The 144,179-nt window shown below is 51.5% G+C and overlaps 2 protein-coding genes across 2 annotated transcripts in view; both read left to right on the top strand.

The window, feature by feature from the left end:
• The window catches only part of LOC147086427 (otoancorin-like), a 66,204-nt gene extending 51,563 nt beyond the window's left edge, over positions 1-14,641 (top strand). The window contains exons 18-23 of the mRNA XM_085978248.1: positions 2,433-2,551; positions 3,576-3,711; positions 9,248-9,441; positions 10,856-10,949; positions 14,270-14,438; positions 14,565-14,641. Of these exons, the coding sequence (XP_085834374.1) occupies positions 2,433-2,551; positions 3,576-3,711; positions 9,248-9,441; positions 10,856-10,949; positions 14,270-14,438; positions 14,565-14,641 (789 nt within the window). The remainder of the gene's footprint in view (positions 1-2,432; positions 2,552-3,575; positions 3,712-9,247; positions 9,442-10,855; positions 10,950-14,269; positions 14,439-14,564) is intronic.
• Positions 14,642-56,666: 42,025 nt separating this feature from the next.
• LOC147086426 (cadherin-related family member 5-like) lies at positions 56,667-135,653 on the top strand. The gene is made up of 10 exons (XM_085978531.1): positions 56,667-56,992; positions 57,083-57,255; positions 59,311-59,361; positions 66,720-66,809; positions 88,298-88,384; positions 88,481-88,591; positions 108,304-108,474; positions 108,564-108,654; positions 132,129-132,226; positions 135,281-135,653. The coding sequence occupies exons 1-10, from the start codon at positions 56,887-56,889 to the stop codon at positions 135,503-135,505; spliced, it is 1,203 nt and encodes a 400-aa protein (XP_085834657.1). The 5' UTR covers positions 56,667-56,886; the 3' UTR covers positions 135,506-135,653.
• Positions 135,654-144,179: the final 8,526 nt, after the last annotated feature.

Here is a 144,179-nt window from a genome sequence, read left to right as displayed (position 1 = left end):
GGAGCTTTACTCTGTATCTAACCCGTGCTGTACCTGCCCTGGGAGTGTTTGATGGGACAGTGTAGAGGGAGCTTTACTCTGTATCTAACCCATGCTGTACCTGCCCTGGGAGTATTTGCTGGGGACAGTGTAGAGGGAGCTTTACTCTGTATCTAACCTGTGCTGTACCTGCCCTGGGAGTGTTTGATGGGACAGTGTAGAGGGAGCTTTACTCTGTATCTAACCTGTGCTGTACCTGCCCTGGGAGTGTTTGATGGGACAGTCTGGAGGGAGCTTTACTCTGTATCTAACCCGTGCTGTACCTGCCCTGGGAGTGTTTGATGGGATAGTGTAGAGGGAGCTTTACTCTGTATCTAACCCATGCTGTACCTGCCCTGGGAGTGTTTGATGAGACAGTGTAGAGGGAGCTTTACTCTGTATCTAACCCGTTCTGTATCTAACCCGTGCTGTACCTGCCCTGGGAGTATTTGCTGGGGACAGTGTAGAGGGAGCTTTACTCTGTATCTAACCCATGCTGTACCTGCCCTGGGAGTGTTTGATGGGACAGTGTAGAGGGAGCTTTACTCTGTATCTAACCCGTGCTGTACCTGCCCTGGGAGTGTTTGATGGGACAGTGTAGAGGGAGCTTTACTCTGTATCTAACCTGTGCTGTACCTGCCCTGGGAGTGTTTGATGGGACAGTGTAAAGGGAGCTTTACTCTGTATCTAACCCATGCTGTACCTGCCCTGGGAGTGTTTGATGGGACAGTGTAGAGGGAGCTTTACTTTGGATCTAACCCGTGCTGTACCTGCGTTAGGTCCCTGAAATGGACCGACTTCTCTTTTCGATCCCATGCCTTGAGAGGCCTAAAAGGAAAGGTCATCGATCATAAAATAAACAGCAAACTACTTAACTGGGTTTATGAATGATTTCGTGCCAATTGACTTCTTAGAGTGGGCGAAGGTGCCAGTGGTAATGTTGTTGGTGAGGTGCCTCGATACAGAGCCCAGTGTACTTAATTTAATTCGTTCCTGGGATGTGGGCGTCGCTGGCAAGGCCAGCATTTATTGCCCATCCCTAGTTGCCCTGGAGAAGTGGTGGTGAGCCGCCTTCTTGAACCGCTGCAGTCCGTGTGGTGAAGGTGCTCCCACAGTGCTGTTAGGGAGGGAGTTCCAGGATTTTGACCCAGCGACGATGAAGGAACGGCCCGATATATTTCCAAGTCAGGATGGTGTGTGACTGGGAGGGGAACTTGGAAGTGGTGATGTTCCCACGCGCCTGCTGCACTTGTCCTTCTAGGTGGAAGAGGTCGCGGGTTTGGGAGGTGCTGCCGAAGAAGCCTTGGTGAGTTGCTGCAGTGCATCTTGTAGATGGTACACACTGCAGCCACGGTACACCGGTGGTGGAGGGAGTGAGTGTTTAAGGTGGTGGATGGGGTGCCGATCAAGCGGGCTGCTTTGTCCTGGATGGTGTCGAGCTTCTTGAGTGTTGTTGGAGCTGCACTCATCCAGGCAAGTGGAGAGTATTCCATCACACTCCTGACTTGTGCCTTGTAGATGGTGGAAAGGCTTTGGGGAGTCAGGAGGTGAGACACTCGCCGCAGAATTCCCAGCCTCTGACCTGCTCTTGTTGCCACAGTATTTATGTGGCTGGTCTAGTTAAGTTTCTGGTCAATGGTGACCCTCCCAGGATGTTGATAGTTGGGGATTCGGCGATGGTAATGCCGTTGAATGTCAAGGGGAGGTGGTTCGACTCTTGCTTGTTGGAGATAGTCATTGCCTGGCACTTGTGTGGCGTGTAAGAATTGGATCACAGGTCGCACACAGATTACCCACAGGGTCTTAGGAGTCATTGATCATTTTATTAAAGAGCGGCAGATTTAAGTATCATTAAATACAACACGCAATCAGAATAGACACAGTTAGACATACAACCCGCAACAGATGAAGGAACGGCCGATATATTTCCAAGTCGGGATGGTGTGTGTGACTCGGAGGGGAACTTGGAGGTGGTGGTGTTCCCTTGCGCCTGCTGCCCTTGTCCTTCTAGGTGGAAGAGGTCGCGGGTTTGGGAGGTGCAGCCGAAGAGGCCTTATGACCTGGCTCGTTTATCGCTTGTGTTATGTTCATTAATAACTAGACATTCTTATTATGAACACAGCTAGCTTTTGATAGTTACTTTATTGAGCACGTGTGGACTCGTACAGCATCTTGTAGAGATGCTGCATGTGTGCTCCTGTGTGCAGGCTGCCATCTTGACTGTTGCCTTGTGGGTAGCCTAGCCTCATGGGTAATGTAGTCTTAATATATCTACAGCTGGGTAGTGTAGTCTTATACATACAGCTATATACAGCGCTACGGCTCCACCTAGTGTCCACTATGGAATAACGTTATTGATCATTACAGCCTGCACCGGATAAAATCACCGTATCTTTTTTATTTGATTCTCCCAGTTGGCCTGCGCCGCAAAGAAACTCAAGGCCAGCCTCGACGGGATCCAGGCGGCTGACCCAAGCCTGAGCATCGATTCAGTACTGCGAGCCATTCCCGCCGCCTTCCTGCTCCATCTCGGGTAAGTGAGCCCCCGCGAAGAGCTGGGACTCACTCTTTATATCCGCGGGCGGGAAGCTTCGCTCCTTTGTGTGACGTTCAGCGGCCTTAACAGCGGTATCAGCCCATTAATTTAGGCCATCTCGTATCCGGGGATTCTTCCCGTCCCCAAACCCCCATTTACTCGTATTTTCTCCAGCGCCTTTCGCACATCCCAAAGCACTTTACAGCCAATGAAGTACTTTTTGAAGTGTGGTCACTGTTGTAATGTGGGAAACGCAGCAGCCAATTTGTGCACAGCAAGCTCCTACAAACAGCAATGTGATAATGACCAGATCATCTGTTTTAGTGATGTTGATTGAGGGATAAATATTGGCCCCAGGACACCGGGGAGAACTCCCGCCTGCTCTTCTTCCAATAGTGGCCGTGGGATCTTTTACGTCCACCTGAGAGGGCAGATGGGGCGTTCCCTCAGTACTGCCCCTCTGACAGTGCGGCGCTCCCTCAGTACCGCCCCTCCGACAGTGCGGCGCTCCCTCAGTACCGCCCCTCCGACAGTGCGGCGCTCCCTCAGTACTGCCCCTCGGACAGTGCGGCGCTCCCTCAGCACAGCCCCTCGGACAATGCGGCGCTCCCTCAGTACTGCCCCTCGGACAGTGCGGCGCTCCCTCACTACTGCACTGGGAGTGCCGGCCTGGATTTTTGTGCTCAATTCTCTGGAGTGGGACTCGAACCCACGACGTTCTGACTCAGAGGCGAGAGAGAGAGTGCTACTCACTGAGCCACGGCTGATTGGACGAGGTTCGTGATTACTCCTGACCGCGATTTGCCCACCCAGTCTCATCCCGTGAAGGAACGCCCGCTGGCAATTGCCCTCCAGCCTCGTCCATCAAAAGTGGCCGCTTCGGAGGAGTTACCAGAGGGCGTTCGGTGGCCGCTGAAACCGTCTCGCGCCCAGGAACGCGCGGGCCAGGGGAGGAGAGGAGAGAGGGAGAGAGCCACACTGCCGTGAGTGAGTGTTTTATTTTTTGTTTTTTGCTCCGTAGGCAGGCGGATATCAGGCAGCTTTTCCCGCAGGCCTGTGATACCTTGCTGGAGAAGATGGCAGGGGCCGAGCTGGAGCTGCTGCCGCGGAGCTCACCCGTGCGAGGCGGCGTGCTGGAGGAGGCACTCCGGTGCCTGGTAAGTACCCGGTCGGGAAAGGAGGACAACCGATCGCAGACTCCCCTCCGGGATAGAGACTCCTTGGTGCAGCAGCAGGGATGAAATGAGAAAAGAGAGGACTATCACTTAAAACAACTCCTTTCACCACCTCAGGACGTCCCAAAGCACTTTACAGCCAATCAAGTACTTTTTTTGAAGTGTGGTCACTGTTGTAATGTGGGAAACGCGGCAGCCAATTTGCGCACAGCAAGCTCCCACAAACAGCAATGTGATAATGGCCAGATCATCTGTTTTAGTGATGTTGGTTGAGGGATAAATATTGGCCCCAGGAGACCGGGGAGAACTCCCCCCTGCTCTTCTTCGAAATAGTGGCCGTGGGATCTTTTACGTCCACCTGAGAGGGCAGACAGGACCTTAGCTTAACATCTCATTTAAATGACAGCGCCTCCGACAGTGCGGCGCTCCCTCAGTACTGCCCCTCCGACAGAGCGGCGCTCCCTCAGTACCCGCCCCTCCGACAGAGCGGCGCTCCCTCAGTACCGCCCCTCCGACAGAGCGGCGCTCCCTCAGTACCGCCCCTCCGACAGTGCGGCGCTCCCTCAGTACTGCCCCTCCGACAGTGCGGCGCTCCCTCAGTACCGCCCCTCCGACAGTGCGGCGCTCCCTCAGTACCGCCCCTCCGACAGTGCGGCGCTCCCTCAGTACCACCCCTCCGACAGTGCGGCGCTCCCTCAGTTCTGCCCCTCCGACAGTGCGGCGCTCCCTCAGTACCACCACTCCGACAGTGTGGCGCTCCCTCAGTATCGCCCCTCCGACAGTGCAGTGCTCCCTCAGTACTGCCCCTCCGACAGTGCGGCGCTCCCTCAGTACTGCCACTCCGACAGTGCGGCGCGCCCTCAGTACTGCCCCTCCGACAGTGCGGCGCTCCCTCAGTACCGCCCCTCCGACAGAGCGGCGCTCCCTCAGTACCGCCCCTCCGACAGAGCGGCGCTCCCTCAGTACCGCCCCTCCGACAGTGCGGCGCTCCCTCAGTACTGCCCCTCCGACAGTGCGGCGCTCCCTCAGTACCGCCCCTCCGACAGTGCGGCGCTCCCTCAGTACCGCCCCTCCGACAGTGCGGCGCTCCCTCAGTACCACCCCTCCGACAGTGCGGCGCTCCCTCAGTTCTGCCCTCCGACAGTGCGGCGCTCCCTCAGTACCACCACTCCGACAGTGTGGCGCTCCCTCAGTATCGCCCCTCCGACAGTGCAGTGCTCCCTCAGTACTGCCCCTCCGACAGTGCGGCGCTCCCTCAGTACTGCCACTCCGACAGTGCGGCGCGCCCTCAGTACTGCCCCTCCGACAGTGCGGCGCTCCCTCAGTACCGCCCCTCCGACAGTGCGGCGCTCCCTCAGTACCGACCCTCCGACAGTGCGGTGCTCCCTCAGTACTGCCCCTCCGACAGTGCGGCGCTCCCTCAGTACTGCCCCTCCGACAGTGCGACGCTCCCTCAGTACTGCCCCTCTGACAGTGCGGTGCTCCCTCAGTACTGCCCCTCCGACAGTGCAGCGCTCCCCCAGTACCGCCCCTCCGACAGTGCGGCGCTCCCTCAGTACTGTCCCTCCGACAGTGCGGCGCTCCCTCAGTACTGCCCCTCCGACAGTGCGGCGCTCCCTCAGTACTGCCCCTTTGACAGTGCAGCACTCCCTCAGTACCGCCCCTCCGACAGTGCGGCGCTCCCTCAGTACCGCCCCTCCGACAGTGCGGCGCTCCCTCAGTACCGCCCCTCCGACAGTGCGGCGCTCCCTCAGTACTGCCCCTCCGACAGTGCGGCGCTCCCTCAGTACCGCCCCTCCGACAGTGCGGCGCTCCCTCAGTACTGCACCTCTGACAGTGCGGCGCTCCCTCAGTACCCGCCCCTCCGACAGTGCGGCGCTCCCTCAGTACTGCCCCTCCGACAGTGCGGCGCTCCCTCAGTACTGCCCCTTTGACAGTGCGGCACTCCCTCAGTACCGCTCCTCCGACAGTGCGGCGCTCCCTCAGTACCGCCCCTCCGACAGTGCGGCGCTCCCTCAGTACCACCCCTCCGACAGTGCGGCGCTCCCTCAGTACTGCACCTCTGACAGTGCGGCGCTCCCTCAGTACTGCACCTCTGAGTGAAGAAATTCCTCCTCATCTCAGTCCTAAATGGCCGACCCCTTATCCTGAGACTGTGACCCCTGGTTCTAGACTCTCCAGCCAGGGGGAAACAGCCTCTCAGCATCTACCCTGTCAATCCCCCTCAGAATCTTGTATGTTTCAATGAGATCACCTCTCATTCTTCTAAACTCCAGAGAGTATCGGCCCATTCTACACAATCTCTCATCATAGGACAGCCCTCTCATCCCAGGAATCAATCTAGTCAGCTTTCTTTGCGCCGCCTCCAAGGCAAGTACGTCTTTCCTCCTGAAGGTTTGCTCCCCAAACCATCCCTTGTATTTGTTTGTTGTCTCTCTCTCTCCCTTTATTTTTGCTCCTTGTTGCTGTTTTCCAACAACACCATCTGCTCGGAAGCTCGACTTCCCCTGGGCCGGACTGGCAATTACTAATCCAGCGCTGTACAAACAGAAGGGACAGCTCCAGGCAATAGCCTCCTGTGGCCCGAAACACACCTGCGGAAACACAACCGGCGTCAGAAGCAATTTTTAAAAAAACGAAGAATCTTCTCGAAGCCACGGTCGGGACGGTCCCTGGTTACTGTCAAGCCCAGCACTGGTTCGATCCCATCCCGCCGCGCTTTAAAAACAAATGGTTCCCGCTGGGAGCTTTACTCTGTATCTAACCCGTGCTGTTCCTGCCCTGGGAGTGTTTGACAGGACAGTGTAGAGGGAGCTTTACTCTGTATCTAACCCGTGCTGTACCTGCCCTGGGAGTGTTTGATGGGACAGTGTAGAGGGAGCTTTACTCTGTATCTAACTCTGCTGTACCTGCCCTGGGAGTGTTTGATGGGGACAGTGTAGAGGGAGCTTTACTCTGTATCTAACCCGTGCTGTACCTGCCCTGGGAGTGTTTGATGGGACAGTGTAGAGGGAGCTTTACTCTGTATCTAACCCGTGCTGGACCTGCCCTGGGAGTGTTTGATGGGACAGTGTAGAGGGAGCTTTACTCTGTATCTAACCCGTGCTGTACCTGCCCTGGGAGTGTTTGATGGGACAGTGTAGAGGGAGCTTTACTCTGTATCTAACCCTGTGCTGTACCTGCCCTGGGAGTGTTTGATGGGACAGTGCAGAGGGAGCTTTACTCTGTATCTAACCCGTGCTGTACCTGCCCTGGGAGTGTTTGATGGGACAGTGTAGAGGGAGCTTTACTCTGTATCTAACCCGTGCTGTACCTGCCCTGGGAGTGTTTGATGGGACAGTGTAGAGGGAGCTTTACTCTGTATCTAACGCCGTGCTGTACCTGCCCTGGGAGTGTTTGATGGGACAGTGTAGAGGGAGCTTTACTCTGTATCTAACCCGTGCTGTACCTGCCCTGGGAGTGTTTGATGGGACAGTGTAGAGGGAGCTTTACTCTGTATCTAACCCGTGCTGTACCTGCCCTGGGAGTGTTTGATGGGACAGTGTAGAGGGAGCTTTACTCTGTATCTAACCCCGTGCTGTACCTGCCCTGGGAGTGTTTGATGGGACAGTGTGATGTAATTAAATCAACGTATACAAACAACAAATGTGCAGTTAAAATTGGAGACAAACGAACAAAATACTTCCCACAGGGGCGGGGGGGTGACGCAGGGCTCGCCAATCTCACCGACACTCTTTAATATTTACATAAATGAATTGGCAAAACTACTTGAACAATCTACAGCACCCGGCCTCACCCTATATGAATCCAAGGTTAAATTCCTCCTCTATGCAGACGACCTGGTTCTGCTGTCACCAACTAAGGAGGGTCTACAGCAGAACCTGGATCTGCTGGAGTCGTACTGCCAGACTTGGGCCCTGACAATAAATCCCCAAAAAACCAAAGTCGTTGTGTTCCAGCAAAGATCCAGACCTCAGGGACCCAAAATAAATTTCACAATAGGAACAACCAAAATTGAACAAACCACTAACTACACATACTTGGGCTTAAAAATCAGTTCTACGGGAAACTTCAAACTGGCTGTAAATGAACTGAAAGAGAAAGCAAGAAGGGCTTTCTATGCCATTAAAAAATCAATCCAAATAGAAATCCCAATTAGCATTTGGCTAAAAATTTTCAAATCAGTAATTGAACCAATTGCACTCTATGGCAGTGAGGTCTGGGGACCGCTAACACAACAAGAATTTGCAAAATGGGACAAACACCCAATTGAGATCCTACATGCAGAATTCTGTAAAAGTATCCTCCGGACTCAAAGGAAAACAGTAAACAATGCATGCAGGGCGGAACTAGGCCAAAATCCATTAATAATCACTATCCAAAAAAGAGCCACCAAATTTTGGAATCACCTACAAATGAGCAACCCCCAATGCTATCACTACGACGCCCTGAAATGCCAAGAGCTGACCATAAAGAAGAATACCCTCAGTCAACTAGTCCTGGGACTCAGTGAAGTAACTACTAACACTACTAACAATAACCAGCCACAGGACAGTGACAGCGTAACACAAAGAATTCGACCCAACACAATCGTCGCTAAGCAAAAGGAAAAATATCTGACATATTGGGCAGAAACAACAAAAACCCAAAGCAAACTCAATTGTTACTTGGCCCTAAACAGACAATACAACATAGCTGATTACCTGACCATGGTAAAGGACAGCAAACTGAGAAAAATCCTGACAATGTACAGACTTAGTGAACATAGCCTGGCGATCGAAAAAGGTAGACACAGGCAGACCCGGCTACCAAGGGAGGACAGGATATGCTCTCACTGCAGTCAGGGAATGGTGGAGACAGAGATGCACTTCCTCACAGCTTGTAGAAAATATCAGGGCATAAGGGAGAATTTCTACCCAAAATTTAAAAAATATGCCCGGAATTCAGAAAATTGAATGACGACCAAAAACTCCCATACCTACTAGGGGAAGAGAGAAGTTGCATAACACTGGCGGCACACTATGTTACAGCTTGCCATAAACAGAGGGACAACCACTAAAGATAAGATAAGAGTATATATAAATTATATGAAAGTATATTTATACACTCAGGGATATATCTGTTTATACACTGTATGGATAGATCTGTATTTTTGTGAACAAACATGAATGTTTTCCAATGCTTTGGCAACATAAGATGTAACTTGTCATGCCAATAAAGCAATTTGAATTGAATTGAATTGAATTGACAGTGTAGAGGGAGCTTTACTCTGTATCTAACCCGTGCTGTACCTGCCCTGGGAGTGTTTGATGGGACAGTGTAGAGGGAGCTTTACTCTGTATCTAACCCGTGCTGTACCTGCCCTGGGAGTGTTTGATGGGACAGTGTAGAGGGAGCTTTACTCTGTATCTAACCCGTGCTGTACCTACCCTGGGAGTGTTTGATGGGACAGTGTAGAGGGAAAATCCTCCCCCGTAAGTTTAATGGATGTGTTAACCAGATCTCCTCTCTATTGCAGGGTAAGTCTGTGTCCGCTCTGAATGAATCTGACGTTGTTCGGCTGGGGTTGCTTGTGTGCGAGTTCACTGGTCAGAATGTCTTGGACTTGGCAAATGACGTATTCAACGCCTCGATCCCACAGTTTTGCCAATGTAGACAGTTCCACCCGACAGCCGGGAGCAGCCTGGCCTCCGAGCTCCTCCGCACCTTCGGGTGAGACCTGTTGAACGTGTGTCTGATGTTGACGTCTTCGGGCAGTGGGGGAAAACTCCGCGAGGGGGTAAAATTCATCTCGGGCTGAATCGCATCGGCCTCCTGTTTTAGGCCCGGCCCGATATTGGGTTCAACCACAGACGATGGGGAATTGAATATTAGGCCGGTCCTGTAAGATCATAAAAAACAGCAGGAGTCGGCCATTCGGCCCCTCGAGCCTGCTCCGCCATTTAATAAGATCATGGCTGATCTTCGACCTCAACTCCACTTTCCTGCACTATGCCCTGGGTCCTACCCAGATCTCCTGGTGTTCATAGAATCATAGAATCATAGAAATTTACGGCGCAGAAGGAGGCCATTCGGCCCATCGTGTCCGTGCCGGCCGACAAAGAGCTCTCCAGCCTAATCCCACTTTCCAGCTCTTGGTCCGTAGCCCTGTAGGTTACAGCACTTCAAGCGCACATCCAAGTACTTTTTAATGTGGTGAGGGTCTCTGCCTCGACCACCCTTTCAGGCAGTGAGTTCCAGACCCCCACCACCCTCTGGGTGAAAAACATTCTCAACTCCCCTCTAATCCTCCGACCAATTACTTTCAATCTCTGCCCCCTGGTTATTGACCTCTCTGCTCAGGGAAATCGGTCCTTCCTATCCACTCTATCCAGGCCCCTCATCATTTTACACACTGAATTAAATCTCCCCTCGGCCTCCTCTGTTCCAAAGAAAACAACCCCAGCTGATCCAATCTTTCCTCATCGCTGAAATTCTCCAGTCCTGGGGAGCAACATCCTCGTAAATCTCCTCTGCACCCTCTCTGGTGCAATCACATCCTTCCTGTAATGTGGTGACCAGAACTGCACGCAGCACTCTAGCTGCGGCCTAACTAGTGTTTTATACAGTTCGAGCATAACCTCCCTGCTCTTATATTCTATGTTGGGGCGATGGCTGTCAACCTATCCTGGTCCTGCCCAGATCCCCTGGTGTTGGGGCGATGGATGTCAACCTGTCCTGGTCCTACCCAGATCTCCTGGTGTTGGGGCAATGGATGTCCATCTATCCTGGTCCTACCCAGATCCCCTGGTGTTGGGGCGATGGATGTCAACCTGTCCTGGTCCTACCCAGATCTCCTGGTGTTGGGGCAATGGATGTCCATCTACATGGTCCAACCCAGATCCTATGGTGTTGGGGCAATGGATGTCCATCTACATGGTCCAACCCAGATCCTATGGTGTTGGGGCAATGGATGTCCATCTACATGGTCCAACCCAGATCTCCTGGTGTTGGGGCGATGGATGTCCATCTATCCTGGTCCTACCCATATCTCCTGGTGTTGGGGCAATGGATGTCTCTCTCTATCCCGGTCCAACCCGGGTCACCTTGTATTTGGCCTAATGGTCCTTTTCTGCTTTCTCGCTAGAAATATCTCTGATTGGACAGCGGATACAGTGACCTCACTTGGACCAATGATAACACTACTGGAGGAGAAAAGCTTGCTTCAGCTCCCGGACACGGTGAGCCCAAACCCGGTGACGTCGCAGCACGTGGGAGATTGAATTAGTGCACGCATCAACCTGGGCTGGGGATGAGGGGAAAGGAAAAGCAGGCAAGGCTCCCACTCCTGATCATTATCCAGCGGGCCGGCGGGCCCGTCAGGGGGATCCGCCTTGATTGTGATGGCCGCCACAGTCAAATAGCCCACCACCGGTCGCTCATTTGGGGTGAGGTGCCCACAGAACTGCAGACCTGCCCAATCAGCGCCCTCCTCCCCCTGGCTTTGCGCGGGCTCTTGCTGTGCGCAAAAATGGCCGCCACACTTCCCTACATAACCAGAGTCACCGCGCCCCCGAGCAGTTCACGGTGCGTGAAGCGCTTTGGCACGTAGCGGTGAGGTTTGGCGGGCTGGTTTCGGCCGCCCCCCCCCCCTCTCCCAGTCTTGTCTATCCAGGCATAGAAACATAGAAGATAGGAGCAGGAGTCGGCCGTTCGGCCCCTCGAGCCTGCTCCGCCATTCAACGAGATCATGGCTGATCATCCAAATTCAGTCATTCATGAAAGAAAGACTTATGAAATAATACTGAGCGGCCTGCGGGTGGTGCTGTCCAGGGAGAGTATAAATACTCGGGCACGGGCCCAGCTTGCTCAGGACATTCTTAACAGGAACTAGTGAAGGACACAACTAGACCTCCATGTTGTAAAACAGTTGATTAAAGCTTTGTTTAACGCTTAGACCAAGTGCCAAGTAGTTTTCTTATGTCACTGCCTGTCCCTGCTTTCTCACCATATCCCTTGATCCCTTTAGCCTTAAGAAATATATCTAACCCCTTCTTGAGGCTCAAGATCCCGCGGTACCGTTTTAAAGAGTAGCGGAGGAGGTTCGCCCGGGGTGGAGTGCGGGGGGGGGGCGGTTTCCTGGGACCAGCGCCCCTCCCTCCGCCACTCACCACCCAGAAACTGACCGGCCAGCCGTTCGAACCTCCTTTTCCCCTGGCGGGATCTTGCTCTACGCGAGTTTGCAGCTGCCGCGTTGGCCAGCGCGCTGAGCGACCGAGGTCCTCCAGGAAGCTGTCGGGTTGCCGGGAAGCGTTGGTGGACCTCCCGAGGAGGCGATAAGGTGCTGGACAAATGCGCCTCTTTTCTTTTTCACTTACACGGTCAGGGTGAGGGGCTCGAGGTCACGGTTCGAGATTGGTTCGGCCGATATTTATTCCTGAACCCACATCATTTAAAAAAAAACAAACCCAGACGATCTCATTGTTGTTTGCGGGAGCTTGCTGTGCTTTCTGCCCCATCTGCCCTCTCGGGTGGATGTAAAAGATCCCACGGCCACTATTTCGAAGAGGTGCAGTGGGGAGTTCTCCCCGGTGTCCTGGGGCCAATATTTATCCCTCAACCAACATCACTAAAACAAATGGGGCAGGATTTTCATTGGGCCGTGGAGGTGGGATTGGAGGTGTGTGGGGGGTTAAAATCCTGAAATCGGGGGCACGAACCCATCCCGCCCCCAACCCGCCTCCATGCCAGTTTCAAAGGAGGCGGATACCTGACCTGTGCTGGGACCCGCCTCCCCGAGGCGGAAAGGGGATTAGTACCAATTAACTGCCTGTTAACAGGTAGTTAACAGGCAGTTTTTAGCCTAATCCCTATTTTGAAGGTTGAAGTGTAGGAATCCCGACGGCTCCAAACTACGCCAAGTTAGCGGGGCGGGCCGTCGGGCTGAAGGGCTTGGAGGGTTCAAGATGTCCGGTGTTCAGGTGAGTGATGGGTGCATGAGTGCAAAGGTAAGTGTGTTTGGTGTGTCTAAAGTGATTAAAGAAGTTTAAATAATCTTTTCTCACCTTTTCAGCCTTCCTTCCTTTAGGTCCCGGGAGTCCCTCATCTCACCGGCACAGAAAGCAGAATGGCCGCGAGCTGTCAAAAAGTGACAGCCTTCAGCTTTCTGTGCAGGAGAGATTTCTAACTGAGTCTGTGTAGAAGGACTCAGGTTAGAAGTAAGACTGTCAGCGTTTGACAGCTTCAAAGAGCTGTGAAACGCTGATATTTTCATCTGTCAAAACCTCTTGACAGATGAAATGTCAATCTGTGACGGCACCTGTTGCCGGGTGGTCCTTAATTGGCCTGCTGAGCCCACTGGGCGGGCTCAACAAGGTCAATCAAGGGAAAATCGCGTGGATTGGCCGGACGTCGATGGAGGCGGGCCTACAACCCCGAAAGTTGTAGTCCCGCCTCCAACCCGACTCCTGAATGAAAATCCTGCCCATGATCTCCGAACATAGGAATTAGGAGCAGGAGTCGGCCACTGGGCCCCTCAAGCCTGCTCCGCCACCCAATCAGATCACGGCTGATCCGATTACTCCACATTCCCGCCTACCCTCCAATAACTTTTCACCCCCCTTGCTCACCAAGAATCTATCGACCTCTGCCTTAAAAATATTCAAAGACTCTGCTTCCACCGCCCTCTGAGGAAGAGAGTTCCAAAGACTCACCACCCGCTGTGAGAAAAAATTTCTCCTCATCTCCGTCTCAAATGGGTGACCCCTTATTTTTAAACAGTGACCCCCTAGTTCTAGATTCTCCCACAAGAGGAAACACCCTCTCCACATCCCTCAGGATCTTATAAGTTTCAATCAAGTCACCTCTTACTCTTCTAAACTCCAGCGGATTTTTAAAAAAATATATTTTTTTTATTCGTTCACGGAATGCGGACATCACTGGCAAGGCCAGCATTTTATTGCCCATCCCTAATTGCCCTCGCTAGGTCATTCACAGGGCTGTTAAGAGTCAACCGCATTGCTGTGGGTCTGGAGTCACATATCGGCCAGACCGGGTAAGGACGGTAGATTTCCTTCGCTGAAGGACATTAGTGAACCAGATGGGTTTTTTCACGACAATCCGATAGTTTCATGGTAGCTAGCTTTTTATCCCAGGTTTATTTAATGAACTAAATTTAAACTCCCCGGCTGCCATGGTGGGATTTAAACTCCCGTCTCCGGATCATTAGTCCAGGATACAAGCCCAGCCTGTCCAACCTTTCCTCATAAGACAACCCGCCCATTCCAGGTATTAGTCTCGTAAACCTTCTCTGAACTGCTTCCAACACATTTACATCCTTCCTTAAATAAGGAGACCAATACTGGTCATTTATCACACTGCTGTTTCTGGGATCTTGCTGTGCGCAAATTGGCTGCCCGGTTTCCTACATTACAACAGTGACCACACTTCCAAAAGGCCTTCATTGGCTGTAATTTGCTTTGGGACATCCTGAGGTGGTGAAAGGTGCTATATAAATGCAAGTCTTTGTTTAGTTTGACACTGCGGTGCTTTATATTCGCAGACTGAGGTCAAGGACGCCCTGTTGCAACTCGCTGCCTCTCGGCCCTCGCCGGGCTACGCTGCCTCGCCGGAATTCGACACCAGCCTCAGCCTCACCGCCGTCCACGCCAAAATCTTTCACATCCTGGTGGGAGCCTCAGAGAAGGCTGGCTCGCACCCAGCCCGGGCAGGTAACCTCCGCTCCCCTCGCGTTCTACCTTCACCCCCCCACACCCTCCCTGCCACCCCCCCCGCCCACAGGTCCAGCCACACCCCGGGGACCCATCTGCCGTCTGCCTTGAGTCGTCTGATCTCAGGCTGGGGCAGCGGCTCCAATCCACCTTCTCCCACGGCAGGTAAAGGCGCGGCTGTGACGGCACCCGCGGTCGAATAGCCTGCTGGTACCTGTCATCGCACTGGAGGATTCCAACGCTCTCCTGTCCCGCCTTCCCACTGCCAAGCTCCTTAGACTTGAGGTCATCCAGAACTCCTGCTGCCCCCGTGTCCTAACTCGCACCGAGTCCCCGTTCACCCATCACCCACTGTGCTCACTGCCCCGTGTCCTAACTCACACCCAGTCCTGTTCACCCATCACCCCCAGTGCTCACTGGCCCGTGTCCTAACTTGCACCCAGTCCCGTTCACCCATCACCCCCTGTGCTCACTGCCCCGTGTCCTAACTCGCACCCAGTCCAGTTCACCCATCACCCCCTGTGCTCACTGCCCCGTGTCCTAACTCACACCCAGTCCCATTCACCCATCACCCCCCTGTGCTCACTGCCCCGTGTCCTAACTCACACCCAGTCCCGTTCACCCATCACCCCCTGTGCTCACTGCCCCGTGTCCTAACTCACACCCAGTCCCGTTCACCCATCACCCCCTGTGCTCATTGCCCCGTGTCCTAACTCGCACCGACTCCCGTTCACCCATCACCCCCTGTGCTCACTGCCCCGTGTCCTAACTCACACCCAGTCCCGTTCACCCATCACCCCCTGTGCTCACTGCCCCGTGTCCTAACTCACACCCAGTCCCGTTCACCCATCACCCCCCTGTGCTCACTGCCCCATGTCCTAACTCACACCCAGTCCCGTTCACCCATCACCCCCTGTGCTCACTGCCCCGTGTCCTAACTCACACCTACTCCCGTTCACCCATCACCCCCTGTGCTCACTGCCCCGTGTCCTAACTCGCACCCAGTCCCGTTCACCCATCACCCCCTGTGCTCACTGCCCCGTGTCCTAACTCGCACCCAGTCCCGTTCACCCATCACCCCCTGTGCTCACTGCCCCGTGTCCTAACTCACACCCAGTCCCGTTCACCCATCACCCCCTGTGCTCACTGCCCCGTGTCCTAACTCACACCCAGTCCCGTTCACCCATCACCCCCGGTGCTCACTGCCCCGTGTCCTAACTCACACCCAGTCCCGTTCACCCATCACCCCCTGTGCACACTGCCCCCGTGTCCTAACTCACACCCAGTCCCGTTCGCCCATCACCCCCTGTGCTCACTGCCCCGTGTCCTAACTCGCACCCAGTCCCGTTCGCCCATCACCCCCTGTGCTCACTGCCCCGTGTCCTAACTCGCACCCAGTCCCGTTCACCCATCACCCCCTGTGCTCACTGCCTCGTGTCCTAACTCACACCCAGTCCCGTTCACCCATCACCCCCTGTGCTCACTGCCCCGTGTCCTAACTCACACCCAGTCCCGTTCACCCATCACCCCCTGTGCTCACTGCCCCGGTGTCCTAACTCACACCCAGTCCCGTTCACCCATCACCCCGTGCTCACTGCCCCGTGTCCTAACTCACACCCAGTCCCATTCACCCATCACCCCCTGTGCTCACTGCCCCGTGTCCTAACTCACACCCAGTCCCGGTCACCCATCACCCCCTGTGCTCAATGCCCCATGTCCTAACTCACACCCAGTCCCGTTCACCCATCACCCCCTGTGCTCACTGCCCCGTGTCCTAACTCACACCCAGTCCCGTTCACCCATCACCCCCTGTGCTCACTGCCCCGTGTCCTAACTCACACCCAGTCCCGTTCACCCATCACCTCCTGTGCTCACTGCCCCGTGTCCTAACTCACACCCAGTCCCGTTCACCCATCACCCCCTGTGCTCACTGCCCCGTGTCCTAACTCACACCCAGTCCCGTTCACCCATCACTCCCTGTGCTCACTGCCCTGTGTCCCTAACTCACACCCAGTCCCGTTCACACCATCACCCCGTGCTCACTGCCCCGTGTCCTAACTCGCACCCAGTCCCGTTCACCCATCACCCCCTGTGCTCACTGCCCCGTGTCCTAACTCACACCCAGTCCCGTTCACCCCATCACCCCCTGTGCTCACGTGTCCTAACTCGCACCCAGTCCCGTTCACCCATCACCCCCTGTGCTCACTGCCCCGTGTCCTAACTCACACCCAGTCCCGTTCACCCATCACCCCCTGTGCTCACTGCCCCGTGTCCTAACTCACACCCAGTCCCGTTCACCCATCACCCCCTGTGCTCACTGCCCCGTGTCCTAACTCACACCCAGTCCCGTTCACCCATCACCCCCTGTGCTCACTGCCCTGTGTCCTAACTCACACCCAGTCCCGTTCACCCATCACCCCCTGTGCTCACTGCCCCGTGTCCTAACTCGCACCGACTCCCGTTCACCCATCAGCCCCTGTGCTCACTGCCCCGTGTCCTAACTCACACCTACTCCCGTTCACCCATCACCCCCTGTGCTCACTGCCCCGTGTCCTAACTCACACCCAGTCCCGTTCACCCATCACCCCTTGTGCTCACTGCCCCGTGTCCTAACTCACACCCAGTCCCGTTCACCCATCACCCCCTGTGCTCACTGCCCCATGTCCTAACTCGCACACAGTCCCGTTCACCCATCACCCCCTGTGCTCACTGCCCCGTGTCCTAACTCACACCCAGTCCCGTTCACCCATCACCCCCTGTGCTCACTGCCCCGTGTCCTAACTCACACCCAGTCCCGTTCACCCATCACCCCCTGTGCTCACTGCCCCGTGTCCTAACTCACACCCAGTCCCGTTCACCCATCACCCCCTGTGCTCACTGCCCCGTGTCCTAACTCGCACCCAGTCCCGTTCACCCATCACCCCCTGTGCTCACTGCCCCGTGTCCTAACTCACACCCAGTCCCATTCACCCATCACCCACTGTGCTCAGTGCCCCGTGTCCTAACTCACACCCAGTCCCGTTCGCCCATCACCCCCTGTGCTCACTGCCCCGTGTCCTAACTCACACCCAGTCCCGTTCACCCATCACCCCCTGTGCTCACTGCCCCGTGTCCTAACTCACACCCAGTCCCGTTCACCCATCACCCTGTGCTCACTGCCCCGTGTCCTAACTCACACCCAGTCCCGTTCACCCATCACCCTGTGCTCACTGCCCCGTGTCCTAACTCACACCCAGTCCCATTCACCCATCACCCACTGTGCTCAGTGCCCCGTGTCCTAACTCACACCCAGTCCCGTTCGCCCATCACCCCCTGTGCTCACTGCCCCGTGTCCTAACTCACACCCAGTCCCGTTCACCCATCACCCCCTGTGCTCACTGCCCCGTGTCCTAACTCACACCCAGTCCCGTTCACCCATCACCCTGTGCTCACTGCCCCGTGTCCTAACTCACACCCAGTCCCGTTCACCCATCACCCTGTGCTCACTGCCCCGTGTCCTAACTCACACCCAGTCCCGTTCACCCATCACCCCCTGTGCTCACTGCCCCGTGTCCTAACTCACACCCAGTCCCGTTCACCCATCACCCCCTGTGATCACTGCCCCGTGTCCTAACTCACACCCAGTCCCGTGCACCCTTCACCCCCTGTGCTCACTGCCCCGTGTCCTAACTCACACCCAGTCCCGTTCACCCATCACCCCCTGTGCTCACTGCCCCGTGTCCTAACTCACACCCAGTCCCGTTCACCCATCACACCCTGTGCTCACTGCCCCGTGTCCTAACTCACACCTACTCCCGTTCACCCATCACCCCCTGTGCTCACTGCCCCGTGTCCTAACTCACACCCAGTCCCGTTCACCCATCACCCCCTGTGCTCACAGCCCCGTGTCCTAACTCACACCCAGTCCCGTTCACCCATCACCCCCTGTGCTCACTGCCCCGTGTCCTAACTCACACACAGTCCCGTTCACCCATCACCCCCTGTGCTCACTGCCCCGTGTCCTAACTCACACCCAGTCCCGTTCACCCATCACCCCCTGTGCTCACTGCCCCGTGTCCTAACTCACACCTACTCCCGTTCACCCATCACCCCCTGTGCTCACTGCCCCGTGTCCTAACTCACACCCAGTCCCGTTCACCCATCACCCCCTGTGCTCACTGCCCCGTGTCCTAACTCACACCTACTCCCGTTCACCCATCACCCCCTGTGCTCACTGCCCCGTGTCCTAACTCACACCCAGTCCCGTGCACCCTTCACCCCTGTGCTCACTGCCCCGTGTCCTAACTCGCACCCAGTCCCGTTCACCCATCACCCCCTGTGCTCACTGCCCCGTGTCCTAACTCGCACCCAGTCCCGTTCACCCATCACCCCGTGCTCACTGCCCCGTGTCCTAACTCACACCCAGTCCCGTTCACCCATCACTCCCTGTGCTCACTGCCCTGTGTCCTAACTCACACCCAGTCCCGTTCACCCATCACCCCGTGCTCACTGCCCCGTGTCCTAACTCACACCCAGTCCCGTTCATCCATCACCCCCTGTGCTCACTGCTCCCGTGTCCTAACTCACACCCAGTCCCGTTCACCCATCACCCCCTGTGCTCACTGCCCCGTGTCCTAACTCACACCCAGTCCCGTTCACCCATCACCCCCTGTGCTCACTGCCCTGTGTCCTAATTCACACCCAGTCCCGTTCACCCATCACCCCGTGCTCACTGCCCCGTGTCCTAACTCACACCCAGTCCCGTTCACCCATCACCCCCTGTGCTCACTGCCCCGTGTCCTAACTCACACTCAGTCCCGTTCACCCATCACCCCCTGTGCTCACTGCCCCGTGTCCTAACTCGCACCCAGTCCCGTTCACCCATCACCCCTTGTGCTCACTGCCCCGTGTCCTAACTCGCACCCAGTCCCGTTCACCCATCACCCCCTGTGCTCACTGCCCCGTGTCCTAACTCGCACCCAGTCCCGTTCACCCATCACCCCCTGTGCTCACTGCCCCGTGTCCTAACTCGCACCCAGTCCCGTTCACCCATCACCTCCTGTGCTCACTGCCCCGTGTCCTAACTCGCACCAAGTCCCGTTCACCCATCACCCCCTGGTCTCACTGCCCCGTGTCCTAACTCACACCCAGTCCCGTTCACCCATCACCCCCTGTGCTCACTGCCCCGTGTCCTAACTCGCACCAAGTCCCGTTCACCCATCACCCCCTGTGCTCACTGCCCCGTGTCCTAACTCATACCCAGTCCCGTTCACCCATCACCCCCTGTCCTCTCCTGCCCCCGTGTCCTAACTCACACCCAGTCCCGTTCACCCATCACCCCCTGTGCTCACTGCCCCGTGTCCTAACTCGCACCAAGTCCCGTTCACCCATCACCCCCTGTGCTCACTGCCCCGTGTCCTAACTCATACCCAGTCCCGTTCACCCATCACCCCCTGTCCTCTCCTGCCCCCGTGTCCTAACTCACACCCAGTCCCGTTCACCCATCACCCCCTGTGCTCACTGCCCCATGTCCTAACTCACACCCAGTCCCGTTCACCCATCACCCCTGTGCTCACTGCCCCGTGTCCTAACTCGCACCCAGTCCCGTTCACCCATCACCCCCTGTGCTCACTGCCCCGTGTCCTAACTCACACCCAGTCCCGTTCACCCATCACCCCCTGTGCTCACTGCCCCGTGTCCTAACTCACACCCAGTCCCGTTCACCCATCACCCCCTGTGCTCACTGCCCCGTGTCCTAACTCACACCCAGTCCCGTTCACCCATCACCCCCTGTGCTCACTGCCCCGTGTCCTAACTCACACCCAGTCCCGTTCACCCATCACCCCCTGTGCTCACTTCCCCGTGTCCTAACTCAAACCCAGTCCCGTTCACCCATCACCCCCTGTGCTCACTGCCCCGTGTCCTAACTCACACCCAGTCCCGTTCACCCATCGCCCCCTGTGCTCACTGCCCCGTGTCCTAACTCACACCCAGTCCCATTCACCCATCACCCCCCGTGCTCACTGCCCCGTGTCCTAACTCACACCCAGTCCCGTTCACCCATCACCCCCTGTGCTCACTGCCCCGTGTCCTAACTCACACCTCGTCCCGTTCACCCATCACCCCCCGTGCTCACTGCCCCGTGTCCTAACTCACACCCAGTCCCGTTCACCCATCACCCCGTGCTCACTGCCCCGTGTCCTAACTCACACCCAGTCCCGTTCACCCATCACCCCCTGTGCACGCTGCCCCGTGTCCTAACTCACACCGAGTCCCGTTCACCCATCACCCCCTGTGCTCACTGCCCCGTGTCCTAACTCACACCCAGTCCCGTTCACCCATCACCCCCTGTGCTCACTGCCCCGTGTCCTAACTCACATCCAGTCCCGTTCACCCATCACCCCCTGTGCTCACTGCCCCGTGTCCTAACTCGCACCCAGTCCCGTTCACCCATCACCCCCTGTGCTCACTGCCCCGTGTCCTAACTCACACCCAGTCCCGTTCACCCATCACCCCCTGTGCTCACTGCCCCGTGTCCGAACTCACACCCAGTCCCGTTCACCCATCACCCCCTGTGCTCACTGCCCCGTGTCCTAACTCACACCCAGTCCCGTTCACCCATCACCCCCTGTGCTCACTGCCCCGTGTCCTAACTCACACCCAGTCCCGTTCACCCATCACCCCCTGTGCTCACTGCCCCGTGTCCTAACTCACACCCAGTCCCGTTCACCCATCACCCTCTGTGCTCACTGCCCCGTGTCCTAACTCACACCCAGTCCCGTTCACCCATCACCCCCTGTGTTCACTGCCCCGTGTCCTAACTCACACCCAGTCCCGTTCACCCATCACCCCCTGTGCTCACTGCCCCGTGTCCTAACTCACACCCAGTCCCGTTCACCCATCACCCCCTGTGCTCACTGCCCCGTGTCCTAACTCACACCCAGTCCCGTTCACCCATCACCCCCTGTGCTCACTGCCCCGTGTCCTAACTCACACCCAGTCCCGTTCACCCATCACCCCGTGCTCACTGCCCCGTGTCCTAACTCACACCCAGTCCCGTTCACCCATCACCCCCTGTGCTCACTGCCCCGTGTCCTAACTCACACCCAGTCCCGTTCACCCATCACCCCCTGTGCTCACTGCCCCGTGTCCTAACTCACACCCAGTCCCGTTCACCCATCACCCCCTGTGCTCACTGCCCCATGTCCTAACTCACACCGAGTCCCATTCACCCATCACCCCCTGTGCTCACTGCCCCGTGTCCTAACTCGCACCCAGTCCCGTTCACCCATCACCCCCTGTGCTCACTGCCCCGTGTCCTAACTCACACCCAGTCCCGTTCACCCATCACCCCCTGTGCTCACTGCCCCGTGTCCTAACTCGCACCGAGTCCCGTTCACCCATCGCCCCCTGTGCTCACTGCCCCGTGTCCTAACTCACACCCAGTCCCGTTCACCCATCACCCCCTGTGCTCACTGCCCCGTGTCCTAACTCGCACCGAGTCCCGTTCACCCATCACCCCCTGTGCTCACTGCCCCGTGTCCTAACTCACACCCAGTCCCATTCACCCATCACCCCCCGTGCTCACTTCCCCGTGTCCTAACTCACACCCAGTCCCGTTCACCCATCACCCCCTGTGCTCACTGCCCCGTGTCCTAACTCACACCTAGTCCCGTTCACCCATCACCCCCCGTGCTCACTGCCCCGTGTCCTAACTCACACCCAGCCCCGTTCACCCATCACCCCCTGTGCCCACTGCACCGTGTCCTAACTCACACCCAGTCCCGTTCACCCATCACCCCGTGCTCACTGCCCCGTGTCCTAACTCACACCCAGTCCCGTTCACCCATCACCCCCTGTGCTCACTGCCCCGTGTCCTAACTCACACCCAGTCCCGTTCACCCATCACCCCCTGTGCACGCTGCCCCGTGTCCTAACTCACACCCAGTCCCGTTCACCCATCACCCCCTGTGCTCACTGCCCCGTGTCCTAACTCACACCCAGTCCCGTTCACCCATCACCCCCTGTGCTCACTGCCCCGTGTCCTAACTCACACCCAGTCCCGTTCACCCATCACCCCCTGTGCTCACTGCCCCCGTGTCCTAACTCACACCGAGTCCCGTTCACCCATCACCCCCTGTGCTCACTGCCCCGTGTCCTAACTCACACCCAGTCCCGTTCACCCATCACCCCCGGTGCTCACTGCCCCCTTGTCCTAACTCACACCCAGTCCCGTTCACCCATCACCCCCTGTGCTCACTGCCCCGTGTCCTAACTCACACCCAGTCCCGTTCACCCATCACCCCCTGTGCTCACTGCCCCGTGTCCTAACTCGCACCGAGTCCCGTTCACCCATCACCCCCTGTGCTCACTGCCCCGTGTCCTAACTCACACCCAGTCCCGTTCACCCATCACCCCCTGTGCTCACTGCCCCGTGTCCTAACTCGCACCGAGTCCCGTTCACCCATCACCCCCTGTGCTCACTGCCCCGTGTCCTAACTCACACCCAGTCCCGTTCACCCATCACCCCCTGTGCTCACTGCCCCGTGTCCTAACTCACACCCAGTCCCGTTCACCCATCGCCCCCTGTGCTCACTGCCCCGTGTCCTAACTCACATCCAGTCCCGTTCACCCATCACCCCCTGTGCACACTGCCCCCGTGTCCTAACTCACACCCAGTCCCGTTCACCCATCACCCCCTGTGCTCACTGCCCCGTGTCCTAACTCACACCCAGTCCCGTTCACTCATCACCCCCTGTGCTCACTGCCCCGTGTCCTAACTCACACCCAGTCCCGTTCACCCATCACCCCCTGTGCTCACTGCCCCGTGTCCTAACTCACACCCAGTCCCGTTCACCCATCAGCCCCTGTGCTCACTGCCCCGTGTCCTAACTCGCACCCAGTCCCGTTCACCCATCACCCCCTGTGCTCACTGCCCCGTGTCCTAACTCGCACCCAGTCCCGTTCACCCATCACCCCCTGTGCTCACTGCCCCGTGTCCAAACTCACACCCAGTCCCGTTCACCCATCAGCCCCTGTGCTCACTGCCCCGTGTCCTAACTCGCACCCAGTCCCGTTCACCCATCAGCCCCTGTGCTCACTGCCCCGTGTCCTAACTCGCACCCAGTCCCGTTCACCCATCACCCCCTGTGCTCACTGCCCCGTGTCCTAACTCACACCCAGTCCCGTTCACCCATCACCCCCTGTGCTCACTGCCCCGTGTCCTAACTCGCACCGACTCCTGTTCACCCATCACCCCCTGTGCTCACTGCCCCGTGTCCTAACTCACACCCAGTCCCGTTCACCCATCACCCCCTGTGCTCACTGCCCCGTGTCCTAGCTCACACCCAGTCCTGTTCACCCATCACCCCCTGTGCTCACTGCCCCGTGTCCTAACTCACACCCAGTCCCATTCACCCATCACCCCCTGTGCTCACTGCCCCGTGTCCTAACTCACACCCAGTCCCGTTCACCCATCACCCCGTGCTCACTGCCCCGTGTCCTAACTCACACCCAGTCCCGTTCACCCATCACCCCCTGTGCTCACTGCCCCGTGTCCTAACTCACACCGAGTCCCATTCACCCATCACCCCCTGTGCTCACTGCCCCGTGTCCTAACTCACACCCAGTCCCGTTCACCCATCACCCCCTGTGCTCACTGCCCCGTGTCCTAACTCACACCCAGTCTCGTTCACCCATCACCCCCTGTGCTCACTGCCCCGTGTCCTAACTCACACCCAGTCCCGTTCACCCATCACCCCCTGTGCTCACTGCCCCCGTGTCCTAACTCACACCCAGTCCCGTTCACCCATCACCCCCTGTGCTCACTGCCCCGTGTCCTAACTCACACCCAGTCCCGTTCACCCATCACCCCCTGTGCTCGCTCCCCCGTGTCCTAACTCGCACCCAGTCACGTTCACCCATCGCCCCCTGTGCTCACTGCCCCGTGTCCTAACTCACACCCAGTCCCGTTCACCCATCACCCCCTGTGCTCACTGCCCCGTGTCCTAACTCACACCCAGTCCCTCCCCTTCACCCATCACCCCCTGTGCTCACTGCCCCGTGTCCTAACTCACACCCAGTCCCGTTCACCCATCACCCCCTGTGCTCACTGCCCCCGTGTCCTAACTCACACCCAGTCCCGTTCACCCCATCAGCCCCTGTGCTCACTGCCCAGTGTCCTAACTCACACCCAGTCCCGTTCACCATCACCCCCCTGTGCTCACTGCCCCCGTGTCCTAACTCACACCCAGTCCCGTTCACCCATCACCCCCTGTGCCCACTGCCCCCGTGTCCTAACTCACACCCAGTCCCGTTCACCCATCACCCCCTGTGCTCACTGCCCCGTGTCCTAACTCACACCCAGTCCCGTTCACCCATCACCCCCTGTGCTCACTGCCCCGTGTCCTAACTCACACCCAGTCCCGGTCACCCATCACCCCCTGTGCTCACTGCCCCGTGTCCTAACTCGCACCGAGTCCCGTTCACCCATCACCCCCTGTGCTCACTGCCCCGTGTCCTAACTCACACCCAGTCCCGTTCACACCATCACCCCCCTGTGCTCACTGCCCCGTGCCCTAACTCACACCCAGTCCAGTTCACCCATCACCCCCTGTGCTCACTGCCCCGTGTCCTAACTCACACCCAGTCCCGTTCACCCTCACCCCCTGTGCACACTGCCCCCGTGTCCTAACTCACACCCAGTCCCGTTCACCCATCACCCCCTGTGCTCACTGCCCCGTGTCCTAACTCACACGCAGTCCCGTCCACCCATCACCCCCTGTGCTCACTGCCCCGTGTCCCAACTCACACCGAGTCCCGTTCACCCATCACCCCCTGTGCTCACTGCCCCGTGTCCTAACTCACACCCAGTCCCGTTCACCCATCACCCCCTGTGCTCACTGCCCCCCGTGTCCTAACTCACACCCAGTCCCGTCCACCCCATCACCCCCTGTGCTCACTGCCCCGTGTCCCAACTCACACCGAGTCCCGTTCACCCATCACCCCCCGGTGCTCACTGCCCCGTGTCCTAACTCACACCCAGTCCCGTTCACCCATCACCCCCTGTGCTCACTGCCCCGTGTCCTAACTCACACCCAGTCCCGTTCACCCATCACCCCCTGTGCTCACTGCCCCGTGTCCTAACTCACACCCAGTCCCGTTCACCCATCACCCCCTGTGCTCACTGCCCCCGTGTCCTAACTCACACCCAGTCCCGTTCACCCATCACCCCCGTGCTCACTGCCCCGTGTCCTAACTCACACCCAGTCCCGTTCACCCATCACCCCCTGTGCTCACTGCCCCCGTGTCCTAACTCGCACCCAGTCCCGTTCACCCATCACCCCCTGTGCTCACTGCCCCGTCTCCTAACTCACACCCCGTTCACCCATCACCCCGTGCTCACTGCCCCGTGTCCTAACTCACACCCAGTCCCGTTCACCCATCACCCCCTGTGCTCACTGCCCCGTGTCCTAACTCACACCCAGTCCCGTTCACCCATCACCCCCTGTGCTCACTGCCCCGTGTCCTAACTCACACCCAGTCCCGTTCACCCATCACCCGCTGTGCTCACTGCCCCGTGTCCTAACTCACACCCAGTCCCGTTCACCCATCACCCCCTGTGCTCACTGCCCCGTGTCCTAACTCACACCCAGTCCCGTTCACCCATCACCCCCTGTGCTCGCTGCCCCGTGTCCTAACTCACACCCAGTCCCGTTCACCCATCACCCCCTGTGCTCACTGCCCCGTGTCCTAACTCACACCCAGTCCCGTTCACCCATCACCCGCTGTGCTCACTGCCCCGTGTCCTAACTCACACCCAGTCCCGTTCACCCATCACCCACTGTGCTCACTGCCCCGTGTCCTAATTCACACCCAGTCCCGTTCACCCATCACCCCCTGTGCTCACTGCCCCGTGTCCTAACTCGCACCAAGTCCCGTTCACCCATCACCCCCTGTGCTCACTGCCCCGTGTCCTAACTCACACCAAGTCCCGTTTACCCATCACCCCCTGTGCTCACTGCCCCGTGTCCGGACTCGCACCCAGTCCCGTTCACCCATCACCCCCTGTGCTCACTGCCCCGTGTCCTAACTCACACCCAGTCCCGTTCACCCATCACCCCCTGTGCTCACTGCCCCGTGTCCTAACTCACACCCAGTCCCGTTCACCCATCACCCGTGCTCACTGCCCCGTGTCCTAACTCGCACCCAGTCCTGTTCACCCATCACCCCCTGTGCTCACTGCCCCGTGTCCTAACGCACACCCAGTCCTGTTCACCCATCACCCCCTGTGCTCACTGCCCCGTGTCCTAACTCACACCAAGTCCCGTTCACCCATCACCCACTGTGCTCACTGCCCCGTGTCCTAACTCGCACCCAGTCCCGTTCACCCATCACCCCCTGTGCTCACTGCCCCGTGTCCTAACTCGCACCCAGTCCCGTTCACCCATCACCCCGTGTGCTCACTGCCCCGTGTCCTAACTCGCACCCAGTCCCGTTCACCCATCACCCCGTGTGCTCACTGCCCCGTGTCCTAACTCACACCCAGTCCCGTTCACCCATCACCCCGTGTGCTCACTGCCCCGTGTCCTAACTCACACCCAGTCCCGTTCACCCATCACCCCGTGCTCACTGCCCCATGTCCTAACTCACACCCAGTCCCGTTCACCCATCACCCCCTGTGCTCACTGCCCCGTGTCCTAACTCACACCCAGTCCCGTTCACCCATCACCCACTGTGCTCACTGCCCCGTGTCCTAACTCACACCCAGTCCCGTTCACCCATCACCCCCTGTGCTCACTGCCGCGTGTCCTAACTCACACCCAGTCCCGTTCACCCATCACCCCGTGCTTGCTGCCCCGTGTCCGAACTCACACCCAGTCCCGTTCACCCATCACCCCCTGTGCTCGCTGTCCCGTGTCCTAACTCGCACCCAGTCTCGTTCACTCATCACCCCCTGTGCTCACTGCCCCGTGTCCTAACTCGCACCCAGTCCCGTTCACCCATCACCCCCTGTGCTCACTACCCCATGTCCTAACTCGCACCCAGTCCCGTTCACCCATCACCTCCTGTGCTCACTGCCCCGTGTCCTAACTCGCACCCAGTCCCGTTCACCCATCACCCCCTGTGCTCACTGCCCCGTGTCCTAACTCACATCCAGTCCCGTTCACCCTTCACCCCCTGTGCTCACTGCCCCGTGTCCTAACTCACACCCAGTCCCGTTCACCCATCACCCCCTGTGCTCACTGCCCCGTGTCCTAACTCACACCCAGTCCCGTTCACCCATCACCCCCTGTGCTCACTGCCCCGTGCCCTAACTCACACCCAGTCCCGTTCACCCATCACCCCCTGTGCTCACTGCCCCGTGTCCTAACTCACACCCAGTCCCATTCACCCATCGCCCCGTGCTCACTGCCCCGTGTCCTAACTCACACCCACTCCCGTTCACCCATCACCCCCTGTGCTCACTGCCCCGTGTCCTAACTCACACCCAGTCCCGTTCACCCATCACCCCCTGTGCTCACTGCCCCGTGTCCTAACTCACACCCAGTCCCGTTCACCCATCACCCCCTGTGCTCACTGCCCCGTGTCCTAACTCACACCCAGTCCCGTTCACCCATCACCCCCTGTGCTCACTGCCCCGTGTCCTAACTCACACCCAGTCCCGTTCACCCATCACCCCCTGTGCTCACTGCCCCGTGTCCTAACTCACCAGTCCAGTTCACCCATCACCCCCTGTGCTCACTGCCCCGTGTCCTAACTCACACCCAGTCCCGTTCACCCATCACCCCGTGCTCACTGCCCCGTGTCCTAACTCACACCGAGTCCCGTTCACCCATCACCCCGTGCTCACTGCCCCGTCTCCTAACTCACACCCAGTCCCGTTTACCCATCACCCCCTGTGCTCACTGCCCCGTGTCCTAACTCACACCAAGCCCCGTTCACCCATCACCCCCCTGTGCTCACTGCCCCGTGTCCTAACTCACACCCAGTCCCGTTCACCCATCACCCCCTGTGCTCACTGCCCCGTGTCCTAACTCACACCCAGTCCCGTTCACCCATCACCCCGTGCTCACTGCCCCGTGTCCTAACTCACACCCAGTCCCGTTCACCCATCACCCCCTGTGCTCACTGCCCCGTGTCCTAACCCACACCCAGTCCCGTTCACCCATCACCCCCCGTGCTCACTGCCCCGTGTCCTAACTCACACCCAGTCCCGTTCACCCATCACCCCCCGTGCTCACTGCCCCGTGTCCTAACTCACACCCAGTCCCGTTCACCCATCACCCCCTGTGCTCACTGCCCCGTGTCCTAACTCACACCCAGTCCCATTCACCCATCACCCCCTGTGCTCACTGCACCGTGTCCTAACTCACACCCTGTCCCGTTCACCCATCACCCCCTGTGCTCACTGCACCGTGTCCTAACTCACACCCAGTCCCGTTCACCCATCACCCCCTGTGCTCACTGCCCCGTGTCCTAACTCACACCCAGTCCCGTTCACCCATCACCCACTGTGCTCACTGCCCCGTGTCCTAACTCACGCCCAGTCCTGTTCACCCATCACCCCCTGTGCTCACTGCCCCGTGTCCTAACTCACACCCAGTCCCGTTCACCCATCACCCCCTGTGCTCACTGCCCCGTGTCCTAACTCACGCCCAGTCCTGTTCACCCATCACCCCCTGTGCTCACTGCCCCGTGTCCTAACTCACACCCAGTCCCGTTCACCCATCACCCCCTGTGCTCACTGCCCCGTGTCCTAACTCACGCCCAGTCCTGTTCACCCATCACCCCCTGTGCTCACTGCCCCGTGTCCTAACTCACGCCCAGTCCTGTTCACCCATCACCCCCTGTGCTCACTGCCCCGTGTCCTAACTCACACCCAGTCCCGTTCACCCATCACCCCCTGTGCTCACTGCCCCGTGTCCTAACTCACACCCAGTCCCGTTCACCCATCACCCCCTGTGCTCACTGCCCCGTGTCCTAACTCACACCCAGTCCCGTTCACCCATCACCCGCTGTGCTCACTGCCCCGTGTCCTAACTCACACCCAGTCCCGTTCACCCATCACCCCCTGTGCTCACTGCCCCGTGTCCTAACTCACACCCAGTCCCGTTCACCCATCACCCCCTGTGCTCCCTGCCCCGTGTCCTAACTCACACCCAGTCCCGTTCACCCATCACCCCCTGTGCTCACTGCCCCGTGTCCTAACTCACACCCAGTCCCGTTCACCCATCACCCCCTGTGCTCACTGCCCCGTGTCCTAACTCACACCCAGTCCCGTTCACCCATCACCCCCTGTGCTCACTGCCCCGTGTCCTAACTCACACCCAGTCCCGTTCACCCATCACCCCCTGTGCTCACTGCCCCGTGTCCTAACTCACACTCAGTCCCGTTCACCCATCACCCCCTGTGCTCGCTGCCCCGTGTCCTAACTCACACCCAGTCCCGTTCACCCATCACCCCCTGTGCTCGCTGCCCCGTGTCCTAACTCACACCCAGTCCCGTTCACCCATCACCCCCTGTGCTCACTGCCCCGTGTCCTAACTCGCACCCAGTCCAGTTCACCCATCAACCCGTGCTCACTGCCCCGTGTCCTAACTCGCACCCAGTCCCGTTCACCCATCACCCCCTGTGCTCACTGCCCCATGTCCTAACTCGCACCAAGTCCCGTTCACCCATCACCCCCTGTGCTCACTGCCCCGTGTCTTAACTCACACCGAGTCCCGTTCACCCATCACCCCCTGTGCTCACTGCCCCGTGTCCTAACTCACACCCAGTCCCGTTCACCCATCACCCCCTGTGCTCGCTGCCCCGTGTCCTAACTCTCACCCAGTCCCGTTCACCCATCACCCCCTGTGCTCACTGCCCCGTCTCCTAACTCACACCCAGTCCCGTTCACCCATCACCCCCTGTGCTCACGGCCCCGTGTCCTAACTCACACCCAGTCCCGTTCACCCATCACCCCCTGTGCTCACTGCCCCGTGTCCTAACTCACACCCAGTCCCATTCACCCATCACCCCCTGTGCTCACTGCCCCGTGTCCTAACTCACACCAGTCCAGTTCACCCATCACCCCCTGTGCTCACTGCCCCGTGTCCTAACTCACACCAGTCCAGTTCACCCATCACCCCCTGTGCTCGCTGCCCCGTGTCCTAACTCACACCCAGTCCCATTCACCCATCACCCCCTGTGCTCACTGCCCCGTGTCCTAACTCACACCAGTCCAGTTCACCCATCACCCCCTGTGCTCACTGCCCCGTGCCCTAACTCACACCCAGTCCCGTTCACCCATCACCCCCTGTGCTCACTGCCCCGTGTCCTAACTCACACCCAGTCCCGTTCACCCATCACCCTCTGTGCTCACTGCCCCGTGTCCTAACTCACACCCAGTCCCGTTCACCCATCACCCCCTGTGCTCACTGCCCCGTGTCCTAACTCGCACCCAGTCCCGTTCACCCATCGCCCCCTGTGCTCACTGCCCCGTGTCCTAACTCACACCCAGTCCCGGTCACCCATCACCCCCTGTGCTCACTGCCCCGTGTCCTAACTCACACCCAGTCCTGTTCACCCATCACCCTCTGTGCTCACTGCCCCGTGTCCGAACTCACACCCAGTCCCGTTCACCCATCACCTGCTGTGCTCACTGCCCCGTGTCCTAACTCACACCCAGTCCCGTTCACCCATCACCCCCTGTGCTCACTGCCCCGTGTCCTAACTCACACCTAGTCCCGTTCACCCATCACCCTGTGCTCACTGCCCCGTGTCCTAACTCACACCCAGTCCCATTCACCCATCACCCCCTGTGCTCACTGCCCAGTGTCCTAACTCACACCCAGTCCCATTCACCCATCACCCCCTGTGCTCACTGCCCCGTGTCCTAACTCACACCCAGTCCCATTCACCCATCGCCCCCTGTGCTCACTGCCCAGTGTCCTAACTCACACCCAGTCCCATTCACCCATCGCCCCCTGTGCTCACTGCCCCGTGTCCTAACTCACACCCAGTCCCGTTCACCCATCACCCCCTGTGCTCACTGCCCCGTGTCCTAACTCACACCCAGTCCCGTTCACCCATCGCCCCCTGTGCTCACTGCCCCGTGTCCTAACTCGCACCCAGTCCCGTTCACCCATCACCCCCTGTGCTCACTGCCCCGTGTCCTAACTCGCACCCAGTCCCGTTCACCCATCACCCACTGTGCTCACTGCCCCGTGTCCTAACTCACACCCAGTCCTGTTCACCCATCACCCCCTGTGCTCACTGCCCCGTGTCCTAACTCACACCCAGTCCCGTTCACCCATCACCCCCTGTGCTCACTGCCCCGTGTCCTAACTCACACCCAGTCCCGTTCACCCTTCACCCCCTGTGCTCACTGCCCCGTGTCCTAACTCACACCCAGTGCCGTTCACCCATCGCCCCCTGTGCTCACTGCCCCGTGTCCTAACTCACACCCAGTCCCGTTCACCCATCACCCCCTGTGCTCACTGCCCCGTGTCCTAACTCGCACCCAGTCCCGTTCACCCATCGCCCCCTGTGCTGACTGCCCAGTGTCCTAACTCACACCCAGTCCCATTCACCCATCACCCACTGTGCTCACTGCCCCGTGTCCTAACTCACACCCAGTCCCATTCACCCATCGCCCCCTGTGCTCACTGCCCAGTGTCCTAACTCACACCCAGTCCCATTCACCCATCGCCCCCTGTGCTCACTGCCCCGTGTCCTAACTCACACCCAGTCCCGTTCACCCATCACCCCCTGTGCTCACTGCCCCGTGTCCTAACTCACACCCAGTCCCGTTCACCCATCGCCCCCTGTGCTCACTGCCCCGTGTCCTAACTCGCACCCAGTCCCGTTCACCCATCGCCCCCTGTGCTCACTGCCCCGTGTCCTAACTCGCACCCTGTCCCGTTCACCCATCACCCCCTGTGCTCACTGCCCCGTGTCCTAACTCGCACCCAGTCCCGTTCACCCATCACCCACTGTGCTCACTGCCCCGTGTCCTAACTCACACCCAGTCCTGTTCACCCATCACCCCCTGTGCTCACTGCCCCGTGTCCTAACTCGCACCCAGTCCCGTTCACCCATCACCCCCTGTGCTCACTGCCCCGTGTCCTAACTCGCACCCAGTCCCGTTCACCCATCACCCCCTGTGCTCACTGCCTCGTGTCCTAACTCACACCCAGTCCCGTTCACCCATCACCCCCTGTGCTCACTGCCCCGTGTCCTAACTCACACCCAGTCCCGTTCACCCATCACCCCCTGTGCTCACTGCCCCGTGTCCTAACTCGGACCCAGTCCCGTTCACCCTTCACCCCCTGTGCTCACTGCCCCGTGTCCTAACTCACACCGAGTCCCGTTCACCCATCACCCCCTGTGCTCACTGCCCCGTGTCCTAACTCGCACCCAGTCCCGTTCACCCATCACCCCCTGTGCTCACTGCCCCGTGTCCTAACTCACACCCAGTCCCGTTCACCCATCACCCCCTGTGCTCACTGCCCCGTGTCCTAACTCACACCCAGTCCCGTTCACCCATCACCCCCTGTGCTCACTGCCCCGTGTCCTAACTCACACCCAGTCCCGTTCACCCATCACCCCCTGTGCTCACTGCCCCGTGTCCTAACTCACACCCAGTCCCGTTCACCCATCACCCCCTGTGCTCACTGCCCCGTGTCCTAACTCACACCCAGTCCCGTTCACCCATCACCCCCTGTGCTCACTGGCCCGTGTCCTAACTCACACCCAGTCCCGTTCACCCATCACCCCCTGTGCTCACTGCCCCGTGTCCTAACTCACACCCAGTCCCGTTCACCCATCACCCTCTGTGCTCGCTGCCCCATGTCCGAACTCACACCCAGTCCCGTTCACCCATCACCCCCTGTGCTCACTGCCCCGTGTCCTAACTCACACCCAGTCCCGTTCACCCATCACCCCCTGTGCTCACTGCCCCGTGTCCTAACTCGCACCCAGTCCCGTTCACCCATCACCCCCTGTGCTCACTGCCCCGTGTCCTAACTCACACCCAGTCCCGTTCACCCATCCCCCCCTGTGCTCACTGCCCCGTGTCCTAACTCACACCCAGTCCCGTTCACCCATCGCCCCCTGTGCTCACTGCCCCGTGTCCTAACTCACACCCAGTCCCGTTCACCCATCCCCCCCTGTGCTCACTGCCCCGTGTCCTAACTCACACCCAGTCCCATTCACCCATCACCCCCTGTGCTCACTGCCCCGTGTCCTAACTCGCACCCACTCCCGTTCACCCATCACCCCCTGTGCTCACTGCCCCGTGTCCTAAATCACACCCAGTCCCGTTCACCCATCACCCCCTGTGCTCACTGCCCCGTGTCGTAACTCACACCCAGTCCCGTTCACCCATCACCCCCTGTGCTCACTGCCCCGTGTCCTAACTTACACCCAGTCCCGTTCACCCATCACCCCCTGTGCTCACTGCCCCGTGTCCTAACTCACACCCAGTCCCGTTCACCCATCACCCCCTGTGCTCACTGCCCCGTGTCCTAACTCACACCCAGTCCCATTCACCCATCACCCCCTATGCTCACTGCCCCGTGTCCTAACTCGCACCCAATCCCGTTCACCCATCACCCCCTGTGCTCACTGCCCCCGTGTCCTAACTCACACCCAGTCCCGTTCACCCATCACCCCCTGTGCTCACTGCCCCGTGTCCTAACTCACACCCAGTCCCGTTCACCCATCACCCCCTGTGCTCACTGCCCCGTGTCCTAACTCACACCCAGTCCCGTTCGCCCATCACCCCCTGTGCTCACTGCCCCGTGTCCTAACTCACACCCAGTCCCGTTCACCCAGCACCCCCTGTGCTCACTGCCCCGTGTCCTAACTCACACCCAGTCCCGTTCACCCATCACACCCTGTGCTCACTGCCCCGTGTCCTAACTCACACCCAGTCCCGTTCACCCATCACCCCGTGCTCACTGCCCCGTGTCCTAACTCACACCCAGTCCCGTTCACCCATCACACCCTGTGCTCACTGCCCCGTGTCCTAACTCACACCCAGTCCCGTTCACCCAGCACCCCCTGTGCTCACTGCCCCGTGTCCGAACTCACACCCAGTCCCGTTCACCCATCACCCCCTGTGCTCACTGCCCCGTGTCCTAACTCACACCCGGTCCCGTTCACCCATCACCCCCTGTGCTTACTGCCCCCGTGTCCTAACTCACACCCAGTCCCGTTCACCCATCACCCCCTGTGCTCACTGCCCCGTGTCCTAACTCACACCCGGTCCCGTTCACCCATCACCCCCTGTGCTCACTGCCCCGTGTCCTAACTCACACCCAGTCCCGTTCACCCATCACACCCTGTGCTCACTGCCCCGTGTCCTAACTCACACCCAGCCCCGTTCACCCATCACCCCCGTGCTCACTGCCCCGTGTCCTAACTCACACCCAGTCCCGTTCACCCATCACACCCTGTGCTCACTGCCCCGTGTCCTAACTCACACCCAGCCCCGTTCACCCATCACCCCCGTGCTCACTGCCCCGTGTCCTAACTCACACCTAGTCCCGTTCACCCATCACCCCCTGTGCTCACTGCCCCGTGTCCTAACTCACACCCAGTCCCGTTCACCCATCACCCCCTGTGCTCACTGCCCCGTGTCCTAACTCACACCCAGTCCCGTTCACCCATCACCCCCTGTGCTCACTGCCCTACATTGGCTCCCAGTCTGGCAAAATCTCGAAGTTAAAATTCTCATCCTTGTGTTGAAATCCCTCCCTGTCTCTGTCCCCTCCTCCAGCTGTAGAACCCCCCTGAGATCTCCAATTCCGGCCTCTTGCACATCCCTGATTTTTATCGCTCCACCATTGGCGGCCGTGCCTTCAGCCGCCTGGGCCCTCAGCTCTGGAATTCCCTCCCTAAACCTCTCCGACCCTCTCCCTCTCTCTCCTCCTTAAAACCCGCCTCTTTGACCCGGCTTATGGTCACCTGTCCTGAGCAGTGCGCGGGCGCCTCGGACTCACGCCCCTTTACTGAACCCACTGGAATTTCCTTCCACTGATTTCCGTTTGCGCCATGTGATTCCCCGCCAGATTATCCTCTCCGGCTTCGCTCAGGCGGTGAAGGGGAAAATCTACCCCAGCGGTTTATCGACTGCTCTTCTGTGTCTGATTTACAACCAGAAGGTGGCGCTGCACACCAGCACTTCAGCACAGGTCGAGCCCGGGGAGCGAGGCGGATATTCTGGGAAATTCATCCAGAGTGCGTCACAACAAAAAAATACAAACACATGAAATATAATCTCACGCACAAAATGTATCCACGGGGCAGAATTGCAGCGTTACTGTGTAATGTTAGGCCCTGTGACACTGATGGGCTGCCAATACTGCTTCCTCAAACTAAAATGAGGCCAAAAAATTGACTAAAATTATTCTACATTCATAACTAAATATAAATGTTCCTGTTTGCATGTTTCAGTGTATACAGTACGATTCCTTTTTTTATTCGTTCCTGGGATGTGGGTGTCGCTGGAGAGGCCCAGCATTTATTGGCCATCCCTAATTGCCCTTGAGAAGGTGGTGGTGAGCCACCTTCTTGAACCGCTGCAGTCCGTGTGGTGAAGGTGCTCCCACAGTGCTGTTAGGGAGGGAGTTCCAGGATTTTGACCCAGCGACGATGAAGGAACGGCCGATATATTTCCAAGTCAGGATGGTGTGTGACTTGGAGGGGAACTTGGAGGCGGTGGTGTTCCCATGCGCCTGCTGCCCTTGTCCTTCTAGGTGGAAGAGGTCGTGGGTTTGGGAGGTGCTGCCGAAGAAGCCTTGGCGAGTTGCTGCAGTGCATCTTGTAGACGGCACACACTGCAGCCACGGTACGCCGGTGGTGGAGGGAGTGAATGTTTAAGGTGGTGGATGGGGTGCCAATCAAATGGGCTGCTTTGTCCTGGATGGTGTTGAGCTTCTTGAGTGTTGTTGGAGCTGCACTCATCCAGGCAAGTGGAGAGTATTCCATCACACTCCTGACTTGTGCCTTGTAGATGGTGGAATGGCTTTGGGGAGTCAGGAGGTGAGACACTCGCCGCAGAATACCCAGCCTCTGACCTGCTCTTGTTGCCACAGTATTTATGTGGCTGGTTCAGTTAAGTTTCTGGTCAATGGTGACCCCCCAGGATGTTGACGGTGGGGGATTCAGCGATGGTAATACCATTGAATATCAAGGGCAGGTGTTTAGACTCTCGTTTGTTGGAGATAGTCATTGCCTGGCACTTGTGTGGCGCGAATATTACTTTCCACTTATCAGCCCAAGTCTGAACATCATCCAGGTCTTGCTGCATGTGGGCATGGACTGCTTCATTATCTGAGGAGTTGTGAATGGAACTGAACACGGTGCAATCATCAGCGAACATCCGTATTTCTGACCTTATGTTGGAGGGAAGGTCATTGATGAAGCAGCTGAAGATGGTTGGTACTCGGACACTGCCCTGAGGAACTCCTGCAGCGATGTCCTGGGGCTGTGATGATTGACCTCCAACCACCACAACCATCTTCCTTTGTGCTAGGTACGGGTCCAGCCAGTGGAGAGTTTTCCCTCGATTCCCTTTGACTTCAGTTTTACTAGGGCTCCTTGATGCCACACTCGGTCAAATGTTGCCTTGATGTCAAGGGCAGTCAATCTCACCTCACCTCTGGAATTCAGCTCCTTTGTCCATGTTTGGACCAAGGCTGTAATGAGGTCTGGAGCTGAGTGGTATTGGCGGAACCCAAACTGGACATCAGTGAGCAGGTTATTGGTGAGTAAGTGCCGCTTGATAGCACTGTCGATGACACCTTCCATCACTTTGCTGATGATTGAGAGTAGACTGATGGGGCGGTAATTGACCGGGTTGGATTTGTCCTGCTTTTTGTGGACAGGACATACCTGGGCAGTTTTCCACATTGTCGGATGCCAGTGTTGTAGCTTTACTGGAACAACTTGGCTAGAGGCGCGGCTAGTTCTGGAGCACAAGTCTTCAGCACGATAGCTGGGATGTTGTCAGGGCCCATAGCCTTTGCTGTATCCAGTGCGTTCAGCCGTTTCTTGATATCACGGGATGTGAATCGAATTGGCTGAAGACTGGCTTCTGTGATGGCGGGGACCTCGGGAGGAGGCCGATATGGATCATCCATTCGGCACTTCTTGCTGAAGATGGTTGCAAACGCTTCAGCCTTGTCTAGAAACATAGAAACATAGAAAAATAGGAGCAGGAGTCGGCCATTCGGCCCTTCGAGCCTGCTCCGCCATTCAATATGATCATGGCTGATCCTCTATCTCAATACCATGTTCCCGCTCTCTCCCTCATACCCCTTGATGCCTTTTGTGTCTGAAAATCTATCTTTTGCACTCACGTGCTGGGCTCCACCATCATTGAGGATGGGGATATTCATGGAGCCTCCTCCTCCCGTTAGTTGTTTAATGGTCCACCACCATTCACGACTGGATGTGGCAGGACTGCAGAGCTTTGATCTGATATTTTGATTGTGGGATCGCTTAGCCCTGTCTATAGCATGCTGCCTCCGCTGTTTACCATGCATGTAGTCCTGTGTCGCAGCTTCCCCAGGTTGGCACCTCATTTTTAGGTACGCCTGGTGCTGCTCCTGGCATGCTCCTCTACACTCCTTATTGAACTAGGGTTGCTCCCCTAGCTTGATGGTAATGGTAGAGTGAGGGATATGCCGGGCCCCGAGGTTACAGATTGTGGTGGAATACAATTCTGCTGCTGCTGATGGCCCACAGCGCCTCATGGATGCCCAGTTTTGAGCTGCTCGATCTGTTCTGAGTCTATCCCATTTAGCACGGTGGTAGTGCCACACAACACGATGGAGGGTGTCCTCAGTGTGAAGACGGGTCTTCGTGCCACTGTGACACCACCCCTGGTGGGGCTGTCCTGCCGGTGGGACAGGACATACCCAGGGATGGTGATGGAGGAGTTTGGGACATTGGCTGAAAGGTTTGATTCTGTGAGTATGACTCTGTCAGGCTGTTGCTTGACTAGTCTGTGGGACAGCTCTCCCAATTTTGGCACAAGTTCCCAGATGTTGGTGTGGAAGACTTTGCAGGGTTGACTGGGCTGGGTGTGCCGTTGCCGTGCCCGTAGCCGGTGCCGAGGTCGATGCCGGGTGGTCCGTCCGGTTTCATTCTTATTATTGTGTTTCGTAGCGGTTTGTTACAACTGAGTGACTCGCTGGGCCATTTCAGAGGGCAGTTAAGAGTCAACCATATTGCTGTGGGTCTGGAGTCACATATCGGCCAGACCGGGTAAGGACAGCAGATTTCCTTCCCGAAAGGACATCAGTGAACCAGACGGGTTTTTACGACAATCCGATAGTTTCATGGTCACTATTACTGAGACTAGTTTATTATTCCAGATTTATCTAATTAACTGAATTTAAATTCCCCAGATGCCGTGGTGGGATTTGAACTCACGTCTCTGGATCATTAGTCCAGGCCTCAGGATTACTAGTCCAGTGACATTATCAATAGGCTGCCATTCCCGGTCTTGTACCTGCCCACGAGCTTTCAGTGATTTGCGCACAGGGGCGTCTAAATCTCTGCTTCTCCACAGCTCCTAACTTCTCACCGTTAAGAGAATATTCTGATTTGTCTTTCTGGAACCCACAGTGGGTGACCTCACGCGTCCCCACATTGAACTCCATCTGCCACAGCTTTGCCTACTCACTGAATCTCTCAATGTCAATGCAGAGGCTGGTGTCGGGAGCAGTGAGACTGGAGACCCAGTGAGTATTTAAACTCACTTTCGTGGGCTTTCTTTACAGAGGCTGGTGTCGGGAGCAGTGAGACCGGAGACCCAGTGAGTATTTAAACTCACTTTCGCGGGCTTTCTGACCAATCACAGACCGGCGGCGGCATTCCAGAGCCATGTCACGATTCAAAACGTGAGGCGGGCAGGTGGGAGCAGCTGATTGGGTGAGTACGACCAGGGAGTATTTATACTACTCTATAGTTTGACAGTTAAGGTTCATAGTTTATATAGTTTAGAAGGTCTTAATTTTATTGTGGTTATAGTTTCTAGTGCTAGTAACCAAGGGCCCTTGAGTATATCATTTAATTGTAGTGTAATTGGTGGTATTGATTTGATTTAAGTTAATTTAAATTAATTGAAGGGTAAGTCATGGCAGGACAGCTCGGTGCACTATGTGGGAAATCAGGGACACTTCCTGTGTCCCTGACGACAATGTGTGCAGGAAGTGTATCCAGCTGCAGCTACTGGCAGACCGCATTGCAATGCTGGAGCTGCGAATGGATACATACTGGAGCATTCGCAATGCTGAGGATGTCGCGGATAGCACATTTAGGGAGTTGGTCACACCGCAGGTGAAGGCTGCACAGGCAGGAAGGGAATGGGTGACCACCAGGCAGAGTAGTAGGCACAGGCAGGTAGTGCAGGGGTCCCCTGTGGCCATCCCCCTCTCAAACAGATATACCGCTTTGGATACTGATGGGGGGGATGGCTTACCAGGGGAAGGCAGCAGCAGCCAACTTCCTGGCACCGTGGGTGGTTCTGCTGCACAGGACAGGAGGAAAAAGAGTGGGAGAGCTATAGTAATAGGGGATTCTATTGTAAGGGGAATAGATAGGCATTTCTGCGGCCGCAAACGAGACTCCAGGATGGTATGTTGCCTCCCTGGTGCAAGGGTCAAGGATGTCTCGGAGTGGCTGCAGAGCATTCTGGAGGGGAAGGGTGAGCAGCCAGTTGTCATGGTGCATATAAGTACCAGTGATATAGGTAAAAACTGGGACGAGGTCCTAAAAGCTGAATATAGGGAGTTAGGAGGTAAATTAAAAAATACGACCTCAAAGGTAGTAATCTCAGGATTGCTACCAGTGCCACGTGCTAGTCAGAGTAGAAATAGAAGGATATTTCAGATGAATACGTGGCTAGAGGAATGGTGCAAGGGGGAGGGATTCAAATTCCTGGGACATTGGAACCGGTTCTGGAGGAGGTGGGACCAGTACAAACTGGACGGTTTGCACCTGGGCAGGACCGGGACCAATGTCCTAGGGGGAGTGTTTGCTAGTGCTGTTGGGGAGGGTTTAAACTAAAATGGCAGGGGGTTGGGAACCTGTGCAGGGAGACAGAGGAATGGGAAACAAGGATAGAAGCAAAAGACAGGAAGGTGAAAAGCAAAAGTGGCAGGCAGAGAAGTCAAGGGTTTAAATCAAACATGGCCGCAGTAAATAATAATTCTAAAAGGTCTAAGAGTGTTAAAAAAACAAGCCTGAAGGCTTTGTGTCTTAATGCGAGGAGCATTCGTAATAAGATGGATCAATTAGCTGCGCAAATAGATGTAAATGGATATGATATGATTGGGATTACGGAAACATGGCTCCAGGTTGACCAAGGCTGGAAATTCAACATCCAGGGGTATTCAATATTCAGGAAAGACAGGCAAGAAGGAAAAGGAGGTGGGGTAGCATTGCTGGTTAAAGAGGGGGTTAACACATGATGCACTATCAACAACACCAAAGACTACGAGTTGAACTTATACGAAGTAGGCTTTTATTGACTAAGAACTGGAGCATGCCTCTGCTAGTGGATCCATCCTAAGAGCTCCCGGGGGAAGGGTGGTGAGTCACCTTTATACCCGGGCTTAGGGGTGGAGCCAGGGGCGGAGACATGCCCGGACCTGTACAGAGTTAACAGTGGTTTACCACACAGACATGTACAGAGTTAGCAGTGGTTTACCACATTCACCCCTCGTTTAAAAAAGAGTCCGGCGGGGTGAAGTGTTTCAAAAGCTCGTATACGAAAGTCTCTCCGGGGGTCTTGTCTGCCGTAATGATCTTCGTGGTGCCGGTTGCGGCGGTTCTTTGCCCGCGGCCGCTTCTCGCGTTGGACGGAGCACTGGCGTGTCGTCCTCTCGGGGCAGGGATGGCACCGGCATGTCGTCAGTTCGTGGTAGACACCCCGGTGGTGCGTCGTGGGCAGTGGTGGTGGGTGGAGGTAGTGGATGGTGATCGATGGTGTTTCGGGTGCTACCTGAGGGTGCGAGGTCTCGAATTGAGACTGTGTCCTCCCGCCCGTCAGGATACGCCACGTAGGCGTACTGTGGGTTGGCGTGGAGGAGGTGAACCTTTTCGACCAGGGGGTCCGTCTTATGGCTCCTCACGTGTTTCCTGAGCAGGACGGGTCCCGGAGACATCAGCCATGGCGGTAGTGATGTCCCCGAGGTGGATTTCCTGGGGAAGACGAACATCTTCTCGTGAGGGGTGGTGTTTGTGGCAGTACAGAGCAGTGATCGTATGGAGTGGAGCGCATCGGGGAGGACATCTTGCCAGCGGGAGATTGGGAGGCCCTTGGATTTTAGGGCGAGCATGGCGGTCTTCCACACCGTTGCGTTCTCCCTCTCTACCTGCCCGTTACCCCGGGGGTTGTAGCTGGTAGTCCTGCTCGTGGCTATGCCCTTCTCGAGCAGGTACTGGCGCAGCTCGTCGCTCATGAACGACGAGCCCTTGTCGCTGTGGATGTAATTGGGGAAGCCAAATATGGCGAACAGGTCATTGAGGCACCTGATGACTGTGGTGCTGGTCATGTCCGGGCAGGGGATGGCGAAGGGGAAACGGGAGTACTCGTCAATAATATTGAGGAAGTACGTGTTGCGGTCAGAGGAGGGAAGGGGCCCCTTGAAATCGACGCTGAGACGTTCGAAGGGGTGGGTGGCTTTAATCAGGTGTGCCCTGTCTGGCCTATAAAAATGTGGTTTGCACTCGGCGCAGACCTGGCAGTTCCTGGTCATGGTCCTGACCTCCTCGATGGAGTAAGGCAGGTTGCGAGCTTTAATAAAATGGAAGAACCTGGTGACCCCCGGGTGGCAGAGATCATTGTGGTGGGTCCGTAGCCTATCGACTTGTGCGTTGGCACATGTCCCACGGGATAGGGCGTCTGGGGGCTCATTAAGTTTCCCGGGCTGGTATAAGATAGCGTAGTTGTAGGTGGATAACTCGATCCTCCACCGCAATATCTTATCATTTTTGATTTTCCCCCTTTGTCTGTTGTTAAACATAAATGCTACTGACCGTTGGTCAGTGAGCAGGGTGAAACGTTTACCGGCCAGGTAATGCCTCCAGTGCCGTACAGCCTCCACTATCGCCTGGGCCTCCTTCTCGACTGAGGAGTGTCGAATTTCGGGGCCCTGGAGGGTCCGTGAAAAGAAGGCTACGGGTCTCCCCGCCTGGTTAAGGGTTGCGGCTAGGGCGAAGTCGGATGCATCGCTCTCCACTTGGAAAGGGATGGACTCATCCACTGCGTGCATTGTGGCCTTCGCAATGTCCTCTTTTATGAGGGTGAAGGCCGCATGGGCCTCTGCCGTCAGGGGGAAGGAGGTTGACTTGATGAGGGGCTGGGCTTTGTCCGCATAGTTGGGCACCCACTGGGCGTAGTAAGAGAAGAACCCTAGGCATCTCTTCAGGGCTTTTAGGCAGTGGGGGAGGGGTAGTTCCAGGAGGGGGCGCATTCGGTCGGGGTCGGGGCCGATGACTCCGTTTTCCACCATGCAGCCAAGAATAGCGAGGCGCGTGGTGCGGAACATACATTTTTCTCTGTTGTATGTCAGATTTAGCCGTTGGGCCGTACAGAGGAATTTTTCTAGGTTGGCGTCGTGGCCATGCCGGTCATGGCCGCAGATGGTGACGTTGTCTAGATAGGGGAAGGTGGCCTGCAGCGCGTTCTGGTCAACCATCCGGTCCATCTCCCTTTGGAAGACCGAGACCCCGTTGGTGACGCCGAAGGGGACTCGGAGGAAGTGGTAGAGGCGACCGTCAGCCTCGAAGGCTGTGTACTGGCGGTCCTCAGGCCTGATGGGGAGCTGGTGGTATGCCGACTTCAGATCAATCGTCGAGAATACCCGGTATTGTGCTATCTGGTTGACCATGTCAGATATGCGGGGAAGTGGGTATGCGTCTAATTGCGTGTATCGATTGATCGTCTGGCTGTAATCAATAACCAGGCGCTGTTTTTCGCCGGTCTTCACTACCACCACTTGGGCTCGCCATGGGCTGGTGCTGCCCTCGATAATCCCTTCCCTCAGGAGTCTTTCTACTTCTGATTTAATAAAGCTCCTATCCCCGGCACTGTACCGCCTGCTTTTAGTAGCAATTGGCTTGCAGTCTTTGGCGAGGTTAGCGAACAACGGGGGGGGTTTGACCTTCAGGGTGGACAGGCTGCATACTTTGCGCGACGCCGTGTTTAAATTCTGCCGGCTGCAGACTGTAAGTGGGGGCAGGGGCCCGCCATGTGCCATCGTGACGCTCTCCAGATGGCACTGGAAGTCTAATCCTAGCAGTACGGGAGCGCAGAGCTGTGGCAGGACGAGGAATTTAAAATCTTTGTACTCCACGCCGTTCACTGTCAGAGTCGCTACACAGTAGCCGCCGACGTCCGCCGTATGGGACTTTGAGGCCATAAAGACCTGGTGGCGTGTGGGCATAACCGATAGGGAGTAGCGTCGCACCGTGTCGGGGTGGATGAAGCTCTCCGTGCTTCCGCAGTCGAAAAGGCAATTTGTGGCATGGCCATTTACCTTTACGTTCATCATGGACCTGGCTAGTTGATGGGGCCTAGATTGGTCCAGGGTGATGGAGGCCATCATCGAGGTCGGTGGGTCGCTGTAGTATTCGCCCGCGCCGGGGGCCTGGTCCCGAAATGGTGTCCAAGATGGCGGCTCCCCCGCGGCTGGTGGTGCCCAAAATGGCGGCCCGCACGGCTCACACGTGGTTGGTGGGGTCCAAAATGGCGGCCTGCACGGTTCACACACGGCACTGCTGGAATTGGGGGTTGATTTCGCCCTGCACACTCTCGCGTAGTGGCCTTTCTTGCCGCATTTGGAGCAGGTCGCGTCCTTTGCTGGGCATTGCTGTCTGGGGTGCTTGGCCTGGCCGCAGAAGTAGCATTTCTGGCCTCTGGTCATTGCAGCTGTAGTTGGGCTGCTGGCGGCTTGTGGCCTTACCGGGTCCCAAGATGGCTGCTCCCGTGGCATCCACGTGGCCATCCGGTCAGAGGGGTAGGCGTCCATGTTCTGGAGGGCCACGTCTAATGAGTGAGCGAGGGCCACCGTCTTCTGCAGGTCGAGCTCCCTCTGTTCCAGCAGCCTCTGCCGTGTATAGTTGGACCTGATGCCGGCTACGTAGGCGTCTCGGATCAGGTCTTCCGTGCATTCCTTGGCCGTCACCGCTTTGCAATTACAGGCCCGGCCGAGGACTCTCAGTGCCAGTAAATATTCGGCGCCTGATTCCCCGGGGCGCTGTTTTCGGGTAGCCAGGAGGTGTCTGGCGTAGACCTCGTTAACAGGCCTCACGTATTGTTCCTTTAGCGTCGCGATGGTGGCCGCGTAAGTTGTGGCGTCTCGGATGATCGAGTAGACTCGGTGGCTCACCCGTGAGTTCAAGACAAGCCGTTTCGCGTCATCTGTAGTGACAGTAGTGCTGGAGGCCTCCAGGAAGGCTTCGAAACAGCTCAGCCAGTGTTCAAAGTTATTGGCTGCATCTGCTGCTTGAGGATCCAGGTCTAAACATTCCGGCTTCAAGATTTGCTCCATGTCAAAAATTTAGTCAATAAAATTGATGCACTATCAACAACACCAAAGACTACGAGTTGAACTTATACGAAGTAGGCTTTTATTGACTAAGAACTGGAGCATGCCTCTGCTAGTGGATCCATCCTAAGAGCTCCCAGGGGAAGGGTGGTGAGTCACCTTTATACCCGGGCTTAGGGGTGGAGCCAGGGGCGGAGGCATGCCCGGACCTGTACAGAGTTAACAGTGGTATACCACACAGACATGTACAGAGTTAGCAGTGGTTTACCACAACACAATAGTAAGGAAGGATATTAGCTCTGATGATGTGGAGTCCGTATGGGTAGAGCTGAGAAATACCAAGGGGCAGAAAACGTTAGTGGGAGTTGTATACAAACCCCCAAACAGTAATGCGAAGGTTGGGGATGGCATTAAACGGGAAATTAGAGACGCGTGCAATAAGGGCACAGCAGTTATCATGGGTGACTTTAATCTACATATAGATTGGGCTAACCAATTTAGTAACAATACTGTGGAGGAGGAATTCCTGGAGTGTATATGGGATGGTTTCCTGGACCAATATGTCGAGGAACCAACTAGAGATCAGGCCATCTTAGACTGGGTATTATGTAATGAGAAAGGATTAATTAGCAATCTTGTTGTGCGAGGCCCCTTGGGTCAGAGCGATCATAATATGATCGAATTCTTCATTAAGATGGAGAGTGAAGTATTTGACTCAGAGACTAGGGTCCTGAATATAAATAAAGGAAACTACGATGGTATGAGGCGCGAGTTGGGTAGGATGGATTGGAGAATGTTAATTAAAGGGTTGACAGTGGACAGGCAATGGCAAACATTTAAAGATCGCATGGATGAGCTACAGAATTTGTTCATCCCTGTTTGGCATAAAAATAAAACAAAAAAGGTGACTCAACCATGGCTAACAAGGGAAATTAGGGATAGTATAAGATCCAAGGAGAGGACATATAAATTAGCCAGAAAAAGCAGCAAACCTGAGGATTGGGAACAGTTTAGGGTTCAGCAAAGGAGGACAAAGGGATTAATTAAGAAAGGGAAAATAAAATATGAGAGTCAGCTTGCAGGGAACATAAAAACTGACTGTAAAAGCTTTTATAGATATGTGAAGAGAAAAAGATTGGTGAAGTCAAGCGTAGGTCCCTTGCAGTCAGAATCAGGGGAATTTATAATGGGGAACAAAGAAATGGCAGACCAATTAAATACATACTTTGGTTCTGCCTTCAAAAGGAGGGCACAAATAAACTCCCAGAGATGTCGGGGAACATAGGGTCTAATGAGAGGGAGGAACTGAATAAAATCAGTATTTGTAGGGAAATGTTGTTAGGGAAATTGACGGGATTGAAGGCCAATAAATCCCCAGGGCCTGATAATCTACATCCTAGGGTACTTAAGGAAGTGGCCCCAGAAATAGTAGATGCATTGCTGGTCATCTTCCAAAATTCTATAGAATCTGGAACAGTTCCCATCCCACTATTCAAAAAATGTATTAGAGAGAAAATGGGGAATTATAGACCGGTAAGCCTGACATCGGTAGTGGGGAAAATGCTAGAGTCCATTATAAAAGATGTAATAGCAGAGCACTTGGAAAACAGTGACAGGATCGGACAAAGACAACATGGATTTACAAAAGGTAAATCATGCTTGACTAATCTACTGGAATTTTTTGAGGATGTAACTGGTAAAATAGATAAGGGAGAACCAGTGGATGTGGTGTATTTGGACTTTCAGAAGGCTTTCGATAAGGTCCCGCATAAGAGATTAGTGTGTAAAGTTAAGGCACATGGCATTGGGGGCAAGGTACTGACTTGGATAGAGAACTGGCTGGCAGGCAGGAAGCAAAGAGTTGGAATAAACGTCTCTTTTTCCGAGTGGCAGGCAATGACTAATGGGGTACCGCAGAGATCGGTGCTAGGACCCCAGCTATTCACAATATATATTAATGATCTAGACGAGGGAACTAGATGTAATATCTCCAGGTTTGCAGATGACGCAAAGCTGGGTGGGCGTGTGTGCTGTGAGGAGGATGCCGAGAAACTCTAGTATGATTTGGACAGGTTGGGTGATTGGGCAGATGTATGGCAGATGCAATATAATGTGGATAAATGCGAGGTTATCAACTTTGGTGGCAAAAACAGGAAAGCAGATTATTATCTGAATGCCAATAGATTGGGAGAAGGGGAAGTACAACGAGACCTGGGTGTCCTTGTGCACCAGTCGCTGAAGGTAAGCATGCAGGTGCAGCAGGCGGTTAAGAAGGCAAATGGTATGTTGGCCTTCGTAGTGAGAGGATTCGAGTACAGGAGCAAGGATGTCTTGCTGCAGTTGTACAGGGCCTTGGTGAGACCACACTTTGAGTATTGTGTGCAGTTTTGGTCGCCTTATCTGAGGAAGGATGTTCTTGCCATGGAGGGAGTGCAGCGAAGATTCACCAGACTGATACCTGGGATGGCAGGAATGACGTATGAGGAGAGATTGGGTCGATTGGGCTTATACTCGCTGGAGTTTAGAAGAATGAGAGGAGATCTCATTGAAACTTAGAAAACTCTAACAGGACTAGACAGACTAGATGCAGGAAGGATGTTCCCAATGGCCTGGGAGTCCAGAACAAGGGGTCTCAGTCTAAAGATAAGGTGTAAGCCATTTAGGACAAAGATGAGGAGGAATTTCTTCACCCAGAGAGTGGTGAACCTGTGGAATTCTCTACCACAGAAGGCAGTTGAGGCCAATTCATTAAATATATTCAAGAAGGAGTTAGATATATTTCTTAAGGCTAAAGGGATCAAGGGATGTGGGGAGAAGGCAGGGACAGGGTACTGAGTTTGAATGATCAGCCATGATCACATTGAATGGCGAAGCAGGCTCGAGGGGCCGAATGGCCTACTCCTGCTCCTATCTTCTATGTTTCTATGTTTCTATGTCGCTTTGTAACTTCCTGTTCCTGTCGGTACTCCTGACGGAGTGAGTGGGACAGCTTCTCTCATGGAGGTATTTGTTAAGTCTGTGTGTTCCAGTTGTATTAAGATTAATTACTGACACAGACTACAAGAATAAAGTTTCAACAGGTCTTTACTAGTTGGAGGTCAGGACTATACTAAATACAATATCACTACACAGTACTTATATACCGGTGGTCACCACCGGTATTACGTATACAGCAGCCAGAGAAAGTAGTACATCTCTTAAGGTGGAACAGGCTTAAGTTCTCTTAAGGTGGAACAGGTTACATACACCACAATCCTCCCTTTTTAGCTTAACAGTCATATCCCCATTTAACATAACATCATAACATATATACATATATAACTTCAGGTATAAACAGTTCAAAGGTTCAGTCTCTCAGGAGGCCTTCTGATTCGGTTTGGATAACGCCTTTCAGTGGTCTCTGATTCTTGTTGCTGAGGTGACTCTTCTTGTTGGTTTCCTATGTATTGGACGTCATCATCAGGTACAGTCCCTGCCGAGGTAGATGCTTCAGGTTCATTAACGTCTTCCACAGTTGTCTCTGTCGCAACCATGGGTTCGACCCTTGCTCTTGATTCTACCAGTTGATCCGCATGACGCCTTATCACATTGTTACCAATATCTACTGTGTACATCAGAGGTCCTTGTCTGGCCCGAATTGTTCCGGACTGCCATTTTTCGTTTACATAGCCCCTTGCCAACACTGGTTGTCCTACGTCGAAACTTCGAGTGGACTTGTTATTAATATGCCGGAACTGTTTGTTTTCCACTTCCCTCCGCACATTTGGTTTTAACAAGTCCAACCTGGACCGCAACCTCCTGTTGTAAAACATCATGGCAGGACTTTGGTTAGTCACTGCATGAGCGGCGTTTCGATATGCCATTAGGAAATTGTCCACCTTGTGTTGTAATGGAATCTGATCATCGTTCATGGCCTTTATTGCCTTTTTGAATGTTTGGACAAACCTCTCGGCCAACCCGTTTGTCGCCGGATGATATGGGGCAGAGGTATGATGTTTCACCCCATTCTTCTTTAAGAATTTTTGGAATTCTTCCGACACGAACTGTGGTCCGTTGTCCGAACAGATCTGTTCTGGCAATCCGTTCCTTACGAATATTGTTCTTAACACCGCAATTGTCTTTTCTGAAGTAGTGGTATTCATCTTGATCACTTCTGGCCATTTGGAATGTGCGTCCACCGCAATTAGGAACATGGAGTCCATGAATGGACCAGCAAAGTCAATATGTACGCGTTGCCATGGGGCTGAAGGCCATTCCCATGAGTGTAGCGGTGCGATCGGAGGTGCATTTTGCACTTTTTGGCACCCAGCGCAGCTTTTTGTCAACTCCTCTATCTGTTGGTCAATGCCCGGCCACCATACATAAGCCCTAGCAAGACTTTTCATCTTAACTCCCCCCAGATGACCTTCATGCAGTTCCTTTAGAGCTCTTTCCCGTAACTTGGGAGGAATAATCACTCTTGTCCCGTACATCAAAGTACCATGGCAGACGGACAGCTGGTCTCGCCTTGCCGAGAATGCCGGTAACAGAGGATCACCATGTGTTGGCCATCCCTTCACTGTCACCTCGTAAACTCGGGACAGTGTCGGGTCGTTCCTGGTTTCTCTTTCAATACTTGCATTGGTGACTGGTAAACACTCGATGATGGTCGAATGAAATAACTCAACAGGGTCAACTTTCGTCGTCTCTTCTGCTTCAGGTAGTGGCAGGCGCGACAGCCCATCAGCATTGCCATGCTGCTTTGTACCTTTGAATTCTATTTGATATTGATGTGCCCCTAGGAAAAGGGACCATCTCTGGAGTCGCTGTGCTGTCATCACCGAAACACCCTTCTTAGGGTTAAAAATGGATACCAACGGCTGATGGTCTGTCAGAAGTGTGAATTTTTGGCCCTGCAGGTAATGATTAAACTTCTTCACTCCCCATACAAGGCTGAGAGCCTCCCTATCGATCTGCGCATAGTTGCGCTCAGTGGAGGTCAATGATCTGGATGCAAACGCGACTGGCCTTTCCGTGCCATTTGGCAACTTGTGTGAGAGTACTGCCCCAATACCATATGGAGAAGCATCACAAGCCAACCGAATAGGCAGTGTCGGGTTGAAGTGAGCCAACACTTCCTCTGAGGTGATCAATTCTTTGCTCTTGCGAAATGCCTTCTTACAGTTTTCGCTCCATTCCCATGGTACCCCCTTCTGTAAAAGAGCGTTCAGCGGGTGCAGTACCGTGGATAGATTCGGTAGAAACTTATGGTAATAGTTAATCAATCCCAGAAACGACCTCAACTGAGAGACATTATCCGGAGCGGGAGCCTTTACAACTGCCTCTACCTTGTCAGGAGACTTATGAAGCCCCTCCCGGTCAATGACATGACCACAGTACGAGATCCGCTTCTGAAAGAACTCACATTTCTGCCGATTAACTCTAAGTCCACACTCTTTCAGTCTGTTGAGCACCAGTTCCAAGTTTGCGAGGTGTTCTTCATCACCATCACCTGTAATCATAATATCGTCCAGGTAACATTGTGTGCCTGGAATTCCCTGTAATACCTGCTCCATGGCCCTCTGCCAAATTGCCGGAGCCGATGCCACTCCAAAAACCAGCCTATTATACCGGTACAAACCTCTATGCGTGTTGATCGTGAGGTACCGGCGTGACTCTTCTTCAACCTCCATCTGCAAGTACGCCTGCGCCAGGTCTATCTTGGTGAAGTGTTTCCCACCAGACAATGAAGCAAAAATATCCTCAATCCGTGGAAGCGGATACTGCACCGTGTGAAGCACCGGATTAACGGTGATCTTGAAATCGCCACAGATGCGAACCTTCCCTGGTTCTCCTGGCTTGTTGCTTGAAGGATGTTTCATAACGGGAACAATGGGCGTAGCCCACTCACTCCAATCTACTTTAGACAGTACACCTGAACGTTCTAGCGCTTCCAGTTCCGCTTCTACAGTAGGTCGTATTGCATAGGGTACCGGTCTGGCTTTGAAAAATTTTGGTTGTGCATGTTCATCAATCTTGATGTTTGCCGTAATTCCTTTCAGTGTTCCCAGTCCTTGCTGGAACACCTCTTTAGCATCATCCAATATTTTGGACAATCGTTTAGGTTTGACATCTGTTTCCCTGGAATCTACCGTTAGTGCTTTTAAGGAGTGCCAGTCCATATTCATTTTCCTAATCCACTCCCGTCCCAGTAGGGTGGACCTCGTTCAGGTAGCACATATAAGTCCATTACTTGGCTTTCTTCGCCCTTGTGGACCACTTTTACCTCTATCTTTCCGATGGGGTACACTCTTTGCCCCGTGTATGTTTTCAATATAATCTCCGTATCCCGTAGGGGAATATGTTGGAATAACCTTTTGTAATCTTTCTTATTCATGACCGTCAATGCCGATCCAGTGTCCAATTCCATCTTTACTTGGACTCCTGCTATCTGAAGAGTGACCCAAATTGTCTGGAGATCTGCATCCTTACCAACGTTGTGTACTCTTAAGCTACCCAGTTCATTACTGCTAGCGTCTGAATCTGACTTCTGTTCGTTCGAACTGGTCTTTGTCACCTTGTGCACCTTTATGTATTTTCCTTGCGGTGACTTTTTGTTGCTGGTCTTCTTTCCTGACCGGCATACTTTAGCTATGTGGCCAAGCCTGCCACACGTTCTGCATTCTTGGTTTTTAAACCAACACTGGTTCTGATCGTGTGTTGTCTTCCCACAACGATAACATTTTACAGTACTGAAACCCAATTTATTTGTACTGAGTTCCGGTGACCGTAGCTGCATTACTGCCGTGCCTCTCGCTGCGGCTTCGTGTGCTGCTGCCATAGTGACCGCTTTCTCAAGCGTCAGCTCATTCTCCTCGAGCAGTCGCTTTTGTGTATCTTCTTTTAATAATCCACACACAAATTTATCTCTTAGCGCGTCTGTTAGTCCCGTTCCAAACTGACAGTACTTTGCTAGCTTACGCAATTCCATTAAATATTCAGCATTGCTTTCATCCTTCAGCTGCCTTCTGCTGTAAAATTTAAATCGTTCCGCTAGCATCAGCGGCGTGGGGTTTAGATGATTTTTCAGGACAGTAACAATCTCCTCGAACGTCTTATCCGCCGGTTCATCTGGTGATAAAAGGTGTTTCAATTGCCCGTATGTCTTCGCACCCATTAAGTTTAATAAAGTTAGTGCTTTCTCTGCATCTGGGATTTTATTTGCTTTACAATAATTTTGTATGCGTTCTACATACATGGCCCAATCTTCGATGTCGCTATCAAAGGTATTAATGTTCCCATGTTTAGGCATCGTTGCAATTTATTTTATTTATTTATTTTTTTTATTTTATCCCAAGATGGCAGCTTCCCGCTCTTGTCTTCGTCCTCCGCCTACAAAATGGCGGTTTTCCCGCGCTTGGCGGTCTTCACCCACTGGCTGCAATGGCGTTTGGCGTGCCGCTGCTGCTCCCCTTTCCCAGCGGTTAGTAACTCCCCCGACGCTGTCTCCGCTTCACCGCGGCTCCCTCGGGCATTCGCGCTTCCCCGATGTCGCGCCTCGCAGCCCTTCTTGCAGCCCGGTTATTAGCACTGGCTGCGTTCGCCTTCACCGCGGCTCTCGCGCCTTCAGTCGCCCCAGACGCTGCGCCTTTTTGGCCCGAAAGTGGCCCGGCCCTTATCACCAGCCGTGATCGATGTCCCCGCGCTGCGCCTTTCGGCCCGAATGCGGCCCGGCCCTTATCTCCGGTCGCGATCAATCTCACCGCCCTTATTCCTCCGTCTTCCTCCCCCGTCTGTACAGCCAACGCGGCCGAATTTCTGCACGCGTCGCTGACCGGCTTACCCACCACCGAGGTAGAAAGAAGATAGCTGACTGCCGCTGATGGAGGCTTCGAGTTCAGGATGTCTTCTGCACTCCGGGTTCTCGATGCCTGCCGCGCGACGTGTCTTCCAGCAGGTTGATGAGGGTGGATGCCTCTCTTCGATGCCCGTTCTGTGGACGAAGCCGCCGTGGATATAAACTGCCGCAGGGTAAGAATCGGACTCGTCGCCACTGTTAAGTCTGTGTGTTCCAGTTGTATTAAGATTAATTACTGACACAGACTACAAGAATAAAGTTTCAACAGGTCTTTACTAGTTGGAGGTCAGGACTATACTAAATACAATATCACTACACAGTACTTATATACCGGTGGTCACCACCGGTATTACGTATACAGCAGCCAGAGAAAGTAGTACATCTCTTAAGGTGGAACAGGCTTAAGTTCTCTTAAGGTGGAACAGGTTACATACACCACAGTATTGTGAATGGAGTTGAACTGTGTTAAACCATCAGTGAACAGCTCCGCTCCTGACCTTCTCAAGAAGGGAAGTTCATTGATGAAGCAGCTGAAGATGATCAGGCTGAGGGTGCTTTCCTGAGGAACTCCTGCAGCGATGCCCTGGGACACCAATGATTGGTCTCTTCCTGTGCGCCGGGTATGTTTCCAGCCACTAGGATGGTTTTCGTCATGATGCGCAATGATTTTAGTTTTGCCTCACAGCACATTCAATACACATACGTACAGATCTATGAGACACATATATATCTATAGGGTGCAGTGTGTGTCTAAATAGAAACATAGAAGATAGGAGCAGGAGTAGGCCATTCGGCCCATCGCGCCTGCTCTGCCATTCAATGCGATCATGGCTGATCATCCAAATTCAGTGCCCTGTCCCTGCCTTCTCCTCATATCCCTTGATCCCTTTAGCCTTAAGAAATATATCCAACTCCTTCTTGAATATATTTAATGAATTGGCCTCAACTGCCTTCTGTGGTAGAGAATTCCACAGGTTCACCACTCTCTGGGTGAAGAAATTCCTCCTCATCTCTGTCCTAAATCGCTTACCCCTTATCCTTAGACTGTGACCCCTGGTTCTGGACTCCCCGACCATTGGGAACATCCTTCCTGCATCTAGTCTGTCTAGTCCTGTTAGAATTTTATAAGTTTCAATGAGATCCCCTCTCATTCTTCTAAACTCCAGCGAGTACAAGCCCAATCGACCCAATCTCTCCTCATACGTCATTCCTGCCATCCCAGGTATCAGCCTGGTGAATCTTCGCTGCACTCCTTCCATGGCAAGAACATCCTTCCTCAGATAAGGCGACCAAAACTGCACACAATACTCAAGGTGTGGTCTCACCAAGGCCCTGTACAACTGCAGCAAGACATCCTTGTTCCTGTACTCAAACACTCTCGTTACGAAGGCCAACATACCATTTGCCTTCTTAACCGCCTGCTGCACCTGCATGCTTACCTTCAGCGACTGGTGCACAAGGACACCCAGGTCTCATTGCACTTCCCCTTCTCCCAATCTATTGCCATTCAGATAATAATCTGCCTTCTTGTTTTTTGACACCAAATATACTGACATCTGTAGATGGGGGAGGGTTTAAACTAATTTGACAGGGGGGATGGGCACCAGGATGAAACATTAGAGAAGAGAAACCAGGTGCACAGAGGGCTTGTTAGCAAAATCAAAGCCCATGAGATTAAAGGGACAATCGCAGCATGGATACAAAATTGGTTAAGGGACAGAAAGCAGGGGATTTTCCAGACTGGAGGGAAGTATACAGTGGTGTTCCCCAGGGGCGGTATTAGGACCACTGCTCTTTATATATATATTGGCCCAGAAATTCGTGTCGGGGGCTTCCCGCGGGTGCAAGCCCTCGACTTGCACTTAACTTTCGCGCCGGCAGTTGAGCTGTAGGGCCCGTGGAATTCCGCTCTGGGGCCTGGCCCAGCTGCCGGCGCGCTGTACTTGCGTGTCCCAGGGGCGTAGTTAGTGCGATGCGTCCCCTGGGATCACGTGAGCCATGGGCAGCCAATCGGAGGAGGGAAAAGCCCATTCATAAGATTGACAGGATGACCTGTCAAAACTTATAAATACTACGGGCCCCAAAATAGCAGTAAACCTTCAAATAATTTTTTTTTTAAATCACACTTTTTAAATAAACTATAAATTAGATTAAATAACTACTTTAAACAATAATTTAAATTTTTGAAAAAAATAATTTTATATTCTAACAGGGCTAAAAATAAACTTACCTTGCTTTAAAGTATTTAAAAATAATAAACCTGTGGAAAAAATGTTTTAATTTTAATTAATTGACCACTTACCTTGTAAAAAGCAAGCCTTACGCCTGGTTTTTAAATGTGTAAATCCTGCAGGCTTAACCTCGCGTGAAAACCTGCAAAAAAAACGAAGTTCAAAGTGCACACGCAGCCTCCCCTGCGCGCGCGTTCGACCTCTGAACCCCTTCGTTCAGGGGATCGGCAGTGCCGGTTTCCCGCGCATGCGCGGTGCATGCAGGAAACCGGCACTTCCATTGGGCCTACGGGTGAGTACCCCGTGCGTACTCGCCCGTGGAGACCCGAATTTCTGGGCCATTAATGACTTGGACTTGGCCATACGGGGCAAAATGTCAAAGTTTGCAGATGACACGAAATTTGGAAATGTGGTAAACAGTGAGGAGGATAGTAACAGACTTCAGGAGGACACAGGCAGACTGGTGAAATAGGCAGAGACATGGGAGATGAAATTTAATGCAGAGAAGTGTGAAGTGATACAGTTCGGTAGGAAGAATGAGGAGAGACAATATAAACTAAATGGTACAATGTTAAAGGGGGAGCACGAAGAGAGAGACCCGGGGGTGAACGTACACAAATCATTGAAGGTGGCGGGACAAGGTGAGCAGGCTGTGAAAAAGGCAGGCGGGATCCTTGGCTTTATAAATAGAGGAATAGAGGACAAAAGCAAGGAAGTTATGCTAATCCTTTACAAAATATTAGTTAGGCCCCAGCTGGAGTATTGTGTCCAATTCCGGGCACCGCACTTTAGGAAGGATGTCAAGGCCTTGGAAAGGGTGCGGAGGAGATTTACTAGAATGGTACCAGGGATGAGGGTCTTCAGTTACGTGGCGAGACTGGAGAAGTTGGGGTTGTTTTCCTTCGAGCAGAAAAGGTTAAGAGGGAATTTGATAGAGGTGCTCAAAATCATGAGGGGTTTTGATGGAGTAAATAAGGAGAAACTGTTTCCAGTGTCAGGAGGGTCGGTAACCAGAGGACACAGATTGAAGGTGATTAGCAAAAGACCCAGAGGGAGATGAGGAGAATGTTTTTACGCAGCGAGTTGTTGTGATCTGGAACGCGCTGCCATAAAGGGCGGTGGAAGCAGATTCAATAGTAACTTTCAAAAGGGAATTGGATAAATACTTGAAGGGGAAAAATTCACAGGGCTGTGGGGAAAGAGCAGGGGGAGAGTGGGACTAATTGGAGAACTCTTTCAAAGAGCCGGCACAGGCACGATGGGCCGAATGGCCTCCTCCTGTGCTGCACCATTCTACGATTCTATGTATAGGGTTCTATATGTATCTATAGATAATGAGATATGTAAAGCACAGAAACAATGTACATTGTGCAAGTTTGAGGTCAGTAAGGGGAGATGATCCCACTTCTGGTGAGAGAGCAAATACCTTGATGGGAGGAACATATCAGGGCATTTACTGTCAGATCTGTCGACTGTTTAGAGAAACGTTTCACAACCTTTTAAAGAGAGACTGAATCTCATTACTCTTTCACCAAATGCCAGTATCGTGTCAAAGAGGAATGCAGAATAGGTAATCAGCTTTTATGACTTTCCATTCCAATTCGACTGTGACTGGATGAGAGGATCAGGAGCAGTAATAAAGCAATAAGGAAATGAAGCAAAGGTTGGGATAACAGGGGCAGTTGGCACCAACACCCGTCTCCCTCACAAGCATTTAGAGGTCGGGCTCCTTCCAAGGGGTTTGCAGAAAGAAGCAGCTGAGGCTGGGAGGGTCTCGGTCCAGTGACTGGCACTATCCTTTCTTTATTCACTGATCTGTGGAGAGAATTTTCAGCGTCCGGGAGACAATGGGCCCCAGCCTCCCATTCCCTGGCCCTCGGAGCGTGCTCTTTGTACTGTTGACTGCCCTTCAGTGGAAGGGAATCGTTGGGCAGGAGTGCTCTGTGACTAAAGGTAAACTGCGCCTTCAAACAGCACGACAGAAATACAAGTGTTTTGTTTGTGTGTTATTTGCAGTAAAAGGTTATTTCTTTCTTCCTTTAGCTTGCTGTGTTCCGCAAAAAGTTATGGTTGTTGATGAGAATAACGCACCAGGGCTAATCATCAGTAACATAACAATAAATAAGGGACCTGTTAAATTAATCAACTCGCCTGAACTACCTGTGATTGCTGTAGTCGGAGACACTCTGCGGCTAACGGAATCGATAGATTATGAGGTAAGTATTTGACAGCAAAAAGTCTTTACTCCAGTGGTAGCCATTCCTGCCCTTGAATCAGATCCACACTCCAGACAGTCCCGGGTAGACAGGAGCTCCAGACAGTCCCGGGGAGACAGGAGCTCCAGGCAGCCCCGGGGAGACAGGAGCTCCAGACAGTCCCGGGGAGACAGGAGCTCCAGACAGTCCCGGGGAGACAGGAGCTGTAGATAGTCCCGGGGAGACAGGAGCTCCAGACAGTCCCGGGGAGACAGGAGCTCCAGACAGTCCCGGGGAGATAGGAGCTCCAGACAGCTCCGGGGAGAGAGGAGCTCCAGACAGTCCCGGGGAGACAGGAGCTCCAAACAGCCCCGGGGAGAGAGGAGCTCCAGACAGTCCCGGGGAGACAGGAGCTCCAGACAGCCCCGGGGAGAGAGGAGCTCCAGACAGTCCCGGGGAGACAGGAGCTCCAGACAGCCCCGGGGAGACAGGAGCTCCAGACAGCCCAATATCAGGGGTACCTCGGACCTCACCGTTCAGGGACGGGATCGCACCCCAGCCCCACCCCCGCATCCCCCCTGCATCCCCCGCCCCCCCACCCCAACCGCATCCCCCCCTGCCCCCCCCCGCAGACCCCGGACACCCACCGCGTCACCCCCCCTCCCCCCGAGGACCCCAGTCCCCCACCGCGTCACCCCCCCTCCCCCCGAGGACCCCAGTCCCCCACCGCGTCACCCCCCCTCCCCCCGAGGACCCCAGTCCCCCACCGCGTCACCCCCCCTCCCCCCGCGGACCCCAGTCCCCCACCGCGTCACCCCCCCTCCCCCCGAGGACCCCAGTCCCCCACCACGTCACCCCCCTCCCCCCGCGGACCCCAGTCCCCCACCGCGTCACCCCCCCTCCCCCCGAGGACCCCAGTCCCCCACCGCGTCACCCCCCTCCCCCCGCGGACCCCAGTCCCCCACCGCGTCACCCCCCCTCCCCCCGCGGACCCCAGTCCCCCACCGCGTCACCCCCCCCCCCCCGCGGACCCCAGTCCCCCACCGCGTCACCCCCCCCCCCCGCGGACCCCAGTCCCCCACCGCGTCACCCCCCCCCCCGCGGACCCCAGTCCCCCACCGCGTCACCCCCCCTCCCCCCGCAGACCCCAGTCCCCCACCGCGTCACCCCCCCCCCCCCGCGGACCCCAGTCCCCCACCGCGTCACCCCCCCCCCCCCGCGGACCCCAGTCCCCCACCGCGTCACCCCCCCCCCGCGGACCCCAGTCCCCCACCGCGTCACCCCCCCTCCCCCCGCAGACCCCAGTCCCCCACCGCGTCACCCCCCCCCTCGCGGACCCCAGTCCCCCACCGCGTCACCCCCCCCCCGCGGACCCCAGTCCCCCACCGCGTCACCCCCCCTCCCCCCGCAGACCCCAGTCCCCCACCGCGTCACCCCCCCCCCCCGCGGATCCCAGTCCCCCACCGCGTCACCCCCCCCCCCCGCGGACCCCAGTCCCCCACCGCGTCACCCCCCCCCCCGCGGACCCCAGTCCCCCACCGCGTCACCCCCCCTCCCCCCGCAGACCCCAGTCCCCCACCGCGTCACCCCCCCCCCCCGCGGACCCCAGTCCCCCACCGCGTCACCCCCCCCCCGCGGACCCCAGTCCCCCACCGCGTCACCCCCCCTCCCCCCGCAGACCCCAGTCCCCCACCGCGTCACCCCCCCCCCCCCGCGGACCCCAGTCCCCCACCGCGTCACCCCCCCTCCCCCCGCGGACCCCAGTCCCCCACCGCGTCACCCCCCCGAGCCCGAATTTCTAGGCGGTTGAGTTTTGGAGCGAGAGGTGTTGAACGAGCCACACCTGACCCCTGGCACAGAATCACACACACGTGGCTGGTGGACCGTGAGGAAGAATTCGCTCACTCACGCGGTGCTGGTGTCAAATTTTCCGAGCATGCTTTCTTGATGATGCTGTGGGCACTCTCATTTTGTGTGTTAGCAATGATCTGTTTTTCGGAGTGATATATAAAGATAAGATTGATAAAATGTCACTGTTTAAAGTCTGATATTGATGTGTCTAATGTTCTTTGACAGAACCTCAAGAGACCTGTAATATACTTCAAATTACGCTGTGGTGATCCGCTGGTAAGTTAAACTCTTTCACTAGTTATTGAGGATCTGATTGAATTCTGTGGAAAATGAAAACATCCTACAGTCACCTAAGGCAATTTGACCGCGCAATATTAAATGTTTTTACAATCATAGTGGGAAAAATTCGTCAGCGACATTGTTAACATTGCCTGGGCAATAAATGTAGCGCCCGGCGAGAAACAGCGCTGGCGATCGCTAACTTCAGCTTTAGTGCCCCAAGAGTGGGGAGGGGAGAGGGGAGAGGGGGGTGAAGCTAATTCAAGCTCTCCGCTTCCTTCTTAGAGCGTTAACCCCGAATATCGGGGCGGTGCCTTCTGCACCGTTACGCACTGGGCCACGTAGCGCTGCCGCAGGGAAGGGCTCCTCCCCTCACTAAAGCCCACAACTCTGTGGGGCCCCACCTGGACCACCGAGGAGCGGGGGAGCCGTGCCAGCAAGAGGAGCGCCGAGCTGCCTACCGCGGCATGGACCCTGCGTTCAACGTGCCGCGACAAGTAAGTCGGACGATTTGTTCCCCCCGCCCGCCACCTCCCCTTTAGCTAGCGCCCCGCGAGCCTCCGGCCGCTCCGTTCCCGCCCCCTGAATCGGCCGCTGTCATCGCCCGGCGCAGATTCAGGGGGCGCGGGACAATTTTGCAGGCAGGGTGAAAACGGGGCGCTGCGCACGGTGATGATGTCATCATTGCTGGCACGGTGCAGCAGGGCGCTACCGGTTACCGCCGCTGCTAAACTCCCGCTGAATTTAGGAGGAGTCGTTAGCGGTGCTGCACCCGGGCGAAAGGTCGTTTGCGTCCCGTTAGTGCCCCCAGAGGCTCTAATGGGAGGCGCAAGTGCACCGACTTTCTAGCCCCTAGAATCTTACAGCACAGAAGGAGGCCATTCGGCCCATCGTGCCTGTGCCGGCTCTTTGAACGAGCTCTCCAATTAGTCCCACTCCCCCCTGCTCTTTCCCCACAGCCCTGTGAATTTTTCTCCTTCAAGTATGAAGCGGTAACAGAGAGAGTAGACAAGGGTAATGCAATAGATGTAATTTATTTGGATTTTCAAAAGGCCTTCGATAAGGTTCCACATAATCGACTGACGAACAAGGTCGGAGAATGCGGAGTCAGGGGACAAGTAGCAGAATGGATTGCTGGCTGGCTTCAGGACAGAAAGCAGAGAGTGGGAGTAAAGGGTAGCTATTCACAGGGGCAGAAGGTGTGTAGTGGTGTTCTACAAGGATCAGTGCTGGGACCACTGCTGTTCGCAATTTACATTAACGATTTAGACTTTGGAATCAAAAACACAATTTCTAAATTTGTGGATGACACCAAATTGGGGGGATAGTCAATACTGAGGAGGACTGCAACAAATTACAGGAGGACATTAATAAACTTGCAGAATGGGCATATAATTGGCAAATGAAGTTCAACACAGATAAATGTGAGGTATTACATTTTGGTAGGAAGAATAGGGAGGTCACTTATCACTTGGAGGGTGCAAGTCTGGGTGGGGTAGAGGAACAAAGGGATCTCGGAGTATGTGGTAAACCACTTTTATCGTTCACTATCGTTACACTATGGTTATCACTGTTATATCGTTACACTATGGTTATCACTGTTTACACTGTTGTATCACTACACGAGGTCGCCTCCTGTCACGCTGTTATGCCTGGGCTGACCACTGCTGACTCCGCCCATGGCTCCACCTACCTGCCCAGGTATAAAGGTGGTCGACTGGCTGGTATTCCTCCTTGCTGGATCCGATCACCCACGAGGGTGGGCTCTGTTATTTAGCCAATAAAAACCTATAGTTGCTTTCTTAACTCATCGCTTTTCATTGGATGAATTGATAGGTATATCAATTTTATTAGCTAAATTTTAAAAATGTCTAACGAACCGTCAGACCAGTCAGACGCCCAGCTACAACAGCCACAGCAGCCGGCCTGGCTGCGAGCCCTCCGACCGCCGTACCTGGATCTAAACCCACAGGCAGCAAACTCAGCACTCGACTTCAAACACTGGCTGAGCTGTTTCGAATCCTACCTGGGAGAATCCGGCGTGCCTCAGAGATCCAAACTAAGTGTTCTGACTGCCCAAGTGAGCCCTAAAGTATTCGCACTCATACAGGAACTTACTACATACGAAGCCGCCATCAACCTGCTGAAACAGCAGTACCGGAGCCCGGTAAATTCTATGTATGCCAGGCACCTCCTAAGATCCCGCCCACAACAGCCAGGAGAGTCTGTAGATGAATTTTTACGGGCGCTACAAACACTCGGCAGGGACTGTGACTTTAAAGCGGTAACGGCTGCAGAAAATACTGAAGAGAATATCCGCGACGCCTTCGTGAAAGGCCTTCGGTCCGACTACTCACGGCAAAGACTGCTCGAATCAAAGGACCTCGACCTGAACACAGCTGCAGCCCTCGCCCGCTCCCTGGAAGTGGCCCATCGGGACCTCGAGGCGTATTCCAGGTACTGTGCTGCGCGACCCTGGGACTCCGGCCCGACCCCGGCCGCAATACCCCTCGCAACGCCACCTCCGGGACCTACCTCAGCGTCGGCGTCCCAGAACCGATCGGGACCGCCACCCCCGGTACCGGCTGCAACATCAGACCCCCGCGATCGGGCCGCCGGCTGCTTCTTCTGTGGCCAGGCGAAACACCCGAGGACGCGCTGCCCTGCGAGAAACGTGACTTGCTCCCATTGCCAGAAGAAAGGCCACTTCGCTAAGGCCTGCAGGGGGAGAGCCACAGACGCCAGCAGTGCCTCATGCGAATTGTGGGGGCGGCCATCTTTCATCCAGGCCACAGATGCCAGTATCCCCTCGTGTGAGTCGTGGGGGCGGCCATCTTCGATCAAGGCAACTGACACCAGCAATGCCTCATGTGAGTTGTGGGGGCAGCCATCTTATTCAACCTCGTGGGCGCCGCCATTTTGTCCACCACAGTCGACCGTCACCTTGTCGCCAGACCCGACCACCGCCTCACCCGCAGACTACAGCAGCTCGCTCAGCCATACACTAGCCTCCGTCACACTGGACCAAGCTCGCCCGCATCACCTGTCCAAGTCCATGATGGACATCAAAGTAAACGGCCACGCCACGACCTGCCTGTTCGACAGCGGAAGCACGGAGAGTTTCATACATCCAGACACGGTGAGCCACTACTCCCTCACTGTCCGGCCAACGCGCAACCGGATCTCGATGGCATCGAGGTCCCATTCTACAGACATCAGCGGCTACTGTATTGTGACCCTGTCGGTTAGGGGCACGGAGTATAAAAATTTTAAACTCCTCGTCCTGCGCCAGCTCTGCGCTGCCGTCCTACTAGGGCTGGACTTCCAATCCCACCTGCAAAGTGTCACTTTGGCATACAGTGGACCCCTCCCCCCACTCACAGTCGACAACCAGCAGCCTTTAAACCACCCACCGCATACCACCTGCGGCCTATCCACCCTCAAGGTCCCGCCCCCCTCCCTGTTCGCTAACCTCACCCGCGACTGTAAACCCGCCGCCACCAAGAGCAGGCGGTACAGCGCCGGGACAGAGCTTTTATCAGCTGGGAGGTGCAGCGTCTCCTGAAGGAGGGCATCATCGAGAGGAGCAACAGCCCCTGGCGTGCCCAGGTCGTAGTCGTTAAGACCGGCGATAAAAACCGCCTAGTCATCGACTACAGCCAAACCATAAACCGGTACACCCAGCTGGACGCATACCCCTTTCCCCGCATATCTGATATGGTCAATCAGATTGCGCAGTACTGGGTATTCTCCACCATCGACCTTAAGTCGGCCTATCACCAACTCCCTATCCGCCCTGAGGACCGCCAGTATACAGCCTTCGAGGCGAACGGCCGCCTCTACCACTTCCTTAGGGTACCCTTCGGCGTCACCAACGGGGTTTCGGTCTTCCAAAGGGAGATGGACCGGATGGTTGACCAGAACGGGCTGCACACCACGTTCCCCTATCTAGATAACGTCACCATCTGCGGCCGCGACCGGCAGGACCACGATGTTAATCTGGAAAGATTCCTCCGTACGGCCCAACGGCTGAACCTCACCTACAATAAGGAGAAATGTGTGTTTAACACCTCGCGCCTTGCCATCCTCGGCTGCGTAGTAGAGAACGGAGTCATCGGCCCCGACCCCGAAAGAATGCGCCCCCTCATGGAGCTTCCCCTCCCCCACTGTCCAAAGGCGCTGAAGAGAACCCTGGGGCTCTTCGCCTACTATGCCCAATGGGTGCCAAATTATGCGGACAAAGCCAGACCCCTCATGAAGTCCGCCTCCTTCCCCCTGACGGCAGAAGCGTGCGCAGCCTTCTCCCTCATTAAGGGAGACATTGCTAAGGCCACAATGCACGCGGTGGATGAGTCTATCCCTTTCCAAGTGGAGAGCGATGCATCCGACTTCGCCCTAGCCGCAACCCTCAACCAGGAGGGGAGACCGGTGGCCTTCTTCTCAAGGACCCTCCAGGGCCCTGAGATCCGACACTCTTCGGTCGAGAAGGAGGCCCAGGCGATCGTGGAGGCTGTACGACGCTGGAGGCATTACCTGGCAGGCAAACGATTTACCCTCCTCACCGACCAGCGTTCGGTCGCTTTTATGTTTAATAACAAACTGAGGGGCAAAATCAAGAACGACAAGATCTTGAGGTGGAGAATCGAGCTCTCCACCTATGATTATGATATCTTGTACCGGCCTGGTAAACTGAACATAAGAACATAAGAACATAAGAAATAGGAGCAGGAGTAGGCCAATCGGCCCCTCGAGCCTGCTCCACCATTCAATAAGATCATGGCTGATCTGATCCTAACCTCAAATCTTCTATCACTCTGCATCCACCCGAACCCATGTGATCTCCCGGGAGAGGCGAAAAACCAGATAAAGACCCAATGGCCAATTTGGGAGAAAAAAATCTGGGAAATTCCTCTCCGACCCATCTAGGCGATCGAAATTCTTCCAGGAGATCACTCTGTCCCTATATTTTCTGCAGTACTTACCTTCTGTAAAGGCGATCTCCACCCCAGCCAGGAACAGGAATAAAACCATCTCCTGAAATCTAACAGAATTATGAAATCTAACAGAACAGAACGAACCCCCAGATGCTCTATCACGAAGTACATGCGCCAACGTGCAAACTGATAGACTGCAGACCCTCCACAACGACCTCTGCCACCCCGGGGTCACCAGACTTTACCACTTCACCAAATCACTAAAAGTTGTGACACAGATTAGCAAGGCCATAAAAAAAGCAAACCAAGCACTAGGGTTTATTTCTAGAGGGATAGAATTGAAAAGTTGGGAAGTTATGCTAAACCTGTATTGAACCTTGGTTAGACCACACTTGGAGTACTGCGAACAGTTCTGGTCGCCATATTCTTCTTCTTCTTAGGCAGTCCCTCGGAACCGAGGATGACTTGCTTCCACATTAAAAATGAGTTCTCAGGTGACTGATGAGTCCAATGCGGGACCTACAGTCTCTGTCACAGGTGGGGCAGACGGTGGTTGAAGGGGCACTGTTGGGGTTGTCCATGAGGGTCCTGATGTTCCAGGTCCCGAACTTCATTTTAAAGGGGTGGAAGATGCCTGTGCGAATTCTTTTAATGTGGGGTGGCCGTTGCACACCAGCTACCACACGGGCTTGACAGAGCAAGGTCTTGGTCCAATGGCAAGGGGATCCAAGGCGATTGGAGACCAGGCTCTGCTGCAACGGCCTAGCACACACACACACACGCAAACATACTCCTACTGTCCTCCTCCCTCCTTCCTGCAGGTCCTCTCTGCCTGGGTTTCGTAGGATGTATTGTGGTCCTCCCGACCTCACTGTTGGCCCGTGCCGCACCTTCCCTGGGCCCCAACAAAGAACATGCATGTTGCTATATTATAAAAAGGATATAGAGACACTGGAGAGGGAGCAGAGAAGATTTACAAGGATGATACCAGAAATGCGAGGGTATACATATCAGGAAAGGATGAACAGGCTGGGTCTCTTTTCTCTTGAAAAAAGAAGGCTGAGGGGTGACCTAATAGAGGTCTTTAAAATCATGAAAGGTTTTGATAGAGTGGATACAGAGAGAATGTTTCCACTTGTGGGGAAGAGCATAACTAGAGGCCATCAATATAAGATAGTCACCAAGAAATCCAATAGGGAATTCAGAAGAAACTTCTTTACCCAAAGAGTGGTGAGAATGTGGAACTCGCTCCCACAGGGAGTGGTTGAAGCGAATAGTATCGATACATTTAAGGGGAGGCTGGACAAGCACATGAGGGAGAAGGGAATAGAGGGTTATGCTGATAGAGTTAGATGAAGAAAGACGGGAGGAGGCTCGAGTGGAGCATAAACACCGGCATGGACTGGTTGGGCCGAATGGCCTCTTTCTGTGCCGTATATCCTATGTAATGTAATATTTATCCAATTCACTTTTGAAAGTTATTATTGAATCTGCTTCCACCGCCCTTTCAGGCAGCGCGTTCCAGATCACAACAACTCGCTGCGTAAAAAAATGTTTCCTCATCTCCCCCCTGGTTCTTTTGCCAATTATCTCCAATCTGTGTCCTCTGGTTACCGACCCTCCTGCCACTGGAAACAGTTTCTCCTTATTGACTCTATCAAAACCCCTCATGACTTTGAACACCTCTATTAAATCACCCCTTAACCTTCTCTGCTCTAGGGAGAACAATCCCAGCTCCTCCAGTCTCGTCACATAACTGAAGTCCCTCATCCCTGGAACCATTCTGGTCAATCTCCTCCGCACCCTCTCCAAGGCCTTGACATTCTTCCTAAAGTGTGGTGCCCAGAATTGGACACAATACTCCAGCTGAGAGCTAACCAGTGATTTATAAAGGTTTAGCAGGACTTCCTTGCCGTTGTCCTCTATGCCTCTATTAATAAAGCCCAGGTTCCTAGATGCTTTATTAACGGCTTTGTTAACCTGTGCTGCCACCTTCAGCGATTTGTGTACCTGCACCCCCAGGTCTCTCTGTTCCTGCTCCCCCTATAAAATTATACCGTAATGATAAACGTTGCACATAAGCATTGAGTTAATAGTTAAAGTAAGGAAGCAAAGACAGGGGGAGTTGGAAAATAATTCACTTCAGACCTGGCTTGTGTGAAAGGTGTGAAAAGCATGAACTGGTTGGGCCGAATGGCCGGTCCCTGTGCTGTAATTATGTAACACTCCTTCCCTTTAAGCAAAACCTTGCATGTAGCTGTTCAACCCGCGGATCAGCCCCTTTAATGGAATGGCCTGTGTGACAAGCTTTAATTGTCCAGATAAAGCCGAGATTTTCAAAGATTATTATTGACAAGAAACATACGAAATATTGAACCTCTGCTTGATTGACGTGAGTTTTTAATTACTTCTCATTTATAGGAAGATCTACCCTTAATGATTCAGATCAAGAATGTTAATGACAATCGCCCTTCGTTTCCTGAGAAACCACTGAATTTCAACATTAGTGAGGTAAGGTAGCTATTTCACTTCATTTACTGTAATGTAATATTTGCATACAGCTAATGCGGATGGCGAATCGTCCAATATGGAGGGCAGCGTGCGCCCATTCGCCGCCCGGTATATCGAGAAGGGAGGCCAGAATCCATGCCTGACTCAAGCGTTAGGCCCTTGTAAGTGCAAATCAGAAGCACAATGGCAGTCTGAGATTCCCTCTGAGACTGGACTGCTTCGAACCGCCACCGGATTATAGAGCAGAACGCCGGGAAAGGGCCCAGTCCCACAGGACATGGGGGAAGGGCCCAGTCCCACAGGACACGGGGGAAGGGCCCAGTCCCACAGGACACCAGGGGAAGGGCCCAGTCCCACAGGACACCGGGGGAAGGGCCCAGTCCCACAGGACACCGGGGGAAGGGCCCAGTCCCACAGGACACCGGGGGAAGGGCCCAGTCCCACAGGACATGGGGGATGGGCCCAGTCCCACAGGACACCGGGGGAAGGGCCCAGTCCCACAGGACACCGGGGGAAGGGCCCAGTCCCACAGGACACGGGGGAAGGGCACAGTCCCACAGGGCACCGGGGGAAGGGCCCAGTCCCACAGGGCAGGACACCGGGGGAAGGCCCAGTCCCACAGGACACGGGGAAAGGCCCAGTCCCACAGGACACGGGGGAAGGGCCCAGTCCCACAGGACACCGGGAAAGGCCCAGTCCCACAGGACACGGGGGAAGGGCCCAGTCCCACAAGGCAGGACACGGGGAAAGGGCCCAGTCCCACAGGGCACCGGGGGAAGGGCCCAGTCCCACAGGGCAGGACACTGGGAAAGGGCCCAGTCCCACAGGGCACCGGGGGAAGGGCCCAGTCCCACAGGGCACTACACTGGGGGAAGGGCCCAGTCCCACAGGACACGGGGAAAGGGCCCAGTCCCACAGGGTACCGGGGGAAGGGCCCAGTCCCACAGGGCACCGGGGGAAGGGCCCAGTCCCACAGGGCACCGGGGGAAGGGCCCAGTCCCACAGGGCAGGACACCGGGGGAAGGGCCCAGTCCCACAGGGCACCGGGGGAAGGGCCCAGTCCCACAGGACACCGGGGGAAGGGCCCAGTCCCACAGGGCACTGGGGGAAGGGCCCAGTCCCACAGGGCACGGGGGAAGGGCCTAGTCCCACAGGGCACCGGGGAAAGGGCCCAGTCCCACAGGACACGGGGGAAGGGCCCAGTCCCACAGGACACGGGGGAAGGGCCCAGTCCCACAGGGCACCAGGGGAAGGGCCCAGTCCCACAGGACACGGGGGAGGGGCCCAGTCCCACAGGACACCGGGGGAAGGGCCCAGTCCCACAGGGCACCGGGGGAAGGGCCCAGTCCCACAGGACACCGGGAAAGGCCCAGTCCCACAGGACACGGGGGAAGGGCCCAGTCCCACAGGACACCGGGAAAGGCCCAGTCCCACAGGACACGGGGGAAGGGCCCAGTCCCACAAGGCAGGACACGGGGAAAGGGCCCAGTCCCACAGGGCACCGGGGGAAGGGCCCAGTCCCACAGGGCAGGACACTGGGAAAGGGCCCAGTCCCACAGGGCACCGGGGGAAGGGCCCAGTCCCACAGGGCACTACACTGGGGGAAGGGCCCAGTCCCACAGGGTACCGGGGGAAGGGCCCAGTCCCACAGGGCACCGGGGGAAGGGCCCAGTCCCACAGGGCACCGGGGGAAGGGCCCAGTCCCACAGGGCAGGACACCGGAGGAAGGGCCCCGTCCCACAGGGCACCGGGGGAAGGGCCCAGTCCCACAGGGCACCGGGGGAAGGGCCCAGTCCCACAGGACACCAGGGGAAGGGCCCAGTCCCACAGGACACCAGGGGAAGGGCCCAGTCCCACAGGACACCAGGGGAAGGGCCCAGTCCCACAGGGCAGGACACAGGGGAAGGGCCCAGTCCCACAGAGCACCGGGAAAGGGCCCAGTCCCACAGGACACGGGGGAAGGGCCCAGTCTCACAGGACATGGGGGAAGGGCCCAGTCCCACAGGACACTGGGAAAGGGCCCAGTCCCACAGGACACGGGGGAAGGGCCCAGTCCCACAGGACGTGGGGAAAGGGCCCAGTCCCACAGGGCAGGACACCGGGGGAGGGGCCCAGTCCCACAGGGCACCGGGGGAAGGGCCCAGTCCCTCAGGGCAGGACACCGGGGGAGGGGCCCAGTCCCACAGGGCACCAGGGGAAGGGCCCAGTCCCACAGGGCAGGACACCGGGGGAAGGGCCCAGTCCCACAGGACACAGGGGAAGGGCCCAGTCCCACAGGACACTGGGAAAGGCCACGTCCCACAGAGCATTGGGAAAGGGCCCAGTCCCACAGGACACGGGGGAAGGGCCCAGTCCCACAGGACACGGGGGAAGGGCCCAGTCCCACAGGACACGGGGGAAGGGCCCAGTCCCACAGGACACGGGGGAAGGGCCCAGTCCCACAGGACACGGGGGAAGGGCCCAGTCCCACAGGACACGGGGGAAGGGCCCAGTCCCACAGGACACGGGGGAAGGGCCCAGTCCCACAGGGCACCAGGGGAAGGGCCCAGTCCCACAGGGCAGGGCACTGGGGGAAGGGCCCAGTCTCACCAGAGGTGGCAGCACAGTGGTACATTCGGGAAGGAGTGGCCCTGGGAGTCCTCAACATTGACTCCGGACCCCATGCAATCTCATGGCTTCAGGTCAAGCATGGGCAAGGAAACCTCCTGCTGATTACCACCTACCGCCCTCCCTCAGCTGGTGAATCAGTACTCCTCCATGTTGAACACCACAATCTTCAACTTCATATAACAGTTTACAGATATACTCTCGATGGAGTCAACGTCATATAACAGTTTACATGTTTAGTCTCTGTGGAGGTTTCCGGATCCTCTCTGGATAACGCCGAAGTGGTGTCGTCATTCCTAGCGGCCCAGTAGGGGTGCCTGGCAAAATCGATTCAGCTGGAACAACAGTGTCAGGTTCATCTGAATCCAATGTTACTAGATCAGCAGTAGGTGTTCTAGGTATTTCAGTTTCAACATTACTCGGGTCAGGTGGTGAAGTCGAGTGCTCATTTGTGGCGGACTCTATGAGCTGGTCAACATGGCGCCTTATTACATTGTCCCCAATGTTCACCGTGTACATCAACGGGCCTAGCCTTTTTTTAATAGTTCCAGGCTGCCATTTTTCTGTACGATAGTCCCGGGCCAAAACTTGTTGCCCCATCTTGAAAGACCTAGTTGCCCTGTCATTGATGTTCTGGAATTGCCGGTTCTCCACGTCCCTTCTGACATTGGGTTTAAGTAGATCCAGCCGGCATCTTAAGCGTCTGTTAAAAAACATCATTGCGGGAGTTTGATTTGTGACCGCATGTGTTGCATTTCGGTATGCCAACAAAAAACTGTCTACCTTATGTTGTAGACTTATGTCTTCATTACTCATGGCCTTTACGGCCTTCTTGAAGGTCTGGACGAACCTTTCAGCCAACCCATTGGAGGCGGGATGGTATGGGGCTGATGTGTAATGTTTAACCCCATTGCTCTTTAGGAATTTCTTGAATTCCTCGGACACAAATTGTGGTCCGTTATCGGAACAGATCTGTTCCGGCAGGCCATTCCGAGCAAACATGGTTCTTAACACCGTGATGGTTTTCTCCGTCGTGGTGGTGGTCATTTTAATTACTTCCGGCCACTTGGAGTGGGCATCTACCGCTATCAGGAACATCGAGTCCATAAATGGACCAGCAAAGTCGATGTGTACTCTTTGCCAAGGAGATGAGGGCCACTCCCATGGGTGCAGAGGAGCCGGTGGTGGTGCGTTCTGAACCCTCTGACATCCTAGGCAATTCTTGGTGATCTCCTCTATGTTCCCGTCAATGCCTGGCCACCACACAAATGCTCTCGCTAAATTCTTCATCTTTACTCCACCCAGATGTCCTTCGTGCAGCTCCTTGAGTACTTCCTTTTGGAGTTTGGGCGGAATCACCACTCTCGACCCACACATTAGGGTTCCCCGGCACACCGACAGTTGTTCTTTCCTCTGTGAGAATGCCTGCAGTGTTGGTTCGCTCTGTGCTGGCCATCCCTTCACCGTTAAGTCATAGACTCGTGAAAGAGTCGGGTCATTCCTTGTCTCCTTCTCAATCATTGAGTTTGTTATCGGCAGACATTCCACAATGGACGAGTGGAACAACTCCACTGGGTCCCCTGTACTCGCTTCTTCTACTGTCGGCAATGGTAAGCGTGATAACCCATCGGCATTTCCGTGTTTTGTTGACCTTTTGTACTCAATGTCATACTGGTGTGCCCCAAGTAAGACTGACCATCTTTGTAGCCTTTGTGCTGTCATGTTGGACACGGCCTTGTTCGGGTTAAATATGGACACCAACGGCTGGTGGTCTGTCAGCAATGTGAACCTCTTACATTGCAAGTAATGGTTGAATTTCTTCACGCCCCACACAAGACTGAGGGCCTCCCTGTCTATCTGGGCGTAATTTCACTCCGCGGTTGTCAAAGATCGGGACGCGAAAGCCACTGGCCTTTCCGAGCCATTTGGAAGCCTGTGCGAAAGTACTGCTCCAATTCCGTACGGTGAAGCATCACACGCCAGCCGAAGGGGTAATGCTGGGTTGAAATGAGCCAACACTTCCTCGGAGGTAATCAACTCCTTGCTTCTGCGAAAAGCCTTTTTGCACTCCTCACTCCACTTCCATGGTGTCTCCTTTCGCAACAGCTCATTCAGTGGATGCAGCACCGTGGACAAATTTGGTAGGAACTTGTGGTAGTAATTGATCAACCCCAAGAATGATCTTAACTGTGACACGTTCCCTGGAGCGGGAGCCTTCACGACCGCTTCTATCTTCTCCGGTGATTTATGTAGTCCCTCGCGGTCAATGATATGACCGCAGTATGAGATTCGTTTTTGGAAAAACTCACACTTATTGCGGTTAACCCTAAGGCCATACTCCTTTAACCTGGTGAGTACCAGTTTCAAATTCGTGAGGTGTTCCTCTTCATCCATTCCCGTGATTAGGATATCATCCAAATAGCACTGCGTGCTTGGAATTCCTTGTAACACCTGTTCCATGGCCCTCTGCCAAATTGCTGGTGCCGAAGCCACTCCAAAGACCAGTCTGTTATAACGGTACAAACCTCTGTGGGTATTGATAGTTAGGTATTGGCGTGACTCTTCCTCAACCTCCATCTGCAAATATGCCTGAGCTAGGTCTATCTTCGTGAAGTGTTTTCCTCCAGCCAACGAAGCGAAAATATCTTCAATCCTTGGCAGCGGGTATTGCACCGAATGAAGCACTGGGTTCACTGTGATCTTGAAATCCCCGCAGATACGGACCTTCCCCGGTCCCCCTGGCTTACTACTTGGTGAGGATTTCATGACGGGTACAATGGGCGTGGCCCACTCACTGTAGTCTACTTTTGACAGAACCCCTGATCGTTCAAGTTCTTCTAGTTCTGCCTCCACTGCTGGTCGTATTGCATACGGTACCGACCTGGCCTTACAAAACTTTGGGCTTGCATGTTCTGCAATCTTAACCCTTGCTTTAATACCTCGCAGCTTACCCAGCCCTTGTTGGAATACTTCTTTCGCTTCATCTAATATTCGGGACAACCGTTCAGATTTGACGTCCTCTTTCTCGTGCTCCACCGACATGGCGTTTAGCTCATGCCAATCCATCTTTATTTTTCGGATCCACTCCCGTCCTAGAAGTGGTGGACCTCCCTCAGGCAGTACATACAGATCCAGACGGCGGTAATTTTTGTCTTTGTATCGCACATTAACTCCTGCCTTCCCAATAGGGAATACTTTGTGTCCCGTGTATGTCTGTAGTACTAATTCTGTATTCCGTAGTGGAATATGTTTGAAAAACTTTTTATAGTCATGCTTATTCATGACCGTCAATGCCGATCCCGTGTCTACTTCCATTTTGACTTTGGCCTTTTCAATCCGCAGCGTCATCCAAATGGTTTGTCTGTCAGCTTCGTTGTTCACGTTGTGAATTTTTAGACTGTCCAGTCCCTTGTATTTGAAGTGTGAGTCGGACTTTTGTTCCCTTGGACTCTTCTTGTACCCTTTTTTTGCGGACTCCCTCTTGTTGTCCGTCATTCTTGACCGGCATACTTTTGCTATGTGCCCGATCCTGCCACATTTCCTACATTCTTGGTTCTTAAACCAGCACTGATTCTGGTCGTGCGTTGTCTTTCCACAACGGTAGCATTTGGAAGTGCTTGCAGTAATTTGATCCTTCAGCACTGCTACGATCTCTTCGAAGGTCTAGTCCACTGGTTTAACTGGTGCTATTAGATGTTTCAAGAGCCCGTATGTTTTTGCTCCCATCGAATTTAACAAAGTTATTGCCTTGTCGTATATGGCTACGCAATATATTCCTATGCGTTCCCCATACGTGGCCCTGTCTTCTATTTCAGCATTAAAATCATTAATATTTCCTCGCTTAGGCATCTTCTTCTCTTTCCGAGAACAGCACTAGTATTTCTTTACTTATTATTAATTTGCTTCTCTTCTTGAGAACACCACAAGTATTGCTTTACTTATTTCTTGTTTCTGAAAATTCTAATTAATTTTCTAAGATGGCGGTTTCCCGCTTCTGCCTTCTTCCCCTGCGGTTTTCCCGTGAAAAATGGCGGCTTTCCCGCGCTTCACGCTCTCCCCGCCCACTTCAATGGCGGTTTTCCCGCGCTTGACGGTCTTCGCCCGTCCCCCGACGCTGTCTTTCAGCCCGAGTGCGGCCCTTATCAGCGGATGCGATCGATGGGCCGGCTGCGCCTCGCACTTGAAAGCGGCCCCCGGCCTCTGGCTCACCCGCTCGCGCGGATCTTGCTCGCTCCCTCCCGGGCTCTGGCTTACCCGCTCGCGCGTTTCACCGCGGCTCTTATCAGGGATTGCGATCGCCCTTATCTCCCGATCGGTGGCACTGTCTTTGCAGCCAACGCTGCGGCTTACCCACGAGGTTATGGAGGCTTCAGGGTCCTAATGCCTGTCGCTTCCAGCCTGTCGGCTCCAGACTGGTGAGGATTGAAACCTCTCTTCAACGTCCTGTCTTCGGACGAAGCCGCCGTGGAACAACTGCCGCAGGGTTCGAATCCTGACTCGTCGCCAATGTTAAGTCTGTGGGTTGTATTATAAATAATCACAGACTCCACTGTTAACAAAATAAAACACGTCTTTACTATTCAGAGGCTCGGGCGATTCTGCCCTAGTTAACGTATCACAACCCTTATATACTGGTGTGGTCACTATTGGTATTACAGTATACATGAGCCAACAAATAGTGCCACACCGAAAGTAGTGCTCTTAAAGGCGAACGGTTACATTCTATAGTTCCCTTAAAGGTAAACGGTTACATACACAACACTCATGGCCTGGCATATCCCTCACTCTACCATTACCATCAAGCCAGGGGACCAACCCTAGGTCAATAAGGAGTGTAGAAGAGCATGCCAGGAGCAGCACCAGGTGTACCTAAAAATGAGGTGCCAACCTGGGGAAGCTGCAACACAGGACTACATGCATGCTAAATAATGGAAGCAGCATGCTATAGACAGGGCTAAGTGATCCCACAATCAATGGACCAGATCAAAGCTCTGCAGTCCTGCTACATCCAGTTGTGAATGGTGGTGGACCATTAAACAACTAACGGGAGGAGGGTCCATGAATATCCCCATCCTCAATGATGACGGAACCCAGCACATGAGTGCAAAAGACAAGACTGAAGCGTTTGCAACCATCTTCAGCCAGAAGTGCCGAGTGGACGATTCATATCGGCCTCCTCCTGAGATCCCCACCATCATAGAAGCCAGTCTTCAGCCAATTCGATTCACTCCACGTGATATCAAGAAACGGCTGAGCGCACTGGATACAGCAAAGGCTATGGGCCCTGACAACATCCCAGCTATCGTGCTGAAGACTTGTGCTCCAGAACTAGCCACGCCTCTAGCCAAGCTGTTCCAGTTCAGCTACAACACTGGCATCTATCCGACAATGTGGAAAACTTCCCAGGTATGTCTTTTCTACAAAAAGCAGGACAAATCCAATCCAGCCAATTACCGGCCCATCAGTCTACTCTCAATCATCAGCAAAGTGATGGAAGGTGTCATCGACAGTGCTATCAAGCGGCACTAACTCACCAATAACCTGCTCACTGATGCCCAGTTTGGGTTCCGCCAAGACCACTCAGCTCCCGACCTCATTACAGCCTTGGTCCAAACATGGACAAAGGAGCTGAATTCCAGAGGTGAGGTGAGAGTGACTGCCCTTGATATCCAGGCAGCATTTGACCGAGTGTGGCATCAAGGAGCCCTAGTAAAACTGAAGTCAATGGGAATCGGGGGGAAAATGCTCCACTGGCTGGAGTCATACCTAGCACAAAGGAAGATGGTTGTGGTGATTGAAGGTCAATCATCACAGCGCCAGGACATCGCTGCAGGAGTTCCTCAGGACAGTGTCCTAGGCCCAACCATCTTCAGCTGCTTCATCAATGACCTTCCCTCCAACATAAGGTCAGAAATGGGAATGTTCGCTGATGACTGCACAGTGTTCAGTTCCATTCACAACTCCTCAGATAATGAAGCAATCCATGCCCGCATGCAACAAGGCCTGGACGACATTCTGGCTTGGGCTGATAAGTGGCAGGTAACATTCGTGCCACACAAGTGCCAGGCAATGACTATCTCCAACAAACGAGTGTCTAACCACCACCCCTTGACATTCAACGGCATTACCATCGCCAAAACCCCCACCATCAACATCCTGGGGGGTCACCATTGACCAGAAACTTAACTTGACCAGCCACATAAATACTGTGGCAACAAGAGCAGGTCAAAGGTGATGTGCCTTCAATAACCACAAAACTAGAAGTTATAGACTTTAACAAGTTGACTTTTAATCACTAAGATCAGAGCTAACATCTCAACACACTGACTGGCTCGCAGGAATGAGTCATACAGATCCTGGGATCTTTATGTAAGAGAAGTCAGGGGCGGAGCCAAGAGCCAAGACCTGGAACCTTCCAGGTTAGTCAGGAAAGAGGAAGTGAAACTATACACCGTGTGGGGGAGGGTAATATACATGAGTGCAAAACGAATACAGGCAAGACAAACAGGTTTCATTACAAAAGGCTGGGTATTCTGTGACAAGTGTCTCACCTCCTGACTCCTCAAACCCTTTCCACCATCTACAAGGCACAAGAAAGGAGTGTGATAGAATACTCTCCACTTGCCTGGATGAGTGCAGCTTCAACAACATTCAAGAAGCTCGACACCATCTAATATAAAGCAGCCCGCTTGATTGGCACCCCATCCACCACCATAAACATTCACTCCCTCCACCACCGGCGTACCGTGGCTGCAGTGTGTACCATCTACAAGATGCACTGCAGCAACTCGCCAAGGCTTCTTCGGCAGCACCTCCCAAACCCGCGACCAATACCACCTAGAAGGACAAGGGCAGCAGGCGCATGGGAACACCACCACCTCCAAGTTCCCCTACAAGTCACACACCATCCTGACTTAGAAATATATTGCCGATCCTTCATCGTCGCTGGGTCACTGGACCTCCCTCCCTAACAGCACTGTGGGAGTACCTTCACCACACGGACTGCAGCAGTTTCAAGAACATAAGAAATAGGAGCAGGAGTAGGCCATTCGGCCCTTCGAACCTGCTCTGCCATTCAATGAGATCATGGCTGATCTTCTGCCTCAACTCCATTCACCGGCCCTATCGCCATATCCCTTGATGCCCTTACTAGTCAGAAATCTATCGACTTCTGTTTTGAATATACCCAATGACTGAGCCTCCACAGCCCTCTGGGGTAGAGAATTCCAAAGATTCACCACCCTCTGTGTGAAGAAATTTCTTCTCATCTCAGTCCCGAATGGCCTACCCTTTATCCTGAGGCTGTGGCCCCTGGTTCTAGACTCCCCAGCCAAGGGGAACATTCTCCCAGCATCCACCCTATCAAGCCCTGTAATAATTTTGTATGCTTCAATGAGATCCCCTCTCATTCTTCTGAATTCAAGAGAATACAGGCCTCGTTTACTCAATCTCTTCTCATACAACAGTCCTGCCATCCCAAGAATCAATCTCGTGAACCTTCGTTGCACTCCCTCTATGGCAAGTATATCCTTCCTTAGGTGAGGAGACCAAAATTGTACACAGTACTCCAGGTGTGGTCTCACCAAGGCCCTATATAATTGGAGTAAGACTTCTTTACTCCTGTACTCAAATCCTCTTGTAATGAAGGCCAGCATACCATTTGCCTTCCTAATGGCTTACTGCACCTGCACATTCACTTTCAGTGACTCATGTACAAGTACACCCAGGTCCCTTTGAGCATCTGCATTCCCCAATCTTTCACCATTTAGGAAATACTCTGCCTTTCTTTTTTTTCTACCAAAGCGGATAACTTCACATTTATCCACATTATATTCCATCTGCCATGCTCTCGTCCACTCACTGAGCCTGTCGAGATCCCCTTGAAGCCTCTTCACATCCTCTTTGCAACTGTCACTGCCACCTAGCTTTGTGTCATCACCAAATTTGGAAATGTTACATTTAGTCCCCTCATCCAAATTATTGACATAGATTATGAATAGCTGGGGCCCAAGCACCGATCCTTGCGGTACCCCACTAGTCACAGCCTGCCATCCTGTAAAAGACCCGTTTATCCCTACTCTTTGTTTTCTGTCCGTTAACTAATTCTCAATCCATGCCAGTATATTACCCCCAATTCCATGTGCCCTAATTTTGTTCACCAACCTCTTGTGTGGGACCTTATTGAAGGCCTTCTGAAAATCCAGATACACCACATCTACTGGTTCCCCTTTGTCTACGCCACTAGTTACATCCTCAAAGAACTCCAATAGGTTTGTCGAACAGGATTTCCCTTTCATAAATCCATGTTGACTCTGCCCAATCTTACTATTAGTTTCTAAGTGCCCAGTTATTGTATCTACAAGATGCACTGCAGCAAAGCGCCAAGGTTTCTTCGGCAGCCCTTCCCAAACCCGTGACCTCTTCCACCTAGAAGGACAAGGGCAGCAGGCGCATGGGAACACCACCAGCTCCAAGTTCCCCTCCAAGTTACACACCATCCCGACTTGGAAGTATATCGGCCGTTCCTTCATCGTCGCTGGGTCAAAATCCGGAACTCCCTCCCTAACAGCACTGTGGGAGCACCTTCACCACACGGACTGCAGCGGTTCAAGAAGGCGGCTCATCACCACTTTCTTGTGTCAGCTGTGGCTCAGTGGGCAGCACCCTCGCCTCTGAGCCAGAAAGGCTGTGGGTTCAAATCCCACTCCAGGGACTTGAGCACATAAAGCTAGGCTGACAGTGCAGTACTGCAGGAGTGCTGCAAGGTCGGATGTGCCGTCTTTTGGATGAGACGTTAAACCGAGGCCCCATCTGCTCCCTCAGGTGGACGTAAAAGACCCCACGGCACTATTTCGAAGAAGAGCAGGGGAGTTCTCCCCGGTGCCCTGGCCAATATTTATCCCTCAACCAACATAACAAAAAAAACAGATTATCTGGTCATTATCACATTGCTGTTTGTGGAGCTTGCTGTGCACAATTGGCTGCCGCATTTCCCACATTACAACAGTGACTGCACTTCAAAAAGTACTTCATTGGCTGTAAAGTGCTTTGGGTCGTCCGGTGGTCGTGAAAGGCGCTGGAGAAATGCAAGTCTGTCTTTCTCAAGGGCAATTAGGGATGGCAATATCTGCTGGCCTTGCCAGCGACACCCATGAACGAATAAAAAAAACCAACAAAACGATAGTCCCACCTCTCCCAGCATTACATGTATCACATAACAAAAACTCCTGGCTTTTTTACTTTAAGATGATCTTGTTTCTCTCTCAAACTTGTGTGAACCTGATACTTCAGTTACTGAAGTCTGAACTGAGTCAAACTCATGTATGTGTTCATGATCAAATGATTCACGATCATGTCTTGGTTCATCTCTAGCAGAGATCATTTGATCTACATGAACATTTCGGATGTTGTCACCAATTTCAACCAAATATCTCTTGGTTCCACCAACCTCTACTATGGTTCCTACATCCCACGTGTGTGAACTCGACTTGCCAGGGGGACTGAGAACACCAACACGAACACACTCGTTTTGTCTGAAACTGCGTTCTTTCTGATTGCTGTCATGATAACGTTTCTGACTGAACTGTTTCCATTCAACTCTTGAGGCCAAATTCTGTTGAACAAAACTCAACTGTGTTCTCAATCTCCTCTTCATCTGGATTTCTGCTGGGGTACGTCCAGTTATAGTGTACGGAGTAGTTCTGTACTTCAGCAAGAAATTTGCCAAATGTTGCTTCATGCTCAGTCTCGAACAAACCTGCCACACTTGCTTTTTGAGAGCTTCTTTCACTATTCTGACTGACCTTTTGGCTGCTCCATTTGAAGCTGGATGATGTGGTGAAATGAGAGTGTGTTTGATACTGTTTCATGAATTCTGTTTCCCCACTTGATACAACCTTGCGCACAAGACAATTCAGTACGACGGTTATGGAACGGTTTCCATTCTGTGTCCATACACTGATCAGTCCATCCATTCAAGGGCCGCGATTTCGCCTACCGAGGCGGGTCCGTGCGGCCGGGGTTGATGGATGGGTGCGACCCTGCTGCTGGCTCCAGTCCACTCTGTGAAATGATTGTACGCGATTGGGCTTGTTAAGCCCGCCCAACGCGTTTGCCGGCCAATTGAAGAGGGTCTGATGACGTCATTTGATGATGCGTCATCAGCTGGTTTCCTTAAAGGGACCATGCGCAAATTGATTTTGACAGTTGTGCTGTCAGTGTTCTGCACAACTCCCAATATGCTTAGGGAGGGAGTCACAGCACGCAGGGAGGTTCTCTCCCCTTCCAATGGGCAGAAGAGACCTCCCCAGAAGATCAACACAGCCTGGTTGCACATTGCACAGGAGGTCACAAGCAGGGATGTGGTCAGGAGGACCAGGCTGCAGTGGCACAAACCTTTCAATGATCTCAGTAGTTCACGAAACGTTAGTACAAAGCTACGCTTAACCTCATCCTGCTTTGCCACTCATCACATCCCCATCACTCTGCCTTCCCTACCCTACTCCTGCACATCCTTGCTCACACCAACTTACCTTACACCTCCACCCATCCCTCTCTATCTACATTATCACTTCCCCATCTCACTAGCCACCCCTCACACTCACCCTCATCCTAGTGCAATCATACCAACTAACAGGACACAAGGGTAGGCACTTGGGTGTTTTAGCCAATGTTCACGTGAAGTTTCTGTTAATGTGGTGTTAAACATTGAAATCTTTATTTTCAACACTTTGCCTTCTTGGACAGATTTGTGTGCACCTTTAGAAGTGGCTTAGTGAGTTGCAGTGAATGGGGAGACATAAGGGTACCCCCCGCAATGGTGATGATTGTGAAAGGGATGGCTTGGGCATTGTAGGGATGCTTTATGGTGTTGGTGTGGTGTGGTGCCAACCTGGTGCATCATGTGGCAGCCAGGGTGCACAGTGTTAAAATAAGTAAATCTGGCCATGGTGAGGCCATCCCTGGCCTCCTAGGCAGCAATGTGGTCGGGTGCTGACGCCCTGTGTCCTGTGCAGTATCAGGTGATTGCGGAGAAGGTTGGTGTTGGTGTTGTTGTTGGTGCAGCTGGTGTGCCTGGTGCTGCTGGTATTGGGGCTAATTGTGGTCAGATTCTGAGGACCAAGGTGAGATTTTTTCAACGGCACTGATGCTGATGGAATAGATGGCAGGTGAGGTTGAGATGACAGAAGCGACCTGTCAATGTTGAGAGAGGTTGTTCCAATGAGGTGACACTGGATAGAGAGTTTGCTCCAAACACTTGCAACCTGCATAAAGCTCAATCTGTCTTCCAAATGCAGTAAGCAACAGCTTCTAAACTTGGAAAGTAAACAGCTGTGAGATGGGAGATTTTATAGCACATTTGCAACTGTCAAGTTAAGAAATCATTCCATGCTGACACAACATAGTGAGAGGGAGGTAGAGGAGCAAATCTACAGGGAAATCACCAGAGATATGCAAGAGCTATAGAGTGGTGATATTGGGGGACTTTAATTACCCAAATATCGATTGGGATAATGCTAGGGTAAATAGAAAGGAGGGGGAGGAATTTCTGAAATCTGTTCAGGAGAATTTCCTTGACCAGTATGTTCTTGGCCCAACTAGGAAGGAGGCATTGCTGGAGCTGGTGCTGGGGAATGAGGTGGGCCAGGTCGACCAAGTGTCTGTGGGAGAACACTTGGGTACAAGTGATCATCGTATCATAAGATTTAGATTAGCAATGGAGAGGAGCAAGGAACAATCTAGAGTGGAACTTCTAAACTGGAATAGGGCTAACTTCAATGGGATGCAAAAGGATCTAGCCAGGGTAAAATGGAACCAAAGACTGACAGGAAAAACTGTAATGGAACAATGGGTGATCTTTAATGAGGAGATGTTCCAAGTACAGGCTAGGTACATGCCAACAAGAGTAAAGGGTAAGGGAACCAAAGCAAGGGCTCCTTGGATGACAATGGGAGATAAAGAAGACGATGAAACAAAAAAAGAGGGTGTATGATGCATGTCAGGTGAATTCTTCAAGGGAGAACCAGATCAAATACAATAAGTTGAGAGGGGAAATGAAGATGAAAATAAGACTGGCAAAGAGAGAATATGAGAGTAGAATGGCAGTTAACATAAAAGGGAACCCAAAAATCTTCTACTGGCATGTAAACAGTAAGTGCGAAGTAATTTTTTTATTTATTCGTTTTATGGGATCTGGGCATCGCTGGCAAAGCCAGCATTTATTGCCCATCCCTAATTGCCCTTGAGAAGGTGGTGGTGAGCCACCTTCTTGAACCGCTGCAGCCCGTGTGGTGAAGGTACACCCACAGTGCTGTTAGGGAGGGAGTTCCAGGATTTTGACCCAGCGACGATGAAGGATTGGCCGATATATTTCCAAGTCAGGATGGTGTGTAACTTGGAGGGGAACTTGGAGGTGGTGGTGTTCCCATGCACCTGCTGCCCTTGTCCTTCTAGGTGGTAGAGGTCGCGGGTTTGGGAGGTGCTGCCGAAGAAGCCTTGGCGAGTTGCTGCAGTGCATCTTGTAGGTGGTACACACTGCAGCCACGGTACGCCGGGGGTGGAGGGAGTGAATGTTTAAGGTGGTAGATGGGGTGCCAATCAAGCGGGCTGCTTTGTCCTGGATGGTGGGGCCTATTAGGGACTAAGAAGGTGATATACGCTTAGAGGCGCAGGGCAAGGCTAGAATACGCAATAAGTACTTTGTAGCGGTGTTTAGTAAGGAGGTGGATGCTGACAAAATATCGGTAGAAGTGGAAAAAAAGGTAGAAGCAATGGAAGGGGTGAAAATTGATAGACAGGATGTACTAGAAAGGCTGGGTATGCTTAGAGTGGATAAGTCACCTGGTCCAGCTGGCTTGCATCCCATTGCGAAGGGAATTGGGGGAGGAGATAGCGGAAGGGCTTGCCATAATTTTCCAATCTTCACTAGATGCAGGGGAGGTGCCTGAGGATTGGAAAGTGGCAAATATGACACCATTGTTCAAGAAAGGGTGGAAGGACAATCCTAGTAACTACAGGCCGGTCAGTTTAACATCAGTGGTGGGTAAAGTTTTAGAAACAATAATCAAGGAAAAAATTAACCGGCACTTGGAGAGGTTTAAGCTAATTAAGGAGAGCCAACATGGGTTTGTAAAAGGCAGATCGTGTTTGACTAATCTAATTGAATTTTTTGATGCAGTAACAGAGAGGATTGATGAAGGGAATGCAATGGATGTTGTCTACATGGATTTACAGAAGGCGTTTGACAAAATACCACATAGAAGGCTGGTTAACAAAATTGAGGCTCATGGAATAGGTGGGTCAGTAGCAGCTTGGATAAGGAATTGGCTTAAGGACAGAAAACAGCGAGTTGTGGTAAAGGGCTGTTTTTCAGACTGGAGGATGGTAGACAGTGGTGTTCCCCAAGGGTCAGTGTTGGGGCCACTGCTTTTTTTGATATATATAAATGACCTGGATATTGGAATACAGAGTAGAACTTCTAAATTTGCCGATGACACCAAACTTGGGGGTGTGGCAAACAGTGAGAATGATACCAATCGACTGCAACAGGACATAGAAAGGCTAGCAGAATGGGCAGACAAGTGGCAGATGGAATTTAATACAGAGAAGTGTGAGGTGATGCATTTTGGCAGAAGGAACAGGGAGAGGCAATATACACTTAATGGCACAGTTTTAAAGAGTGTGCAGGGACAGAGGGACCTGGGAGTTAATGTGCATCGGTCCCTGAAGGTGGCGGGACATAGTGAGAGAGTGGTTAGCAAAGCATATGGGATCTTGGGCTTCATAAATAGAGGTATTGAGTACAAAAGTAGAGAAGTTATGCTGAACCTTTATAAAGTGCTGGTTAGGCCACAACTGGAGTATTGCATCCAGTTCTGGTCACCACACTTTAGGAAGGATGTGAAGGCACTTGAGAGAGTGCAGAGGAGATTTACCAGAATGGTTCCGGGGATGGGGGATCTTAGCTACAAGGACAGGTTGGAGAAGCTGGATTGTTTTCATTAGAGCAAAGGAGGTTGAGGGGTGATTTGATAGAGGTGTACAAGATTATGACGGGTTTGGATAGGCTACACGGGGAAAGGCTGTTCCTACTAGTTGATGGTACAAGGACTAGGGGACACAGATTTAAGGTTTTGGGCAAGAGATACAGGGGGGATGTGAGGAAAAACTTTTTTACGCAGCGAGTGGTGAGGACCTGGAACTCGCTGCCGACGGAAGTGGTGGAAGCGGAGACACTCAATGTTTTCAAGGGGAGACTGGATAGGCACTTGAGGGAAATAAACTTGCAGGGCTACGGGGATAGAGCGGGGGAATGAGACTGAGTGGATTGCTCTACAGAGAGCCGGCATGGACTCGATGGGCCGAATGGCCTCCTTCTGTGCTGTTATGACTCTATGGGCTGGATTTTGGAGGTGGGACTGCCAGTTGTTGGGTTTTAGTCCTGCCTCCATCAACTTGTGGCTTGGCAGACCAATTAAGGGGAAGCCTGTTACAGAGAATGACGTCAGCGTATGATGTTTCATCTGTCAAAAATATTTGACAGATGAATTGTCATCATTTGACATTCTCTGTTGTTTGATGAGTCCTTGTATTCAAGACTCCTCAAACCTCTTTTGTGAGCAGAAATTAGATGGTTGTTGCATCGGAGAATGCAGCAGCCATCTGTCATCTCTGCCGGTGAGATGCGAGACTCTCCGCATCCCCAACGGTTGAAGCCTGCGGGAAGAAACAAAGGTAAGTAAACATTTTCTATCACTTTCCACTCACCTCACATACTCACCTCTCCACACTTGCATCCATCACTCACCTCCACAGCGCACTTTTGGACCCCTCTGACCCCTGCAGACCCTCTGCTCGCCTCGATGACCCTGGCGGGGTTTCCTGACGTCAGGAAGCCCGCGCCTCTGGTGGAAAAATGGGGATAATCCTCTTCTCTGCCTGTTAACTACCTGTTAACAGGCAGTTAAGTGGCTGTAATCCCCTTCCCGCCTCGAGGAGACGGGATCCGGCGCGGGTCGGGTACCCGCCGCCCGGGAAGATGGCACGGAGGCGGGTTGGGGGCGGGATGGGCACTCACCCCCAGATTCTGCCATTTTCCCAGCAGTCCCGCCTCCCCAGAGCTGGCAAAATCGCCCCCTTGACTCTATAACACCCAACTTCTTGCTTGACGTGATCCTGAGGGGCCGAATGGCCTACTCCTGCTCCTATCTTCTATGGCCTAGAAATTAACTGGCGCCCCGTTTAGGGTGCCAGTCTCGACAGGGCACCGGAAGTAGCGTCCCGGACGCAGTCGCGGCCGCCCGCCGCAAATTCAGTTTGCGTGCCCCAGAGGGAAGCACGGTGCTACTCGAGGCGCCCCGCATTCCTCTTGGGGCGCTGCAACTGAAGCTCGTAGCGCAACGTGCCGCAGCGTCACTCGCTGCGGTACTGCAATCCTTCCTCCCCTTCTTAAAGGGGAGGGGCCTGCTGCAGCGTGCTGGAAGAGTACGAGCGCCGGCAAAAGAGCCCGGCACCGAGGAGAAGTGCCGGGCTCTTGGGACACAGCCAGCACTCCGCGGGGGGGGGGGGGCTCAGGAGGCCGGGGATGGCGGCGCGGTGAGGTACTGGCAGGTGGCCAGCAAAAAAAATGTCCGCCCCGCACCTGAGCGCCTCTACCGCCGCAGGTAGGCCCCCCTGAACCGGTCGCAAATTGCGACTGGCGTTAAAGCAGAGGGTGCTACCAAATTTCGCGATCGGGATGGTAGCGGGGCGCTGCGCACACCGATGATGTCATCGGTAGCGGCATAACGCTAACGGCTAGCGCGGCCATTAGCGTCCCGCTAAATTTAGCGGGAGGCGTGGCCAGTGGCGTAAAACCCACTAAGTGCCCTCTTTGGGCGCTAACGGCTGGCGCAGCCCACGGAATTTCTAGGCCGATGTTTCTATCCCCGAGCGGTGGGGAAGCCGCTGGCGAACTCTTAAAATCTAAAGACTTCCCCGTGAATGCAACTGAGATTGCAGATGAGAGTGAAAAGGCCTCAGTACTGAAAAGAGTGTCTGAAAACAACGAGGGAGAGTTTTCCGGGGGGTCAGCGGGCGTGGTTGGTGGCGGATCAGGTGGGAACATTTTTTTTGATAGTGGGTCGGTCACTAATTTTGAGCTTAAAATATTATTTAAGTGCCTCTTAACAAGCTAAATTGTTTTTCCAGTCTAGTTTTAACTTTCTCAACCAGTCTTTGCCCATGAGGGTTGGCCTGTTGCTGTAGCTCGCTACAATAATAGGCAGTTTTACTGACTGGCCATTGTGTTGAACTGTACATTCCATTTGTCCACATGTCGCTAGGATTTCTCCGGAGTAGGTTTTTAACCATACGGTACTCTTTGTAAGTGGTATTTGATTATACTTACTCTTATATGTGTCCTCACTCATGATAGAGCAGTCCGCCGCTGTGTCGATACAGATATCAATATATTGCTCGTTGATTAAAAGATTTGCACGGAAATCTTTCTCACGACTACTAGTGTTGCCACTAGTGGCATTAGATACTGTAGACGCCGAGTTCTTCAACATCAGGTGTGTTCACTTCAATATTGTGAATTCCTTCCTTTTGTTGTCGCTGCTTTGCATTGCCACTAGAATGGTTCTTACTTCCTGCTTTCGATCTAGCTCTGCAAGCTGTTGAAATATGGCCTTGCTCTGGCAGTGAAAACACTTTGTATTTCTGTATTGGCAGGACTGTGGTGAGTGATTTCCATTGCAGTGATAACAATTCACTGAACTGCTCTCACCAACATGCTGTTGACTCGGTCTCACAGCTTTAGTTTTGGCGGTGGCTTTGTGACTGTGGACCTCAGCTGCACTCGTCACGTGAGTTGGACGGAGCCCCCTAGCATTCTTAGACGCATCTCCATAGATAGGACAATTTTGCATGCTATGTCAAGCGTTCGGTTCGAAGTGTTCAGTAACTGGGACTGTGTGCGCTCATCCACCAGTCCACACACAAACTTATCTCACAATGCACGATCCAACAATGTGTCGAAGTTACAATGCAAAGACAGGTTTTTAAGAGCTACAATGTCCTCACTGATGGTTCCACTTTGTTTTTGGTTTCTGGTACCAAACTTATAGCTCACTGCTATTTCTAACGGCTTTGGGTCGAAATGGTCCTCGAGTTTCTCGACAATGTCTTCAAACGACGTATCCTTCACTTTCCCTGGCGCGAGTAGGTTTGTCGACGTTCTGTAGACATCAGGCCCGATCTCTGTTAGAAAAATTGCTTTCTTCCGTTCACGAATTACATTATTTTGAGCTTGAACATTCTCATCTGCGCCTTTGGCCTCAATAATGTTATTGGCCTTAAACATCTCCATCCGCTCAATGTAAGAACAGAATGTTTCACGAGCTCGGTCCTACAGGCCGAGGCTTCCAATGAATCCCGCAGGCGCGGCCATGATTGTCCCGATCCCGTTGAACAGTGACTCAGCCGCTACCTGTGTACCTGTGAGAATCAACGCTGCTGTTGCTGCGTATACATACACACGAAGGCGAAGCACAGATGATTCTGCATCAGCAGTAATGGTAAAACATCGCAAAAATTCAGTTTAGGTGTCACAAATTCACCTTAAACTTGTCCACTCGAAGGTTGAACACTGTCCTTCCACGATCCTTAAAAATGCCATTAGGATCCCATCCTCGTCACCAAAATGTAATATATTAGGCAGAACAAATGAAGGTCAGAGACACGATGAGTTGCTAGTCCATGTGCTTGCTTTATTAGGCCAGAGTGAACTGAGCATGCTCATACCAAACCATGTGACAAACCATGTGACAATACATTACACTGTGTAACAGGCTCGAGGGGCTGAATGGCCTCCTCCTGCTCCTGTGTAACAGGCTCAAGGGGCTGAATGGCCTCCTCCTGTTCCTGTGTTACAGGCTCGAGGGGCTGAATGGCCTCCTCCTGTTCCTGTGTAACAGTCTTGAGGGGCTGAATGGCCTCTTCCTGTTCCTATGTAACAGGCTCGAGGAGCTGAATGGCCTCCTCCTGTTCCTGTGTAACAGTCTTGAGGGGCTGAATGGCCTCCTCCTGTTCCTGTGTAACAGTCTTGAGGGGCTGAATGGCCTCCTCCTGTTCCTATGTAACAGGCTCGAGGAGCTGAATGGCCTCCTCCTGTTCCTGTGTAATAGCCTTGAGGGGCTGAATGGCCTCCTCCTGTTCCTGTGTAACAGCTTTGAAAGGCTGAATGGCCTCCTCCTTTTCCTGTGTAACAGGCTCGAGGGGCTAAATGGCCTCCTCCTGTTCATGTGTAACAGGCTTGAGGGGCTGAATGGCCTCCTCCTGTTCCTAATGTAACAGGCTTGAGGGGCTGAATGGCCTCCTCCTGTTCCTGTGTAACAGGCTCGAGGAGCTGAATGGCCTCCTCCTGTTCCTAATGTATCAGGCTCGAGGGGGCTGAATGTTCTTCTCCTGTTCCAGTGTAATAGGCTCGAGGGGCTGAATGGGCCTCCTCCTGTTCCTGTGTAACAACCTTGAGGGGCTGAATGGCCTCCTCCTGTTCCTGTGTAACAGGCTCGAGGGGCTGAATGGCCTCCTCCTGTTCCTGTGTAACAGGCTCGAGGGGCTGAATGGCCTCCTCCTGTTCCTGTGTAACAGTCTTGAGGGGCTGAATGGCCTCCTCCTGTTCCTGTGTAACAGGCTCGAGGGGCTGAATGACCTCCTCCTGTTCCTGTGTAACAGGCTCGAGGGGCTGAATGGCCTCCTCCTGTTCCTGTGTAACAGTGCATTTGGAATTTAGGATGAACAAGAGAGGATAATTAATGCTAAATTAACATAATGTTCATATAATTACCAGTTTGCTATTTGTGCTCCCGTTTTTACTCTTTGTTCTCTGTTTCCTGAAGCTCTTCCCTGTGGGTGAAACATTCCAAACAGTAAACGCGAATGATCCCGATCACGACCAAATCTACTACAGTTTGAATTCGACCACAGTAAGTGCCGACTCGCCAGCTCAGGGACAGTTTCCAATTGAAGCGTTGGACCATCACTGGGCACATTTAATATAAATAATAATGTCCTTTCTGCAGAGTGGAGCAACCTACTTCAAGCTAAAGACCCGAAATACGCCCGAGCTTATTCTGACCAGAACAATCGATTATGAGAAGACACAGAGTTTACAGCTGATTTTGGAAGCAAAGGTGAGAACTCGATGCACGTCCTGCTCCGACATTTTGGATGATTTCTGAGATTCTAAGAGTCCTAAATGATTGGAATTGTGTTATGTTCTGTGTCGGCCGTGGCTCAGTGGGTAGCACTCTCTGGGCTGAATTTTGCCGGCGCTCAGAATGTGGGTTTGGAGGCGGGTCCGCTGTCAAAATGACAAAGACTGACAGCGGGTCGGTATCCCGTTCTGAACCCGCCTCCGTGTCAGTTTCACTAAGTGTCGGGTCTGCCAACCCTCAACAGACCCGACAGCAAGCGGCAGGTCAGCCAATTTAGATTGTTAGAAGCTTATTAAAAGATAGTTAAGAACCATTTTCCCATGTACTTACCATTTTACCAGGTTTTCAACAAGGTTCCCGGAGAGCGGCTATCACATCAGGTAAGTGTGTCGGGTTCTCAATGACCCTGCATTACTGTGAATAGGTGAAAGCTGCAAAAGTGGTCTAAAACCTACCATTTTACAGCTGTTCACTTCTTAGAAGCTGGAGCATTAATGATTTGGAACCTACTTTTGAGCTTTATGCACTTTTAAGAACATACGAACATAAGAAATATGAGCAGGAATAGGCCATTGTCCCCTCGAGCCTGCTCCGCCATTCAATCAGATCATGGCTGATCTTGGGCTCAAAGCCTCTTCCCCGCCCGCTCCCCATAACCCTTCACTCCCTTATCTTGCAAAAATCTGTCTATCTCCACATTAAATGAATTTAATGACCCAGCCTCCACAGCTCTCTGGGGCAGAGAATTCCACAGATTTACGACCCTCTGAGAGAAGAAGTACCTCCTCATCTCAGTTCTAAAAGGGCGACCCTTTATTCTGAGTCTGTGCCCCCGAGTTCTAGATTTCCCCACGAGGGAAACATCCTCTCTGCATCTACCCTGTCGAGCTCCCTCAGTATCTTATGTTTCGATAAGATCACCTCTCACTCTTCTAAATTTCAATGAGTATAGATCCAGCTTGCTCAACCTTTCCTCATAAGTCAACCCCCTCATCTCTGGAATTAACCTCGTGAATCGTCTCTGAACTGCCTCCAATGCAAGTATATCCTTCCTTAAATAAGGAGACCAAAACTGTACGCAGTACTCCAGGTGTGGTCTCACCATCACCCTGTACAGTTGTCGCAGGACTTCCCTACTTTTATACTCCAACCCCCTTTGAAATAAAGGCCAACATTCCATTTGCCTTTTTGATTATTTGCTGTACCTGCATGCTAACTTTTTGTGTTTCTTGCACAAGGACCCCCAGGTCCCTCTGAACTGTAGCATTTTGTAATCTCTCTCCATTTAAATAATAGTTTGCTTTTTTATTTTTCCTGCCAAAGTGGATAACCTCGCACTTTCCCACATTATACTCCATCTGCCAAATGTTTGCCCACTCACTTAGCCTGTCTATACCCCTTTGCAGATTCTTTGAGTCCTCTGCACAACTTGCTTTCCCACCCATCTTTGTATCATCCGCAAACTTGGCTACATTACACTCGATCCCTTCATCCAAGTCATTAATGGAGATTGTAAATAGTTGAGGCCCCAGCACTGATCGCTGTGGCACCCCACTAGTTATCGTTTGCCAACCTGAAAATGACCCATTTATCCCGACTCTCTGCTTTCTGTTAGTTAGCCAATTCTCTATCCATGCTAATATATTACCCTCAACTCCGTGAGCTCTTATCTTATGCAGTAACCTTTTATGTGGCACCTTATCGAATGCCTTCTGGAAATCCAAATACACCACATCCACTGGCTCACCCTTATCCACCCTGCTCATTACATCCTCAAAGAACTCCAGCAAATTTGTTGAACATGATTTCCCTTTCCTAAAACCATGCTGACTCTGTTTGACTGCAGTATGTTTTTCCAAATGCCCTGCTACTGCTTCCTTAATGAAGGACTCCAGCATTTTCCCAACGACAAATGTTAGGCTAACTGGCCTATAGTTTCCTGTTTTCTGTCTCCCTCCTTTCTTAAATAGGGGTGTTACATTTGCAGTTTTCCAATCCGCTGGGACCTCTCCAGAGTCCAGGGAATTTTGGTATATTGCAACCAATGCATCCACTATCTCTGCAGCCACTTCTTTTAAGACCCTGGGATGCAGGCCATCTGGTCCAGGGGACTTGTCATCTTTTAGTCCCATTATTTTAACGAGTACTATTTCCTTAGTGATAGTGATTGTCTTTAGTTCCCCACTCCCTGTGGCCCCTTGATTATCCATTATTGGGGTGTTGTTAGTGTCTTCTACAGTGAAGACAGATGCAAAATATTTGTTCAGAGTCTCTGCCATTTCCCCGTTCCCCATTATTAATTCCCCAGTCTCATCCTCTAAGGGACCAATGTTTACTTTAGCTAACCTCTTCCTTTTTATATACCTGTAGAAGCTCTTACTATCTGTTTTAATATTTCTTGCCAACTTACTCTCATAATTCATCTCTCTCTATTATTTTTTTATTCATCCTTTGCTGGTTTCTAAAAATTTCCCAATCCTCTGGTCTCCCACCAATCTTGGCAACATTGTATGCCTTCGTTTTCAATTTGATACCATCCTTTACTTCCTTAGTTAGCCACGGATGGTGCTCCCTTCTCTTAAAATCTTTCTTTCTCACTGGAATATATTTTTGTTGAGAGTTATGAAATATCTCCTTAAATGTCCGCCACTGCATTTCAACTTTCTTACCCTTTAATTTGTTTTTCCAGTCCACTTTAGCCAGTTCTGCCCTCATGCCATTGTAATTGCCTTTGTTTAGGATCAGGACACTGGTTTGAGATACAACTTTCTCACCCTCCAACTGAATTTGAAATTCAAACATGCTATGATCACTCTTTCCTAGAGGATCCTTTACTATGAGATCATTTATTAATTCTGTCTCATTACACAGTACCAGATCCAAGAGAGCCTGCTCCCTGGTTGGTTCTATTGCATACTTGCTCTCGAGTCAGTACAAAGAAGGTTCACTCGGTTAATCCCGGGGATGAGGGGATGGACATATGAGGAGAGGTTGAGTAGATTGGGACTCTACTCATTGGAGTTCAGAAGAATGAAAGGCGATCTTATTGAAACATATAAGATTGTGAAGGGGTTGGATCGGGTGGATGCGGGGAAGATGTTCCCGATGATGGGTGAAACTGGAACTAGGGGGCATAGTCTTAGAATAAGGGGCTGCTCTTTCAAAACTGAGATGAGGAGGAACTACTTCATTCAGAGGGTGGTAGGTCCATGGAATATGCTGCCCCAAAAAGCTGTAGAAGCTACATCATTACATAAATTTAAAACAGAAATAGACAGTTTCCTAGAAGTAAAGGGAATTAAGGATTACGGGGAGCGGGCAGGAATTTGGACATGAGTCTAGGTTTGGATCGGTCATGGCCCTGTGGGTAGCGGAGCGGGCCCAGGGGCCGTGTAGCCTGATCCTGCTCCTATTTCGTGTGTCTAATTCTGTTAGATTCAGGAGATGGCTCTGTGATAGTGGATTGGCGGTTAGGATCAGATCAGCCATGATCTTATTGAATGGCGGAGCAGGCTCGAGGGGCCGATTGGCCTACTCCTGCTCCTATTTCTTATGTTCTTATACTGTTCTAGGAAAACATCCCGGATGCACTCTATGAACTCCTCCTCCAGGCTACCATGGCCAATTTGATTTGTCCAATCAATATGGAGATTTGCATTGGAGAGGGTGCAGAGGAGATTCACCAGGATGTTACCTGGGCTGGAGTGCTTCATCTATAAAGAGAGACTGGACAGGCTGGGGTTGTTTTCCTTAGAGCAGAGAAGGCTGAGCGGGGACCTGATTGTGGTGTACAAAATTATGAGGGGCATAGATAGGGTAGATAGAAAGGAACTTTTCCCCTTAGTAGAGGGGTCAATAACCAGGGGGCATAGTTTCAAGGTAAGGGGCAGGAGGTTTAGAGGGGATTTGAGGAAAAACTTTTTCACCCAGAGGGTGGTTGGAATCTGGAACTCACTGCCTGAAAGGGTGGTAGAGGCAGGAACCCTCAACATTCAAGAAGCATTTAGATGAGTACTTGAAACGCCATAGCATACAAGGCTATGGACCAAATGCTGGAAAATGGGATTAGAATAGACAGGGCTTGATGGCCGGCGTGGACACGATGGGCCGAAGGGCCGCTTTCTGTGCTGTATAACTCTATGATTCTATGATTAAAGTCTCCCATGATTATTACCGTACCTTTTTTACAAGCCTCCATTATGTGTTGATTTATACTCTGTCTAACAGCATTGCTACTGTTCGGGGGCCTGTAGACTGCACGCACCAGAGACTTTTTTCCCTTATTATTTTTTATTTCCACCCAACCCGATTCTACATCTTGATCTTCTGAGCCAATATCACTTCTCACTGTAGTGTATGTACTTTGCAGAAGGAACTATATTCTGCAGCCCCTGTATACTGCAGTACCAGTAGTGACCACCCCTGTATATAAGCCTGTGTAGTAACTTTTGCACAGTAGTTCCAGTTTGTCTCCACTCAGTAAAGACCTGTTATAACCAACTCCTGCAGTCCGTGTCTCAATTACACACGGACATAATACTGGCAACGAGCAGATCCGAACTTACCTACAGTCTGCACCACCTCATGGGGATCCATCCCTGAAGCGAAGTTGTCAGAGGTCGAGGCCAGAAGGAAGAAAGAAAAATAAATAAATAAATAAAACAAACAGAAGAAACGGGCGTCGACCATGGGCAACTGCCTCTGATTCATCGGAGTTGAAGATTTGCAGGAGAGGCTGTCGAGATCGGGGCTTGGTTATCCTGTCGATGGTGTTCCAGCTAATCGGGCTGGAGGCAGGTAGTACACTGATCCTTCCTGGGCTGCGGCGGGCTAGAGCTCGATCGGGTGGCTTTTCAACGGGGCCGAGCAGCGTTGTCGGGAAGAGGAGAGAGAGAGAGAGAGAGGGTGGAGCACACAGGGCGCGGCCGGTGCTACGAAGCCGGGCAGCGTACAGACCCGAGAAGAGGGAGGAAAGTGTCCCGCAGGGTTGCTCCGACGACGGGGAAATAAAAGAAATTAGAAGCGCAGAAAGTCGCGAGGAGCTGCAGTTTGCCACGGGAACCGCAGAGAGCGGCGTTAGCAGCAGCGCGGGGGGAAGTGCGCGAAGACCATAGGGCGTCGCCATCAAGGCATAAACCGCCAGCAACAGCGCTAGCAGCAGCGGGGAAGACGGAAAGCGCGGGAGGCGCCATTTTGTTAAATCGGGGAAGAAGGCAAAGCGCGGGAGGCGCCATCTTAGATTTCCAAGATGCCGAAGACTGGCAATATCACTGCCTTCAATAATGCAATAGAAGACTGGACCACGTATGTGGAAAGAGTCGAAGTATATTGCGAGGCAAACGAAGTAGCTGATGAGAAAAAGGCATCGGTACTACTAAACTTAATGGGCGCAAGAACGTACGGCCTATTGCGGAACCTGATTACTCCAACCAAACTGATGGTGAAGAGTTTTAACGAAATTGTTGATATCCTACAGGAACACCTAAATCCTACACCGCTGCTGATAGCAGAAAGATTTAAATTCCACAGGAGAAATCAGCATAAAGATGAGAGCAATGCTGATTACCTTACGGAACTACGCAAGCTACCAAAGCACTGCCAGTTCGGAGCAGGACTGGCAGATACCCTACGGGACAAATTTGTCTGTGGACTCCTGAGTGAAGGAACCCAGAAGAGGTTACTCTCAGAGAAAGAGCTGATGCTAGATAAGGCTTCCAGCGTGGCAGTATCGTACGAAGCAGCAGCAAGGGGAGCTGCGGAAATACAGCAAAAGCCACAGGAATACGGCACCCACGAAATGACACGGGGATTTGAAAAATGTTATTGCTGCGGCAGAACAACCCATGACCAGAAGGACTGCTGGTCCAAGGACAAAATATGCAGGCAATGCGGAAAGATGGGACACATTGCACGAGTTTGCAGATCTGGGAAGAAGACTAACGACAACAAAAAGGCTACTAATGAACAGTACAGGAAAGTACAAAAGATGACGGACAGTAGTTCCGAAGACCAGTTGAGCGATAGTGAATCTGGGAACAAGAGACTAAGCTGTCTCAAACTTCACAACGTAATCGCAAAAGAGGATCACCGAACCATTTGGGTCACCCTCACGATAGCAGGGTCCCAAGTCAAAATGGAATTGGATACAGGATCAGCCCTGACCGTCATGAATCAACGAGACTACGAGCGGCTATTCTCACACATACCCTTGAAAGAGACATCCATTGTCTTGAAGACGTATACGGGGCAAAAAGTATACCCCAGAGGGAAAATAAGGGTGCCTGTCGAATACAACGGCAAGGAAATACAGAAATTGTGTCTGTACATACTGCAAGATGGTGGACCACCGTTATTGGGACGTGAATGGATCAGAAAGATAAGTTTAGACTGGCACTCCATTCAGGCACTGACGGTGGCTGGTAAAAAGGATGACGACGTCACACCTGGACGATTGTCAAAAATCTTAGCTAACGCCAAAGAGGTATTTCAACAAGAACTGGGAACTCTTAAAGGCGTAACCGCCTCGATAAAAATAGAAGAGAATGCAATTCCCAAGTTTTTCAAAGCAAGACCAGTACCATATGCAATTCGTCCAGCCGTCGAGGCAGAGCTGGAGAATCTGGAGAATGCAGGCGTGTTATCTAAGGTAGACTGGAGCGAGTGGGCAACACCCATCGTTCCTGTCATGAAGAAAACATTAAACAATTAAGTCTGAGGAGCCAAGGAAGGTTCGCATCTGTGGGAACTTCAAGGTGACGGTGAACCCAGTCCTTCACACAGTACAATATCCTCTCCCGAGGATAGAGAATATTTTTGCCTCACTATCTGGAGGGAAGCGTTTTACAAAAATTGACCTAGCACAAGTATATTTGCAGATGGAGGTTGAAGAATCCTCTAGGAAGTATCTCACGATAAACACTCACAAAGGTCTTTACCAGTATAATTGACTGGTATTTGGAGTAGCATCAGCTCCGGCGATATGGCAAAGAGCAATGGAACAAGTCCTGCAAGGGATTCCGGGGACTCAGTGTTACTTGGACGACATCCTAATGACAGGTGAAGATGACAGTGAACACCTTGCCAACCTAGAGCAGGTGCTCACTAGACTAAGAGAACATGGGCTACGAGCCAATCGCCGCAAGTGTGAGTTTTTTAAGAAACAGATATCGTATTGTGGCCACGTGATTGATGAAGAGGGGTTATATAAGTCCCCTGACAAAATTGAAGCGGTGGTAAAGCTCCAGCGCCTGAAAATGTGTCGCAACTGAGGTCATTCCTCGGATTGGTGAATTACTACCATAAGTTTTTGCCGAATTTGTCCACAATTCTGCACCCACTGAACGCCCTACTACAAACTGGAGTAGCATGGAAATGGAGCGATGAATGTAAGCGGGCCTTTCAGAAGAATAAAGACCTAATCACTTCAAGAGAAGTATTGGCTCACTACAACCCATCACTACCGATAAGACCGGCGTGTGATGCGTCTCCCTACGGCATTGGAGCGGTACTGTCACATAAATTCCTTGATGGTTCAGAGAGGCCGATAGCTTTTGCGTCACGCTCGTTAACTTCAGCCGAGCGTAACTACGCCCAGATTGACAGAGAGGCCCTTAGCCTGGTGTGGGGGGTGAAGAAGTTCAATCACTACCTGCACGGTCAGAAATTTGCTCTACTAACTGATCATCAACCTCTTGTCTCCATTTTCAACCCTCAGAAGGGCGTCCCGATAATGACAGCACAACGGCTACAGAGGTGGTCCCTTTTCCTAGGGGCACACCAATATGACATCGAGTACAAAGGAACTAAACAGCATGGGAATGCTGATGGATTGTCACGCCTACCGTTGCCGATGATGGAAAAAGCACCTGCAGTGGATCCAGTGGAGATATTCCACTCGACCATAGTTGAATGTCTCCTGTGACGAATGCAAACATAGAAAAGGAAACACGAAATGACCCGACACTCTCCTGGGTCTATGATTTAACGGTGAAGGGATGGCCAGCACATGGCGAACAACTGTTGCCAGCATTCTTGCCGAGAAGAGAACAGCTGTCAATGTGCAGAGGAACCTTGATGTGTGGATTCAGAGTAGTAATTCCAACCAAATTGAAGGATAGAGTGCTCAATGAGCTTCATGAGGGTCATCTGGGAGGGGTAAAAATGAAGAACTTAGCCAGAGCGTTTGTGTGGTGGCCGGGAATTGATAGAGAAATCGAAGAGATGACCAAGAGCTGTACAGGATGCCAGAAGGTCCAAAACGCCCCACCACAAGCCCCTCTACATCCATGGGAGTGGCCCTCATCTCCATGGCAAAGGGTGCACATTGATTTTGCTGGTCCATTTATGGACTCGATGTTTTTAATTGCGGTGGATGCACATTCAAAGTGGCCAGAGGTAATAAAAATGTCCTCAACCACCACGGAAAAAACTATCACAGTCTTACGAACCATATTCGCCAGAAATGGGCTGCCTGAACAGATTTGCTCCGACAATGGACCACAGTTTGTGTTTGAAGAGTTCCGGAGGTTCTTAAAGAACAATGGTGTTAAGCATTACACATCCGCCCCATATCATCCAGCCACCAATGGATTGGCTGAGAGGTTCGTTCAAACATTCAAGAAGGCTATCAAGGCAATGTGTAATGAAGACATACCCCTACAACACAAGGTGGATAACTTCTTGTTTGCCTACCGGAATGCGACACATGCGGTTACCAACCAAACTCCAGCCATGATGTTCTTCAATCGAAGACTAAGATGCCGCTTGGATTTGGTTAAGCCAAACATCAGAAGAGATGTGGAGAACAGGCAGTTTCAGAATATGAATGAAAGGCCGACCAGGAGTTTTAAGATAGGTCAACAAGTTTTAGCCCGGGACTACCGCACAGAGAAATGGCAGCCAGGAACGATCTGTACACGGCAAGGACCTCTAATGTATACCGTGGACGTTGGAGAGAGCATTGTAAGACGCCATGCTGACCAGATTCTAGAGTCACTGGAAAACGTCAATTCCACACCATGATCCAATACACCTGGTGATGAAACCGAAGTACCAATTGCATCTACCTCAGAATCGGTGATATTGGAAGCAGACGAACCAAACAACGACGTTGATCCCGAATCAACTTTGCCAGAAGAACCTGATACCCCAAAGAGGCGTTATCCAGACAGAATCAGGAAGCCTCCTCAAAGACTGAACTTATAATTGCTTAACTTCAGCTAATGTATCTAGCAACTGTAGTTGTAAATATGTTATTTAATTATTAATCGAATGTTATGTACTGTTTAGCTAAAAGGGGAGGAATTGTAGTGTATGTACTTTGCAGAAGGAACTATATTCTGCAGCCCCTGTATACTGCAGTACCAGTAGTGACCACCCCTGTATATAAGCCTGTGCAGTAACTTTTGCATTGTAGTTCCAGTTTGTCTCCACTCAGTAAAGACCTGTTATAACCAACTCCTGCAGTCCGTGTCTCAATTACACACGGACATAATACTCACCACTGCATTGATCCCATCTTTTACCAAGAAAGCCACCCCACCTCCCTTTCCTTTCTGTCTATCCTTCCGAATTATCATATTTTGAAGTGTTTGGAGTAATCTCTCGATCCACTGTCACCTCCTTGGAACAACTGATCTCAACATTGACAGATCACTTCTGTCGTCTCAACCTCACCTGCCATCTATTCCATCAGCATCGGTGCCCTTGAAAAAATTTCACCTTGGTCCTCAGAATTCCACCATGATCAGCCCCAACACCAGCATCACCAACAACAACACCACCAACCTTCTCTGAAATCATCTGATGCTGCACAGGACACAGGGCATCAGCACCCGAGCACATTGCTGCCCGAGAGGCCAGGAATGGCCTCACCATGAGCAGATTTACTTCACTTGGCACTGTACACCCTGGCTGCCACATGATGCACCAGGTTGGCACCACCCCACACCAACACCATAAAGCATCCCTACAATGCCCAAGCCATTCCTTTCACACTCATCACCATTGGGGTAGCGGGGGGTGGGGGGGGGCGGCGATATATGCCTCACCATTCACTGGAGCTCACTAACACACTTTCAAAGGTGCACACAAATTTGTCCAAGAACGCAAAGTGGTGACAATAATGATTTCACAGCACATTAACAGAAGGGTTACACAACCATTGGCTAAAACACCCAAGTGCCTACCCTTGTGTGTTGTTAGTTGGTATGAATGGACTGGGATGAGGGTGAGTGTGAGGGGTGGCTAGTGAGATAATGTAGATAGAGAGGGATGGGTGGAGGTGCAAGGTAAGTTGGTGTGAGTAAGGATGTGCAGGAGTAGGGTAGGGAAGGCAGAGTGATGGGGATGTGATGAGTGGCACAGCAGGATGAGGTTGAGTGTGGCTTTGTACTAACGTTTCGTGATCTACTGAGATCATTGAAAGGTTTGTGCCACTGCGGCCTGGTCCTCCTGATGACATCCCTGCTTGTGCCCTCCTCTGCAATGTGCAACCAGGCTGCTTTGATCTCCTGGGGAGGTCCCTTCCGCCCATGGGAAGGGAAGAGAACTTCCCTGTGTGCTGTGACTCCCTCCATAAGCATATGGAGGGAGTTATGGGAGAGCCTGGGTGCAGCCCTGCTCCGCTGTGCAGTGCTTGTCTGTGTTTGAAGCACCTCAATGCTGTCAAACACTGACAGCACAAATGTCAAAATGATTGTGGACATGGTCCCTTTAAGGAAACCGGCTGATGAAGTGTCATCAGACCCACTTCCTATTAATTGGCCGGGAACCTCGCAGGGCGGGCTTAACAAGCCCAATCATCGGAATATCTTGTTGGAGGCCGGGATCAACACAGATCCGAGGTCACCACACGCCAACGATGTCACCCGCTCTGGATCCACCGAGGTTGGAAAAATCGAGCCCTCTGAGTCAGAAGGTCGTGGGTTCAAGTCCAACTCCAGAGGCTCGAGCACAAAAATCCAGACCACACTGTCGGAGGGCAGTAAGAACATAACATAAGAACATAAGAAATAGGAGCAGGAGTCGGCCATTTGGCCCTTCGAGCCTGCTCCGCCATTCAATAAGATCATGGCTGATCTTCTAACTCATCTCCACTTTCCTGCACTATCCCCATATCCCTTGATTCCCTTAATATTCAAAAATCTATTGATCTCTGTCTTGAATATACTCGACGACTGAGCCTCCACAGCCCTCTGGGGTAGAGAATTCCAAAGATTCACCACCCTCTGAGTGAAGAAATTTCTCCTCATCTCAGTCCTAAATGGCCAACCCCTTATTCTGAGACTGTGACCCCTGGTTCTAGACTCCCCAGCCAGGGGAAACATCCTCCCAGCATCTACCCTGTCAAGCCCTGTAAGAATTGTGTATGCTTCAATGAGATCACCTCTCATTCTTCTAAACTCTAGAGAATATAGGCCTAGTCTACTCAATCTCTCCTCATAGGGCAATCCCCCCATCCCAGGAACCAGCCTGGTGAACCTTCGTTGCACTCCCTCTATGCCAAGTATATCCTTCCTTAGGTAAGGAGACCAAAACTGTTCACAATACTCCAGGTGTGGTCTCACCAGGGCCCTATATAATTGCAGTAAGACGCCTTTACTCTTATACTCAAATTCTCTTGTAATAAAGGTGAACATACCATTTGCTTTCCTAATTGCTTGCTGTACCTGCATGTTAACTTTCAGTGATTCGTGTACAAGGACACCCAGGTCCCTCTGAACACCAACATTTCCCAATCTCTCTCCCTTTAAAAAATAGTTTGCTTTTCTATTTTTCCTACCAAAGTGGATAACTTCACATTTCTCCACCTCTTGTGTGGCACCTTATCGAATATCTTCTGAAAATCCAAATATACCACATCCACTGCTCCCCCCTTATCTATTGTTAGTTACAACCTCAAAAACTCTTAACAGATTTGTCAAACACGATTTCCCTTTCATAAATCCATATTGACTCTGCCCAAGGATTAATTAGCAATCTGAAATAACAACAGAAAATGCTGGAAATACTCAGCAGGCCAGGCAGCATCCGTGGAGAGAGAAACAGAGTTAACGTTTCAGGTCTGGGACCCTTCATCAGAACTGGAAAAGGCTGGAGATGTAACAGATATTAAGCAGGTGCAGAGACGGGGTGGGGGGTCGTGGGGGGGGGCGGGTGGCGGTGGGGGGAGGAAGGAATTGAAAGAACATGCTGTGAAAATGTTGCAAATGGGAATGGCAAAATCATACTGCATGAAAAATGGGGGCAGGGATTATTATCTGAAATTGTTGAACACTATGTTGAGTCCGGCAGGCTGTAAAGTGCCCAATCGAAAGATGAGGTGCTGTTCCTCGAGCTTACGTTGAGCTTCATTAGAACAATGTAATAGGCCGAGGATGGTGAGGTCAGAGTGGGAGTGAAGTGGAGAATTAAAGTGACAGGCGACCGGAAGCTCAGGGTCACTCTTATGGACTGAATGGAGGTGTTCCGCAAAGTGGTCTCCCAATCTGCGTTTGGTCTCCCCAATGTAGAGGAGACCGCATCGTGAGCAGCGAATACAGTATACTAGATTGCAAGAAGTACAAGTAAATCGCTGTTCCACCTGGAAGGGGCGCCCGGGACCCTGGACAGTGGGAAGGGAGGAGGTAAAAGGGCATGTGTTGCATCTCCTGCGCTTGTACGGGAAGGTGCCAGGTGAAGGAGAAGGGCTGTTGGGGGTGATTGAGGAGTGGACCAGGGTGTCGCGGAGGGAGCGGTCCCTTCGGAATGCAGAAAGGGGAGGTGAGGGGAAGATGTGTTTGGTGGTGGGATCACGTTGGAGGTGGCGGAAATGGCGGAGGATGATCTGCGGAATGTGGAGGCTGGTGGGGTGAAAGGTGAGGACAAGGGGAACCCTATCATCCCTTCCAGAACCATGATAGGGTTTTCTCTCTAGCACCTTTTTTGAACAGTGGGGTAACATTAGCTACCCGCCAATCCATGGGAACTGTTCCAGAGTCTATCGAATTCTGGAAGATGACCAGCAATGCATCCACTATTTCTACGGCCACTTCCTTAAGTACCCTAGGATGTAGATTATCCGGTGTGGTAAACCACTGTTTGTATTCCACTGTGTACATGTCTGTACATGCCTCGGCTGACTCCTCCCACGAGTCCAGGTATAAAGGTGACTGCTCCACAGTCCCTCTGTATTCTGGACTGGTCGACCACTCGAGGCACACCTTCATTCTCTTGTTAATAAAAGCCTGTTAGTTACTCGCTTAACCTCAGTCTTCACGTGTCTTCTCAATAGGACCGGCCCTGGGGATGTCAGCCATGGCGGTAGCGATGTCCCCGATGTGGACTTCCTTGGGAAGACAAACATTTTCTCATGAGGGGTGGTGTTAGTGGCAGTGCAGAGCAGTGACCGAATAGAGTGGAGCGCATCGGGGAGCACATCCTGCCAGCGGGAGGTCGGAAGGCCCCTAGACTTTAAGACTAGCAGGGTAGCCTTCCAAACTGTCGCATTCTCTCTTTCCACCTGTCCGTTCCCCCAGGGGTTGTAACTGGTGGTCCTGCTTGTGGCAATACCCCTAGCGAGCAGGTACTGGCGGAGTTCGTCGCTCATAAACGATGAGCCCCGGTCACTATGGATATAGCTGGGGAAACCGAACAGGGTGAAGAGGTCGTTCAGCCATTTAATGACTGTGGCACTGGTCATGTCCGGGCAGGGGATGGCGAACGGGAAACGGGAGTACTCATCAATAATGTTGAGGAAGTACACATTGCGGTTGGAGGAGGGGAGAGGCCCTTTAAAATCAACGCTCAGGCACTCGAAGGGGCGAGTGGCTTTTATCAGGTGAGCCCTGTGATGTGCCTCAATAAATCCGAGACTCGATGTTAGCGAAACAAAACAAGGCTTTTATTGACTTAGAAGGTAATACACAGGAGAGAGGTATCTTCCATCCAGAGCTCTGCCATACTGGATGTGCTGCAGGCTGGGCCAGCTTACATAGGGGCCAGGTATGGGCGGAGCCCTACACATAGTACAATACAATGGGCCAGGTATGGGCGGAGCCCTACACATAGTACAATACAATGGTGAGGGAAATGAAACTGAAACCAACCACAGTCACAGGCAGTGATGAATGGAATATTTCATCACACCCTGTCTGGTCTATAAAAGTGCGGTTTGCACTCAGCGCAGACTTGGCAGTTCCTGGTCATGGTCCTGACCTCCTCAATGGAGTAAGGCAGGTTGCGGGCCTTGATGAAGTGGAAGAACCTGGTGACCCCCGGGTGGCAGAGGTCATTGTGGAGGGCCCGCAGTCTATCGATCTGCGCGCTGGCGCAGGTGCTGCGCGATAGAGCATCCGGGGGTTCATTGAGCTTCCCGGGCCGGTACAAGATCTCGTAATTGTAGGTGGAGAGTTCGATTCTCCACCTCAAGATTTTGTCGTTTTTGATTTTGCCCCTCTGCTTGTTGTTAAACATAAAAGCAACTGAACGCTGGTCAGTGAGCAGGGTAAATCGTTTTCCGGCCAGGTAGTGCCTCCAATGGCGCACAGCCTCCACAATAGCCTGGGCCTCCTTCTCAACAGCAGAGTGTCTGGTCTCCGGGCCCTGGAGGGTTCGTGAAAAGAAGGCCACGGGTCTCCCCGCCTGATTAAGGGTGGCGGCCAGGGCGAAGTCGGACGCATCGCTTTCCACCTGGAAGGGGATGGATTCGTCCACTGCGTGCATGGTGGCTTTGGCAATGTCTTCCTTGATACGGTGGAAGGCTAAGCGGGCCTCTGCCGTCAGGGGAAAAGAGGTGGACTTGGTCAGCGGACGGGCCTTGTCCGCATAGTAGGGGACCCACTGGGCGTAATAGGAGAAAAACCCTAGGCACCTCTTCAGGGCCTTGAGGCAGTGGGGCAGTGGGAGTTCCATAAGGGGACGCATCCGGTCGGGGTCGGGACCAATGACTCCGTGTTCCACAACACAGCCAAGGATGGCGAGGCGGGTTGTGCGGAATATGCACTTCTCCTTGTTATACGTCAGGTTCAGGAGTTGGGCGGTGCAGAGGAATTTTTCGAGGTTTGCGTCAAGGTCCTGCAAGTCATGGCCGCAGATGGTCACATTGTCCAGGTATGGGAAAGTGGCCTGTAACGCATTTTGATCAACCATCCGGTCCATCTCCCTTTGGAAGACGGAGACCCCGTTGGTGACGCCAAAGGGAACCCTAAGGAAGTGATAGAGGCGGCCGTTTGCCTCAAAGGCAGTATACTGGCGGTCCTCAGGGTGGATAGGGAGCTGGTGGTACGCTGATTTCAGGTCAATGGTCGAGAAGACGCGGTACTGCGCGATCTGGTTGACCATATCAGCTATGCGGGGGAGTGGGTAAGCGTCCAGCAGGGTGTAGCGGTTTATTGTCTGGCTGTAGTCGATGACCAGGCGCTGCTTCTCGCCGGTCTTAATGACCACAACCTGGGCTCGCCAGGGGCTGGTGCTGCCCTCAATAATCCCCTCCTTCAGGAGCCGCTCCACTTCGGTTTTAATGAAAACCCTGTCCCCGGCACTGTATCGCCTGCTCTTTGTGGCGATGGGCTTACAGTCGGGGGTGAGGTTAGCAAACAGCGGGGGGGGGGGGTGACTCTGAGTGTGGAGAGGTTGCACCTGGTGCGCGGCGGGCAATTTGGAAGCTGCTGGCTGCGGACTGTGAGTGGGGGGAGGGGTCCACCGTACGCCATCGTAACACTTTTAAGGTGGCACTGAAAATCTAACCCCAGTAGAACGGCAGCGCAGAGGTGGGGCAGGACCAGAAGTTTAAAGTTATCGTACACAGTCCCGTCTACTAAGAGTGTCACCACGCAGTAGCCGCCAACGTCCGCCGACTGGGACTCGGAGGCCATAGAAATCCGCTGTTGCGCAGGCAGGACTGGGAGAGAGCAACGCCGCACCGTGTCGGGGTGGATGAAGCTCTCCGTGCTCCCAGAGTCAAAAAGGCAGATTGTTCCGTGACCATGTACCTTAATACCCATTGTGGACCGGGCCAGTTGTTGCGGTCTCGCTTGGTCCAGCGTAACGGAGGCCAGCGTAGGGGTCGGTGTGTCGTTGCGGGTATCAGATGAGGCGGTGTTGGGGGCCAAGATGGCGGCTGGCGCCCAAGATGGCGGCGTCCATGATCCCCATGTGGCTGGAGGCGTACAAAATGGCTGCTGTTCCGGTGGTTCGCACATGGCTGGGGAGGCCCAAGATGGCGGCCCGCACGGCCTACACGCGGTGCTGCTGGGGTTTGGGGTGGCTTTGGCCCTGCAGACGCTGGCGTAGTGTCCCTTCTTCCCGCAGCCCGAGCAGATTGCATTTTTCGCCGGGCAGCGCACTCTGGGGTGTTTGGCCTGGCCACAGAAGTAGCATTTCTGGCCTTGGGGCACTGCTGCGGTAGTTGGGCCGTCGCTGGGATGTGGCTGGGGTGGCACGGCGCTATGAGACGGTCCTACCGTGTCCCAGGCTGTCGTTTCCCGCAGCGTCCACGGTGCAGAGGAGTAGGCATCCATGCCCCGGTAGGCTGCGTCCAATGATAGTGTGAGTTCAGAGGCCTTTTTGAGCTCGAGGACACTCTGCTCCAACAGTCGCTGTCGGGTGTAATTGGACCTGTGGCCCGCCACAAAGGCGTCCCGGATAAGTTCCTCTGTGTACACGGCAGCCTTTACATCCTTACAACCACAGGCCCGGCCAAGCACAGACAGTGTCTGAAGGTATTCCTCGGTCGATTCCCCAGGTTGTTGTTTACGACTCCCCAGGAGGTGCCTGGTGTACACCTCGTTCACTGGGCGTGTGTACTGGTCCTTGAGGAGCTTGATAGCAGCCGTGTACGAGGTCGCGTCCTGGATGACCGAGTATGCTCGGTGGTTCACTTTGGAGGTCAGGACATCCAGTTTGTCCTCCTCCGATTTGACTGTTGCAGCGGAGGCGATCAGGAATTTTTCAAAGCACCTAAGCCAGTGAGCAAACTTGGTGGATGCGTCCGCCTCCCGATGGTCTAAGTCTAGACATGCCGGTATGAGGATCTTCTCCATTATAAAAAAATCTTGTTAATAAAATTGATGCGCTATCAATCACTCAAAAGACTGAGGTTAAGCGAGTAACTAACAGGCTTTTATTAACAAGAGAATGAAGGTGTGCCTCGAGTGGTCGACCAGTCCAGAATACAGAGGGACTGTGGAGCAGTCACCTTTATACCTGGACTCGTGGGAGGAGTCAGCCGAGGCATGTACAGACATGTACACAGTGGAATACAAACAGTGGTTTACCACATCCGGCCCTGGGGATTTATCGGCCTTCAATCCCGTCAATTTCCCTAACACCATTTCCCTACAAATACTGATTTCTATCAGTTCCTCCCTTTCATCAGACCCTATGTTCCCGACATCTCTGGGAGGTTATTTGTGTCCTCCTTTGTGAAGACAGAACCAAAGTATGTATTTAATTGGTCTGCCATTTCTTTGTTCCCCATTATAAATTCCCCTGATTCTGACTGCAAGGGACCTACGCTTGACTTCACCAATCTTTTTCTCTTCACATATCTATAAAAGCTTTTACAGTCAGTTTTTATGTTCCCTGCAAGCTTACTCTCATACTGTGGCGGAGCCACCAAAGGACTCAGAGCGGCTGTACATAATTCCTTTAACAGCAATGTAGTTACTGCCTGTGTCTGTACCTTTAATTACACTGTTTAACTGTACTATGTCTAGTTACCTTTACAGCGCGGTTTCAATGTGATGACGTCATGCCGTTAGTCACGTGATTCCCCAATGGCGGGAAGAACGTGATGATGTAATGATGTCAGCTTTCAGACCAGAGGATCAGTCCTCATGGAGCCTTCAATGGGAGCAGACCTGTATTCATTGTATTCCAGCAGTTTCCAGTTAAAACCTGTTTTGTTCCATTAAAGTTCATTGTTTTGATTGCCTGAGTCGAACTCAGTCTTTTCGTTAGGAACCTCCATTCCTACAATACTCTATTTTCCCCCTCTTAATTAATCCCTTTGTCCTCCTTTGTTGAATCCTAAACTGCTCCCAATCCTCAGGTTTATTGATATTTCTGGCAAATTTATATGTCCTCTCCTTGGATCTTATGCTATCTCTAATTTCTCTTGTTAGCCACGGTTGAGTCACCTTTTTTGTTTTATTTTTATGCCAAACTGGGATGAACAAATTCTGTAGTTCATCCATGCGATCTTTGAATGTTTGCCATTGCCTATCCACCGTCAACCCTTTGAGTGACATTCCCCAATCAATCCTACCCAACTCGCGCCTCATACCATCGTAGTTTCCTTTATTTAAATTCAGGATCCTAGTCTCTGACAACTGCTTCACTCTCCATCTTAATGAAGAATTTTATCATATTATGATCGCTCCGAGCCAAGGGGCCTCGCACAACAAGATTGCTAATTAATCCTTTCTCATTACATAATACCTAGTCTAAGATGGCCTACTGTTGATGTCAGACAAACTAGTCTGTAGTTTCCCGTTTTCTCTCCCCCTCCTTTCTTAAATAATGCGGTTACATTTGCTATCTTCCAATCCGTGGGTACCGTTTTAGAATCTATGCAATTTTGGAAAATATCAAATGAGTACTGAGGGTGCACTGCACTGTCGGAGGGGCAGTACTGAGGGAGCGCTGGTCCATCAGTGGTGCAGTACTGAGGGAGCGCTGCACTGTTGGACGGGCAGTACTGAGAGAGCACTGCACTGTCGGAGGGGCAGTACTGAGGGAGAGCTGCACTGTCAGGGGGGCAGTACTGAGGGAGCACTGCACTGTCGCAGGGTCAGTACTGAGGGAGCACTGCACTGTTGGAGAGGCAGTAATGAGGGAGCGCTGCACTGTCGGAAGGGCAGTACTGAGGGAGCGCTGCACTGTCGGAGGGGCAGTACTGAGGGAGTGCTGCACTGTCGGAGGGGCAGTACTGAGGGAGCGCTGCACTGTCGGAAAGGCAGTACTGAGGAAGCGCTGCACTGTCGGAGGGGCAGTACTGAGGGTGTGCTGCACTGTCAGAGGGGCAGTACTGAGGGAGCGCTGCACTGTCAGAGGGGCAGTACTGAGTGAGTGCTGCACTGTCGGAGGGACAGTACTGAGGGAGTGCTGCACTGTCGGAGGGGCAGTACTGAGGGAGCGCCGCACTGTCGGAGGGGTAGTACTGAGGGTCCACCGCACTGTTGGAGGGGCAGTACTGAGGGAGCGCTGCACTGTCAGAGGGGCAATACTGAGGGAGTGCTGCACTGTCGGAGGGGCAGTATTGAGGGAGTGGTGCACTGTCGGAGGGGCAGTACTGAGGGAGTGCCGCACTGTCAGAGGGGCAGTACTGAGGGAGTGCTGCACTGTCGGAGGGGCAGTACTGAGGGAGTGCTGCACTGTCGGGGGGGCAGTACTGAGGGAGCGCCGCACTGTCAGAGGGGCAGTACTGAGAGAGTGCTGCACTGTTGGAGGGTCATTACTGAGGGAGTGCCGCACTGTCGGAGGGGCAGTACTGAGGGAGCGCCGCACTGTTGGAGGGGCAGTGCTGAGGGAGCGCCGCACTGTCGGAAGCGCAGTACTGAGGGTGTGCTGCACTGTCGGAGACTTCCACGTTTCCTACATTACAACAGTGACTACCCTGCAAAAGTATTTTATTGGCTGTAAAGTGCTTTTGGGTTGTTAAAGGCGCTATATAAATGCAAATTCTTTCTTTCTTCCCACTGTTACAGGAAAACCCAAATAACAATATTCCGAACGATACAGTGACCATTAATATCAACGTCCAGGATTATGACAACAAGCCTCCAGAGTTCGAACCGTGTACTCCCATTCCCGGCTCCAGTGCAAGCATCTGCCTCAATGCAGTTTATACGGGTCGTATCACATTAAACACGGTGGAGGTAGCACCTTGTCACTTGGGGCTTTCTAACTTACGTCTCTCGCTCGCGTTTCATCCCTTGCATTGATTTCTCCCTCTTGTTTATTGCAGAATGGCTCATTGCCCCTGAGTCCTCAGCCCATCCAAGCTGTTGATGGTGACCGGACAATCAATGCAACAATCGCGTACACAATCGCAGCAGGTGAATTAGCCGCCGTGGACCGCCAGCCCTTGTTTAATGATTCAGTCCATCGTGTACAGTAAATGGGACAATTTTAAAGGGGGTGCAGGTACAGAGAGACCTGGGGGTGTATGTACACAAGTCTTTGAAGGTGGCAGGAGAGGTGGAGAAGGCTGTTAAAAAATCACACGGAATCCTTGACATTATTAATAGAGACATTGGGCTGGATTTTGTCAATGGAGGCGACTTGGAGGCGGGACTGCTGCTTGTCGTGTCAATGTCCCGCCTCCATCCTCGCCTGACCAATCAGAGGGATTTTGCCCTGATTGAGCTTGTTAAGCCCGCCCTGCGGGCTCAGCAGGCCAATTAGGGAAGAAGTCACTGACAGATCATATCTAATCTACTGGAATTTTTTGAGGATGTAACTGGTAAAATAGATAAGGGAGAACCAGTGGATGTGGTGTATTTGGACTTTCAGAAGGCTTTCGATAAGGTCCCGCATAAGAGATTAGCGTGCAAAATTAAGGCACATGGGATTGGGGGCAAGTTATTGACTTGGATAGAGAACTGGTTGGCGGACAGAAAGCAAAGAGTTGGAATAAACGGGTCGTTTTCCGAGTGGCAGGCAGTGACTAGTGGGGTACCGCAAGGATCGGTCCTTGGACCCCAGCTGTTCACAATATATATTAATGATCTGGACGAGGGAATTGAATGTAATATCTCCAAATTTGCAGACGACACAAAGCTGAGTGGGAGGGTAAGCTGTGAGGAGGATGTCGTGAAACTCCAGTACGATTTGGACAGGTTGGGTGATTGGGCAGAAACATGGCAAATGCACTATAATGTGGATAAATGTGAGGTTATCCACTTTGGTGGCAAAAACAGGAAGGCAGATTATTAATTGAATGGCAATAGATTGGGAGAAGGGGAAGTGCAAAGAGACCTGGGTGTTCTTGTGCACCAGTCGCTGAAGGTAAGCATGCAGGTGCAGCAGGCGGTTAAGAAGGCAAATGGTGTGTTGGCCTTCGTAGCGAGAGGATTCGAGTACAAGAACAAGGATGTCTTGCTGCAGTTGTACAGGGCCTTGGTGAGACCACACCTTGAGTATTGTGTGCAGTTTTGGTCGCCTTACCTGAGGAAGGACGTTTTTGCCACGGAGGGAGTGCAGCGAAGATTCACCAGGCTGACACCTGGGATGGCAGGAATGACGTATGAGGAGAAATTGTGTCGATTGGGCTTATACTCACTGGAGTTTAGAAGATTGAGAGGGGATCTCATTGAAACCTATAAAATTCTGTCAGGCCTGGACAGACTAGATGCAGGAAGGATGTTTCTGATGGCCGGGGAGTCCAGAACCAGGGGTCATAGTCTAAGGATAAGGGGTAATCCATTTAGGACTGAAATGAGGAGGAATTTCTTCACCCAGAGAGTGGTGAACCTGTGGAATTCTCTGCCACAGAGGGCGGTGGAGGCCAGTTCATTAAGTATATTCAAGAAAGAGTTGGATTTATTTCTTAAGGCTAAAGGGATCAAGGGATATGGGGAGAAAGCAGGGACAGGGTACTGAGTTTGGATGATCAGCCATGATCTCATTGAATGGCAGAGCAGGCTCGAAGGGCCGAATGGCCTACTCCTGCTCCTATCTTCTATGTTTCTATGTTTCTATGTCAACGTCAGACGTGCTATCTGTCAAGACTTCTTGAAAGAAGAAATGACAGCGTTTGACAGCTCGGTGAATCTCTGTGAAGCTGTCAAACACTGACATTCTCTTGAGTTTGATTCGTTTTTGTGGTGAGGACTGAAAAAACATTGTAAAAAAGTAAATATCAGATGTCTGATGGATCGGAGGGTTCATCAGCCATTACCTGAAATTGACAAGGTGGATGTCCGCTCTCCCGAACCAGCACGGCTAAAGGCTACAGAAGTAATAAAAAGGGAAATGAACACTTTTTTAAACTTATCACTCAACTTGCAGACTTAACCGCTCCACACTTGCACCCATCACTCACCTCTACACCTTACTGCCAGGTGCCTCTGACCACCGCAGACCTCCTCCATGTCTCCTCCAACCCGGCGGGGTTGTCCGAGGTCGGGAAGCCTTCACCTGTGAAGGTAAAATGGCACTAATCCCTTTTTCTGCCTGTTAACCACCTGTTAACAGGCCGTTAAAAGGATTAAAAGCATTTCCCGCCTCCAGGAGACGGGACCCGAAGCTGCACATCCTCCCGCCTCCTGGCAAAAGGGCGCGGAGGTTTGCCACCCGCCCCCACTTTCTCCGATTTTACGTGCTGTCCCGCCTCCATGCCTGCCTCCTCGGTGCTTGGAAAATCGAGCCCAATGAATATAAAAGCAAGGAAGTTCTGCTAAAGCTTTAAATCACTGGTTAGGCCTCAGCTGGAGTATTGTGTCCAATTCTGGGCCCCACACTTTAGGAAGGACGTCAAGACCTTGGAGAGGGTGTGGAGGAAATTTACTGGAATGGTTCCAGGGATGAGGGACTTCAGTTATGTGGAGAGACTGGAGAAGCTGGGGTTGTTTCCTACATTACAACAGTGACTACACTTCAAAAATTACTTAATTGGCTGTAAAGCACTTTGGAAGGTTGTGTCAGCTGCTGTAGAACAGTCTTTATTTCTTTTCTTTCTTTTAGAGCATAGAAGTGGAGATTTGATAGAGGTGTTCAAAATCGTGAAGGGTTTTGAGAGTAAATAAAGAGAAACTGTTTCCATTGGCAGGAGGGTTGGTAACCAGAGGACACAGATTTAAGGTGATTGGCAAAAGAACCAACAACAACAACAACTTGCATTAGATTGAGTAGACTAGGCCTATATTCTCTCGAGCTTAGAAGAATGAGAGGTGATCTCATTGAAACATACACAATTCTTACAGGGCTTGACAGGGTAGATGCAGGGAGGATGTTTCCCCTGGCTGGGGAATCTAGAACCAGGAATCACAGTCTCAGAATAAGGGGTCGGCCATTTCTTTGAAGGATGGTATTAGATCCAAAGGGGAGTCATATAAAGTTGCCAGAAAAAGTAGCAAGCCTGAGGATTGGGAGCAGTTTAGAGTAATGAGAGTAAATTTGCAAGGAACATAAAAGCGGATTGTAAAAGCTTCTACAAGTATGTAAAAAGAAATAGATTAGTGAAGACAAATGTAGGTCCCTTACAGTCAGAAACGGGAGAATTTATAATGGGGAACAAGGAAATGGCGGAGCAATTAAACAAATACTTTGGTTCTGTCTTCACGGAAGGGGACACAAATAACGTCCCAGAAATGCTAGGGAACCAAGGGTCTAGTGAGAAGGAGGAATTAAAGGAAATTGGTATCAGTAAAAAAATAGTGCTGGAGAAATTAATGGGACTGAAAGCCGATAAATCCCCAGGGCCTGATAATCTGCATCCCAGAGTACTAAAAGAGGTAGCCATGGAAATAGTGGATGCATTGGTTGTCATCTTCCAAAATTCTATAGATTATGGAACAGTTCCTGCAGATTGGAGGGTGGCAAATGTAACCCCACTGTTTAAAAAAGGAGGGAGAGAGAAAACAGGGAACTACAGACCGGTTAGCCTAACATCAGTAGTAGGGAAAATGCTAGAGTCTATTATAAAGAATGTGATAACAGGACACTTAGAAAATATCAACGGGATTAGACAAAGTCAACATGGATTTATGAAAGGGAAATCGTGTTTGACAAACCTACTGGAGTTTTTTGAGGATGTAACTGGTAGAATAGATAAGGGAGAACCAGTGAATGTGGTGTATTTGGATTGTCAGAAGGCCTTTGATAAAGTCCCACATAAGAGGTTAGTGTGCAAAACTAAAGTACATGGGATTGGGGGTAATATACTGGCATGGATAGAAAATTGGTTAACAGACAGGAAACAGAGAGTAGGAATAAATGGGTCTTTTTCGGGGTGGCAGGCTGTAACTAGTGGGGTACCACAGGGATTGGTGCTTGGGCCCCAGCTATTCACAATATATATTAATGATTTGGATGAGGGAACCAAATGTAATATTTCCAAGTTTGCTGACAACACGAAACTAGGTGGGATTGTCAGTTGTGAGGAGGATGCAAAGAGGCTTCAAGGTGATTTAGACAATTTGAGTGAGTGGGCAAATACATGGCAGATGCAGTATAACGTGGATAAGAACATAAGAACATAAGAACATAAGAAATAGGAGCAGGAGTAGGCCAATCGGCCCCTCGAGCCTGCTCTGCCATTCAATAAGATCATGGCTGATCTGATCCTAACCGCCAATCCACTATCACCGAACCATCTCCTGAATCTAACAGAATTAGACACACGAAATAGGAGCAGGATCAGGCTACATGGCCCCTGGGCCCGCTCCGCTACCCATAGGGCCATGACCGATCCGAACCTAGACTCATGTCCAAATTCCTGCCCGCTCCCCGTATCCCTTAATTCCCTTTACTTCTAGGAAACTGTCTATTTCTGTTTTAAATTTATGTAATGATGTAACTTCTACAGCTTTTTGGGGCAGCATATTCCATGGACCTACCACCCTCTGAGTGAAGTAGTTCCTCCTCATCTCAGTTTTGAAAGAGCAGCCCCTTATTCTAAGACTATGCCCCCTAGTTCTAGTTTCACCCATCATCGGGAACATCTTCCCCGCATCCACCCGATCCAACCCCTTCACAATCTTATATGTTTCAATAAGATCGCCTCTCATTCTTCTGAACTCCAATGAGTAGAGTCCCAATCTACTCATCCTCTCCTCATATGTCCATCCCCTCATCCCCGGGATTAACCGAGTGAACCTTCTTTGTACTGACTCGAGAGCAAGTATGTCCTTTCTTAAGTATGGACACCAAAACTGTACGCAGTATTCCAGGTGCGGTCTCACCAATACCTTGTACAACTGAAGCAATACCTCCCTATTTTTATATTCTATCCCCCTAGCAATGAAAGCCAACATTCCATTGGCCTTCTTAATCACTTGCTGCACCTGCATGCTAACCTTTTGAGTTTCGTGCACCAGGACCCCCAGATCCCTTTGTACTTCAGTACTTTCAGTTTCTTGCCATTAAGATAATAACTTGCTCTACGATTTTTCCTGCCAAAGTGCGTAACCTCACACTTTCCAGTATTGTATTCCATCTGCCAAATCTCTGCCCACTTACTTAGCCTGTCTATGTCCCCTTGCAGGTTTTTTATGTCCTCCTCACTCACTACTTTCCCTCCCATCTTAGTATCATCTGCAAACTTTGATATGTTACACTCGGTCCCCTCCTCCAAATCGTTAATATAGATTGTAAAGAGTTGGGGACCCAGCACTGACCCCTGCGGAACACCACTAGTTACTGATTGCCAGTCTGAGAATGAAACCATTTATCCCAACTCTCTGCCTTCTGCTAGATAACCAATCCTCTATCCATGCCAGAATATTACCCCCAATCCTGTGATTTTTTATCTTAAGCAATAATCTTTTGTGTGGCACCTTGTCAAATGCCTTTTGGAAGTCTAAATACACTACGTCCACTGGTTCCCCTTTATCCACCCTATATGTTACTTCCTCAAAGAACTCCAGCAAATTTGTCACTTCGGTAGGAAAAACAGAAAGGCAGAGTATTATTTAAATGGTGATAGATTGGGAAATGTTGATGTACAGAGGGACCTGGGTGTCCTTGTACACCAGTCACTGAAAGCAAACATGCAGGTGCAGCAAGCAGTTAGGAAGGCAAATGGTATGTTGGCCTTCATTGCAAGAGGATTTGCGTACAGGAGCAAGGATGTCTTACTACAGTTATACAGGGCCTTGGTGAGACCACACCTGGAGTACTGTGTGCAGTTTTGGTCTCCTTACCCAAGAAAGGATATACTTGCCATAGAGGGAGTGCAGCGAAGGTTCACCAGACTGATTCCTGGGGTGGCAGGACTATCGTATGAGGAGAGATTGGGTCGACTCGGCCTGTATTCACTAGAGTTTAGAAGAATGAGAGGGGATCTCATTGAAACATATAAAATTCTGACAGGGCTAGACAGACTGGATGCAGGGAGGATGTTTCCCCTGGCTGGGGGGGTCTAGAACAAATGGTTACAGTCTCAGGATACGGGGTAGGACATTTAGGACTGAGATGAGGAGAAATTTCTTCACTCAGAGGGCGGTGAATCTTTGGAATTCTCTACCCCAGAGGGCTGTGGAGGCTCAGTCGTCGAGTATATTCAAGACGGAGATCGATAGATCTTTGAATATTAAGGGAATCAAGGGATATGGGGATAGTGCAGGAAAGTGGAGATGAGGTAGAAGATCAGCCACGATCTTATTGAATGGCGGAGCAGGTTCGAGGGGCCGAATGGCCGACTCCTGCTCCTATTTCTTATGTTCTTATTTATATAGCGCCTTTAACATAGTAACACACCCCAAGGCGCTTCACAGGAGCGATTATCAAACAAAATTTGACACCGAGCCACATGAGGAGATATTAGTACAGATGACCAAAAACTTTGCCAAATTGGTAGGTTTTAACGAGGGTCTTAAAAGAGGAGAGAGAGGGGAGAGGTGAAGAGGTTTAAGGAGGGTATTCCAGAGTTTAGCACCTCGACATCTGAAGGCACGGCCACCAATGATGGAGCAATTAAAATTGTGGATGCTCAAGAGGTCAGAAATATAGGTGGGCAGAGATCTCGGAGGGTTGTAGCGCTGAAGGATATTACAGAGATAGGGAGCGGCGAGGCCATGGAGGGATCTGAAAACAAGAATGAGAATTTTAAAATCGAGGCGTTGCTCAGCCAGGAGCCAATGTAGGTCAGCGAGCACAGGGGTTGACGTAAGAAAACTACTAGGCACTTGGTCTCAGTATTAAACAAGGCTTTAATCAACTGTTTTTCAACATGGAGATCTAGTTGTGTCCTTCACTGGTTCCTGATAAAGAATGTCCTGAGCAAGCTGGGCCCATGCCCGAGTATTTATACTCTCCCTGGACAGCGCGACCAGCAGGCTGCCCAGTATTACTTCATAAGTCATTTCCACATGAATGGCAAGATTCACGTCAGGGGTAATGTGTGAACAAGGCTTGGTACGAGTTGGGATACGGGCAGCAGAGTTTTGGATGAGTTTAAGTTTATGGAGGGTGGAAGCTGGGAGGCCGACCCGGAGAGCGTTGGAATAGTCAAGTCTAGAGGTAACAAAGGTAACCAGAGGGGGGGAATGAGAGTTTTTATCCCGCAGCGAGTTGTTGTGATCTGGAACGCACTGCCTGAAAGGGCGGAGGAAACAGATTCAATAGTAACTTTCAAAAAGGAATTGGATAAATACTTGAACTGGAAAAATTTGCAGGGCTGTGGGGAACAAGCAGGGGGGAGTGGGACTAATTGGAGAGCTCGACCAAAGAGCCGGCACAGGCACGGCGGGCCGAATGGCCTCCTCCTGCACTGTATGATTCCATGAGTCTGTGTATTAATGAGCTCACTTGTTGGCCTGACATTAGTTCCAGTTCTATTTCCTATCTTTCTTTCATTGGGGGAACCCAGAGTGAAGAGCCAAGTCCCATAGAGTGAGGCGCGAGGTCACGAAATAATGGCTGGTGACAAGAGCTTGGGTTTGGGAGTCAGTAGAATGTAGGAGGAATGGTAGACTGAGGAACATGAGGGGTGCACAGTTTTGAGACTGTTTGGACAGGAAACAATGTGATGAGACTGGATCTGAAGCCAGTGAGGAGGGAGGAGGAGGGGCTAAGACCGAGTATTCGGAACTGAGAAGGAAGAAGCCAATAATATGAAAGGAGCAGTAACCAGTTCAAAGAACCGGGGGCGAATTTCCTCAGGGTTTCTCCGGTTCCACCGCCTTAACTTTGGCACACGTTTCCGCAAAGTCACTGTGGCAGAGAACGAGAAGACTCGAGGATATTCACCCCCCTCTGCAAGTCTTCTTCTCTTAGGCAGTCCCTCGGAACCGAGGATGACTTGCTTCCACACTAAAAATGAGTTCTTGGGTGACTGATGAGTCCAATGCGGGACCTACAGTCTCTGTCACAGGTGGGGCAGACGGTGGTTGAAGGGGCGGGTGGGTGCGGTGCTTGGGTTGATGTGCGCTCCTTGCGCTGCCTGCGCTTGGCTTCCGCTTGCTCCCGGCGAAGAGACTCGAGGTGTTCGGCGCCTTCCCAGGTGCTTCTCCTCCACTTTGTGCGGTCTTGGGCCAGGGATTCCCAGGTGTCGGTGGGGATGTTGCACTTTTTCAAGGAGGCTTTGAGGGTGTCCTTGAAGCATTTCCTCTGCCCACCTGCGGCTCTCTTGCCGTGCCGGAGCTCCGAGTAGAGCGCTTGTTTTGGGAGTCTCGTATCGGGCATGTGGACGATGTGGCCCGCCCATTGGAGCTGATGGAGCGTGGTCAAAGCTTCAATGCTGGGGATGTTGGCCTGAGCAAGAACACTGACGTTGGTGCGCCTATCCTGCCAATGGATTTGCAGGATCTTGCGGAGGCAGTGTTGGTGGCACCTCTCCAGTGCTTTAAGGTGCCTGCTGTACATGGTCCATGCCTCTGAAGCATACAGCAGGGCGGGTATTACTACTGCTCTGTAGACCATGAGCTTGGTGCCGGATTTGAGGTCCTGGTCTTCAAACACTCTCTTTCTCAGGCAACCGATAGCTGAACTGGCACACTGAAGGCGGTGTTGGACTTCGTCACCACGTCCGTCCTTGTTGACAGTAGCCTCTCGAGGTATGGAAAGTGGTCCATGTTGTCCAAGGCCTCATCATGGATTTTGATAATCAGGGGGCAGTACTGTGTGGCGGGGGCGGGTTGGTAGAGGACCTTTGTCTTACGGATGTTTAGTGTAAGGCCCATGCTCTTGTACGCTTCGGTGAAGGTGTTGATGATGGTTTGGAGTTCGACCTCCGAGTGAGCGCAGACGCAAGCATCATCTGCATACTGTAATTCGACGACAAAGGATGGGAGAACCTTGGATCTGGACTGAAGGTGACGGAGGTTGAACAGTTTCCTGTTTGTTCTGTAGATTAGCTCCACTCCAGTGGGGAGCTTACTGAGGGTGAGATGGAGCATTGCAGCAAGGAAGATCGAGAAGAGCGTTGGTGCAATGACACAGCCTTGCTTGACCCCGTGCATGAATTGGGTCTGTGGTGGAACCGTTGGTCAGGATCACGGCTTGCATGTCGTCGTGAAGCAGCCGGAGGATGGTGACAAACTTTTGAGGCAGCCAAATTTGAGGAGGACACTCCATAATCCCTCACGGTTGACAGTGTCGAAGGCATTTGTGAGGTCAAAGAAGGCCATGTACCGCGGTTGGTGCCGTTCCCTGCATTTCTCTTGTAATTGACGCACTGTGAAGATCATGTCCATTGTGCCCCTTAGTGGGCGGAATCCACATTGCGACTCTGGGAGGAGCTCTTCAGCCACTGGGAGAAGGCAATTGAGGAGGATTCTTGGATGATTGAAATGTAAAGTACAATTCAATATTTCAATTCTCCAGAGCTTGCTTATTCCATTTCTAAGTAATGGCCGCCTGTAAACGAGCACTGAGGAGGTGACAATGTGCTTTGACGTAAGAAAACTACTAGGCACTTGGTCTAAGTGTTAAACAAAGCTTTAATCAACTGTTTTACAACATGGAGGTCTAGTTGTGTCCTTCACTAGTTCCTGTTAAGAATGTCCTGCGCAAGCTGGGCCCATGCCCGAGTATTTATATTCTCCCTGGACAGAGCCACCTGCAGGCCACTCAGTTGATTTATGTCATACTTGGTGATATAGTGAAATGCACTTTGTAATTTCATTCACCGTTTTACTACAAATACCAAGCATTTAATTCATGTAAAAATGGTCAAATGTCTTCATTCTGTGCTGGGATTTCTGTGGTAAGTAAGAAGGAAAAGAGGTGTTGCTCGGGTACTCTGTGAATGGTGCTGAGATAGTTGAAAGAGATCCAGGCAACTCCGTAGGTTTAACACACAACATGTCCAACCAGTGCAGAGCAACAATCACCAGACCCAATCGGATGTTGAACTACAGCCAGAACAGGAGAATATAGTCAGAGGAAGTCATGATCAATCTGCACAGAGTTCTGGTCAGGCCAGATGGGCCGAATGGCCTCCTTCTGTGCTTTAATATTCCATGATTCTTTTCTATGATTCTATGACCCACCTTGAGCACTGTGTCCAGTTCTGGTCAGACCCACCTTGAGCACTGTGTCCAGTTCCGGTCTGACCCACCTTGAGCACTGTGTCCAGTTCTGGTCAGACCCACCTTGAGCACTGTGTCCAGTTCTGGTCAGTCCCATCTTGAGCACTGTGTCCAGTTCTGGTCAGACCGCACCTTGAGCACTGTGTCCAGTTCTGGTGAGACCGCACCTTGAGCACTGTGTCCAGTTCTGGTCAGACCCACCTTGCGCACTGTATCCAGTTCTGGTCAGACCCACCTTGAGCATTGTGTCCAGTTCTGGTCAGACCCACCTTGAGCACTGTGTCCAGTTCTGGTCAGACCCACCTTGAGCACAGAGTCCAGTTCTGGTCATAAGAACATAAGAACATAAGAAATAGGAGCAGGAGTAGGCCAATCGGCCCCTCGAGCCTGCTCCGCCATTCAATAAGATCATGGCTGATCTGATCCTAACCACCAATCCACTATCGCAGAACCATCTCCTGAATCTAACAGAATTAGACACACGAAATAGGAGCAGGATCAGGCTACACGGCCCCTGGGCCCGTTCCGCTACCCACAGGGCCATGACCGATCCGAACCTAGACTCATATCCAAATTCCTGCCCGTTCCCCGTAACCCTTAATTCCCTTTACTTCTAGGAAACTGTCTATTTCTGTTTTAAATTTATGTAATGATGTAGCTTCTACAGCTTTTTGGGGCAGCATATTCCATGGACCTACCACCCTCTGAGTGAAGTAGTTCCTCCTCATCTCAGTTTTGAAAGAGCAGCCCCTTATTCTAAGACTATGCCCCCTAGCTCCAGTTTCACCCATCATCAGGAACATCTTCCCCGCATCCACCCGATCCAACCCCTTCACAATCTTATATGTTTCAATAAGATCGCCTCTCATTCTTCTGAACTCCAATGAGTAGAGTCCCAATCTACTCAACCTCTCCTCATATGTCCATCCCCTCATCCCCGGGATTAACCGAGTGAACCTTCTTTGTACTGACTCGAGAGCAAGTATGTCCTTTCTTAAGTATGGACACCAAAATTGTACGCAGTATTCCAGGTGCGGTCTCACCAATACCTTGTACAACTGAAGCAATACCTCCCTATTTTTATATTCTATCCCCCTAGCAATGAAAGCCAACATTCCATTGGCCTTCTTAATCACTTGCTGCACCTGCATACTAGCCTTTTGAGTTTTGTACACCAGGACCCCCAGATCCCTTTGTACTTCAGTACTTTCCAGTTTCTTGCCATTAAGATAATAACTTGCTCTACGATTTTTCCTGCCAAAGTGCATAACCTCACACTTTCCAGTATTGTATTCCATCTGCCAAATCTCTGCCCACTTACTTAGCCTGTCGATGTCCCCTTGCAGGTTTTTTATGTCCTCCTCACTCACTACTTTCCCTCCCATCTTAGTATCATCTACAAACTTTGATATGTTACACTCGGTCCCCTCCTCCAAATCGTTAATATAGATTGTAAAGAGCTGGGGACCCAGCACTGACCCCTGCGGAACACCACTAGTTACTGATTGCCAGTCTGAGAATGAACCATTTATCCCAACTCTCTGCCTTCTGTTAGATAGCCAATCCTCTATCCATGCCAGAATATTACTCCCAGTCCCACCTTGAGCATTGTGTCCAGTTCTGGTCAGACCCACCTTGAGCACAGTGTCCAGTTCTGGTCAGACCCACCTTGAGCACTGTGTCCAGTTCTGGTCAGACCCACCTTGAGCACTGTGTCCAGTTCTGGTCAGACCCACCTTGAGCACTCTGTCCAGTTCTGGTCAGACCCACCTTGAGCACTGTGTCCAGTTCTGGTCAGACCCACCTTGAGCACAGTGTCCAGTTCTGGTCAGACCCACCTTGAGCACTGTGTCCAGTTCTAGTCAGACCGCACCTTGAGCACTGTGTCCAGTTCTGGTCAGACCCACCTTGAGCACTGTGTCCAGTTCTGGTCAGACCCCACCTTGAGCACTGTGTCCAGTTCTGGTCAGACCCACCTTGAGCACAGTGTCCACTTCTGGTCAGACCCACCTTGAGCACTGTGTCCAGTTCTGGTCAGACCCACCTTGAGCACTGTGTCCAGTTCTGGTCAGACCCACCTTGAGCACAGTGTCCAGTTCTGGTCAGACCCACCTTGAGCACAGTGTCCAGTTCTGTTCAGACCCACCTTGAGCACTGTGTCCAGTTCTGGTCAGACCCACCTTGAGCACTGTGTCCAGTTCTGGTCAGACCCACCTTGAGCACTGTGTCCAGTTCTGGTCAGACCCACCTTGAGCACTGTGTCCAGTTCTGGTCAGACCCACCTTGAGCACAGTGTCCAGTTCTGGTCAGACCCACCTTGAGCACTGTGTCCAGTTCTGGTCAGACCCACCTTGAGCACTGTGTCCAGTTCTGGTCAGACCCACCTTGAGCACAGTGTCCAGTTCTGGTCAGACCCACCTTGAGCACTGTGTCCAGTTCTGGTCAGACCCACCTTGAGCACTGTGTCCAGTTCTGGTCAGACCCACCTTGAGCACTGTGTCCAGTTCTGGTCAGACCCACCTTGAGCACTGTGTCCAGCTCTGGTCAGACCCACCTTGAGCACTGTGTCCAGTTCTGGTCAGTCCCACCTTGAGCACTGTGTCCAGTTCCGGTCACTGAGACACAAGGGAGACACTCACACACTGGAGGCAGTGCAGAGAGGAGCCAGGAATCTGACCCTTAGTGTCAAACAATTGACCCTACAATGGCAGGAGGGGACCATTAGGATCTCTCTGGATAGATGGGCCGAATGACCTTCCCCATTTGTAACTATCTTGTGATTTAAGAAGTCTTCCAATCCCTGAAGCACCGTGTCTCTGCTGATTCCAGGATTTTCTGACCTGTCTAGTAGAGGGATTCCTTTCCCACTCCTTACAGGGCAAATGTCATCCCTACATTGTGAGTTCCCACTTCCACTGAGGACCCTATGTAGGAATGCAGGCCAGAACACCCAATGAGATGCACAGTGCCAGTCTCCGGATGTGCGTAAGTCGGATCCAGCGAGGCGAGGGGTCCAGGGCAAACAAACAACCTGGACCCGCAAAGAATAATACATGTCATACAATAGAATCATAGAAATTTACAGCACGGAAGGAGGCCATTTCGGCCCATCGTGTCCGCACCAGCCAACAAAGAGCCATCCAGCCTAATCCCACTTCGCAGCTCTTGGTCCGTAGCCCTGCAAGTTACAGCATCCCAAGTGCACATCCAAGTACTTTTTAAATGTGGTTAGGGTTCCTGCCTCTATCACCCTTTCAGGCAGTGAGTTCCAGACCCCCACAACCCTCTGGGTGAAGACATTTCACCTCAAATCCCCTCTAAACCTTCCACCAATTACTTTAAATCTGTGCCCCCTGGTTTTTGACATCCTTGTAAATCTCCTCTGTACCCTCTCTAGTGCAATCACACCTTTCCTGTAATGTGGTGACCAGAACTGCACGCAGTACTCTAGCTGAGGCCTAACTAGTGTTTTATACAGTTGAAGCATAACCCCCCTGCTCTTGTATTCTATGCCACGGCTAATAAAGGCAAGCATTCCGTATGCCTTCTTAACCATCTTATCTTACTGGCCTGCTACCTTCAGGGATCTGTGGACATGCACTCCGAGATCCCTTTGTTCCTTTACACTACTCAGTGTCCTACCATTTAATGTGTATTCCCTTTCCTTGTTAGCCCTCCCCATATGCATTACCGCACACTTCTCCAGATTGAATTCCATTTGCCACTGTTCTGCCCACCTGGCCAATTTATTGATATCTTCCTGCAGTCCACAGCTTCAGTATCAACCACACAGCCGATTTTAGTATCATCTGCAAACTTCTTAATCATACCCCCTATATTCAAGTCAAGATCATTGAAATATACCTCAAAAAGCAAGGGGCCTAGTACTGAGCCCTGCGGAACCCCACTGGAAACAGCCTTCCAGTCACAAAAACACCCATCAACCATTGCCCTCTGCTTCCTGTCTCCGAGCCAGTTTTGAATCCAACTTGACACTTTGCCCTGGATCCTATGGGCTTTTAACTTCGTGACCAGTCTGCCATGTGGAACCTTATCAAAAGCCTTGCTGAAGTCCATATGAACCACATCAAACGCACTACCCTCATCTACCCTCCTTGTTACCTCCCCGAAAAATTCAATCAAGTTTGTCAGACATGACCTTCCCTTAACAAATCCATGCTGAATATCCTTGATTAATCTGTGTCTTTCTAAATCAAGATTTATCCTGTCCTTCAGAATTCTTTCCAATAATTTTCCCACCACCGAGGTTAGGCTGACTGGCCTGTAATTACTCGGTCTATCCTTTTCTCCCTTTTTAAACAAGGGTACCACATTAGCAGTCCTCCAGTCCTCCGGCACCACACCTGAAGCCAGAGAGGATTGAAAAATGATGGTCAGAGCCTCTGCAATTTCCTCTTTTGCTTCACTTAACAGCCTGGGATACATTTCATCCGGGCCTGGGGATTTATCCACTTTTAAAGCTGCTAAACCCCTTAATACTTCCTCTCTCACTATGTTTATTTCATCTAATATTTCACACTCTTCCTCCCTGATAGCAATGTCTGCTTCGCCCCTCTCCTTTGTGAAAACAGATGCAAAGGCCCCAATTTTCTCCCAGCCGTTGGGCGGGTTTTCAGGCGTGTGGGTGGGGAAAATCGCAAAAACAGGGGGTCGTGACCCCCCCCGCCTGATTCCCCGCCCCGTCTGACTTTCGGACCGCCGTTTCTCTCCGGCCCGAATCAGTCCCGCCCGCCGCTGGCGGGACTGGCCGTCGGGACCCTAATCAGCAATTATTGGCATGTTTAATGCCATTTTAAGGGGCCCTTGCTGTTTTCAAGGGTTTCCCATGTTAAACACGCCTGTGGGGAACCCCGCTGATGAAACCTGGCGTGAAGCATCCCGGCTTGCTTGCTCTCAGCTGCAGGTCATTCGGGAAAGCTGAGATTTAATCGGAGAGCATTTGTATGTTGAAGGACCTTGTTGCAGGCTTGGGGCTACTTGTTCAAGGCTTAGGCACAGCTGTGGAAGTTTGGAGCCTCACACACTTCTCCAATGTGAGCTCCTGGGAAGCCCCTCTCGCCACCCTCACTGAGCGCTTCCTCAGCGGAGGCATCTACCAGAAGCATGGGACGCCTTTTTTTCCTTCCCTTCTTGCCATTAGAGGATCTCCAGCAGCAGAGGCGGCAGCAGCAGAACCAGGAACAGCAGGATCAGCAACAGGAGCACCAGGCTGCTGCTCACTCACCTGAAGCTGTACAGGCCAGAAGGGGCCAGCGTTTGGAAGTGGCTTGAGAGCACCTTGCTGCGCATTAGGGGGCCACGGGGACCCGTATCTGCACTGGCAGTCCTACTCAGAAGGACTTCCATGAAGGTCTGGTTTCTCTGTTCAATAGATGGCCATCGCTCCTCAAGAGATGTCATTCTCTTATGAGCACTCACCATGTTTTCCATACCCTGGCGACTTATCTCCTCCATGGAGGTTGCCAACCTTTCCATGGTGATGCGTTCATGCGCCAATGACTCCACAAAGGCTCTGCTCATGGTCGCTATGGACTCCTCCATTCGCTCCACACTCGCAGCGACCCTGGAGACAGAACCTGCCAGAGACTCCTGCATCTGTGCATGGAGATCCATCACCTCTTCTCTTGCGGATGGACCCAGAGGCAGAGGGTCGACATGCAGCGCAGCTGAGCTGAGCTGGCAGAGTCCTGCGCCCTCCGACGAGGACTCTCCACTGCTGTCCCTGTCTCCAGAATCTGCTGAGGCTCACTTGTGAGCTGTGAAACACCAGGTGACAACACTACTCCATGTCCCGAAGGTCCCCCCGAGGTGTGAGTGTCTGCGCTGGTGCTGGGTGCGCTTACTTCTGCTGACGCTGCGCCCTCAGAGGTTGGAGCTTCCTCTGAGGAGTCTGGCTGCACAGCCTCTTCCTCCTCCACAGTGGGGACGGGGGCTCTGGATGGTCCTGTGTGGGAGTAGAGGAAGGAGTTAGAGATGTGATGCCAAGGTTACATGCACATTGGAGTTGGCAGATGTTCATAAGTCCAAATGACGTAGCTTCAGAATCATAACAGCGACTCATGCTATGTCAATGAGAGAGATGGGGAACTATTCTGTCACCAGCTTGCGGGACTGCCCCCGTCTCTCCTTCCCCAACTTCCGCGGCCACATCAGCCCCAACAATTTCCAGCACTCCTTCCTCCCAGAGGGTCAGGTGGGCTACTGAGGGTGGGCCTCCTCCAGTCCTGGCTCGCTCTCTGTTGTTGTGAGTTCTCTTTTCCTGCAATGAGGGAGACAAGTGGAGTTTGAGTGAGAAGGAAGGAGTGAGTGTAGAGATTGCATAGCATAGATACTTAGAGGGAGACAAAGATGGTGTGAGGCTGCAAGACCTAGGGCCCTTCCTGTGTGTTGTCAGCTGTGTTCAAAGCATCAGAGTGAGAGGGAGTGTGAGGGCTGCATGGTGGAATAGTTATGTGAATGTGAGCATAGAGAGAGAGGGAATGGGTAAGGGTGCATGGATGTGACTGAAGTGGGATGTGGAGGAAGAGAGTGCTAAAGCTGAGTGCTGGTGGGGAAAGGCAATGGGGATCAGGCTGAGGCTGTTGGAAACTTCATTCTTACTTTTCCTGTACGGTGAAGGTCATGGAATCGTTTCCGACACTGTATCCAGGTTCTTCTGGTGACTCCCAGCGAGTTGACATCTGCTGACACCTGCATCCATGCAGCCTTGGTCTCAGTGGGAGGCCTCTTCCTGCCTGACCTAGGGAAGAGGTCCTCCCTGTGGGCCCTAACCCCATCCAATAATGCCTGCAGTGAAGCTTCGTCGAATTTGAGGCAGCTCGGGGTCTGGCACTGGCCACAGCTGCTGCAGGCTCCTCTGCCATCCTGTATGGTTCGTTTGGAAGCCAACAGAGGAAGCAATGCTTGCTGTGGACCTTGAAAGCACCACGAATGATGACGACATCATACTGTGGGGCTTTCTGACTGCAAATGGACAATTAGCAAGGGTTCCCACACGCTGGAAATGAATTGGCCAATTGAGGGAAAATTGCGTGCAGCTGGCTGACCCATTCTTTTTCGGGTCGGAACCCGACATTCGGGGAACCCGAAAATTTCCCGCACGATCCAGAAAATCGGGCCCAAAGTATTCATTAAGAACCCTACCGACGTCTCCCACGTCCACACACAGATTACCCTCGTGATCTCTAATAGGCCCTACCCTTTCTTTGCGTTTTTCTTGATTTTACTTACCAAGAATTTTTCATGCTCTCTCTTTGCTTTCCTAATATCCTTTTTAATTGCACCCCTGCACTTTCTGTACTCCTCTAAAGATTCTGGAGTATTTAGCCCTCGGTGTCTGTCATACGCCTCCCTTTTTTGCCTTATCCTACCCTGCATGTCCCTAGACATCCAGGGGTCTCTCGATTTGTTAGTCCCACCTTTTTTCTTTAAGGGCACATGTTTGGTCTGAACCCTCCGGATCTCCTCCTTGAATGCCTCCCACTGCTCTGACACTGATTTACCTTCAAGTAGCTGTTTCCAGTCCACTATGGATAAATCCCCTCTGAGCTTAGCAAAATTTGCTTTTCCCCAATTTAGAATTTTTATTCCTGGTCTATCCTTGTCCTTTTCTATAACTACCTTAAATCTAACAGAATTATGGTCACTAGCACCAAAATGCTCTCCCACTGATACGCCTTCCACCTGCCCAGCTTCATTCCCTAAAATTAAGTCCAGAACCGTCCCCTCCCTTGTTGGGCTTGCTACATATTGGCTAAAAAAGTTCTCCTGGATGCATTTTAGGAATTCCGCACCCTCTATACCCTTCACACTAATTTTATCCCAGTTAATATTGGGGTAGTTGAAATCCCCTACTATTATTGCCCTATAGTTTTTGCAGTTCTCAGAAATGTGTCCACATATTTGTTCTTCTATCTCCCTCTCACTGTTTGGGGGTCTGTAGTACACTCCCAGCAGTGTGATCGCCCCTTTTTTGTTTTTCAATTCGACCCATATGGCCTCGTTTGATGATCCCTCCAACATATCATCCCTCCTCACAGCTGTAATAGTTTCTTTAATCAATACCGCGACCCCCCTCCCTTTTTACCTCCCTCTCTATCCCATCTGAAAATCCTGTAACCAGGAATGTTGAGCTGCCATACCTGCCCCTCTTTCAGCCACGTCTCTGTAATAGCTATAATATCATCGTCCCAAGTATCTACCTGTGCCCTCAGCTCATCTGCCTTGTTCGCTGTACTCCTTGCATTGCAGTTTATACCATTTAGTACAGGCAAACCTCCTTGTTGATTACTATCTAGCCCTTGATTCCTCTGTCCTTCCAATTTACTTTCTACGTTTTTGTTTTCCAATTCCAGTTTTTCTTCCCTCCGTATTGACTCTATACTTAGGTTCCCATCCCCCTGCCATGCTAGTTTAAACCCTCCCCAACAGCACTAGCAAACCCTCCCGCGAGGATATTGGTCCCGTTCCCGTTGAGGTGCAACCCGTCTGACTTATAGGGTCCCACCTCCCCCAGAAACGGTTCCAATTTCTCAGGAATCTAAAGCCCTCCCTCCTGCACCATCTCTCCAGCCACGCTTTCATCTGCTCCATCTCCCTATTTCTGTACTCACTAGCACGTGGCACTGGTAGTAATCTGGAGATTACTAGCTTTGAGGTTCTGCTTTTTAACCTCTTTCCTAGCTCCCTAAACTCTGCCTGCAGGACCTCATCCCTCCCTATGTCGTTGGTACCGATATGGACCACGACCTCTGGCTGTTCACCCTCCCCCCTCAGAATGCCCTGCAGCCGTTCAGTGACATCCTTGACCCTGGAACCAGGGAGGCAACATATCGTCTTTGTGTCACGTCTGCGGCCGCAGAAACGCCTGTCTGCTCCCCTAACTATTGAATCCCCTATCACTATTGCTCTCCCTCTCCTCTTCCCCCCGCCTGTGCAGCTGAGCCTTCCATGGTGCTGTGGACTTGGCTCTGGCTGCACTCCCCAGAGGAACCATCGCCCTCACCAGTACGCAGCACCGAATACTGGTTGGTGAGCAAGATGGGCTAAGGGGACTCCTACACTATCTGCCTGGTCCTCCTCTTCTGTCTGGCGGTCACCCATTCCCTCGCTGCCTACACACTCTTAAGCTGCGGGGTGACCAGCTCCTAAAATGTGCTATCCACGAAGTTCTCAGCCTCACGGATGCACTGCAGTGACTCCAGCCGCCGCTCAAGCTCCGTAACCTGGTGCTTGAGCTGCTGTAGCTGGCGACACTTCCCACACATGTGGTCGTCCAGACCACAGGAGGTGTCCAGGACTTCCCACATGGCACAGGGTGTGCATTCCACGGGTGTGAGCTGCCCTGCCATACCTCCTTCATCATCGCTGGGTCAAAATCCTGGAACTCCCTCCCTAACAGCACTGTGGGAATACCAACACCACTCGGACTGCAGCGGTTCAAGAAGGCGGCTCACCACCACCTTCTCAAGGGTAACTAGGGATGGGCAATAAAAGCTGGCATTGCCAGCGACGCCCTGATCCCATAAACAAATAAAAAAAATATTAACAGGCTATTTACTAGCCTAGCTGGAATAAACTTAAAACTTTAAGAAAGCCAAGTAAAAAACAATTACCAGATATTCACCAATCAGCTCCCTCTTTTTGAACATAATCCCAGCTCTTAATTTAAACCAATGCCCAAGATAAAGAGAGAAATACTGACCAAGCAATCACTTCCCTACTTTCCTGTGTCATCTCTCATTTTTTTCCTTTTACATATCTAGTCTGTCCACTATACACAGGGTTCCGAGGTGGACATGACTGGGGTCAGCGATGGGGCCTGGGCAACCCCATTCAATTGCAGGCAAGTACCAAGTATCCTTGCTGCATTAGGTGGGCACCAGACATGCGCCAGCTGTGACAGTTGAACCTGCCTGCCCCATAGAAATTCAATGCCCTTCCAGTGACCCTGTGAACTTCCATCATGCTTCAACCACTGTCGATCCAACTCAACTACTGTCCATCCATCTCAATCATTGTCCATCACTCTCAACCACTGTCCATCCATCTCAACCATTGTCCATCCATCTCAACCATTGTCCATCCATCTCAACCATTGTCCATCCATCTCAGCCATTGTCCATCCATCTCAACCATTGTCCATCCATCTCAACCATTGTCCATCCATCTCAACCACTGTCCATCCATCTCAACCATTGTCCATCCACCTCAACCATTGTCCATCCATCTCAACCATTGTCCATCCATCTCAATCATTGTCCATCCAGCTCAACCATTGTCAATCCATCTCAGCCATTGTCCATCCATCTCAACCATTGTCCATCCATCTCAACCATTGCCCATCCATCTCAACCATTGTCCATCCAACTCAACCACTGTCCATCCATCTCAACCACTGTCCACCCATCTCAACCATTCTCCATCCCTCTCAACCATTGTCCATCCATCTCAACCACTGTCCATCCATCTCAACCATTGTCCATCCATCTCAACCATTGTCCATCCATCTCAGCCATTGTCCATCCATCTCAACCATTGTCCATCCATCTCAACCATTGTCCATCCATCTCAACCACTGTCCATTCATCTCAACCATTGTCCATCCATCTCAACCATTGTCCATCCAACTCAACCATTGTCCATCCATCTCAATCATTGTCCATCCAGCTCAACCATTGTCAATCCATCTCAGCCATTGTCCATCCAGCTCAGCCATTGTCCATCCATCTCAACCATTGTCCATCCATCTCAACCATTGTCCATCCATCTCAACCATTGTCCATCCATCTCAACCACTGTCCATCCGTCTCAACCACTGTCCACCCATCTCAACCATTCTCCATCCCTCTCAACCATTGTCCATCCATCTCAACCACTGTCCATCCATCTCAACCATTGTCCATCCATCTCAACCATTGTCCCTCCATCTCAACCACTGACCGTCCCTCTCAACCATTGTCCATCCATCTCAACCATTGTCCGTCCATCTCAACCATTGTCCATCCATCTCAACCATTGTCCATCACTCTCAACCATTGTCCGTCCATCTCAACCATTGTCCATCCATCTCAACTATTGTCCATCCATCTCAACCATTGTCCATCCATCTCAACTATTGTCCATCCATCTCAACCATTGTCCATCCATCTCAACCATTGTCCATCCATCTCAACCATTGTCCATTCATCTCAACCATTGTCCATCCATCTCATCATGAAGATTCAGCAAGAAGGTTGCTCATCTCCAACCTCATGCAAACTCTCTGTAACACTGGGCAGTCTGCCATCAGTAGTATCTGTGAGGTGAAGGAGAACACAATACTAATGTAGCGTTCATCTTTCTGTTTTGGAAACAACTACAACAACAACTTGTATTTATTTAGCGCCTTTAATTTAGTGAAATGTCCCAAGGCGCTGCACAGGTGTATTATAAGACAAAAAATTTGACACCGAGCCACATCAGGATAAATTAGGGCAGGTGACCAAAAGCTTGGTCAAAGAGAGCTTTTAAGGAGCTTCTTAAAGGAGGAGAGAGAACATCGAATTATACATACAGCGCAGTAAGAAGCCATTTGGCCCCTCGCTCCAATAAGAACATTCACTTAGTCCAATCTCTGTTTCTTTCTTTACCATTTAAAAAATATATGAGGGAAAAATTCATTAGCGACCATTTTGGGTCGCTAAGATCGCCTGGGGGCTAAATTTAGTGCCTGGCGAGATACAGCGCTGGCGATCGCTACCTGCAGCTTTAGCGCCGCAAGGGAGGGGGAGAGCTAATTCAAGCTCGCCACTTCATTCTTAGAGCGTTACCCCCGAACATCGGGGCGGTGCGTTCTGCAGCATTACGCGCTGGGCCACGTAGCGCTGCCGCAGGGAAGGGATCATCCCCTCATTAAAGGGGAGGGGCCCAAGGCCACAACTCTGAGGGGCCCCACCTGGACCACCGGGGAGTGGGGTGCCATGCCAGCAGCCCGGCACACAAGAGGAGCACCGGGCTTCCAGATCGTGGCACGGATCCCGCGTTTAAAGAGGCAACGGGCCGCGACAAGTAAGTTGTAAGTAAGAAGAAGAGGACGATTTTTTTCCCCGCCCGCCACCTCCCCTTTAGTTAGCGCCCCACGAGCCTCCGGCTGCTCCGTTCCCACCCCCTGAATCGGCTGCTGTCATCGCCTGGCGCAGATTCAGGGGGCGCGGGACTATTTTGCAGAAGGGGCGAAAACGGGGCGCTGCGCACGGTGATGATGTCGTCATCGCCTGCGCAGTGGAGCTTGGCACTACTGGTTACTGCCGCTGCTAAACTCCCGCTAAATTTAGCGAGAGTTGTTAGAGGCGCCGTGCCCAGGCGAAAATTCGTTTGCGCCCCGTTAGCGCCCCCCAGAGGCACTAATGGGGGGCGTAAATGCAGCAAATTTATCCCTTGCCCGTTTAAAAGGCATTGTGGGTTCTGCCTCCCCCACTGTTTCTGGTCGGATACACCATGTCCCAACACCCTCTGTATAATAATCCTAACCTGTCCTTCATTCATTTGCTGATGATCTGAAATTGATTCCCTTTAATTACCAACTGACCAACCAATGAAAATAGTCTTTCCTGATGTACTTTATTGAAAGCCCCACTTAATTTTGATCCCCTCTGTCAGATCTCCTCTGAACCTTCTCTGTTCTAATGAAAAGGGCCCCAGTTTCTCTCATCTCTCCTCGTGAGAGGCAAGATAAGGGAGTGAAGGGTTATGGGGAGCGGGCAGGGAAGTGGCTTTGAGCCCAAGATCAGCCATGATCTTATTGAATGGCGGAGCAGGCTCGAGGGGCCAAGTGGCCTATTCCTGCTCCTATTTCTTATGTTCTTATGACTAACACCTCTCATCCCTGGGATCACCTTGGCGCATCTCTTCCGCACCCACTGCTTGGCCCTGCCATCCTTCTGAAACTGAACGCAATATTCTAACTGGGGTCTAACCAGTGGTTCGTACAGATTTAACATTATCTCTTTGCTTTTGTATTCTGTGCCCCTATTTCTAAAACTTAGGATCCCATCTACGTTTTCTAGCTATGACTACTGACCCTCTCACTTTTAAAGAGTTGTTGGTCAATGCAGCTGATCTGATTGGCATTCTCCTTCCTTTCCATAGCCGGGTTATTGTTATGCACGTTTCTTCCTCTCTGCCAATCAGGGAACAACAACACTTCCTGCTGTAGACGCCATCTACTGAGAAGATCTGTGCCCTCGGACTCAGAGACTTGAAATGTTGGGTGGTGACATTTTGTTGACTAATTTGTCAGTGAGCTTTGTTTTCATTCGCTGATTTTCATTTTGTAGGAGATCACAACAACATTTTTAAAATCGATACAAGAAGTGGGGCTATAACCATGACTAAAGCTGTAACTACCCTGGACGCGATTGTGCTAACAGTCCTGGTATGTACACCGCTCGACTCGCTCATTGAACCCGGGAGACCCCATTGAACCCGGGAGACCCCATTGAACCCGGGAGACCCCATTGAACCCGGGAGACCCCATTGAACCCGGGAGACCCCATTGAACCCGGGAGACCCCATTGAACCCGGGAGACCCCATTGAACCCGGGAGACCCCATTGAACCTGGGAGACCCCATTGAACCCGGGAGACCCCATTGAACCCAGGAGATCCCATTGAACCTGGGAGATCCCATTGAACCCGGGAGACCCCATTAAAACCGTGAGACCCCATTGAACCCAGGAGACCCCATTGAACCCGGGAGATCCCATTGAACCCGGGAGATCCCATTGAACCCGGGAGATCCCATTGAACCTGGGAGACCCCATTGAACCTGGGAGACCCCATTGAACCCGGGAGATCCCATTAAACCCGGGAGATCCCATTGAACCCAGAAGATCCCATTGAACCCGGGAGATTCCATTGAACCCGGGAGACCCCATTGAACCCAGGAGATCCCATTGAACCCGGGAGATCCCATTGAACCCGGAAGATCCCATTGAACCCGGGAGACCCCATAGAACCCGGGAGATCCCATTGAACCTGGGAGATCCCATTGAACCTGGGAGATCCCATTGAACCCGGGAGATCCCATTGAACCCGGGAGATCCCATTGAACCCGGGAGACCCCATTGAACCCGGGAGATCCCATTGAACCCGGGAGACCCCATTGAACCCGGGAGACCCCATTGAACCCGGGAGACCCCATTGAACCCGGGAGACCCCATTGAACCCGGGAGATCCCATTGAACCCGGGAGATCCCATTGAACCCGGGAGATCCCATTGAACCTGGGAGACCCCATTGAACCTGGGAGACCCCATTGAACCCGGGAGATCCCATTAAACCCGGGAGATCCCATTGAACCCGGAAGATCCCATTGAACCCGGGAGATCCCATTGAACCCGGGAGACCCCATTGAACCCAGGAGATCCCATTGAACCCGGGAGATCCCATTGAACCCGGAAGATCCCATTGAACCCGGGAGACCCCATAGAACCCGGGAGATCCCATTGAACTCGGGAGATCCCATTGAACCTGGGAGATCCCATTGAACCCGGGAGATCCCATTGAACCCGGGAGATCCCATTGAACCCGGGAGACCCCATTGAACCCGGGAGATCCCATTGAACCCGGGAGACCCCATTGAGCCCGGGAGACCCCATTGAACCCGGGAGATCCCATTGAACCCGGGAGACCCCATTGAACCCGGGAGACCCCATTGAACCCGGGAGACCCCATTGAACCTGGGAGACCCCATTGAACCCAGGAGATCCCATTGAACCTGGGAGATCCCATTGAACCCGGGAGACCCCATTGAACCTGGGAGATCCCATTGAACCCGGGGGACCCCATTAAAACTGTGAGACCCCATTGAACCCAGGAGACCCCATTGAACCCGGGAGATCCCATTGAACCCGGGAGATCCCATTGAACCTGGGAGACCCCATTGAACCTGGGAGACCCCATTGAACCCGGGAGATCCCATTGAACCCGGGAGATCCCATTGAACCCAGAAGATCCCATTGAACCCGGGAGCTTCCATTGAACCTTTGAGACCCCATTGAACCCGGGAGATCCCATTGAACCCGGGAGACCCCATTGAACCCAGGAGACCCCTTTGATTCCGTGAGACCCCATTGAACCTGTGAGACCTCATTAAACCGGGAGTCCCCATTGAACCTGGGAAACCCCATTGAACCTGGGAAACCCCATTGAACCCAGTAGATCCCATTGAACCTGGGAGACCCCATTAAACCTGTGAGACCCCATTGAACCTGTGAGACCCCATTAAACCGGGAGACCCCATTGAACTCAGGAAACCCCATTGAACCCGGGAGACCCCACTGAACCTGTGAGACCCCATTGAACCCAGTAGATCCCATTGAACCTGGGAGACCCCATTAAACCTGTGAGACCCCATTGAACCCGGGAGACCCTACTGAGTCCGGGAGATCCCATTGAACCCGGGAGACCCCACTGAATCTGTGAGACCACATTGAGTCCGGGAGACCCCATTGAACCCAGGAGACCCCATCGATTCCATGAGACCCCATTGAACCTGTGAGACCCCATTAAACCGGGAGACCCCATTGAACTCGGGAGACCCCATTGAGTCCAGGAGACCCCAATGAATCCGTGTGACCGCATTGAACCCGGGAGATCCCATTGAACCTGTGAGACCCCATTGAACCCGGGAGACTCCGTTGAGTCCAGGAGACCCCATTGAACCCAGGAGACTCCATTGAGTCTGGGAGACCCCATTAAACCTGTGAGACCCCATTGAACCCGGGAGACCCCATTGAGTCCAGGAGACCCCAATGAACCCGTGAGACCCCAATGAACCCGTGAGACCCCATTGAACCTGGGAGACCCCATTGAACCTGGGAGACCCCATTAAACCTGTGAGACCCCATTGAGTCCGGGAGACCCCTTCGATTCCATGAGACCCCATTGAACCCGGGAGACCCCATTGAAACCGGGAGACCCCATTGAACCTGTGAGACCCCATTGAACCTGTGAGACCCCATTGAATCCGGGAGACCCCATTGAAACTGGGAGACCCCATTGAGTCCGGGAGACCCCGTTGAACCTGTGAGACCCCATTGAGTTCGGGAGACCCAATTGAACCCCGGAGACCCCATTAAACCTGTGAGACCCCATTGAACCCGGGAGACCCCATTGAGTCCAGGAGACCCCAATGAACACGGGGGACCCCAGTGAACCCAGGAGACCCCATTAAACCTGTGAGACCCATTGAGTCCGGGAGACCTCATTGAACCTGTGAGACCCCACTGAACCCGGGAGACTCCATTAAACCTGTGAGACCCCATTGAAACCGGGAGACCTCATTGAACCTGGGAGATCCCATTGAACCTGGGAGACCCCATTGAACCCGGGGGACCCCATTGAGTCCGGGAGACCCTGCTGTGTTCCAGTTGATTGCAACTGTGTTGTCTAAGAGTAGTGTATAATCCAAGTGTTTTCCTTAAACAGGCTTACCAGGAGGACGATCACTACAAATACTCCACAACCACTGTTACGCTCAATGTGGTAAAAACAAAGAACTGCAATCCATTGTTTGAGAAAGCAGCCTATGAAGGAACTATACAGGGTGACGCAGAGCCTGACAGTATCGTCATAGGATATGGTTCAGCCACAAAACCACTTGCAGTTCAGGCTACTGATTGTGACTATCCCGATGTAAGTAAAAGAAAGTGAAGACTTACTTTTGGGGAAAAAGAAATATTGTCCACCAGTACAACACAGCACAGTCTGTATGAGGCCCAGTATTGTTGCCCATTCCTGTAGTATCCTGTGTGTTCTGCAATACTCCACCCTATTCATCAATATATCTCTCTGTCCATCAATATCCCTCTCTGTTCATCAATATCCCTCCCTGGTCATCAATATCCCTCTCTGTTCATCAATATCCCTCTCTGTCCATCAATATCTCTCTGTACATCAATATCTCTCTCTGTTCATCAATATCCCTCTCTGTTCATCAATATCCCTCTCTGTCCATCAATATCTCTCTCTGTTCATCAATATCCCTCTCTGTCCATCAATATCTCTCTGTACATCAATATCTCTCTCTGTTCATCAACATCTCTCTCTGTTCATCAATATCCCTCTCTGTTCATCAATATCTCTCTCTGTTCATCAATATCCCTCTCCGTTCATCAATATCTCTCTCTGTTCATCAATATCTCTCTCTGTTCATCAATATCCCTCTTTGTTCATCAATATCTCTCTCTGTTCATCAATATCTCTCTCTGTTCATCAATACCTCTCTCTGTTCATCAATATCCCTCTCTGTTCATCAATATCTCTCTCTGTTCATCAATATCTCTCTCTGTTCATCAATATCCCTCTCTGTTCATCAATATCTCTCTCTGTTCATCAATATCTCTCTCTGTACATCAATATCCCTCTCTGTTCATCAATATCTCTCTCTGTTCATCAATATCTCTCTTTGTTCATCAATATCTCTCTCTGTTCATCAATATCTCTCTGTCCATCAATATCCCTCTCTGTTCATCAATATCTCTCTCTGTTCATCAATATCCCTCTCTGCTCATCAATATCTCTCTCTGTTCATCAATATCCCTCTCTGTTCATCAATATCCCTCTCTGTTCATCAATATCCCTCTCTGTCCATCAATATCTCTCTCTGTTCATCAATATCCCTCTCTGTTCATCAATATCCCTCTCTGTCCATCAATATCCCTCTCTGTTCATCAATATCTCTCTCTGTTCATCAATATCTCTCTCTGTTCATCAATATCCCTCTCTGCTCATCAATATCTCTCTCTGTTCATCAATATCCCTCTCTGTTCATCAATATCTCTCTCTGTTCATCAATATCTCTCTCTGTTCATCAATATCCCTCTCTGTTCATCAATATCTCTCTCTGTTCATCAATATCCCTCTCTGCTCATCAATATCTCTCTCTGTTCATCAATATCCCTCTATGTTCATCAATATCCCTCTCTGTTCATCAATATCCCTCTCTGTTCATCAATATCTCTCTCCGTTCATCAATATCCCTCTCTGTTCATCAATATCCCTCTCTGCTCATCAATATCTCTCTCTGTTCATCAATATCCCTCTCTGTTCATCAATATCCCTTTCTGTTCATCAATATCTCTCTCTGTTAATCAATATCTCTCTCTGTTCATCAATATCCCTCTCTGTTCATCAATATCCCTCTCTGTCCATCAATATCTCTCTCTGTTCATCAATATCCCTCTCTGTTCATCAATATCTCTCTGTGTCCATCAATATCTCTCTCTGTTCATCAATATCTCTCTCTGTTCATCAATATCTCTCTCTGTTCATCAATATCTCTCTCTGTTCATCAATATCTCTCTCTGTTCATCAATATCTCTCTCTGTTCATCAATATCCCTCTCTGTTCATCAATATCCCTCTCTGTTCATCAATATCTCTCTCTGTTCATCAATATCTCTCTCTGTTCTTCAATATCTCTCTCTGTTCTTCAATATCCCTCTCTGTTCATCAATATCTCTCTCTGTTCATCAATATCTCTCTCTGTTCATCAATATCCCTCTCTGTTCATCAATATCTCTCTCTGTTCATCAATATCCCTCTCTGTTCATCAATATCTCTCTCTGTTCATCAATATCCCTCTCTGTTCATCAATATCCCTCTCTGTTCATCAATATCTCTCTCTGTTCATCAATATCCCTCTCTGTTCATCAATATCCCTCTCTGTTCATCAATATCTCTCTCCGTTCATCAATATACCTCTCTGTTCATCAATATCCCTCTCTGTTCATCAATATCTCTCTCTGTTCATCAATATCTCTCTCTGTTCTTCAATATCGCTCTCCGTTCATCAATATCCCTCTCTGTTCATCAATATCCCTCTCTGTTCATCAATATCTCTCTTCGTTCATCAATATCCCTCTCTGTTCATCAATATCACTCTCTGTTCATCAATATACCTCTCTGTTCATCAATATCCCTCTCTGTTCATCAATATCTCTCTCTGTTCATCAATATCTCTCTCTGTTCATCAATATCCCTCTCTGTTCATCAATATCCCTCTCTGTTCATCAATATCTCTCTCTGTTCATCAATATCCCTCTCTGTTCATCAATATCACTCTCTGTTCATCAATATACCTCTCTGTTCTTCAATATCGCTCTCCGTTCATCAATATCTCTCTCTGTTCATCAATATCCCTCTCTGTTCATCAATATCCCTCTCTGTTCATCAATATCCCTCTCTGTTCATCAATATCTCTCTCTGTTCATCAATATCCCTCTCTGTTCATCAATATACCTCTCTGTTCATCAATAGCCCTCTCTGTTCATCAATATCTCTCTCTGTTCATCAATATCTCTCTCTGTTCATCAATATCTCTCTCTGTTCATCAATATCCCTCTCTGTTCATCAATATACCTCTCTGTTCATCAATATCTCTCTCTGTTCATCAATATCTCTCTCTGTTCATCAGTATCCCTCTCTGTTCATCAATATACCTCTCTGTTCATCAATATCTCTCTCTGTTCATCAATATCTCTCTCTGTTCATCAATATCTCTCTCTGTTCATCAATATCTCTCTCTGTTCATCAATATCCCTCTCTGTTCATCAATATACCTCTCTGTTCATCAATATCCCTCTCTGTTCATCAATATCCCTCTCTGTTCATCAATATCTCTCTCTGTCCATCAATATCTCTCTCTGTTCATCAGTATCTCTCTCTGTTCATCAATATCCCTCTCCGTTCATCAATATCTCTCTCTGTTCATCAATATACCTCTCTGTTCATCAATATCCTTCTCTGTTCATCAATATCTCTCTCTGTTCATCAATATCTCTCTCTGTTCATCAATATCGCTCTCTGTTCATCAATATCCCTCTCTGTTCATCAATATCCTTCTCTGTTCATCAATATCCCTCTCTGTTCATCAATATCTCTCTCTGTTCATCAATATCTCTCTCTGTTCTTCAATATCGCTCTCCGTTCATCAATATCACTCTCTGTTCATCAATATCCCTCTCTGTTCATCAATATCTCTCTCTGTTCATCAATATCTCTCTCTGTTCATCAATATCTCTCTCTGTTCATCAATATCTCTCTCTGTTCATCAATATCCCTCTCTGTCCATCAATATCTCTCGCTGTTCATCAATATCTCTCTCTGTACATCAATATCTCTCTCTGTTCAACAATATCTCTCTCTGTTCTTCAATATCGCTCTCCGTTCATCAATATCTCTCTCTGTTCATCAATATCCCTCTCTGTTCATCAATATCTCTCTCTGTTCATCAATATCTCTCTCTGTTCATCAATATCCCTCTCTGTCCATCAATATCTCTCTCTGTTCATCAATATCTCTCTCTGTTCATCAGTATCTCTCTCTGTTCATCAATATCTCTCTCTGTTCATCAATATCTCTCTCTGTTCATCAATATCCCTCTCTGTTCATCAATATCCCTCTCTGTTCATCAATATCTCTCTTTGTTCATCAATATCCCTCTCTGTTCATCAATATCTCTCTTTGTTCATCAATATCCCTCTCTGTTCATCAATATCTCTCTCTGTTCATCAATATCCCTCTCTGTTCATCAAAATCTCTCTCTGTTCATCAATATCTCTCTCTGTTCATCAATATCCCTCTCTGTTCATAAATCTCTCTCTCTGTTCATCAATATCCCTCTCTGTTCATCAATATCTCTCTCTGTTCATCAATATCTCTCTCTGTTCATCAATATCCCTCTCTGTTCATCAATATCTCTCTCTGTTCATCAATATCTCTCTCTGTTCATCAATATCTCTCTCTGTTCATCAATATCTCTCTCTGTTCATCAATATCCCTCTCTGTTCATCAATATCCCTCTCTGTTCATCAATCTCTCTCTCTGTTCATCAATATCCCTCTCTGTTCATCAATATCTCTCTCTGTTCATCAATATCTCTCTCTGTTCATCAATATCCCTCTCTGTTCATCAATATCTCTCTCTCTTCATCAATATCCCTCTCTGTTCATCAATATCTCTCTCTGTTCATCAATATCCCTCTCTGTTCATCAATATCTCTCTCTGTTCTTCAATATCCAATTCCAATTCCAATTAAAATGCTTTATTGGCATGAAAGTTTACAGAGAACCATATTGCCAAAGCTTACATAGCAAAAAGGTACAGTTTTCCAACATTCTGTAGGTGTCAATCGATTTGACATTTGTTGGGTACATACAATATTACTTTTAAACAATATTAATTTTAAACAGTCTTTGTACTTCATTTGGTACGTTCAATATTAATTTTAAACAGTCTTAATTTTAAACAGTCCTCAGGTTGTGACATGTTGTTACATATTTGGCCCCAAGGTATGGTCTGTCTCCTTCTCCTAGGACTAATCTCAATTTTGACAGATCATCCAATTCCTTGAAATCTGGGGTTGTTTGGCTTAGCTTGTTGAATAATATGTTTCTTGATGTGTTGAATTTTTCGCATTTTAGGAGGAAATGCATTTCTGTTTCAACCTCGCCAGCCAGACATTGATCGCATATTCTATTCTCTCTAGGCTGCCAGGATTTCTTGTATCTGCCTTTTTCAATTTCCAGTTGGTGGTCGCTCTCTGTTCATCAATATCCCTCTCTGTTCATCAATATCTCTCTCTCTTCATCAATATCCCTCTCTGTTCATCAATATCTCTCTCTGTTCATCAATATCCCTCTCTGTTCATCAATATCTCTCTCTGTTCATCAATATCCCTCTCTGTTCATCAATATCTCTCTCTCTTCATCAATATCCCTCTCTGTTCATCAATATCTCTCTCTGTTCATCAATATCCCTCTCTGTTCATCAATATCTCTCTCTGTTCTTCAACATCTCTCTCCGTTCATCAATATCCCTCTCTGTTCATCAATATCTCTCTCTCTTCATCAATATCCCTCTCTGTTCATCAATATCTCTCTCTGTTTATCAATATCTCTCTCTATTCATCAATATCTCTCTCTGTTCATCAACATCTCTCTCTGTTCATCAATATCCCTCTCTGTTCATCAATATCTCTCTCTCTTCATCAATATCCCTCTCTGTTCATCAATATCTCTCTCTGTTCATCAATATCCCTCTCTGTTCATCAATATCTCTCTCTGTTCATCAATATCTCTCTCTGTTCATCAATATCCCTCTCTGTTCATCAATATCTCTCTCTCTTCATCAATATCCCTCTCTGTTCATCAATATCTCTCTCTGTTCATCAATATCTCTCTCTGTTCATCAACATCTCTCTCTGTTCATCAACATCTCTCTCTGTTCATCAATATCTCTCTCTGTTCATCAATATCTCTCTCTGTTCATCAATATCCCTCTCTGTTCATCAATATCTCTCTCTGTTCATCAATATCTCTCTCTGTTCATCAATATCCCTCTCTGTTCATCAATATCCCTCTCTGTTCATCAATATCCCTCTCTGTTCATCAATATCTCTCTCTGTTCAACAACATCTCCCTCTGTTCATCAATATCCCTCTCTGTTCATCAATATCCCTCTCTGTTCTTCAATATCTCTCTCTGTTCATCAATATCCCTCTCTGTTCATCAATATCTCTCTCTGTTCATCAATATCCCTCTCTGTTCATCAATATCTCTCTCTGTTCATCAATATCTCTCTCTGTTCATCAATATCCCTCTCTGTTCTTCAATATCCCTCTCTGTTCATCAATATCTCTCTCTGTTCATCAATATCCCTCTCTGTTCATCAATATCTCTCTCTGTACATCAATATCTCTCTCTGTTCATCAATATCACTCTCTGTTCATCAATATCTCTCTCTGTTCATCAATATCTCTCTCTGTTCATCAATATCCCTCTCTGTTCATCAATATCTCTCTCTGTTCATCAATATCTCTCTCTGTTCATCAGTATCTCTCTCTGTTCATCAATATCTCTCTCTGTTCATCAATATCTCTCTCTCTGTTCATCAATATCCCTCTCTGTTCATCAATATCCCTCTCTGTTCATCAATATCTCTTTGTTCATCAATATCCCTCTCTGTTCATCAATATCTCTCTTGTTCATCAATATCCCTCTCTGTTCATCAATATCTCTCTCTGTTCATCAATATCCCTCTCTGTTCATCAAAATCTCTCTCTGTTCATCAATATCTCTCTCTGTTCATCAATATCCCTCTCTGTTCATAAATCTCTCTCTGTTCATCAATATCCCTCTCTGTTCATCAATATCTCTCTCTGTTCATCAATATCTCTCTCTGTTCATCAATATCCCTCTCTGTTCATCAATATCTCTCTCTGTTCATCAATATCTCTCTCTGTTCATCAATATCTCTCTCTGTTCATCAATATCTCTCTCTGTTCATCAATATCCCTCTCTGTTCATCAATATCCCTCTCTGTTCATCAATCTCTCTCTCTGTTCATCAATATCCCTCTCTGTTCATCAATATCTCTCTCTGTTCATCAATATCTCTCTCTGTTCATCAATATCCCTCTCTGTTCATCAATATCTCTCTCTCTTCATCAATATCCCTCTCTGTTCATCAATATCTCTCTCTGTTCATCAATATCCCTCTCTGTTCATCAATATCTCTCTCTGTTCTTCAATATCTCTCTCTGTTCATCAATATCCCTCTCTGTTCATCAATATCTCTCTCTCTTCATCAATATCCCTCTCTGTTCATCAATATCTCTCTCTGTTCATCAATATCCCTCTCTGTTCATCAATATCTCTCTCTGTTCATCAATATCCCTCTCTGTTCATCAATATCTCTCTCTCTTCATCAATATCCCTCTCTGTTCATCAATATCTCTCTCTGTTCATCAATATCCCTCTCTGTTCATCAATATCTCTCTCTGTTCTTCAACATCTCTCTCCGTTCATCAATATCCCTCTCTGTTCATCAATATCTCTCTCTCTTCATCAATATCCCTCTCTGTTCATCAATATCTCTCTCTGTTTATCAATATCTCTCTCTATTCATCAATATCTCTCTCTGTTCATCAACATCTCTCTCTGTTCATCAATATCCCTCTCTGTTCATCAATATCTCTCTCTCTTCATCAATATCCCTCTCTGTTCATCAATATCTCTCTCTGTTCATCAATATCCCTCTCTGTTCATCAATATCTCTCTCTGTTCATCAATATCTCTCTCTGTTCATCAATATCCCTCTCTGTTCATCAATATCCCTCTCTGTTCATCAATATCTCTCTCTGTTCATCAATATCCCTCTCTGTTCATCAATATCTCTCTCTGTTCATCAATATCCCTCTCTGTTCATCAATATCTCTCTCTGTTCATCAATATCTCTCTCTGTTCATCAATATCACTCTCTGTTCATCAATATCTCTCTCCGTTCATCAATATCCCTCTCTGTTCATCAATATCTCTCTTTGTTCATCAATATCCCTCTCTGTTCATCAATATCTCTCTTTGTTCATCAATATCCCTCTCTGTTCATCAATATCTCTCTCTGTTCATCAATATCCCTCTCTGTTCATCAAAATCTCTCTCTGTTCATCAATATCTCTCTCTGTTCATCAATATCCCTCTCTGTTCATCAATATCTCTCTCTGTTCATCAATATCCCTCTCTGTTCATCAATATCTCTCTCTGTTCATCAATATCCCTCTCTGTCCATCAATATCTCTCTCTGTTCATCAATATCTCTCTCTGTACATCAATATCTCTCTCTGTTCAACAATATCTCTCTCTGTTCTTCAATATCGCTCTCCGTTCATCAATATCTCTCTCTGTTCATCAATATCCCCCTCTGTTCATCAATATCTCTCTCTGTTCATCAATATCTCTCTCTGTTCATCAATATCCCTCTCTGTCCATCAATATCTCTCTCTGTTCATCAATATCTCTCTCTGTTCATCAGTATCTCTCTCTGTTCATCAATATCTCTCTCTGTTCATCAATATCTCTCTCTGTTCATCAATATCCCTCTCTGTTCATCAATATCCCTCTCTGTTCATCAATATCTCTCTTTGTTCATCAATATCCCTCTCTGTTCATCAATATCTCTCTTTGTTCATCAATATCCCTCTCTGTTCATCAATATCTCTATCTGTTCATCAATATCTCTCTCTGTTCATCAACATCTCTCTCTGTTCATCAATATCCCTCTCTGTTCATCAATATCTCTCTCTCTTCATCAATATCCCTCTCTGTTCATCAATATCTCTCTCTGTTCATCAGTATCCCTCTCTGTTCATCAATATCTCTCTCTGTTCATCAATATCTCTCTCTGTTCATCAATATCCCTCTCTGTTCATCAATATCTCTCTCTCTTCATCAATATCCCTCTCTGTTCATCAATATCTCTCTCTGTTCGTCAATGTCTCTCTCTGTTCATCAATATCTCTCTCTGTTCATCAACATCTCTCTCTGTTCA

The sequence above is a fragment of the Somniosus microcephalus genome, unplaced genomic scaffold (genome assembly GCF_052327205.1).
Source record: "Somniosus microcephalus isolate GS21.2 unplaced genomic scaffold, FLI_Smic_1.0 unresolved_chr7, whole genome shotgun sequence".
Taxonomy (NCBI): domain Eukaryota; kingdom Metazoa; phylum Chordata; class Chondrichthyes; order Squaliformes; family Somniosidae; genus Somniosus; species Somniosus microcephalus.
The sequence above is the reverse complement of the archived record's forward strand: the minus strand, read 5'-3'. Positions and strand labels throughout refer to the sequence as shown.

Coding starts and splice junctions, on each gene's coding strand:
- LOC147086426 (XM_085978531.1), top strand. CDS start 56,887: ATGGGCCCCAGCCTCCCATTCCCTGGCCCTCGGAGCGTGCTCTTTGTA. Junction 88,592..108,303: donor AGCTGATTTTGGAAGCAAAG/GTGAGAACTCGA, acceptor CCACTGTTACAG/GAAAACCCAAATAACAATAT. Junction 108,475..108,563: donor TCACATTAAACACGGTGGAG/GTAGCACCTTGT, acceptor TGTTTATTGCAG/AATGGCTCATTGCCCCTGAG.